The following is a 111,511-nucleotide window of genomic DNA, read 5'->3' on the forward strand; positions in this document are numbered from 1 at the left end:
GAAAGCTGGAAAGAGGCCAGAAATCTACCAGTACCCCACACACCCAAACCATTAGCAGTCACCCCCAGACCCTTTTGAATTCTTGGAGGAGACAAAACAAAGGTCCATTCTCTTACCTCCCTTTGTTCATACAAGAACCTACCTTTACTTCTACATTTACTTCATTTACTACATTTGCTTCTCTCCTGCTGGGATTTGGGCTTGCAAAGAGAGCTCCAAAATGCCTATCAAACAGCCACCTTCTGTTATAACGGGGTGTGAGACTGAGGAAGAGCCCTCAAAACTCTTCTTTCAAACAGCAAAACTGTCAGATAATTAAAACATTTTGGAGAACATAAGGAAAACTGTTCACTTACTTTTCTCAGTTCTAGGACAGGGGCAAATGGAGCAGATGATAATTTATCTGGATAAGAGTGGGTGGGAGAGGTTGAGGGACCAATAGCTGCCAGAAGTTCAGGAGTGCAACTTGCATTTCCATGTTATTGTATTAATAATTCTGGTAACTGCTTATACTAAACCAGTTTTCCCTCAATTTACTGTAGATTTCCTCCCATTTACTGCTTTCACTCCTGCTTTCTCTCACAGTCCATTTTATTGTACGATTCTATGATGGTTGGTGTTTTTAAACTCAGTCATTAAAACCCAGGTTACAGGTCTGTTGAAAGGTAGAAATTATCAGGTAATCTTTCCCTTCTACAAATACTCATTTTATTCAATCTGATTTGCATTACCAATCAATATGGAGTGAAGTTCATTTTGCATCTCCCATTTCTTTGCTCTTAGAGCAAAATCTTTGAAATCCCCCTGGAGACTTAAGGGCTGTGAAGATCAAGGGGCTTCTCTGCAGTTCTGCAAAGATCTTTAGTGATGTTTTAGGAGAGTGGAACAATGTACACTATGAAAATACCAAAGGGAAACTGAAGGTTGAAAACCTTGGGTATCCCAATGCCTAGCAAACATGAACTAGAGGGGATTTCCTTTAAACTCACTTGGGATCTTTTAAACCTGTGAGATATGGAGGAGGCTTCCTCCTGCCAGAATCTGTGAGTGGTGGCATTGCTACCTTGTTCACTATAGTTACAGCTGCCAAGAGAAATGAGTAAAAACCAACAGGGGACAGGTTTACAAACACAGCTTTTGGCTGAACCCTGGATGTTTGTTTGGAAGCTTTTTACAGCTTTCCTGACAGGGATGATCAGCTTTCACTGCATTAACTGTATCTCCCTTTGGTTCTCTGTTCAAGTTAGAAAGAAAGTTCTCAAAGAACTTGGAGGGCACATTTGGGACTCACCTGCAACACAACAGTGGTTTGTTTGCAGTGGCTTAATTTAAATTGGATTTCACATCAATTCGTTGAACAGCTGAGGAACCCCATGTGGACACACTTATTTGCCTTAAGAGTTGCCTAAAATCAGTTCCAAATCGATTTAAGCTCCACTGATCAGATTTAAATATATACTTAAAAGGTCAACACAACCTTTTGCATTGATTTAATGAAATTATATTGAAAGCAATGCTTGAGTAAACTGGCGCAGCTCTGTGTAAAAGCTGTTTGAATTAGTGTAATATGGATTGTCAAAAAATGGAGAAACATTTCTCCCCCTTGAAGTTTGCAAATTCAATCTCTTGATTGAATGCTAGCAAGATGGAGGCTAATGGATCTCTCCTCTGACAGAGCCTCATATTGATTTTATCATTAGATATACAAAACAAGTGCCTAATTCAGTAATAGGCATGTTTTATGCCTACCTTTAATGTTTTGATCTAAATCCTTCATATATACACTTTAGCTCAAAATCACATATATTCCTTCTTCAATATGAAATTTCGAAATGTGGATATGTTTTTGAAATCATGATCATTAAAAGTGTCTTGGGGTGAATCTAGGTAGATATGATCTCTAAAAAAATTAGAGAAATAACAGCATGAGAGAATCACTTATGTCAGGAGCCTATTTCACTGTTTAACAGGTGCAGATATCCATCATAAATTAAGCCTCATTTGTGCTGAGTGGTTGAATTGCTGAGGAATCACTTTATTGGTATGTGAAATATTTACTATGTATAGCTGGACAGATTCCCAGGAATTCTGATTAAACACATTAATGCACAAGAGAGAACATCCTTTCCTCATAAGACTTGTGAAATCATAAGCTTCACTCCTCTCAGTATCTTATAAAGCTATCTGAATTGTCTATGTAATAGAAATGTAATAAGAATAACTAGTAAGAAGGTATTTTTAGATAAAAAATATTTTCTCTCTGTTCAGGATAGCTGCTGTTATAGACATTAATACCCAAAATAAAACACACTTTTATTTAAATTACATTTTTCTTCACCCTATGTAGAAATTGCCTTTTTCTTACAGAAAGGTGAGAAACCACATGTTGTTTTAAACAATTTCTGATGCCCAAAAGAGAAGAGTGATACTGGAATCACTTCAAAAAGCACATAGAGTGCTTAGAAGTCAATAACTAACATTTGTCTGGCAATTATTTGCATGTGTTCTTTGAATAAGGAGCACTATTTACTAAAATAATTTATTTAGACAATTCAACTGTGGATTTCTATATCTGTGGAACAAGAAAATAAAAAATAATGGTATAAAGGTAGAAGAGACTTCCATTTGTCATCTAAAAATTCCATCTGTAGTATGAGATCTGGATTTGCTATCTAGAATAATTGACCTTCATGACAAATACAAGCAACTTAAGTTCTTGGAGTGTTATAATAGGCAAGGAAAAAAAGGTACACCAATAGCAGGTTTACACAGACAAGAAAAGTTTCAAACAAGTGTAGGCCACATTCCTTGCAGCTGAGGAGCCACATAAAAAATTCAACCAAAATTAGACAGCAGTAAGAGCCAGTATGAACTGTGCTATATTAAAAACTAATAATGAGAGCCATGAAAGCTCAAGAGTTTACATGGGCAGCCTATAAAATGCTAATATAACTTACACCAGGGAACTCTGTAGAAACCATTCCTCTGCAAATTCAAAAGTATATGAAAAAAACATCAAATTATTTCCAGGACAAGAAATAATACATGCATACAAATTTGCAAAGTTAATTTTTTTTCTCTCTCTTCATGATTCACAGGCATATGCCACCAAGGTATGCATGTAATTTTCAAAGATACATTTCTCTGAGGTGGAAATGAGTCCTCTGTCCCACCTGATAAAAACTGCATCTGAATTTAAATTCAGGGAACCTGAACATGAGTAGTACAAATGTCATTCCATTCTCTAAACACTGTGGTTATGCAGTGGACTGCTCACACATCTGAAGGACTTCTATAGAATGGCTGTGAACAGTATTATTTTTAAACAGATGATTGTGGCAGTATTTTGCATGCTTTATTCATATTACATGGAAAAGAGTAGGTGTGCAAGGCAGAGTACATTTCTGTGTGCTGGCTTTGAATTTACACTGGGGACACTTCAACTTCTGAACGGTTAGGGAAAGAGTATATTAAAAAGGCAACAATTTTTATTATTATTTCTTTTTAAATATTATTTTTTAATTTACTACGAGGCACACAAAACAGATGGAAAGCTGTCAAATTTTCCTTTTTTACCAAGAAGATACAAACTGCCCATATAACAAAGGGATGAAGTGTTTCTCCATGACCGCTGCATGCTTTCGGCTAAACCCATTGCACTAGTTTATTTTAACTAAAATAGCAGAATAAATGAAGAAAACATATTTTTATTGTAACATTGAGCATTTTAATTAGAAAGGGAATTGTGGCTTCTGCCATTAGCAGTAGTACCTTCATAGAGACATGCAGGAAGGACCTTGCATTCTCCCAGAATGGACATTTCCTTCTGCCCCACATGCAAAAGCTCATAGGGAACCTGTTGCCCATTACACCCTACCAGCACAGTCACAGCCACCCTCACATGGAGAGTGAGCCTTCCAGTAAAGGGGCAGCCAGATCAGCTGGAAGAATTTTTTTCCTTTATTTGAGTGCATCATTAATTCTCACTGTTTCAAATACTCTTTAGAGTATGACAGAGAACATCAGTCACTTCCATCAAGACTGGAATTCATGGGAGCAAAAGTCCTTTACTAACAACTAAAACATGGCTGGGATAACACTGGAAACACTTGTTCCTATTTCCACAGGCTCAGCAATACTTCAGCTGGCCTTTTTATGAAGACCAGCTGAGGGTATGATACCTCCTAGCAGCCTGTACAGAAATCACACTTCCACTGGAGCATGCCAGTTCAAGACTGGTCTAATGTCAGCTCTTTACTTGGGAGATTTTACACCTGGGAGCAGTGAAAAGGATGCTTTTAAATAGTTACATATTAAACAGCTACAAAATTCATTGTAATTCATATTGTTAAATTTTGCTAATCAGTTTTCTTCTGCTAAAAATGTTACTCTTTTAAAAAATATGTTTATTGCATAAAAAAGCTAGAAATAAAGAATCGACTTCTTCCTTGCCCAGATTTTTATCATAAAAAATGTTTTTTATCTTCTGGCTTATGTAACTATTTCAAAGTTGGTGGAAGAGGATATGATATCTGCAACAAGTATAAATTAAAAGAATGGTTCTATTTTGCAGTAGAAGAATACTTTATTAAAAAAATAACACACTTAATAAAGAAGCGAAGGGAAATGGTTGTTCCTTGACACTGATGACCTCTAAGACTTCCTGAAATGGATTAAATATTATCATAAGTCCAGCCACCTCCAGATAAAATGAAATAATGATTTGTGTGCAAGCAGGTTACAAGAGACTGACTGGAAGAGCCTGAAAAGAGAGTAAAATAATGACATGACTGGCTTGAGAAAATAATGAATTCCAAACAAGCAATAGAAATTACCTACCACTGAGTGCTCAATTTGCAATTGCTCTGTGATTTAGGCATTTCTCTTGAATTAATTACTGAAGAAAGGAATGTAGGGGTGTATCTGCTTCCCCCTGTTTGAATTGAAAATGGAAGTGTGCAGAAAAGCACATGGTGTGTGTACATAGGCTCACAACCCTTCTCCTTTAGGTGTGGAATAATGTTTCACAGAGACATCCTCCTGGTTAGTGTTTGGGCTTGGGACAAGATGCCCACATCAGACCTTCCCCAACAACTTTTCCAGGGCAAATGCAGGTTATGGGTCCTGTAAAAGGTCATCCCTCCTTTTAACTACACTCAGTGGCATTCATATCTTCCAGCATACAATCTAGAGCAAGCTTTCCAATGGAAATATTCTGAAAATACCAGGTGACAGGATGAAAATATCTCTGCCGCATTCTATCTCTTATCTGTTAAATCTACTGTAGCTAGATCAATGCAAGTATATCAAGTGGCACGGGGAAAAGCTGGGGGTACACAAAGTTTGTATTGTGCCTGTTAGATTCTAAATGTAAAGCAAGAGCAACAAACAATGAGGATTTTAAGGAAAGGCCTTTGCCATTGAGGTGGTTAAAGTGATCAAAAGTAACAGAACACACACAAGGATGGGTCTTTCCTGAAACACCAGATCCTGGATGCAGAATGTCACCCAAAAGGCAACATCGATTCACAGGATTACTTGGTTCTCTCCTTTCTACTTACTCTTCAGGTTCGGAGTTTTCTTTCACTTTGTGTTGGCATGAGTAGTCTCCAACCAAAGCCAGATGATTCAGGGAATAAAGGGAATACTTAGATAATGTCTGGACAATGATTGTGTCTTGTACAGTTGCTTATTTTAAGGGAACAAACATGATGGCAAAAAGAGGGGCAGGCAGGGCAGGTCCCAGTGTAATATGGATCCAGGTCCAGAGGAGTCACTTTTCAGCCCCTTTTGTATCATTACACTTAATTTTTTAAACACTCCAAGATTATGTTAAGTACACAGGGGAAAAAAATAAAAAGGAGATGGCACTATATACCACAAGACTTGATTTTCTTTTTCATTTTTGTACACATCCAAGATAATCATGCAACACATATGTCTCTTCACTGCTCATTTTCTTTCTTGCCTCTCTGGTTCTTTGTCCTTCTTGCTAAACTGTGAATGGCCCTGTTGTGCAACTCTGCAGACTCAGAAAGAATGAATTTCATAGTTGTAGACATTTTCACCGAAGTACAGTCACATTTCCACTGTCAAGGCTACACTGAACCCAGAGCAGGTTCATTAAACATATAAAACCGCTCCTTACCCTCCCTGTAATGCCTGTTTGAGCATTATAGGGGGTGGGGGAAAAAAGTGCATAAATTTTTGATGATGGGGTGGTTAACAGTAGGAGCAGATGACTGAAAGAAGCCACTCTCCACCTTATCCTTCTCCCTCCACAAGCCTGCTGATCAAGGCTTGATGCCTTACTGAGGGATCTGTGGCTGTCACACACGAACTACCAGGCTCAGCACTAAACTGAGGAGGTGAAATGCAATGGCTGTAATAGAAAGGTGCTCAAAGTACTTGATAAGACCCCCATCTTACCCTTTCATTCAGGATATTAACAGAGTATAGGCAATATTGTGGAGGATTTCAACTCAGTCCTCTATTAGCTTATGAATCATTTAAAAATTGAGTCCTTCAGAAATGGGGCATTTGGTGCAATTTTTGTCTCTAATGAGCTTGCAGAAACAGTTTATCAGTCTCCTAATTTATTATTAAAGTTTAGTAAAATTTCAAAGAGTTGCACACTAGAGGAAAACAGCTTTTATGTCTAATTGCTGAGAATAATTTACAGTCATCAGTCTATTAGGAATTTAAGTTTGTACTACAATCCTGATTTCCATTAATTGCTATTATTGTTCAATTTTTTATCCCTAAAAACCTTAGTTAGTATGGTACATTTGGGTTCAAAACTTGCACAGTTTACAGTTTGAAGCTGTAAGAATAATAATCACATCTTTGAGATAGCACATTCTCACCATTTTTAGCAAAGGCACTCCTCAGGTGAGAATCCCAGAAAAGCCTCATACTGCAGGGAAATTATATTATAAGAGTGAAAAAAAAAACCTGAAGATGGAAGCAAAGGTAAGGCTATACAGCAGTGACTTACCGTTAAATACATTAGAGAGATGATGCATTTATTCAAACCGGGAGAATTATAAACCTTGGAACTCCTAGGGTAAAATTAAATGTAACAAGAAATCCAAACAAAGCACGAAGAAATGAAGAGTCAAATATCTAAACAATCTTAATTACAGTTTGAGAAAACATCTTTTAAATCTTTAACTAGCTAGAAGTCACAACATTTGTTTGCCTAATATGTGATGTTTGTGTATATAAATACACTTGCACATTTGAAGATGAATGATACCTTTCTACTTCATGGTGTGGAACTGAAAGTTCAGGAGAAACCTCTCTCTGTTCTGCAGGGAAGACCAAAAGAACACAACAAGCCCTTAAAAATGTCTCAATCATCTCCAAGTCCACAAATGTAGAACTATCTCAGTATAAACTGCATGGTTTTGCTTGGTTACAGTCACCACAGTAACACTCATGTAGCTGTTGAACGGCTCATCTTCTGGAAAAAAGAAGAGGATAAAGGATAAATTAGAAAGCAATATACATACCAGATAGTGCAATGCATCACAGGAGCATCAGTGGCACCATATGGAGTCTGACAATTGGTCAGTGCAACAAGCACACCAGAGACTACAGCTTCTGGCTCCAGCTTCTGGTACCTCTGCAAATCCAGAGGGGGAAGATTTAGAAGGACATTTGGAGATTAAAGCCTCTGTGACAGGAGCAGGTGCATGGGGATGTGAGGACATTCCTGAGCTGTCAGTAGGGCCATGCCTCTCTGTCCTGCTGAGGACAGGGACACACGAGCAACTGGGCTGATGGACCAAGAGCACAGCTTGCGAGGAGCCGGCCAGACCTGGCTCCACAGCAGAACTGTGGATGTCCTATCAAACCATGTCTATCCAAGAAACAATGTTAAAATCGTTAAGCAGGTTCTGATAACACATTAGGATAACAGCACAGAAATGCCACCACAAACTTTGCAGAGCCCACCCAATAGAAATGGTCATTCTGCCAGAAGGTGGTAAGGAAGCGTGTTCACAGGTAGTACCAGGAACACCAGATTTTGTAGACTGGAACAAGACTTGTAGAGAAAGCTCAAACCCAACTGCCTGCTGTGCCGTTAGCAGCTGTGCTTTCTCTGAATTACTCTAATAATTTGCTGGGTGCTCATGGTGGAGATGTAATACTATTAATTATAGAGGGGCTGGTTGTAGCTCCCGTAGGCAAAACAGATGTTGTACGTTACACTCTGTGCACATTAGATTGAAAGAGCAAAGTATATTATCCCCCAACTTAAAGCCCTACCTGAGTAAAATATTCACATGATAAGAGTTTACCTGACTTCTGCTAACTACTTCCTGGTACAAGAGTCAGACCATGTAATCTGAACTTGGATCAGCGGCCAGTCCTATTTTGCATTAATATCCTAAAGGCACACAGAGACAGAAGCCTTGCTCTGCTGGGAATAAAAAGAAGCTGAGCCTCTTTTCCTCTCACAAAATACTGTTCATATTGGCCTGGTTTACTCACAAAAAAAGATTGCACTGAGCTATTTCCCTGGAAAGAACTACATTTCTAAAAGTTTTCACTGAAATGCCAACAACTCCTAGTTGAACCACGGGCTGACAATTCTCAGCCTGTGCTGCCATGATATTTCTGCCTAAATTATGAAAAACTGGGATTCTTTTGAAAAGCCACAGGCTCTTTATGGCCTTGGGAGGAAAAAAAGCCCAATACAGAGCTTTAACCACTGTCAGTTCTGCCACCCCACACAGCATGTCTGAGACCAGCATCTGCAAAAAGCTCCCAAACGAAGACTGCACATTGCTCCTGCAGTGCTACCTGTTTCCCCAGCATCCCTGTGGAAGGAATATATTGAAGCCTATGGCAGACATTCTCACTTCTGGGTCTAGAACCGGCTTGCTTGTTAACTTTTTCTTTGTTCAAAAATCTCATTGCCAGACTTACCCAGACAGGATTTTTTTTTCCTTTGCCATTGTTAATGGATAACTCTGTCATGGTTGTTAAAAAGGCATACGTGATATGAGTCAGCAAGTGAAGGTAACACACGTGGAGGAGCTGGAAATTCTTCCTTGTTCCTTTCTGCCCGTCTTCTGAACAGCCTGGTTTTGGTTAGCCAAATATTGGGTGGTGCTTCAGAGAAACAACCAGGTAGGCTGAGGCAGAAGCTGTCCCAGGAAGATAGGGGTTCATTGCTCCACTTGCTGCTAGGGAAGAAGGCTCACAGCTGCCAGGAAGTTAAGGCAGCAAGACAAACTGATGAGAAAGGAGCTGAAATTGAGTGTCATTGAGCCCATGGTGCCTCACTGTCCATTTCAATTATAAATACTGCTTTAAAATGTAATTTATTGTTATATCTCTTAAATACAGTGAATTTTATAGACCCAGTCCTAGAGTCAGCACTATGACAGTGTCTAGAGGATGATTTTTAATTAAGTGGAGGCTGTGCACACATGTAGGGAGCATATTTAACAAATGTGCTGTAATGATGTCAGAATTATAAACTTAAATGCACTTTAGATCTGCGTACGAATAAAAAGATACCTGTACAGGCTTCTGGACAACTCAGTTTAAAAGAAATTTAAAACCATCAATTCAAGTCAGTGCAGAGTTTTGCTATCCAATTACATAAAGTATTAAATACCACAATTAAAACATTTTTGTCATTTATCTAATACAGATTTTTTTCTGAGTTAACCCTAACTCTTTTAACCTTATGGTAATTCTCCTTGGAGTAATTACCCAATTTCCACAGCAATAATTTGGATAGTATAAGACCATGTAACCTCAGCCTTGCTCCCTCCATCATTATGGATGTTTTAATCTAGAAACATACTTTTTTCCCTTCGCATTATTTGAGACATGGCACATAATCAATAACCTGAAACTGCATAAAACCTTCTCATATGATAATTCTATTGATTTTTAAAAGAAATAATTAAACTAACTGTTAAGACCAAGTTCATCAATACAATCTCTTTTGTTCCTCCCTACTGAGTAGGACAAATCAATCAGGGTTATGAAACAGCATAACCAGTTTTCTGGAGCTATTGCACCGTTCTGACAACATACTAAATAGCCAGTTTATGCGCCGTTGTTCTCTCCTTGCTCTCCCATCCCCCTGGCTCACATCCCTGCAGCTCTAAATCACAACCTTCTCCTGATTCTTCTCTTAATGCATTGCACAGTCCCAAAACTCTCCATCTCCATTCTCTTTACTGTGCTACCTCAATTTGCTACTTCCTCCACCATGTTTCTTCTCAAAATAATGAATGCAATTTTAGGAAAGACATACTGTATTTTTCCACATAGAGGTAGAATGCCAAATTGTGTTAAATGTCAATTTTCATTCCACTTCAGTGACAGAAGCAAATCTGCAAATTGGTGCTTCTGCTCAGACTGTATTTAACAACAGGACTTTACTAGTCTCTGCTAGGCAAAGCAGTCCCCTGGTAGAAGGTGAAGTGGGAAAGCCAAAAGCCTCTCAGGGTTCCTCTGGAAGCAAAGCAGCTTCTCCATAGGGATGGCTGGCTCTCGTTTTCTCTCATACTCTGCTATCCTTAAGACCTGTGCCACAGGATATCAAATCTCTCCCCACGTGAACTTGTGGTTACCTCAATTTCTCTTTCACTCCCCTGTGATCCCACTAACGCCCTCCCTCATCAAGCAGCTGTCGACTTGTGCCACCGCTGAGAGCTGCTCCTGCACCCAAGTGGCTGGAGTGAGGAATCTCTTCCGCGGCAGAAGCAGACAGCCTGGCAGCACACGATCAGCACCAGGCGAGGTACACCACAGGTATGTGCCGTGCCGGCAGCCACAGAACCAAGCTCTTTAGGGTTTCTTGACAAAGGTCATATAAAATGTTCAAGGATTTGGTTGTTTGTAAGGGACACTGCAGCATGTGTGTAGGTCACAGATTATTCATCTCTGCAACAAGTGAGAAAAAGCCTTCAAAAATTGAGGTTCACAGGATGCAGATTTAATACCTTCTGCGAAATGCACCCTTTACATGGAACAAGAGATTCAAACCAGCAGCAGTTTATGCTGAAAAAATGACCAAACACAGTGGAAGAATTACAGAATATGCATGGCCTAAATCAGACACAGTCAGCAGCCATAGCAGATCCATTACTTTCCACTCAGCAGAGTCACAAAGACTTCTTTACTAACAGAAACATTCATCCACAGCATTCTTAAGATCTATTGGTGTTTACAAGTTGCAGGATTTTCCTGAGAGAAGTAGGAATTAGCATGTGCCTACATTTGACAATGTTATTTCGAGTCCAAGACAGGTCACACACAATTGATAAATCTCCCTGAATGCTGTTTTTGGAGGTGTGTGTATCTATTGAACAGCATGCAACTTGATGCCTGAGAAATGACTTTATACAAATTGTTATATTTTGAAAATAATTTGTATATGCATTTTAAAGGCTTATTTACATTAAGTACCATTATTAACTCTGTTAGATGTGTGGGTGGATGTGCAGATCAGCTCACACATGCATCTCTCAGATTAATGTTATTTTAAGCTGCTTACATAGTTCCAAAATCCCCAAGATTTGGCCCAGTTGATATGGCTCTAACAGGTGTAATTGGAACAAATGCATTTGAGATCAGAACAATGTCAAAAGTACTCATCAGCTCTGTGTTCATACTTAGGAAGCCTCCCTTCTAACATTTTAGGCTGTAGCTATCACTGCAACACAGGAGTATTTTAACAAGCATTACCATCAGAGATTAGCAGATTCCCTTAAATAGGTGAAACTTGATACACTAAGCCCTACAAAAGCATTTTTCTGGTCATGTTTAGAAAATAAAATTAGGCATGCCTTAGCTGCCTTTCAGGTGCCAAAATTCAAACCCCAGTGCATGCACCCAGCTCCTGCTGAATGCAATGAGAGATGCAAGACTCTGCCCACTTGGCCTTCACCAAGTGAAACACAGAAAAAACAAAAAGAGGGGGGGAAAAAAGGAAAAAAAGTACAGATTTTGCTAGAGATTACACAGAGGCAACAGAGGCAGAGGTCAAACTCCAGAACCCTGACCACCTTCCTCACATGCTTCTGGCTACATTCACTGTGGGGAATAAGGCCAAACTGGGGACGAGGCAGTGATGTTGATAAGAAGGTAAAATGGATTAGGAAGCAGTGACACAGTGAAAATAGACAATCCGAGAAGAGAAGAGATAAAATTTAGAGTAACAGATGAAGACCACTGAAAGCTACCATAATAAAGGAAGTAAGGTGATGCAACAGCAAGTGTAAATAACAGGAGATGCTCTGATGAGAGGCATTTTTCACACATGTTAAATAGCTGATTGTCTAAGTATTTTCAGTAAATACACAGAAGCTGTGCTTGCCTCTAGTAGGTGTATTTACTATGGCATACAATGGCCTGGATGGTAGGCTGATGTTCAGGGTAGAAAACTCTTCTCTTTACTCTTCATCCAACCTAGCCCCAGTAACATTTGCAGCTGCTTCAAAAATATTATCAGAGTACTTTGAGAAAAACCCAAAAGTCAGCTCTTATCCCTCAGAGTTCAGAAAATAATTACTTTTAATTCCAATAATTCCATATAAAAGCCATGTAAAGACTTGACACTCGCCATAGGGCAGGCCCTTCAAAATCGCACTGCTGAAGTTGCTGGCACACAGCAAGCAGAAGCCAGAAGGTGCTGTGACTGTGCCAGAACTGAACACCTCACATCTGGGTGACAACCAACAGCTCACCAGTGGAGTCCAGCATAATGAACGTGGCCCTGCTTCCTATGGTAGAGAGGGACTCAGAGCAGGAAAAAGGAATGGACCTCAGGGACAAAAGGAAGGGAATGTGGAAGACAGCAAGAATAGGTATGTCTAACCTTCTGAGCCCTATTTGTACTTTTTGAAATTACCAAACACGCCAATAAGCTGAAAGACAAGGTTTTTTTTCCCTGCTGCAGGCCTATTTTGCATATGCCTGAACAAGACCTAAACACATCCTTATCCTTAAAATACTTAAAGAATTCTCCACTGGCTTCAGATACAACCACCTCTCCACCAAACCCACCTTCCTGATTACCAGACTCTCTCCTTACATGGTTCTATAAAATTCCAGCTGACACTTTCTCATCCAAAACCAGCCTTTATAAAAGCCTCATTTTAAAAATCTGACTGTTGTGAAACTGCTGCTAAGGGGGAAAAAAGGGGGCCTCGGTCTCAGCTGTTGTACCTATGTATCTGGTGGCATTGACAGAATTCAAGCCCTCCAAGGGCTCCAGAACACATGGATCCACACAGCAGAGGGATGAATCCACTCCCACATCATACAACAGTACCACATCAGCACGAATCAGAAGAAAACTGCACGCAGAAAAGGTTACTTTGTTTTTTCATCCCTCAGTACCCAAGCCTTTTGCATTCCACTGCCCAGTCCCAGTCTTGGAAATAGCCATCAATTGTCCATGCCTTCACTTGACAACTACAGCCAGCTAAGGGATCTGCATCCCTGCGGGGCTGTGTCTCCCAAGGAGGATGAAAGAGGCAGAGAAGGGGCATCATGAGCTGCGGCCACAGATCTGCTCAATGTGGTAAATATCCTTGGGACAGTCAGCAGACAGGACAAGAGGTGCATCCTCTGTTATCACCACATCATCCTCAATGCGCACACCAATGCCACGAAACCTCTCTGGAGCGCTCGCATCATCCTCAGGGATATAAATGCCTGAAAGAAGAAAGGGAATTAAAACACACAACACTCTCCAGAGCACCACCTTTCCCTTACTGCACCACCAGGAGAGTGGGGTTGGACTTTCAGCAACATAACATGCTTGATCCTGAGAATTTTTAATATGGCAAGTTACTCTCTTTCCTCTCACTCATGGCTGTTGGTGGGCAAAGAAAGGAAAGTGTCCCTCTGTGCCTACAGATATCAGCACATTAATAAAAACTTCCATAGCTACACCTGGCCTTTTCACACTTCTTGCTCTCAGTGTTACATTCACAATGACGACTTTAACAATGTTCTGAATAGAGATAGAGAGAGAAGAGACAAGCATTAAATATAAGTTTCCAGCTGACAGCTCCAAATCTAGTGACAAGGAGAAAGAAAGATTCCTCACAGTATGCCTAATTTGCAAAGCTAAGTTGTGAATCCCTGTAACTGCAGACCGCAATGCTTGAGACACTACCAGTGACTGGTAGAAGTTCAGTGGCAGGAACATAGAACGCAGCACAAGTGAATCGACCCTGATTTCTGCACTGCAGTTGACCTATGCTGCACAGCCTGAGCTCTACACTACTCTGCTTCCTGAATTCACTCCCACTATGTGTTACTTGGGCGATGTTTGGGAAGGAAATAGGTTTTTCTAATACTGTAATGACTTTGGGAGGGGAATAACTTAAGGCTTTCCAATAGTGCTATAGTTTCCAGCTTCACCAGAAAGGATGTGAATGCTTTGGTCTGCAGGACCAGCTGATTATTGAAAGGCAATACTGTTATCCTCAGTGTTGCATGTTTTCGTCCACCATTGACTGCTTTTACCTGGTTCAATGGTTATCACCATGCCTGGCTGGAACGGGAGCGATCGGGATATATCTGGGGTATCGTGAACATCCATGCCCAAGTAATGGCCCACATGATGAGGGCAGTATTTTCGAACAGCCTAAGAGAAGACAGAACAAGTGTCACAGAGGCAGTTAAACACACCCCAACTTGTTCCAACACAAAAGATAGGGAAAAGAGACAGAAGAGTTATGTACTTAACTAGCAGTCTTACTGCCACACTTAGGCCACCAGGGCCTGCCTTCCATTTACTAGAACTGGATGGCCCTTGAAACCCACCAATACCAGGTGCCTATTATGAGCACAATGTAGATTGCCTTTCCCCTGCGCTGAAAAGAACAGCCCAAACCCATCACCATCTCAGCATGGTGCCAGTTTCCAAATCGCCGAGCTTTGCTGCCCAACCCTTCCCATCCTTTAAACATCCAAGCCCTGCACGACTCCCATCAGCAGACCTTCACAAGTGACAGCAGCGAGTACAGCTGCTCTGGGCTGTGACAGTGGTCTCCTATGCACAACAGAGCGAATGCTGTGCCGATTTCATTCAGTAGGTACGGCGTGATTTTAATCCACCTCTACAAGGCACGGACACCGCCGGCCCCCACACCATCCGAATCTGCCTCCCTCGAAAGCAGGAATGAGCGAGAACTCCTCCCTGCTTCACGCCCCATTCCCAGGGGACCGAGCTGCAGGCGCTGCTCCCGTCCGGCTGTGCTTCCATCTGCCGGAAGAATCTGGCACCGCACCCTCCGTCCGTCCGGGGCCGCCATGGCGCCGGCACCGCACACAACTAAATCCGGCAGGAACCTGTCCGGCTGCCAAAAACCGTACTGCCGTCACCTGGTTCCGCCATCTTTGCAGCATTGGCATCAGCACTCGTGCAGCTCTACAGTGAGAGTGACCGGATAAACTTCTCTAACTGAAAACCAATCCTATTTATCTGCAGGGTCAGCTCTAAGGCAGACCAGTTTCCCAGTCTTGTTCACCAGGTAGCTCTGTGAGTCCCAATACCGACACAAAATGGTGCAGAAAGGGAGCAGGTGGAATGATTGAGAATAGGCTGCACCTTTTGGTGGCACTACAGATTTATGTGATGTTAAACAGACCACAAAAGTACAAATAACTGCCTGCAGTCAAGCCCGGACCCAGAATCTTGTGTTGGTGCCCATGTGCCCGTAGTTCCCTTCAGGCTGTGCTCTAAAGCTGTTTCTGTGCTGGCAAGTAATGCAGAGCAATGGGAATGGATCTGCAGAGTGAAACAGCAAGAGCCAAGGAACAAATATTCACACTCTGTGCATACAAGACTGGGGATTACTTCAGACCAAACTGTGCACCAAATGGTTGAATCACATCTTGGAGTCAGTCTCTGTCTCACAGAAATTCATTCCTATGCTGAGGACAACATGAATTAAAGCACCCTGTAGCAGCAATTAGAAGAGACATCCTCAAACCACATTCCTGACCCAATTTAAAGCCCTAAAACTACCCAAGGATAGAACAATCGGGATTAATAGGAGTAAACTAGAGTAAACAGGGGTAAACTAGAGTAAAAAAAAATTGAAGTACCTTGAAGAAATGGCTGTCAGTGATGCTGCTCTCCAGGACACCTAAGTCTTTCAGTTTCTGTCCAATAAGGCTCAGCATGAGGCTGTAGATATTTTCCAGACTCATGCCAGGGGAGCAGAGGCTCAAGCAGGACTTCTGGATATCCAGGACAGCTTGATACAGTTCTGCTTGGGGTTTGGTGAACCTGAAGGCCATTGAGCAAAGGAATGTCTCACAACTAAATCTCTGTTTCCAAGAGAAAAGAGGTTCTGTCCCCAGAATCTATTCTGGGTACAGATTCAGTTCAAGGATGGAGCAAAGGAAAACCAGAAAGCAAAGCAACTGTCTCCTTGTATGAAAGGCCACACCAGCAAATTCACAACTGGCAGAGCTAGGTACACATCAACTGAAACACCTGTTTTCTTACACACAACTGGAGTCAGCCACAGCTGAATGTACAAAAGCCCTCTCTGCACGTTAAGCATGCTGTAATAGCTGAAAATAGCAATAATCACAAATATTCATGCAGTAATTAATGAGGCAGTGGGGAATACGGATCAATGATTACATTACATAGTTTGATTACTCTGAAGAAGCACAGAATGGGACATGGTAAAACTATGATTTAACACACTCAATCCATCAATTATTTAAGAACTTATCAAAATTCTTCAAAAAAACTTACTGCAGCATACCTTCCATTGATAGGCCAGGTACGTGTGATGTCACTCACATAGCAGGAAAATTCACATCCACCATCTAGCAAGACCAGTTCACCATCCTGGAGAATAACAGGAAAGAATGCTCTGTGGGTCAGTCCAGCTATTATTTGATTTTTCTGTGTGACAGCAGGAAAGGAGCTTATGCTTCTGTTTTCACAATGTAGCTGCAGAAAAGTTTTTGCAGAGTAATACCCCAGGTACTACTGTTTATAAATAGGCTATTCCAGTTGGATTGTTGCTCTGTAAGGTAGTCTCTGACTGTTATGCTTATATACTGTCTGAATTAAGATGAAGATTTTGGAGTAAAAAAAAGGAATTTGCCTTGAACTATTCTGCTCTTTGAGACAAGTCCTATTCACACCTGGATCGCTTACTCCAGCAAATTATACCTATGACTCCTTTCACTAGAAGTTCTCAGCTATAGTGACTGAGACAGAAGGGGCTTGCAACAAAAGCACAGGATTTCTGAGCTCCCCGCAGGATCACCAACAGCTACAAATTTACCCTTGTCATAGGATATGAGGACCCTGCAAAATCACTTTGTATCACAAAATCTGAGAGTGTATCACTGCTGTAAATGCACTGGTGAATAGCTCCTACAACCTTCCCTTTCTCTTCTAGGACTTTCTTGACTGTTTTAACATATCTTTCTGGACCTATCTGGTGATGAAGAAAAATTTTTTGGAGATGTGAATCTCCAATTCAGAAAAGCTGTTCCATATCAATGACTACACATCTCCCAAAAAGTCACACAGAAGAAAGACAAAGGGCCAGGAACAAAACCACTGCCTTGCTTTCCCTCCTTAAAGGGGCCAACAACAAATAGAGCAGTAAGATGTTAAAAAAGTTTGGAATAAATTCTCTACAGATTTACATAACATGTAGAGATTCATTCCACAGATCCATGACTGTGCCAGCAGACATGATGTGGAACGACCAGGCATAATTGCAGCATGTTAAGGGAAAGATTAAAGCAGCAAAATTTCACTGCTAGTTCTACTTCCAGTGCTAGCTGCTATCATTGTGCACAGTTAAGTGACACAAACAGTCATACAGCAGATAAACCAGCAGTGAGCAGACCTCGCTATCCCACTGAATAGACAGGCCATTAACTATCCTTTTATATTGTACTTTTTAACTTTTTCAGAATAGGTGGTTGAATTCTTTAAGGCAAATCTGAAATTACAGCACCTGCCATCTTCCAAGCAATTAAACAAGCTAAGTAACAATTTACTGACTAAGGGAATTCAGCCTGTGGTTTGATTGTGCAGTAAATGCCTTATGCTGTGCTTGTCCTATTTCTTTAAAGCAGAGCCCTCTAAGTAAAAGACTGAATGAAACATTTAGATACCTCCCAAATTAGACACTTTGTTAGCCTATTTGGAAACAAGATCTGTAGGAAGCAGCCCACAAAGGAAAAGTCAAGTTTACGGGTTTAATCTTCTGCTTAATAGTTTTGGAAAAAAACAAGTGACAGTAATTTAACAGAACAACTTTAACAGAAACAACTGGAGTTACAGCAGCACGCCTGACCTTGGATGACAGAACGACAAAGGAAGCTTCTTCCTGCCAAAAGCAGCCTGTCATATCTTTTGTACATTTGTCTCTGCAGATCATTTCAAGGTCTGCTAGTGTTCCAGCTTCAAGAAAAGAAAATGCTAGTGGGAAAGTTTCATTCTGCATTAAGACAGAGGAAAATATGCTCCTCTGAAAAGTAAACAGTGAGCAGAGCAGTGAGGGAATACTGCCCCTGAAAATACTTATCTGAATCTAAAGACTTATTGTGAGGAAAGCTGGAGAGAGTTCAATTCAACGAGAATCTTTACAATAAGACAGAACACATTACTCTTCCACCTCCTGACATCTAACTCTGATCCATTCCCTACTTGTTCCCCTTCCCTGCTTTGCTGGGCTACATGGAATCAAAATGCTTTTTAGCTTCAGCAGAGCAGGAATGCACTTTGCCCTTATACTGCAAAGCAAGGCCAAGGAATGCAAGTGACAGCAGAAGATCCCTCCGGGGCCTTTGCCCTGCCTGCGACAGTGGATCCCCTATTTTGTGAGGCTCCCAGCACTGCAGGCTGCTGTGAGAGCAGACACATTCACCAAATTATCTGCAACGCTGTTTGCAAGTCCTTGCACTGTTCAGAAAACACTGCACCAAGAACTGAGAGGAAAGAAAGACAAGTTGAATCTGCCATTGACAGTAAAATTAACCAAGGCAGGATTCTTTTCCCTTGCTCACTTAAAAAATATGTATTTAAGTGCTTTGATCTGTTCAGTCAAAACAAGCAGCAGCTAGGAAATGTGTATTTGTATCACAGCACTGCATTTCAAGTTACTGGACAGCACATGGGTTACCTTGATGAGCTGATTATTCTTCACATAATGCAAAGTGTTTGATCTGTTGCCACCAGCAACAACAGGGGGGTATGCCAACATGTCAGCACCACGAGCCCGGCACTCGAATTCGAACTGGAGGAACAATTTAGAGAAGAGGAAACCATTAGTGCTGATTCAGGTGATTAGCTGCCCTAGAACCATAATAATTCTTGTCCTACAACTGTTTTCTTAATTTGTACAATACAAAGTGAAACTGGAAAGCGAGTTGACTAAATGAAAGCAGTCTTAAATATTTTTCAAGGACTCTGGAGAAAAAAAAATACATAACCATCCACTTTTTCAAGAATTTTTCAAGCCTTTACCGGATCTCCAGGAAGCTCTTTCTGGTACAAGCCATTCAAAACTGTCTCAAATATTCATTACATTGGCATATATCCAGGTGAGAATTTGTTCTTATATAAAGTAATGCTCTTATTTGCCATGCAACTTTGTGAATTTGAAAGATCCTTTATGTCAGCATGACAGCAGTCATGGTTTGCTTCTGTCTTTTAAAATTGCAAAGTACCAGTATATTTACAGCAGTATCTATTTTTCATGACTGTTAAACTAAGAAGGTCTGAAAGCATGCGCTACCTTGATGTCTGGGGGGATAGAAGAAAAAAGCACCATAAGCCTCAAGATCTTTACCTTTCTTGAATGATGACGCTGATGAAAGCATGGAAATGAATAAATTTACATCTATAAAGACCCTCAAGATGTTAACAGCATGTATTTTCTATGGTTACCAAAATCACATGGGACAGAACACTCCAGGATGCCTACACAGAGCAAAGGTTTTACAATCCTGATCTGGACTGAAAAACTGACCTGTAAAATACACTTTAATTAAAGTAGTTTTTTCAACTCAGCACTGCCAGTGCCATGTCAGCACAGGCCCATCCATGTAGTAACAGAAGGTAAAATCCTGCTGATGTTTCTTGAACTGGCATCTCACTGCAATTCCTTACAAAGTTCCTTACCAAATGTGCAGACCAATTACTCCTTATTTTGCAACTGAGAGGCATCTAAACTGCTTCAAGATGGCTGTGGTAATCTGATGTAGTAAGAGGCTAGAGGCTCTTACTACAGAGAAGAGAAGCAGGCTTTACAAACAGGTGTTAGAACTACTATAATTTTGTACCACAGACCTGTATTGTAGAATAAGGTGAAAACTTTACCTCCAATTGTTTAGCAGGTTTTGCATTTCAGTACAGTACAAAAAAGACATCAACAGAGGGAAACTTAGACAAATGCTACACTCCTTAAATAAGGGTACAGGAAGTACAGCTGAAGAATTCCTCACACTGACTCTTCTGTATGTCCAAGGAACCACAAAGGTTGGGTGAATAAATGTGCCACAGTGGGAGACATGTGATAAAGAGATCTGACATTTCTGGTTTCCTGGAAGGATAACCAACATCCAAGCCCTCTATCTCACTTCTAGCTACAAAGTACTCACCTTTGCATACAGAAAGGCTTCATCCACAGGGGATTTACTAGCAAACATAGTCTCTGTGAAAGCCTATGAAAAAGAAGGGACTTTCAGTTAGCAAAGGAGCCTGAACTGTTTTTTTTTTTTCACCTGTTGTCTCTTGAGGAAGGCCCAAAATCAGCTGGCCCAGAACCAGAGGGTTTCACCATTTTCTTTGGTGAAAATGCTGTCAAGACTAGAACCAGTTAAGATGTATTCCCTATGAAACTGTATTTAGGGGATGACTGACTCTTCGTTTTTGGGAAAAAAAAAAAAAAAAATTAGATGATTGAGGCTGATCCCATGGTTTGGCATTTTAGAAGTTGTCTTACTTGTGGATTCCCTCAGGTATAATAGGATTGCCTTATGCAGCTTTTCCTTCAGAGAAGGATAACCTGTACCTCTCTTTTCTACTTGGCTATCTATTTTAATAGTATTTACAAAAAAGTAACTGCATTTGAGGTATCTGTCGGATTTGTTTAAAAGTGGCCAATGAGTTCAAAAGGTATTTGAGGGTGAGGGGGGAATGCAGACACATTCATAGGAAACATCTTCATAAAAATCCTGTTTCCTCAAAACAAAAATAATAGATGGGAAAGAAAATTATTTTGGAAAGCAGAGAGGAAGCTGGGAAGACAGTGAAAAGGCTAGCCTCTGCTTTTACACAAAGTCTAACAGCTGCTGGCTTTTCTTCACTAGAGTTATGCTAATTAAGAGAATCTGGTAGTCCAAGCAGTCTTCCAGTTTCCCCTTGTCCTGTGGAGGAAGCCAAGCCCAGCCAGTGGCTGAGACACAGCAGCTCAGTAACCTTTGGTCAGATTAGACCAAAGCTCTCCTTCCAACTCGTGTCATCGCACCAAGGGAACGCACTGGTTCATTAGGAGAGCACACAACCCCATTACCTCTGCTGTCACCCGGCCAGCTATCTTCATCCTCTCAATCTCTGCAGGGGATTTGATCAGCCGAAGGTTTTGCACGAGATGTCGAATGGCCTGGATGCGGTTTTTGCTCCGAGCTTTTACCTCAGCCAGGGGCTGCATGTAGTCAGAGTGCAGCTCTGCATGCACTGGTTTTCTCAAGTCATACCAAACCACGTTGGACTCACCTGGAATGCAAAACAAAAGTTGACACAGACTAAAATAAATGCAGACATGTCCTCCACATAATAAACTAACTCACTCCTCCTAAACTAAATCTGTTGCTGTATTTGAGAAAATTAATTTTCTCTGAATCTACATTGACAGACTATATAGACACTTTCACCATCACAGAATACCAGCAATCTCTTCTAAGTTTAAAAGATTACCAATTTGGAGCATATAGATTGGACAAATCCCCACTTCTGGGCAAATAATGGGGTTTACAACCCTCACTGAATATACACATCTGGCTCAGACCCATTCAGAGCCCACGTGTCAAAGTTGCATTTGTGTAAGCCAAGCAGCACAGTGCACCTTCTGAACCATTCTCCCATTCAGCCTGTCCACGCTTACCATAGAAAGTAATTCACCTTTTTGCACGGAATCAAGATCATTATCAACACCACCTCAGGACACTTGGGGAAACAACGGCTTGTTTCAGCCATTCAGAGAAAATGAGCTTACTGAGATCAGACACACTCACAGTGGAAATTTATTCAGAACATCAGTTAACACCAACATTCTCCTCATGGAAGATTTTAAATGCAAATGAGTAGAAAAGCCATGGTGAGTCACTGTTGATGCCCACCATGGCCCTCCTTCTTTGGTGAAAGTAACCATGAGCAGTTGCTTACAGAAAGTGTCTAAGAAACTGGGCATCCATTAAAGAGTATTGCCCTTAGCTGATTTACTGCTTCTCATGGACCTGTCCCCCACAGAATTGCAAACTTCTGACTCCATTTTAATTTTGATATTCCAAACTTCCATGAATGATCTACAACTTAAGAGGTGCCAAACCATTCCCTGTGATAATTTAATTCAGTGTTCCCTCTGTTTTTAAATTAAGAAAACCAGCAATTAATCAATCATAGTCATCCTCTGTGCTTTCCCCAACTATACATCTCCTACCTTGCCTTGTTTCCTTTTTCAAGCTGAGTAGGTTTGTTCAGCCTGTATCTCACACACATTTCATGCTTTCTTTGATCATCCTTTGCTCTGTGACTTATCCATTTTCAAGACAACCTTCTTTGAAACAAAATAACTGATTCAAAGATGGTATTTAATACTCCAGAATTTTCTCCCTCTAGTTGTATGACCCCTCCAAAGTCACACTTGCCCTTACCATATTGTCATGAGCCTTCTTCAGCTTTATTTGATAATGCATTTAAGTTCCTCCTGTATTTTAAGTATTGAGGCTACATGGTGATGGGAGATGCAAAAGATTATTTCTAGAGGACATCAGTGTTTGTATTTCATGGGCAAGTCATCATCTAGCTAAATGTGAGTGGACTAACAAGCTCCCTGTGTGGATTGTTTTCCAAGTCTACTATGAATGAAAAGTGTTCAAGATTCCTGTATGTCATCTGGTCCTGACTCTGTCAGCAAACAACTATGACTAAAACAGAAACATGGTCTTGCTTATCCTGTTCCTTAATATTTCAGAGATGTGCAGACTGGCATTCACATGGATACACAAGAAAATCAGAAGTTTTCAAAACTACATATTGGTGGCCCTTCAAGAGCTAACACAAACTTCCCTTTGCCACAGCCATACTCCTTGCTCGTCCCCAAGTTCATTTTGGTTTCAAAGTGATGTCACAGACCACCTCCAAAACCTGAACCATTCAGACTCTGCAAATCACATCCTCATTTCATTCTCCCACTATTTTTTGTTACCTTTCAGCTTGGCCACCAAGTGCCTGAACTCCTCAATGGTGTAAGCTTCATCTACTCCTGTGAGAGCAATTGCCCCATCTGGGCCTGATCTGGGCCCATCCCACAGCTCTCGATTTGGATCCCGCCGGGGCACAAAAAGTATGGATTTGTGAGATGGCAGTGCTTTGCCAGGAATGCTCTGCAGCACCAGGATGCTGTCAGGCTCCTGAAACCCACAGAGGTACAGGAAATTAGTGTCCTGGTGGAAAATATAGGGGATGTCGTTGCTCATGTAGTATGTGGGGTTGGACAGCAGAATCACTGTGTGGTCCAAACCATCCCAGCCTTGGGTTTCCTTCTGGATCAACACCATCAGTTTGTGTCGGCGAAGAGCATATTCCACCTGTGACAATCCTGGGGTTACCTCTCCTGTGAATACAAAATAAATCAGATGGAGAAATTCAAGGCACTAAGGGTATTTTACTAGTCACATGCCTGATTCCTGCCTACTCCCTGATGCCTTACATGTGCATGCCTTCTTTGTAACCCTTCAAAAGCCTTTCCCTTGTTCCTCTTTAGCTTCCCTCCCTACAGCACATCCTCATTTAGGCTTCTCCATCATGCAAAGACAGACATTGGTTTTAACCAATTGGATGCTGTGTTATATATTTCTGTGCAAAGGTAGAAATCACAAAACCTGGCAGATCTAAACAAACATCCAAATGTTTGCAGAGAATGTGTAAAAAAAAACGAAGAAGGGGCAAAGCAAACTGAACTTTGACTGCTAAAAACTGATGGGTTTTACAGCATGGACATTGAACAGAAGTTTGCCTCCTGAGGTTGAGCATCTATTTCCTCAGATAAAGCTAGAATGTTTGTTCAAATACACACTAAGCCAACTCATAAAGTGACTATTTCTAAACCACAAGGGGCAGATTGGGTGTCAGAGATTCTGGGAGATCAGGCAGAAGCACAGAGGTTGCAGAGTCTAACCAGTCACAAGATTCCAGGCATAAACAAACCACGGACTGCAGGCTGCCATCAGACTCCTGTTAAGGGAAGGGATCTTCTCCAGGGCATATGCAGCTTTTGTCAATATTAAACAATTCAATTTTTTCTGAAGTTAAATACTGTATTTCTAATAACACTAAGCAAATGATCTCTCAGATGAAGGTACTGTTTCAACTGCTCCAGCCCCAAAAGACATGAAGTACAGCGATCAAGATACTCACCAAAACAGGACTGAAGTTCAAAGGACAACCAGCAACAGCTGAAGTAGGTATTTTTAAAATTGTGAGACTCCCTAATTATGATCTAAATTAATATAAGAGCCTTAGTCAGTATCTTTGGCTAATACCCTACCTTAACATAGGTTGCATTTTGATACCGTTTGTTAACTTTCCACTTTCATAACCTTTTCTTCCTCTTTCATGTATTACACAGTGGCAATTCTAGAACAAAAATTGACATTTGACTTACACTGCAAGCAGATTCTTGCATGAGCGCAGCGGGAGGGGGAAGTTCTATTTGCAATAATTTTTACACCTTTTTGATTATATGCTCAATATCTATTAGATGTGATAGTCTTTAAAAAGAACCAAACAAACCCAAAAGCCCCACCACATTTATTTTACTCTGTGAATGTAGAAATGACAGAGAACACAGAAACTGTTTTAATGCAATCTGGCTTCACTATTCCACTAGGTTATACTGCAAATTTCCTATGTTGCACTGCATTCCAGTCAGCTTTTTAACTGCCACAGTCCAGTGAATTTCAGAATCTGAAATGGGGTGAAACATGGGGATCGCAGCTGTCTTCCAACTGTGAGGCCTGGAAATTCTCTTTGCATCAAAGGCATTTGCTTTTTAAAACAATAATTGCAATAAAACAATGTCATATTATTTTAAGGAAACCACCTCTACTTCATTAAATGGAAAAATATTTTGGATAGGTAGAATTCACTTCCAGCGCTTCGGCTGCACTTTAAGGAGTCAGCCTCATTTATTGTGGGCTCTCAATGACTGCCCTAAGCAACCCGATCTAATGCTGAAGTCAGCCCAGCTTTGAGCACACGGCGAACCTGTTAACTGTGTGAGGCTCCTTATGACCTGAATTATTCTACAATTAAATACAGCTACACACACACAGACACCTGTTCTCCCTTTATACCCACCTATGGAAGAACACAGAATGTTTTCCTAGACATATTCCTGAATATATTTTTGCTGCAAATTTTTGTTTGTTTGTTTGTTTTGGATTTAATTGTGATCTTATGCCTACATGCTCATTTTCATGAATCTAAAAAAAATGCACTATTTCACCTTCTATCACTACTATCAAACCTCCTAGTCACAAACTTATTTTTGTCCTTCTCCTCATATTGAATACTCCTCTGAACAGGGCACATTCTTTTGGCAAGTGGTGCCCATCTATCAATGTCCCTCCCAATTCACCTTTGCTAAACTGCACCTTTGTTTTGTGACTCACAAGATATGGAATATGAACCATTCTGACAGTTCAGCTTGCACAAAAGACTCCCTCTTAATAAAAACCATATTTATTCGCAGGGCAATGAGTCCACAAAATGCCACTGCCACAAAAGGTCTGCAGCACCCAAGTAAATAACCCCAAGTACATCATGAGAAAAAAGAAAGAAGCTATGAAAGCCATCACGTGTGAAGCCTATTTTTGGAATCAGTATCACCTCAGACAAGGAAATTAGCTACTAAATATAATTACTGGCTAATAAAGGTAGTCATAAACAGCTGAAAACCACAGACAACTCTATGAGGCAGCAAATCAATACACTCAGAAAAACAGAAACAAGAAAATATCAATGACTGGCTCCTGCAGGGCCCACACCTCACCTGGTTTGAGCAGATGTGGGTGTGTGAAGGGGCTGGGCTGGCCCAAATACCGGTTTGGAATCTTCTTCTGCTGGGCAGGCTGGATGGAAAATCTTCGGAGAGCACATGACTTGCAAACTAGAGGAAAAGAAATGCACCATGTCAAGGTAAAAAAAAAAACCCAAACTTTCCACTTAGGAAACTGCGGAACTGTGGGCTAGTCATCAGACTCTTAGCAGCATTCCTTCACTTATATGACATAAATATCCCTCCTTACCTTCTCCATTTGCTGTGCACCACAGGTTTATGAAGCAATGTGCACACAACTCAACTGACAATCAAATATTCACTGAACAGATAGAAAGAAACAAACATAGGCTAAACATGACAATCCAGCAATAAAACCCAGGAAGCTCTGCTGGTTTGCACACCCCAATTAATGCAAATGGTGTTCATGAGGCACTCAGCACTCTCCCTCCCTTGCTTCCCTCAAACACCACAGGGCTCCAAGCATGACACCTGTATATTGTCTCTCCTTGACTATGTCTTCAAAAAATTGTTCTCTCACCTGGAACAATTATACAGTTCTCAAGGCTTTTCCAATTCTGTTTTTTACTAATAATGTTGCAAAGAAACCATCAAATAACACAGGTTTATACCTGGAGTGTGATTTTTTTTTTTCTGTCTGGAGGACACCTGAGAGTCCCTTTTTGTGTATTGACCTTCCATGGCAGCAGCATTGGCCAAACTGAATAGTTATGAATCCCACTTCCAAACCCACACACGGCCAAAGCAGGCAAGTTTTAAAGACAACTACAAGTATACATTTGTGAGCCAGGAATAGGCACGATAGGACAAAATCTAAAATTAAAAATTAATTGTCAGAAACTTAGAATTCTCAGATACAGCCTTTTGCAAACAAAGAAGCGCTTGTGCCTGAATACAAATCACCCAGACATGTAGGAAGGAGAGGGTAGTCAGAAGGTAAATTCAATTTGGTGTTTGGGGAAGTGGTTGCTCTTTATGTTACTTACCACATGCCTGCTAGAAAACCATTTTGTGCTGCCATTTTTAAAAAACAAATACTTTCAGCCCTTCAGCAGCATAAGCAAGGATAACACAAGAAAACATCTGCCTTTCAGGTAGCTGAGATTCTGAGGCTTACAGCAAAACATAGACCATGGATTTGCTGTGGGAGACAGTATGAGTAGCCTCTAATTGAAGATCATTTCTGCACGACAACCAATAGTCAAATCATAAAGCGTTCACTATGTGATGCTTGACTGGAGACCCGGGCGGTGAAATGTAACTGCAGTTTTTTGTGCAGCCTAGTTTAAAATTGGTGTCTCGACTGTTATTCTCCACATACGCAGCAAACAAACAGGACAGCTCTCAACGAGAGCGGGCATTAAATAAAGCAACACCTTGAAGGCAGGAAGACGCTTTCTACCGTTGCTTTATTATTCGAGCTACTGCTTGTTTCTCCCTAGGATTCAGAACCCTGACGGGGGCTGCTCCTGCGCCACCGGGGACAGCCGCTTCCCCGCGACCCGAGAAGCGAAAGCGGGGCGGTAAGCTGCGAGAGCCGGGTGTCGCTACCGGAGCCGCGGGCGGCGCTGGGGTGCGGGGGAGGAGGGGTGTCTGACCTGCGGCGCCGCGCCAGCCCCGGGCCGCCAGGACAAGCGCCTGCTGCGGGAGGCGCGACATGGCCGGGCCCCACGGCGCATGGCGGGGCCTCCCTGCGCCGCGGCGCCGCGCGCTGACACCATCACCGCGCGCGGCCCGCCGCCAATGAGCGGCGCCGCGCCGGCTGAGGAGCGCCCGCAGGCGCCGGCCTCGCCCGCGAGGGGGACCTCGCGCCACGGCGGGGGCTGGCGGCAACGGCGACAGGGGAGCGGCGCCGCACGGGGCGCAGCGCAGCTGCCAGGCCACGGCTGCCGCTTCCAGAACGTTTTCCCCCCCCGCCCCCCTCTACGCCGCGGAGCCCGGGGCAATGACTAGCGTGGGCGGGGTCGGGGCCTCGGAATGGCGGGGGCGGAGCGGGCTGGAAAATTCCACGACACCGCGCGGCGCTTGTGGGCGCATTCACGGAGTTTATGGGCGGGACGCTGTTTGGCCTGGGCGGGGTCATTTGTGGTGGGCGTGACCAGACCCCTTGTGGGCGGAGCCTCTGGCGGGCGGGGCCGGCTGGAAGGTTCCGCGGCGGGTGGGCGGGGGAGCGAGCGTGTCTGGGCCGCTGCCGTGCCGCCATGGACTCGCGCAAGCTGAACGAGCTGCGGGCCTTCGTCCGGCTGTGCAAGCAGAACGCTGGACTGCTGCACACCCCGGAGCTCGCCTTCCTCCGCGAGTGGGTGGAGAGGTCGGTCCCGGGCCGCGGAAGGAGGCGGCCGTGAGGGGCGAGGGGGGAGGGGTGTTCTGGCGCGAGACGCGGTGAGGGGAGGGGGGCGTGTCTCCCGCGCGCGTGCCGCCGCTCGGGCGCGCCGCGTGGCCGGGGGCGCGCGGCGTCGCTCGCGCGGGTCCGATCCGGTCCGGTCCGCGCTGCGGCCTTCCCGCCCTCTCCTCCCCTTCCCGCCGGGATTACTCCTGGCGCGTTAAAAAGACTTGTTCGATTTTTGGTTTGTTTCGTTAACTCTGGCTATTCCCATTGCAAAAAGCCTGCCCCCCGGCCATCTCAGTGGCTCAGCTTTCCAGCCTGGAAAGCCCCAGAGTAATACTTACTGAGCTAATTCTCGCATTACGCAGCAGAGTTGGCTAGCCTGTCTTAAAAAGGAGCTGAGTTTGTGGGGAGGTGAGTGACGTTGATTGACATCCTGGTACCCAAAAGCACAAAATACCTGGCAGCTACAGTTCCTGTCCAAAACGTGGTTTGTTCTTTGAAGTTTATTGTCTCAAAGGTAGTAGAATTCTCCGCTCCCTGTGAGTCATTTAGGTACCTACTGTTAGCGCTGCACATACTCTGTGTGAGCGGGGCCTGCCGTAAGAGATGCTTCCCAAATGAAAATTCCCTTTGGGTTCCACGCTGAGAGGTCTGAAGCGCGAGGCTGGAAGGGTTGGGATTCTTTGCTGCTGGCAGAGAACCCACAGAACCCCTGTGTTCAGCTGCCGTGCCTCTGCTTGGCTTTAATGGGTGCTGTGCTAAAGAACTCTTGAGAAGCGAGGGACGTACTTTCAGATGCACATGTTAAGCAAAGAGAATTTTAAAGATTTTAATCTTGTGACAAACTGGGATTTGTTTTAGAAAATTAGCAGGATTTTGTGTGTACAGATGTATATATATGTACATATATATAGAGAAGTAAACACTGGCATTTCACAATACGTCTTGTAATGAAAATGGCTACAATGAAGTGTTACTTCGTGGTTTTTTTCAGTGATATTTAATTTTTTTATGTATCTGAATAATACTGTGGTTGTAAAACCACTGGTATTTACCTGAACTTGGCTTTGGAGTACTGACAGTAGATGTACCTCTGCCTAGGAAGGAGACCGATGTCTGTCTCATCCTACTGCAGGTCTTTATTTCTTTTGCTATTGCATAAAATACTTCAGTGCCTTACTCTAGGCTTCTTCCAGTGCTTCTGTTGCATAAATCTGAATGTGTGGCTAGGCTGCTTTAAGAGGGAGAGGAAGAACATTGACTTCTTTTTTTTGCCTAGGAACGTGTTAGGGAAAGGAAAGATGACCATCTGACTTTCTCCATGTTAATGAGAAGGGCTTTAATTTCCAGATTAATGTTTAGAATTTGTATTTGGTGCTTGTCTTATAAATACAGTAATTACATTTAGAGCCATGGAATGTTTTTTACATGTAAAATCTTCACTGAATGTCTTTATCTCAAAAGTTAAAAAATAATTCAGAGCAGAACCTCCTACAGCTCTCTCAAGTTTTCTGAGAGTTTTCATATGTAAGTTAAATATTTGCTAAGTAATACACTTGGGTGGTGATAGGGGTACCCAAATTACTTACCATGCAAAACTGTCTGGAATCCTGGTGGGGTTCCCTCTGCCTTTACATAATAGTTTTGTGTGCAGTAGAACTGTTAAGTGCATTATAGGGCCTGATCATTCTTTGGAAACTGCTTCAAACAGCATGGCCTGCCTTCAGGTGAGAATAAACTCGATAATTCTTATATCTCTGTCTGGCTCACCTGTCTTAATCTGAAAGACAAAGTTTGTTTACCTAGGTAGTGTTAAGAGTGATTAGAATAATGACTATATTATACTAAAATCCATCATTAATTTTTTTGACTAAAATTTGCTAATTGCTTTGATTCTTTTTTTCCTTAAGCCTAGTGATTCTAATTTAAATTTTGCTAACTACTCATGAAGCCAGAATGGGATGCTTTATTTCTCATTAGCTGTTAGTTTTGCATCAGTAACCTTAAGTCTTGCCTGTTTGCATTCACTTGTTGTTTTCTAACCCTTATTCTGGCTAGCTGTTGTATTTAACTTCTATACTGATCCTCTTTGTAGAGAAAGCAGAGGGTAGTGCGTGAGTGTGTTTGGAAAGTGTTTTGACTTTCCTTTTATCAAGCCCATTTTTTCATAATTGCATAAAAATACAAATGTTTTACTTGAATTATTATTAAATGAGTCATTAAAGGAAACACATTTCAAACCCCTGCAACTGAACAAAGGAACAATAGCAATCTTTAAAAATAAACCACAGAATCCCTAATTGATGAATAAGGCTTTTTGCCTTTTTTTTGTTGTTTTGTTCAAATAGGATTTTACCCTTTTGAATTCACAGTAATCCAGTTTCTAACTGAAGATAATTTTGCTGTCAATAATAAAAGTGGTTGCAGAAATCACATTTGCAGTTCTTCCAACAAGTCATAAATGTGACACTTTGCACGGCCCTGATGAGTGGAAATGTGCAGTCACTGTTGCAATGGAGTCCTGACAACTCCCAGTTGTTCCTGGCATCACACACTAAACTCATTGTGTGTCTTGTGTGTGTCTGTGCTTTTCCTACAGCTCAGTACCTGCCTTTCCCTACAAGAGCGTCTTGTGTTTCCATATACTGCTGAGGTTTAATACATTGCAAGCTTTGCATGTGTCCCTGCTATGTGTATTCAATCATTGCTATCAAATACTGGCTTAAGAGATTTTAGAGTAACTTGCTTTTGAGTTATTCTGGGATTGAACTGTAGTTTAAATAGAGATTACCGGGATAGCAAGAATATTCTCACATACTGTAAGTGCAACTGTTTAGCCTCGGCAGTTCATGAAATAGCATATTATGAAACGTGCATGTATATTAGTAAACATTTCTCAAACTGGACTAAACTTGAGTATTTTTGGAGGGATATGAAGAGAGCAGAGGAGACTGACTCAGTTGTTTCAGTCTTGAGGTGATTTAAGGTTTCAGACTTACAACCAGCTAATACCATGGATGTTAGCTATTAACTCCCTTAAAATGCTTTGTAATTTGTAGTTTTCTTTATGCAGAAGAAAAGTTCCAAGGCTTCACTAGATGGTCCCTGTAGTCCTCTCCTTGGCTTTTAGAGACTAATTGAGTTATGTGTTCTATTGTCAGCCTACGAGGGCAAAAATTTAGGAGGAACAGTTAGTCCATGTTCTGTGTTTTCTGCCAGGCTGGATAATGATTTCTCAGGCTGCAGTTGTTTAGTCCGTGCAGTATAACTTTGATTAGGTAATGTCAACATCCCGGGGACACAGAGATTGTTGGAATAGCTTCAGAACATGCTGGTGTTATTCACTTGTTGGGGTTTTGTTGGTTAGATGGTTGGTTGGTTGGTTTTGGAGTTTTTTGACAGTTTTTCCTTGTAAATGAGAAGCAGTTTTATGCTGTTTGCTTGCCTTTTGCTGCAGGGCCTTGTGCCAGGACCTGTCAATCCTGTCAACTCCTCCAACTCCTTTTACCCTTTCTCCCCCAATTCATCCCTATCCCTCTCCTCTTCTGCCTCATTCAGGTTTGTTTTCAGCCGGTTTGAGGCCTGACTCTGAGGTGCTGCTGACAGGAGGGAGGAAAGAGGGGAGAATGAACTGCAGTAGCTTGACTTAAGAACTTATAACTTCTCATCCTTGGGATACAGTTTTTTGTTGCACTAATTCTTGAAAGCAGATAGTCCTACATCCTTCCAATTCCTCCTGCCCAGCCCTGTTCAGTCATCTCCTCCTCTCCCTTGCATCCCATCTAACCAGTTGTGTGGGGCTCCAAGGAGCTGGTTGTTGAGTTCATGGAAACATTTTTATTGAAAACCATCAGTAGGTGGAAATGTGGGGCAGGGGATGCCTCGGAATGCTATTCCTTGTGCCGTGCCGTCATAGGTATGATTAGATGTTCTGCCTAAGAGCTGGAGAATCCAGCATCTGCATATTCCTGGCTGCTAATCTAAGTCGATAGCATGTGGAAGTTTATTCTGTGTTGACAGAATGCTGTCTCCACCAAGATTGCTCCTTAACTGTGGCGAAGGAGAAGCAGGAATATTGCTATGTGTAAGAGAAATGTTTTGGTTTTTTCCCTAGGCAGCAGATTTTTTTTAATTGCATAGCCATTTTAGGCTGTTCTCTTTAATTGTTTGACCTCTGTTTAAAACATATATTCCAATTTTAATAATATCTGTAATCATAATATCTAGTTTTGATTCAAACATAAGTTACATTTAAATGAGAAAATCCATTTGAGCCAAGGGGCAGCTTTTCCTTGTGAGGAAGGGTGGGTGGGTGAAGGGTGATGCAAGTGAGTACAAGTCTCAAAGGAGTTGTACAACAGTGTGCATTGCACTACATTGAGAAAAGTGTGGGAGATGTGTACTCTGTTTACTGCTTTGACAGTGAAATGGATCACCATGTTTTGTGTTACACCAAAAAGCTGAGATTACCAGGATTTGAATCCATAAAAGACATGCCACTATTTTGATAATCTTACTGTTTTGTTTTGTCTTTTCTCTGTTTTGCTGAAAAGTATGGGAGGCACAATACCACCTGCTCCAGCCAATGCTGCCACGGAGGAGACAAGTAAGGTGAGATATGAAGAATTTATCGCTGAAAATTGATGCTGGCAAAATTACTGAGAAGCAGAAGGGGAAAATTTGCTGTCAGTTTCCAGTCAGATGGGATGGGGGTGAATGTGAGAGTTCATTCTGAAGCCTGCCCATTGTGTGTTTTAGATGACTTGTTACAGATGGCTTCCTAGTTAATTTCAAGTGTTATCATGCTCCATTTCCCTAATCCTGAATGCCTGATGTTCTTTGCAGTGCAAATGGCATACAGAGTCTTGATTTCTTTTATTTGGTTTATTTTCTCTTGTCTGTTTAGAAACCATTCCTCTAGTCATTAGTGGATTATATTATAATCTTTTCTTGAGATGAAGTATTAACGAGCATGATAAGTAATGAAGTGCTTAGTGGAACTATCAAATTTTTAAGGCAGTATTGTCGAAGATGTTTGCTTTTGTTGATTTATTTTAAGGGAGAAAACAAATTTGCCTTGTAGATATTTGTATCAGGATTTTTTCAAGTTTGAAATACTTTTGGAAAAAAGATATTTTTAAGTTTTTTTTTAGCAAGACATTGGAGGCTGGAATTACTGGCCAGTTAGAGCAATATGGAGGGATTGTGTTTATGTACTGAATATAGTCTGTGACAAGAGAAGTATAAAGACAGCAGCTTGTATCTGTGATCATAGACAGGTTGTGCTAAGTTGTGGGATTCAGATGAAATTTAGGTAGAAGTCAATAAAACATTTGAAATTTTTGAAAAAATATTCTCTGTAGAAGTGGCAATAATCTTAGACCTTGGCAGATGAAAACAATATTTAAATCACTGTCATCAGCTTATTGTTCCCTGCTAAAGGACATTAGCCTAATGGTATTAAATTGAGAGAATTTTTGATCCAGAGAATGTGTGAGGGAAGGCAGGAAGATTGGAAGGGTTGGTTAGTAATCACTGTGAAACTGGATCTGAATTGGATGTTATTTGGATTATTTGGTTTTGGTTATTGAATTACAAAATTTGAAGGACCAGCTTTACCAATCATAGAAGTTTATGAGTCCAGATTTGGGCTCTGAAATATTTGCTTACATGATAGGAGGAGGGATTAATCTGAGAAGAGGGAAAAGGAGATTGGTATGTTAAAAATGAAATACTTCAGCTGTACTGCAATCTGATTTTTCTAATACACTGTTATTTATGAGAGTGGAAATAGAGCATTGGTCAGAAATAATGTGAGCTTACAAATATGTGTCTCTCTCAGGGCAAAGCAGAGGAACGCCCAGAGGAGCCGGTTAAATCACCTGAACCAGAAAGTGAAGAGAGCGACTTAGGTGGGCAAAATAGTGACTTGATTGCATTTTGCCAATCTGAAAATAATTCTGAAAATCCTGTCTCTGTAGATGGAACTTAGTGTTGCTTTTTGTTCTTCCCCCAGAAATTGATAATGAGGGAGTGATTGAACCAGACAACGACGACCCTCAAGAAATGGGAGATGAAAATGTGGAGGTAAGCAAAATATTTTCAGTGTGGCAGTAGGAAAGATAGGAGGGTTTGAGTGTATTCAAGGATAGCAGCTGAGGGAGGATGAATACTCTATTATCTGTGTAACCAGCTGTTGTTTTGGCTCTTTTTCTTCTAAACAAAAAACTTAATGGCTTAGAATCACATTCTTTTCTTTTTCAAGGTTAGAGTAAATCAAAAAGTTCCATGTGGATGATCAGGTCAGAAAACGCCAAAAAAGTTTATCAAAACACCCAAGCAAACTAGCTATGTCGAATTCTACCGTTATTCAACTTCGCTTTCGAATGTTTTATAGCTGAAAATAATGTTGACTAATGTCTTCAAGCTGAAAGCAAAGGTTTTGTGGGTTTTTTTGACCTATGATTTCAATGCAAATTAAAATTACGGTTCTGGAATTGGACCACTGAAGCACTTTCTCTTTTGGCGAAGTCTTAGTGTGGTAATTTTGGCCTGGACTCTACAGCTTTTGGAGTTTGTGTGTGTATTTTTCATTTTATTTTGTTAGGTAACTGAAGAGATGGCAGATCAAGCTAATGAAAAGAAGATGGAAGCGATAAATGCTCTCAGTGAAGGTGATAAATTGTTTTTAGTACTTATTCAGGGACATTTGTTCGGGTTTTCCTCTTACAAAAAAGAAGGTGAATATCTTGGACCATTATGAATGCTTTTGAGGAGGAGGAGGAAACATACTTCTTATTGGATACCCAAAACTGTCTAGAACTTGAAAGCTTCTTCCAGTACTGTTTTTCCAATGTAGCCATAGTTTAAGGAAAGGGGGAAGGAGGTACTACAGCATCTTAATTACAAATTGATCATTATAGTAATTCCCTCCATATTATGATTAGTGTCTCTAGTGGTTTGTCTTAATGCAGTGAAAAGGTGTAAAGATGTGACATTCTGTTTGATTGCATTCAAAGTTAAATATACAAATTTAACTGGGAAAATACCTCTTCTCTTCAAGCATTAATTTAGGAGTTTGTACTTCAGTAACATAGTAAGATAGAGAAAGTGATTTTTCTTTGTTGCTAATCTTCTATCCAAGAAGTGTTTAGGCTCATAACACTGTGTAAGGCAGGTTTGGGAATTCAGATGTAATTTCATTATGTAATCATCGAAACTTCACTGGTACTTCTATTTAGGGGACCTTCAGAAGGCTGTTGACTTGTTCACAGATGCTATCAAGCTGAATCCTTGTTTGGCCATCTTGTATGCCAAGAGGGCAAGGTGAGTCATAACCTAGTGATTGATACTTCTGCCTGTTCTGTTATTTTCCTTAAGGAGCCTAAATATAAGGCAACTTGAGGATCTGTGTAAACTTCAACCACAGGAGGGAAAGGGAAGTGTTCATTTCATGCAGTTTCTCTTCTATTTGACTCACCAGATTTGCTGTAGCAGCCATATAAAGAATCTTGGTAAGAGAGTAAATAACAGAATGGTGTTCCAAAATGCATTGTGGTTACATTAAGGACACTTTCCTGTCTAACCTTCCAGGAGGCACCCTGGCAGTCACGCTCGCACTGCCTGAGTTGGGACTGAAGTGCCTTTGCAGCTACACCCCCCACACTCATATAGTCAGATCAGGTTTCCTTACTGTCTTGACCCTCAGTTTCCCACAGCAGACTCTAAGACGTCTGGATCCTTAAAATAATTTAATCATGGTACAATAATAAATTAACAGCTCGAGCTGGTGCCTCTGAGGAGGGATTCCAAACAGAGAAAGCCCTGGGCTTTTATACCTTCACAGCGTGCTTGTGAAAGTCTGAGATGTCCTAGTGTCTAGTCACCTGGCTGGGCCACAGGTCCCTGTGCAAAGGTTGGCACCAGTTCTTGCCTGGGGATCTCATCACCCAGAGTCCAGTCTTCAGCTGACACTGCAGCTGCACATGGAGTATTCCTGCACTGAAAGTATTCCTCAACAATAGTGCATTTGGTATGTTGAGGTAGAATAATGCTGGGTTACAAACACTTGTAAAATCTGAAGTGTATTTTAGGATTAAGATAATGATTGAGATGAGACTCTGTTTAGATGCAAACTTAGTTAAGAATCCTGTGAATTCTCTCCCTGTTGTACCTGCTAAATGAATTTATTAGTAGACCAGGTTCTGTTCAATGGTCATATGTTTGAACAGGACATATCTGTACCTCAGCTCATTCTCCACCCCCCTTACTGTTACTTACATCTGCCTGACTGCAGATGGTGCATTGGGAACTTTATAAATTCATATGAACAAACATCTTTATCTTCCTGATTCTTCAGGAAGGCTTGACAAGTATGGGTTGCTGGAGCAGATTTTTTTTCTGTTCTTACATGAAGGACCATTAGTCATGGATGATGTGATAATTTAGTGGATCTTTCCCATAGCAATTATATTCAAAGAGAACATAAACTTTCATAAGATTAATTAGTGTCCTTTGTAATACAAAATACTGTTCTGTTGTAATACATCTTGACTGGTACTTGCCTTGCTGTTTTTTTCCTTTCCATATCAAAGTTTTTGCATGTAACACCACTTGTGTACCTTAATACACTGTTGCTGTTGCCATCATAACAGTATGCTTAAAATCTCTTACAGTGTCCTATCTTCTCAGGACTGGGTGCAGTAATGAAAAATAAGAATGTTAGGAGAAGTTTAAAAGTTCCTTCAATGTGGTCTGTTGTAGAAAAAATTTAATAATATATTAGGATATTGTAAAAGTTGCTATGCTGATCAAGTGCTAGGAGTAATACGTGGTTTTGGTTATGGGGGGTTTGTGTGTTTGACTAGGGGCTTTGTGGAGCCAGCAGCATTGGAATGGCTCTCATTGATGAGGTGTAGCTTTGGGACACTTCCCTGACACCCTATCCCCGTTTGTTCCTAGAAGACAGTGTGTGACTTTGTGCTTGCTTTATAAGAAGCCTTAATAATGAAGTTACTTACAGGAATTGTTGACAAACTGTTTTCAAATACATGTAGAAGGAAGATGTAGAATTAGATGTAGATGTGGAAGTTCTGGCATGGAATATGTTGAATATTGAATACTTTTGTTAATTCAGGAATGTTTTTTAGTGTTTCTTTGAGATTTTTAATTTTAATTACTTGACTCTCCTAAAGTACCACTCTACTAGTTAGTCTGATATGCTTATGTGGTGTAAAATTTTCAGTCTTTACATTTAACTGACAAGGGATTGGGGCTTCTTGCTGAGTTTGTGTTTGTTTTGCTGCTTTTGATTTTGATGACTCATGTCCTACCTCCTTTTCCCCGTGACTCTAGCTGTTGATCCTTGTTGCCTGTGTAACTCCCCATGCTTTCTTTGTGTTACTGTGTTAAAGACTGTGCAAGATGGTATGCCGAATATTGTTGTTGGTTTTGTTCAAATTGCTAGTTGCCATTGGCCGTAGACCCCAAGCACCATGGGGCTGAACTGTCCTTTGCATTTCTGTATCTTCTCATCTGCACTGATGTTATTCTTATTGGCAGGGTTTGAGTCTGAACAATGAATGCTTTCAATTCTTGCTCATGACTCACCTACAGTGCTGGGAGGGTGAGATGAAATTTTAGTGACTTTGTTATCTATGTTTCTATGAAATCTTTTTGAACTCGGCTCTTCAAATGCACTATCTCACTAGCTTGCCTGTTAGTCATGCAAAATTAGTTCCAGCTTAAGTTAGTAACTTGGTATTTCAATATGTATGATACATGTTCTTGTTCCCACAGTGTTTTTGTGAAACTCCAGAAGCCAAATGCTGCCATTAGAGATTGTGACAGAGCCATCAAGATTAATCCTGACTCGGCACAGACCTATAAATGGAGGGGGAAAGCACATAGGTAATGAACTGCACCTGTACTTGATATTATCTTTACTTGGGGGGAATAGTTTTGTTCACACATTCTCTCCTTCTCTGTGCCTCTGAACTGTTTGTCTTGTACCTGAGACCTATTTCTTAGCTGTGAGCCAAGAAACCATTGTGATGAGTATGTGGCTTAGAGAATAGAAAGGATGATGGTGATTTATTGATGGCAATTTATGAGTAGTTCTCCTTGTAGTGTTTCCCCTCCACTCACCCTTCCTGTCTCTCTCTCATCTTCTAATGGCTTACTGCTTTTTCTGAATAACATTTTGTAATTATTTGGTAAAGATAGTGAGATCGAGAGCTGCTTGTTTTATTTGTTTGGAGGTCTTTTGTTTTCACTTCGTTTGTTGGGGTTTTTTTTAGTGACCTGTAATTCTTGAATATTTCTCTGCTGTCCTTTTCCCTTAGACCCTGGAGCTCTTTTACATAGTAAATTGAAATGCCTGGTTATTAGGGAACATTTGTTGTGAACATTGTAATTATTTAAAATGGTGTTAGGCATCCCACCAACTATAGTTCAACTTTTTTTTTTTTTAGTAGCAATAAATCAAGAAAAAAGGTGACAATTCTTATGGCTTATATGAAAGCGGAAGAAATAAATGCTAATGTAACTTTTTAAAAGTGTCTTAGTGTTTAGAGAGTAGTTTTTAGTGTCTGCAGTTTTAATTTACAGTGGGAAGACTGGAGAATAGTTTGAATTAATACCTCTGTCTGTGAGCAGAAGTGCTTTCACCTTTTAGTAATACCACCATTTGCTTCAATTTTTGATTGTCAAGAGTATGTATAAATTAATAGTAAAGAAGTGTGCACAGAGGCTTACACGACTGCTTTAATTGAGATGTGGTGCATCCAGTCACGAGGTTTGAGTGCTGAGTAAGAGGGTCCACTTGAACCTGAGGTGGTAGTAGTGCTTCATGTGTTTAGGGTACCCTTCTCCCTGTTAGATCATTCTTTATAGCAGACAAGGACACAATCTCATGGAGAGTTTTTTACTTATTGTTCCTTCAAACAAAAGTTACTGTAAGGATATGAAGCAAACAAGTGTCCTCTAACCGTATTGTAGCATGCGGCTTAGAGGAGTCACCATGGATCTTAAACTCCTTGTAGCTCTCGGTAAAGTTTCAGACTAATGCATGGTAAAATGTTTTGAAGAGCTGCAAGTGTTCAGTTTTCCCTTCTGACTCTTGATGTCTTCTGAATTCCAGACTTCTTGGTCACTGGGAGGAGGCTGCTCATGATCTTGCATTAGCTTGTAAACTGGATTATGATGAAGATGCAAGCGCCATGCTGAAGGAGGTGCAGCCAAGAGTAAGTGGGGAGGAATGTTAGAGGTCTTTCCTGGATTTGTCTGAGTGATACAGCTGCCTTCATAGTCTTCACCAGGGATTGTCCGGAAGAAATGTGTTCGTATGTGTTCCAACACTTCAGACTGAGTTTATAAACACTTCTTTACTGTCTTCAGTAACAACTGTTTATGTCTGTGTGTAGAGAAATTGAATGTGTGGAGCTGGGCATGTAACAGAAATATGAAATATAATCCTTTTTCAGATTTTAACAGAACAATCTGAAGCAGTTGAAGTTTGCCAGGTATTTTAGAATCTAGACTAAAAACTTTCCGAAAAGCCAGAGATAGCTGATAATTGATTTTTTTCCCCAAGATATTTCTCAGTTGATCAAAGCTTTGACCTTGAGCACATTTTCCAAAGGAAGCATTTTGCTGTGGTTTGTACTTTCATTAGTCAGCCCCATGAGGGCAGCCTCAGCTCTGCACAACTGGTTTTCAGCTGTTCTCCCCTGGCTGACCCCAACAGTCTTCTAAGGAGAAACTGCTGTGACACTATTGATAGCAGGCTTTCTTTTTCATGTTTTTGCCTGTTCCTTTGAAGTGATTGTCACACCACAGATGGCAGCTGTTGCATTGTATTGGATTTACATAGGAAGTTTGAGGGAAGGTAGAGACTGCAGGGCTGGCCTCTTGTAAAGAGAGACCTGAGGCCGCCCCTGTGTCAGAGGGAGCCAATTCCAGCTGGTGCCAAAGCTGAGTGAGTCAGTGATGACAGTGGTGCTTCTGTGATAAGATATTTAAGAAAGGGTTAAAAAATACAGTGTAACTGCTGTGAGAGGGAGGGCAGTAAAGAAGAAAAATTTGAGAGAAGCCTTCCCTCAGAGACACCAAGATCAGTGAAAAAGGAAGTGGGAGGAGGTGTGCTGGGCATGGGAGCAGAGATCATGGTCATGGTTAAGTAGGTGTCCTTCTTGAGCCCATAGAGATCCACAGTGGGGCAGATCTCCCCTGCAGCCCATGGAGGATCCCATGACAGAGGAAGTGGATGAGCCCTGAAGAAAGCTGCAGCTCATGGAGAGTCCCCTGGGGCAGGCTCCTAGCAGAAGCTGCAGCCTGTGGAGAGAAGCCTATGCAGAAGCTGGTTTTGACCCATGGTGGATCAGTCTGTTGTTTAACGCTGTACCTTGTGGGGACAACCACACTGGAGCAGTTTGTGAAGAACTGTATGCTGAGGGGCAGACCCCTGGGGCAGGAAAATGGTGTGAAAAGGGAGGAGAGGCAGAAATACAGTGTTATGAACTGATGATGGCCCCCATCCCACTGTGCTCTTCAGGGGGGAAGAGAGGGGAATGAAGCAGTAAAGCTGAGCTTCGGGAAGAAGGTTGTTTTAGTTTTGTCTTTGTTTTTCATCATCCTGCTCCATTTTTAATGGGCAATAAATTGAATTAATCCTCCCCAGGTTGAGTCTGTTTTGCCCATGATGGTAGTGGGTGAGTGATCTTGTCTTTATGTCAGGCCAAGAGCTTCTCCATCTTATTTTCTCTTCCTGTCCCGTTGAGGAGCAGGGAGTGAGAGAGTGGCTTAGTGAGCATCTGGCAGCCAGTCAAGCTTAAACCCCCACATGCATAAATGTTCCTGTGTCTAAGAACTTCAGCTTTCAGCTTTTCTACCATGTCTTTGCTGTCTCCAGCAAAATGACAATGGAAACCATTTTACAACCTATTAGTCTTCTGTTTTGGAGACTGTTGGTCTGTGGTTAATTTAATTAGGTCTTAGGTTTCAATTGGTTTTCACAAGAAGTAAATACTTAATGCTTGGCTGAGGGGTAGCCTCTTCTTTCCCAGTTAGTCTGCCTGAGCACAGAAACAGCAGAGTGAGTACATGTGATACATTGATGTGTAGTTGCTAACTGCATGGGAATTTGTGTATGTGGCTCTAGGAAAAAAACATAGGATCTTTCCATCAGTGATTTTCAAAATCTTTAGTAAGTGAAAATGATGTATTCATCTAATTTATTCATTTCAAGCTTCCCTAGAATTTTTTACTTTGTAGCACTTTCAGCTAAAAGTCTAAGTCAAATTCTAAAAATGTTTCATTCATTTTGAGAAATACTTAGAAATAACAAAAATCTAAAATTTGGAAACTATTTATGCTTCATTAAAAAGAAAACAACACTTAACTTTCTCTGAATGAGCCATTAAATGTCAGTGACATCAGGATCTGAGAGCAGGTACTGCATTCACTCCCTATCGTTCCTGCAGCCTCCAGTGTGCTTTCTCTGGCAGATGCACTTCAGGAATAATGTTGTATGGAATGGGTATCACCTAACTAAAATAAGTTGTATCAAATTTCTCCTACTTAAAAAGCAATTTTTTTCCATTAAAGAATAGGAGTATATCTCTAAAAGAATACAAGAGTATCCATTGTCTAATTAGAGTCTTTGTTCTTGTACCCTATTTGCTATGTGTTTTTCAGTTACAGGAATGTTACAGAGTAACCATCATACACTATTTCTGGAATCATGAAACATTTTTGCAATTATTGATAAGGATATCTTCTGTTTTGAGGAAACCAGTGCTGCCATTAATTCTGTTGTTATTAGGAGCCCTGAGCGAGGAGCCTTGCGAAGTTCATTGTGAATTCTTCTTTCGCTGGGACTATAGATTTAATACATTTGAAGAAATAGTTAGTAAAATGAAGCAAACTTCCTCCCCACCAGCCCTTTCTTGGGTTGATTGAGGAATTATTTGGTCTGCTTGTGTCGGTCTGTACATGCTGTAGAGGCATCTGAAACAGTGATAACACTATCTGGAAAGTGTGTGTGTGCAGTGGGAATTATACTTCCTGTTGTGCCTTTTTCCAAGACAGTTGCTGATTTTAGCCCCAGAGAAGTCAATATTTCAGCTTAAAAGCAGAAAGGGACATGGAATAATAACATGTTCGAGTTCTAACGATGATGCAAGTCCCAAAACTACTGCAAAAAAAAAAAAAGTTAGAGTGCATGTTCTGGTGAACCCAGTCAGGGTTGAGTAGACATGAATGACTGACTGCCATGGGAAGGAAGTAGCAAATGGCTCCTAAAACAAAGAGGCTTTTAGGGTGCGAAATCAGATCTTAGTTTTAAGAACTGGTAGAATGGGTTGGTTATGCTTACATGTGTTCTGTACTGAATTACATTGTGTGAGATGCTAGAAATATATAGGAACTCCTGGTATTCCATTGTGACAGGCTCAGAAAATTGCAGAGCATCGACGAAAATATGAGCGGAAGCGTGAAGAAAAGGAAATCAAAGAAAGAATGGAAAGAGTGAAGAAGGCACGGGAGGAGCATGAGAAAGCACAGAGGGTGAATATTCAGGCTTTAATATTTCTTAATAATTTAGAGAGTGTTAATTTTGGTTAAAATTAATTACAGAGGGAAAAAAATGCTTTAAATGTAAGATTTTAGAGAGTTGGTTTCTGTCTTGGTTGCTTAACCAGTAATGAAATCTGGAGAAGAAAGCATTTGAGTTCATCTGGTTTTATTGCTTGTGACAAAAACAGTCTCTGGAATCTCTACTAATCCTGTATTTCAAGAAGTCAGTTATTGTGTGACTGTTCCAGAATAGGTTTCACTTAAAGTACTTATGTGTCCCAAAGTGGGAGGTTTTAAATTCAGAATAATACTTTGCTTCTCTTCCTCAATTCCTGGCACAGTGCTTTTTTTTTTTTTTTTTTTTTTTTTTTTTTTTTTTTTTTTTTTTTTGTGCTTTAATGATCTATTTCAATATGTGGGGGGTGGGAGTAGTAAAAATGGTGCACTACAATACAGTTGGGGAGCTAAAACAAATCATACAGTATTCAGTATTTGTATTCAGTAGAAACATACCCTGCATAACTAACCTGCAGTCATGTACAAAACTACGAATAGAGCAATTTCTTGTCAGTGGCTTTAAAGATAGGAGAGTGCTTTGTTTCTTGTGATGGCATATCTGCCTGAAACAGTCTCGGCTGGTTTTTTTTCCTTCTAAACCCAGTTGAGCAGTAGAAAACAAGCTGCACTTCCATTGTTTTGAGTGGAATGATGTGCTTTCATCTGCAGGAGGAAGAAGCAAGACGACAGGCAGGAGGAGCTCAGTTTGGTGGCTTCCCAGGTGGCTTCCCAGGTATTTTATTTTTAATCACAAATACTTTAGGTAGGGGTGGCTGTTGTTTCCATATGGAGTATTATAACTGCAGTTTTTATAGCATTTGTTCTCAAGACAGAGAGAAAAATCTTACGTGAAGTTTAGAACTTGTATACAAATAACTCTTGGAGCTCTACTGGTAAGAGCGATGGGATTCTTTCTCTTGAAGAGGATTGATGCTGTGTAGCAAGTAGAGGGAAGACAGAAATCAATAATTGAAGAATAACAGAATGAAGGGATTTAGGTCTGGGAAAACAAAAGAAGCAGAATTTGCTTGATAATGTGTTTAAAAATGAGTATAAAAATGTTTTCTAAATTACTCAGAGTGCCTTGAATCCATTTAAGAGCAACAGTTTTAAAGTTAAAATTTTTGATTGAAAATGAGGGAAATCTGTGCTGGTTGCAAGCTGTTGTTAACAGAATAGTTTTTTAAAGGAGGTAGTGCAGATTTCCTTATAGAAAAGAGCCTTTCCTTGACAGCTTTGCAAAAATCAGGCTTTCCATGTTCTACAATGAACTGGGGAGAAACAAAAGTACTGATGCTTGTGAAGATTGAGATGTAGTTGAGAGTTGAGATAGGCTGTGTGCGTGCTCTGACTGGATCAGCAGCCAGATAGACTCTATGTGTCATGCTCAGCACAGCTGGGGAAGCTGCAGAATGAGGATTCCATAAGAGAACCTCAAGCATTTTGCTTCAGGGATGTTTTTCTTGGGGTTTTGTTGGAGTTTTTTCCTATTCCTGGCACAATGTTTCTAAACCTGAAGTTCCTGCCAAATGTGGAATGTGGCTGGGACATAATACTGAGCTGCTTCTGCCCTGAACTGTTCACCCCAGGCATTCAAACTCCTTATGCTCCTGAGCTTGAGACCTACCTCATTTTAGTTAACCCGGAAAAGAACTGTACGCATTACAAGCCTCCTATTCAATTGGTTTAAAAACATGGAAGAAATGACATCCAGGTCTTAACAGAAAGGAAAGGTGAAGACCCTGCTTTCCATTGAGTGGGCCAGCTGTAGCCATATGGAAGACATGGCTTTAGAGATGTGGCAAGGGCAGTAGGTCTTGGTCTCAGTCAGCATAATTACAGTATGGGTGAGTTGAACATTTTTCTTGTGTTGGATTTTCAGGTGGCTTTCCTGGGGCTGCAGGCATGCCAGGAATGGCAGGTATGCCAGGTCTCAATGAGATCCTCAGCGATCCAGAAGTTCTTGCAGCCATGCAGGTGACTATTTGTTAAAGCCGAAGCTACATGTTCTGAATGAGCCTAAGGGGAGGAAGGAAGATGTGACCTTTTGGATGGCAATGGGGTGCTTGCTTATTTCCAATGTAAAATTCTTTCCTCATGTGTGTGACACCAGACTGTCTGGATTAAATGTTAGCTGTTTTGCAAACTAATGGAAGCTTAATTAAATATGACCCACAAACCCTGCCCCCCATCTATGATAGGCAAAACTGTGTGTTATATACAGTTGTCATCTCTTTTGAAAAAGTCTCTCAAATGGTCCTTTTCCACACATTATAATTCATTTGCTCATTTTTTGAATGCACACACTTTATAGAGGGATAATTATGCACAAACAAAAAAATAGATAATATTTTTCTTACACAATATATTATAATGATATTGTGATGAGAATTACCTTTCTCTTAGATTAAATGTTTGAGGTTTTGCCAGAGACAAACTATTATTGGAATAGTTCTTCATCTGGCATTTTCTGAAATCATATTCAGAAAGCTTGATTAATTGCTCAATGTCATAACTACTTCTACTCAAGAAAAGTATTTCAGCAGATTAAAGGGAACATGTCTGACAACTCCATTTTAAGGGCAGGTGGGCTAGAAAAAGTCAGAGCTACATAGTTATATTTGCATTCTAATATGATCAAGTACAGAGCTGTCTTGTTTCTTTTTTCTGGATTGCTGTGAGTAGAGTTACATATTGTCCTCAGCTCACTGAAATAAAGGCATCACAAAGGAAGCTTATTCAGTATGCCCTGGAATCACAAAAAAATCATCACTGTCCATACAAAAGTTCATGGGTTTGTTCCCTTAATGGTTGCTGGTGTTGGAAAGCACAGCTTCACTTAGGCTGCCACAGTCGGCAGTGTTGGCTTGCATGCAAACCATGCAGAAAGGGCCCTTGATTGTAGCTGTCTTCCTTACCTGGCTACTTCCTGCTCTGACACTGGAGTTTGTGATGAGAGGTTGCTGAAAACAGTGTTGAGGTGCAGCTAAATATTAAGTGCTTGTCACATGCCTTTAAGAAAACTCCATTGCATGCTGACTCCATATGCTCCAGCATAGGGTAGAACTCTTGCAAGAATGTGTGTTGACAGTGTTTTCTGATAATGCAGGCAGGCTTTAGCATGTACAGCTATCTAAATATGATTTATTAGAACTTGACCTATGTCTACACTGCCACCTTTTCCTAAAATGTCCAACTCTACTTTCTGGTCTTTTCTGAATTGGCCATGTAAGCTCTAGTTTGAAAAGACAGTAGCTTCTACTGCTTGGCATCTGCCCAGTGCAGCTATGGAATATGTTGATGGATAATGTAAGCTGGCAGCAATTATGTCTGTTATCTGAGGTAACAAAAAAGTCTGAACATACTGAATCACACAAGTCACTCCAAAATTGCTTTGTAACTGTTGGTCTGTAGAGGCTTTTCATAGTGAGGATTTAGTGCCAAAATGGGAGTATTTTAAGAGTAAAGGCCACTACCTCAGTCTCTTTAGACTTGCTGTGATTTCATCATTTTGGAGACTATTCTCCATGAGTTAGCACTGAAATGTGCCTGAGTGTCCTGACATCTCAGTAAACCTGACAGCTGTGGGTGCCTGAAGACAAGCCAGATTAAACTGCTTTTACTGTTAACTTCATCTTGTCATCCATAGAAGCAACCAAAGAACCTGATCGGGCTGCCTGTGGACATGTTTAGGGGAGTTATTGCTTGTCATTGGCATAAATCTTACCTGGGTCTAGGTGACCCTGCCTGGGCAGAGGTGTTGGCCTAGATATCCAGAGGTCCCTTCCAACCCGAACAATTCTATGATTTTGTGATCTCTGCAAACCACTATAAAAACTTCTTTCTTGAGGAAGATTTCTTGTTCCATTACCTGAAGATTTATTTCTTCAGGATTTTTTTTTGCTCAAAGCAGCCAAACTTCTCTTTTATTTCTTTTCATAGCTTCTTAATGGTAGCAAGTTGTGACTTTTTGCAGTGACTTCTAATGCGTGCTTTTTTATCTCATTTGCCCCTAAGCTTTCTAGTCTCCAGAAGAATTGACGGAAATTTTAGTGTGTTTTATTTTACTGTTTTGTCTGTCTGGAGGGCTGTCTAGTATTTCATATCTTGCATATACAACTGCTTTCTCTAGACATGAGACATTTGCATTTTGGAGTCAAACAGAAGTTCTTTCTATAAGAAGTGATGTGTAAGGTGAACCTATGGATTCCTTATTTGACATGTAGCCATATGTTAGACACAGACTTCCAACAAAATGTGTTAAGTTGGGGGGAAAAAAAAGTAGTGATAACTTCTTTCTTGGAAGTATTATTTTTCCTTCTGCAACTAAAGACCAGAGCATTACAAAACTGAATGTCTCCCTAGTACCATTAATAGAATGGCTACCATTCTACCTTATGCACTAAACATTTCCCTCCAGAAATGCTGATATCCTCAGTCTTACACTTTATTTTGATAATATTGCTCATCACTGTCAAACCTTGGATGTTACAAGCACTCTCTAAGGTTGAGAGCTTCCAGGGAGTCACAAAAACACAGAATCACTTTCTTGCTGTGAATTTATAGGAAAGTGAAACACATAGCATAAAACTGGATATTTAACATTGATTTAGGAGTGCTTTGACACAAACTAGTGGCTAAGGTTACTCTGCTTTTTGTTCCAGATTCATATATAAGTGAAACGACAAACTTAACAACATGACAATCTTTATAATCATATGCCCTAGTTTGAAATCAATTCAAGAAGTGTGAGGTTGTGAAAGTCTGCCTTTTTTCTTTGCATGGGAATCCTGTAAGGTGGAGAGAATGTATCTAATCTCTCTTTACTGAACTTCAGCATTCTATTTTCCATATACTTTGCAGATTATATTTTGTGAGGGAGACAACACATCTGTAAATCCTCCCATAAGACTGGACTCTTGGTTCCCAACATGTATAAAATATGAGGTGTGTGGGTGCTTTCAGTAGAGTCCACACCTACCAAATGCAATTTAGGGTCAGACTTGTTGAACAGCTTTGGATTGAGTCTGATGCTAGAATAGATACAGGATGGTATTATTGTACCACAGACAGCTCTGAGCACGCTGGTTGTGTTGTGATGGTTTCCAAAGAGCATGCCTGCTGTAGCAGTGGGTTGGAAGTCTAGGAAGCAGTATGTCTTTTGGTGAAACACTTAAATGTCCTAGAAAGAACAGCAGATGAAATTACAGCTAACATCTGTGATTTGTATTGAACATAATAAACTGCTTACACTTTGTTGAATTAAAGAAAATTGGAATTTTTTGTAGATACTGCTTATAATGGAAACATTTTTCCCGGCTGAGATGTAAAATTGTTACATACAGAGTCATTATGTTCAGAACATACAGAGGTAAAACAAGTAAAACCAGTTCAAGCTTCATGGAGGCCAAAGTATGAATACTAGAAGTATGGGGAAAAGGTATTAATGCTTCTCATACTAAATAGAGAAGATGGAGTTATTTTTTGGGCACTGACTTTATTGAATATATGGATGTATTTATCAACTGCAGCACAGTGGTGTGATGAGAGATAACAAGATTCTTTTCCAAGTGTGAGTTCTCAATGGAGGTGAGGAATGACTGAGAATTAGATGCATTTTAAAAGCCAAACATTTCCACATTGTCTGCTCACAACCCAACAGTTTCAAGCTTCTGCTGCTAGAATGAAAAAATGAGAAAAGGATGAGAATCAGCTGTTGCTCAGAGTAGAGTTATCCTATCATGCATGCTACACACATCAAACTCCTACCTCTTTCAAAATGCATTTGAAAGATGCCTGAACAGAAATAATACAGTAGGTGTGGCTGTGTTTGATAGCTCCTGTTCTGGGAAAACAGAAGTCTTATTTGATCCCTCTTCTCATACACTGAACTATTAGCGTAACAAGTTCAGTAATGACTCTGGTGTTTAGTGACACAGCTTGAACAGCTTGCACTGTATTATTGAGTTGTCTTTAGAGAATTCTTGCCAGAAGTCTAACGTAATCTTGTCATGTAAAAGCTGAGCAAGACTAGATTCACGTGGAACTACATAATCACTTTTGTAGAGTTGTTTTACAAATGCCCTAATTTTAAATTTTTTTTTTCTTTTTGTCCTACAGGATCCAGAAGTTATGGTTGCATTCCAAGATGTTGCCCAGAATCCAGCAAATATGTCCAAGTACCAGAGCAATCCTAAGGTCATGAATCTCATCAGTAAATTGTCTGCCAAATTTGGCAGTAAACCATAAAATCCCTGGTTCTTAAAAATCATACCTGAACAGGAAGGATTGGATTTGGCTAACCAATGTTGCAATAAAATAAACCATTTTACCTCTGATCTTCTTAAGAAGAGAAATGGGGTGTTCTAAGGAGAACTGCTCTCTAGCCCCAGGTATTGACTTTATTCAATTATTGGTTTCTAGAACTCAAATTATATTCAGATGACCTAGTTTTCAACAATCCCTTCTTGTCCAACAGTTGCAACCTTTCATTGTAAGTGTTACAGACAGTTTTCTCCAAATTAACTTTCTTATAACAAATTGTAGTATTCCAGGAGTATAAGATAAAAACATGCTATTTTTTTTATTGCTCTCACTGAGCAAAGGAGAAAGAACTTTAACAACTGAAGTCTGGCTTAATCCCCTTAGGACAGGAAAATAGCAAAGGTGGGACAAGTCTGAAGAATTAACTGGATAAAGGAATTGTCTGCAAATACAACTTTTTTTTATGGGTGATAGACTTTTTAAAGCTGTTATCAGTATAATTAGGCTAGCTAGTTACACACTGGAACTTCTGGCAGTACTGCAAATAGTATATCATTTTGATCACCACAACTGTGCAGCAAAGGTGCAGTTCCACCCTTTGCACAACCTGGCATGAAGTATATATTGCTGAGGCCACAGATGTTTTGTTACTTGTTCAGTTCTTGTCCAGCACCTTTACGTAACATTTTATTTATCAGTCTGGGTATGGGAGAGCAGCTTCCTGTCTGTGCTTGTACTCTTGTCCTTTCCCATTTGGCAGGCCCTCTGCTGGTTGCACTCACCCTTCCTTGGGGCCATGCTTACCAGGTTGCATCTATTTGGAAACTTTAGGGAAGGAATCTTGTTCCCATCACTACCTCTGTCCCACTGAATGCAAGCCATCCAGAACATGTACATGCAGAGTTACAGGTTGGTGAAGTGGAGAATACCCAACAGAATTGCAGCTCTGGGTTCTGAATCAGTTTGGGTTCTTACATGCTCGCTGATTAAAATTTCTAGGTCCAAGTCCTGCTGTCTCTGTGTCTCTGATGACTCTTTCTTCACCACATTCTGTAGTCTTCCATCTTTTCTTGTAGCCTCTTGTTAAAAAAAAAAAAAAAATCTGTTGTTGTGGTTTCATACCTCCATGGTTTTGAGGCTTGTGATACAGAGGAAAAGGTGAAGTAAATGGAAAAGACAGAACATTCTTCTAATACATGCATTTATCAGCATGGGTATCTTTGATGCAGTGTCTGTCTTGATGATATTTGGTGGATTTGGCTACCAATAAAGACAGTTGTTGCTTCTGTTTGTCTTGGCTAAAAACAACTTTATGTAGAAAAAATGACCAGAGTTACCTGTTCACCCCTTGAATTTTAAGGTTTGTGTTACTCTTTTGTAATTCTGTATCTTGAGCCATAATTGATGTTACCATTTTTAAACAAATCTGGTTTGATGTAGGAGCTCTGCAGCAGTTGCAAAAAAGTAAATCCCCAAATGCTTTTTCTCCTACTAATGACCCTGCACAAGGAAATGTGAATCTTTTTGCTTAAGAAATACAGTTCTGAATACTTCTCTTAGCCTTTAAAAATAAAGTATGGTTTTGAAAAACACAGCTTTTTGGGTTTGTGTAACTTTCTGATAAAAACTATTTTGCTTAAATGAAACGTGGAAGTGCTTTATTCTAACTGTGTATATAACTTGTGTTCTAAATTGGAACAAAATGCCAAAGGGCCTGTCTTCATGACCGAATAAACTCAAATTACAATGGTGTGTTGCTGTGTGCATGGCTTTTGGTCATAGTCTTGATCTCCCATTCCCAAAAAGAGATATGTGAAGTAGGTCACCCCTCAATATAGGCTAAATCTTGACTTCTGCATTCAGGCTAGTGCATGTGTTGTGCACAAATTAGAGTATCTTGAATATAGATTTATTCCCTACAGTTTCCTGTTATTCCAACATGGCTGTTTGTGTCTGTCTTTCCATGAGTAGTCAAAAGTAGTAAGTTACTCCTAGGTAATAGAAACAGTCATATCTGTGTCCTGCCTGCTTGCTTATACATGAGTTGCCCTTACTGAGAGTTGATTGATTCTGTAAAAGCATTCTCTCTCATTTTGATGTTGGCTTTAGCAGTTTAGCTGAATTCTCGTTATTTGGGAATATACATCCTGTGACTCCCTTGGTGTGTGAGCTTTTTTGGTTTTAGTGCTCTCAGCAAGTAAATTGATGAGCTGTCTGGACCTCATCTCAGTTCTCTGAGTTGGTGTGTGGACATCTAAGCAGCAAAACTAGTTTAAACAGAAGTTACAAGTGCAGAAAGCTAACTGCACGAGAGATGAGCAAAGACAGGAGGTTCCAAATGTGGGATGTAAGTAGCTAAATGAGGAAGTTGTTATTTTCATTGATTGCTCCTGTATTTCCCAGCAGATCCTTCAGGTTATTTGTGTGAGTCCCAGTGACTTGACTGTCCTCTCCGGTTCAGCTGCTGCCCCAAGGGAAAGCAAGTGTCAGCTCAGTTGCCACATCCAGGCTGTTCTAGTTCACAGGGAGTCCTTTTGCATAGTAATGTGGAAAATGCAAAGCTTGGTGCCTTTACCAGAAATTTTTGGAAATTTTATCTCCCTTCGTTGTTGGTACTTGTTGAGGCGGCTTGGTTTGTCTTTGTGGGAAGGCAGTAACTGGATGAGTAGGAGCCAGACACTCAAAGTTGGATGAAGGCAGATGGGACAAAGCTAGGTAGAGCAGTGATAGGCCAGAGGAGAATGGGTCAATGAGTATTAAAAAGCCACATAAAACTATGTTACAGCGACAGCCTTTTGCAAGTACTATATTTAGTTTAGAATGTCTGTCTTTAAATGCCGCCTTGTTTTTATTGTGTGTGATTTTCAGGGCTTTTGCATAAGCCACACTCTTGCATACCTGTACATCCCTCTTCTGTGGAATGGAAGAGGAAATAAGATTGTTATGGGAGCTCATGGTACCTGCTGTCCAAGCAGAATCCTTCATCCATATGGATGGCAGACTCTGGACACAGCCAGGGGGAGCTGGAGCCAGGTTAGCCTTGGCATGTACCTTCCTATGGATCACGGCGTGCTGCTGACTGGAAGGGTTTGGAGCCTCTTTGAAATCCCCCAGGGCAAGTATGCTGAGGGATGCTAGTGGCAGAGGCCTGGAGGGTTGTTTCTTGTTTGCTCCAGGGCAGTCTGACCTGGCAGTTAGTGGTACTGACAATGGTTGGTAACCTGGAGCTGGAGGGTGGCTCACTAAGCCAACGGTAGCAGTGGTTTATTTCTGATGCCTAGAGAAAGGTGTCCTGTGAAACACATTCAGAGCCCTGCAGAGGTGGGCCTCAACCTTGCTTCACACATGATGGAGTGAGGGCAACATTGTAGAAAGTAATTCTGGATTACCAAAGAGCTGAATGGAGTAAAAAATGGTGGTGTCCAATTGAATGCAGACACCTCCATGTTCAGTACCACAAGACAAATCATAGGAGGTCAGTAGTGATATAAGAAAATGCAAATAGAGTGGAAGCAGGAACAGTTTTAATGTGGCAAATAAATGAAGCAGATCAGGTGGTTGCTGGTAAATCTGTACTATAGAACAAGAAAAAAAAAATTAAGCAGCCGGGCAACAAGTCACTGATCACTTTATGAATCAAAGCTTGGGTACATCATACTCACTTGATGTGACCCTCACAAACAGGAACTTCACGTACGACAAACCTTTCCTTGTCCCTACTGACTGGAGGTCCCAGAGAATGTAAATACCAAGGACTCTCCTGTAAATCTGAATCTTGATGACTAACCAAATCCAGATGTTCATTTGTAAATTTGCTAACAAAGTGTTACTACTGTATTTGTCTGCTTACAAACACACTTTTGAAAGCTATATCCTAGATGTATGATCTCAGACAAGCTTGAGATCTTATCAATAAATAAATAAATGTATTTGCAGAATGTGTTAAGTCTCTTTTTGTTAAGTGGGTTACAACTTTGACACCTTTGTTGTTGCACAAGATTTTTTTAATGTATAAACATTTATTTCAGAGGCTACAAGGAATGGAAGTTGCTACTGTATGTAAAGAAATGTGAAGGATTACAGGGTTTAGGTTAGCAGTTTATCTTAGAATTTCTTCCAGAAGTACAACAGCTGCAGCAGTCCAGATGGTACACATCATTTTTATGGAACAAAGGTATTCAGAAAAACAAAGTATTTATTACTCAAGTGTCAAGTAAGTAACAGGGAGGTGAGGTCTAAAGCAGGTAATAGTAAATTGAATTCCATTACTGAAACATTTAGTTTTATAACATTCTCACTGGTGGGTAAGAGTTCTAGAAATGAGTTCAATTTGCATTTCACATTTCAGAAGGAAAAATATCATAGCTGAAATCATGTAACAACCAGCACAGTGTTCAATAAAATTAGCTTTTAAATGGGCTGAAGGTACAAGTTGTCAGGAAATCATCAAAAATAGATGGAAAAATATCAAAGTACTATATTGAGAGTGAAGTGTCTGAGCTGCTGCCAGCTGCACTGCCTCTCATTAGAGAAAATTCATTCTGATGTTTAGCCACTAGTGTTTAGCTCTTATTTGAAAGAGAAAACCACCTGTGCTTTCTTATTTCAGATTTTTAAAAAATTGGTCTAAAATATGGCTTGTTGCTAAGAGTGAATAAGGAAAAATTAACATAACTGTTTTACAAGATGATTTGCCCTCCCACTTTCTTGTGTGTTATCCTACAATGAGGAAAAGTTCTTCAAAAAGAAAAGGTTTTTCAGAAGCCATTTTATAATCTGGCACATTTTTTCTCTAGTCTCTTGTGTGAAAACTTTTCAAACTAGATAAAGCAAGATTCTGAACTGGAATTAATTACTAGCCTTTACCAAAAAAAAAAAAAAGACCAGAAAAATGTACATTTAGAACAGATGTTAAACATTTATCAAGTGTCTGAGGGAAAAAGCAACATCAAGGCACCAAAAAATTGTGTTTGACAATTACTTAGTCTATGTAAAACTAAGGGTGGCTGAGGGACATTTGGTCTAGTTGGGTTGAGCAAGTACCATGATAGGAGGTTAAATCTAATAATGACAAATGCAAGTAATTTAAAAGAAAAAGAATTTCAACTTTTCTGATATCCCTGGACCTAGATGAAGTGCACAGGGAACATTCTGCATCATTGCAGAGGCTCAGTCAAAATTGGTTCATGCAAAGTTCACACACACATGTGCTTTTAGATGCATGAGTGATTACAATGGCTGCTTCTGGAAGAGGCTGGTTCTGCCTTTGCCTTAATACCTAAGCCTGATCTTGACAAGTTGGTGTGATCAAATTGCTCTGTTTAATGAACTCAAATTGTCAGCACATGCAATCTCATTTGTTAACTTCTAGTTGCTTTATCTATGATATACGAGGAGCATGATCCAGTTTATCCACCTTCTCTGAGAGATAAAGTTTTGCAACAGATTCAGAAAGTAATTTTGGAAGTAGTAATTACATTCTGTCATTCTGTCTTGACATGTTTGGACTCTCTAAATGAATTGAATTTCTGGGCAAAAATAAAGGAGATATGCATTTCAGTTTTGTTTGTTTGTTTTTTTTTTTAATTAATGTTAGAATAAGGAGAGTACAAGGGTAGAAATACTTTAAGTTCAGAGTTCAATCTTTACTTGCAAAGGTAGGACACAGTGCAGAGGAGGTAAGTTTGACCTCTGGAGTCACCAACAGTATCCTCATTCCTTGTCATGAATCAGAAACTAAGTTTGGGTCAGCCAAAGAAAATCCATCAAGAGTAAATTTTCTCAAGATTGATTACCTCCCTGTACAGGAACCTACAGAATTTTGCACGCAAGAAATGACAGAGATGCAGGTCATGTACAGAAAATATGTTTGTACTTGTAGTTGTTTAATTTAGTTCACTTCTTCCAGGCTTTCCAGTAGAATTGACAGATTTGAGGAAAGGTAGGTGGTTTGGGCCGTCTGTCGTTCCTTAAACCCCACTTGTGCATGTTATGTGTTTGCCTGGAAACCTTTGGATTTGTGGCATTTATGTGCAAACCTTAAGGCCATGTCTTCAGGAAACCTTTTATGTAGATAGCTTGATGCAGGTTTTTAGGGACCTGCCTTTTGTTTTCCCATGATAGAATACAAGGCACGTTACAGATTAAGTTTAACTTAATCTGTAGCGTGCCCTCATATTTCTTGGACAGCTTCACTAGGTCTGTATGTTCCAACAGTAAAGTAAGTTGCTTTTAGAATATTGCAGTTTTTGTGTTACCTGTTAATACTCTGTTTTGCAATGTATACAGGGCACAGTATTGTATTAAGAATATTGCTAAATACAGTAGAAATAGGGTAGAGTTATTTGGGTGCATGTTTATGATGGAATTCCAGTCTGCAGAACAAACTGACTCTTTGGTGAAAGCTTCCCTTCACACAAGGGGGACAAAACCCCAAAGAACAGCAGTAATCGGGGTCTGTGTCCTGTTTGAGGCATTTCTCCCAAAAGCTTGTGGACCTGATTGTGTGGTCACTTTTTGCATAATTGTTCTCTGGATTTGTAAAGCTGCTCCTGCCTGCTTTAGTGACAGGAGATAGCCAGTGACCTGTGTACACCTTAATTCTAAATTAAGGCCTGAGTCTTTTGTACGTAGGAGTGTGTCACAGGTGAGTTATTAAGAGTGTATCAATGTGTGTGTAACTAAAAACCTTTTATTAATGATTAAATGATGATCAAAGATAATTAATTGAGACCTAAATGAAAAGGGAATGATGATAGAATTGTTATTAAGCAATAATTGAACAGTAATTTAACAATGTTTTAAATTATTGTTTAAGCAATAATTTACACTCTAGTCAAACACTCAACTACTTACTGTACATCTAATAATTAAGCTATAGCTAGATTTATAAAAGCTGCAGCAAGTATACAATATACTTTAAGGCTTAATGTAAAATGTCACTTCCCTCATTATAGATCTCAGATGTTTGGTAAGGGGCTCCTTCAACCTTGAGCATTAACCTTAGGAGCCATCCCTGTCTGAGGGGACATCATTGCATCATTGCTGAGCAGCCTGCTGCTGTGCAGGAGAGCCCAATGGGCTCATGGGGGCTACAGACATTTATTTTGAGGTTAAAATGACTGACTCATAGTCAGGGCCCCTTTTGGTGTACGTGCAGGTGTGCAGCTGTAGCAGTTTCAGTTCTGTCTAGTCCCAGCTCAGGCTGGTGCTGATCTCCTGATAAGAGAGGCCTGAACTCTTTGTTCCTGGATAAGATATGGCTGAGGGTGATTCTCGGGGTTTGCACTGCAGGGATGATGATTTCATTATTTCAGTCAGGTCTCCTTTTGGTGATGCGTGAACCAAAGTACTGTCACCCAGTCAGAAGGGGTGCATCCAGCACAGGGATCTTGCATTATTAAAAAAAAAAAAAAAAGATCTGTCAGTGGTATCAGCATTGTATAAAAGAACTGTGGTCCCTTAGGTCACTGGTATCAGCATCTGAAGTCTGACTACAGGAATGTGCTGGAGCACTGCACTGGAAAATTATTTTTCTCCAACTGAAACATTTGCATTAGGTAGAGTAGCCTGTGTTCTTTATAGCTGCCCTCCCTCAGAGAAAATAGTGGGGTTTTCCTCACAGAAGGGTAGAGACAGGGGGTCTGTTAACAGCCACCTGATGAAGGAACATCTCAAAAGGAATGGCTTACCCCCATTGTGTGATAGAAACTCTTGGCAAGAGTGTAATGTTACAACTGCCCTGCCCTTGTTTAAGTAATGGATGGTATGGTGATTCCTACCACAGATTTAAGCACTAGGAGCCCTTGCAGCTCAAACAAGAGGCAGCTGGGGAGTTGAGGCTGAAGGACTAGGAATTGCAATTATGAAGAGAAAGTTATGAAATTATTCTTTCTTTCAGAAAGAGAGAACAAGATATAATGGAGTAACAGCAGAGACCAAAGAGCCCAGGGGTAACATGATACAAAGCTAAAATTCATTCCTATCTTTAATTATAGTCTTTTTCTGAAGTATAGGTGAAACTAACAAAAGGAGAGTGATTATTGACACAGACAAATCCTTGAAGCAACCTGCAAACCAGTATAAGACATGAGAATAGCAAAAACCCCAGCAGGATATGAACAGACATGGGAACAGACATCTCCCAAGTGCTCTTATGAATTGGGGCATGTTCAAACTCATTTAATTTCCTCAGCTCCTTCATACATGTGGAACCTCTCCTACATAAAAGTTTAAAAGGAGGCTGTAGGATTATTGATATTTTCCCGAACTGTGAGTCTGATAGCCTTGTTTCTGTGTGCCCTAACTGCAGTGAGCCATGGCTCCCCTGTGCTTTGGCCAGCTACTTCTGTCTAGTGTGGTCTTGCCAGGACTTCTCACTCCACCCTCAGCTACCACAGGAGATGCTCTGCTCGTAGCTGGTGCTTCAGCTGCAGGCTCTCAGCATGACAGCAAAGGAGGAGCAAGGGCTTGCGGACTGGGAAAAGGGGTAAACAAAACAGAATAATAGAATTGTTTAGTTTGGAAAAGACCTCTTAGTTTGAGTCCAACCACAAACCCAGCACTGCCACATCCACCACTAAACCATGTCCCCAAGTGCAATATCTACATGTCTTGTAAATACCTCTGGGGATAGTGACTCAACCACTTCCCTGGACAGCGTGTTCTAGTGCTGGCTAGTGCCTTCATTAAAGAATTTCTTCCTAATATCCAGTATAAACCTCCCCTGGTGAACTTGAGGCTCTTCTTTCCTGTAGTTTCTTTTCTGGGAGAAGAGGCCGACCCCCGCCTTGCTACAATGTCCTCGAAGGTGTAGAGTGCAATAAGATCCTCCCGAGGGTCCTTTTCTCCAAGCTAAAGATCTGCTGGTGCTTGAAAATGCATCAGACTTGATTGATCCACATGGAAAAAGAAGAAACTATTGTCTTGAAAAAGTGTTACTTTGAAGATACCAGACTAAGTAGGTAGAAGGGACTGTAGTTAGCAAAAAGCAAAATCAGAATGTGAAGTTCAGTATTGCTTCCTCGTTGTAATTAAATGCTTACGTTAAATATTTGGGAAAGGGAATCACAGAGTCACAAAAGGAGTCGTGTTGAAAAGGGACCGCAGTGGGTCATCTGGTCCAGCCTCCCTGTTTGAACAGGGTCATCCCAGAGCACATGATTGTGCTTCTGGGTCCTTTTCAATTCAGACTGTTCTGTGACTCTCAAGTGAAATCGCTAAAAATAAAAAAAAAAGAGTAAATAATGGCACTATTGCTATTAAATATGGCACAGGCTGTGTCCAGAGGGTTCTGGAACATCTTCAGTGAGGGAGATTCCACAACCTGTCTGGGCAATCTGTTCTAGTGTGCGGTCACTTCATAGTAAATTAATTCTTCCTCATATTCAGGGGGAACTTCATGTGCATCAGCTTCTGCCCGTTGTCCTTTTGCTCTTATCCTAATCCTTGGTACCACCGAGGAGAGCCTGCATCCCTCCTCTCACCACGCTCCCTTCAGATGCTGACAGCCACTGATGAGGTCCCGTCTCGCTGGCCTCGTCTCGAAGAGAAGCGAAGCTGCTGGTGGAGAGAAAAGGCGCTATCGCAGTTACAGAGGGAGGAACAGGAAGGCATTTCCCGGGTAGCCTGACGCTGTGTATTTCCGAAAAGCCCCAGGCACGATCCCGCTCCCCTCCGCCGGTTCCCCCGGCCGCGGGGCGGGCGCGGGGCGGGGCCGCGGGCGCACGTGACAGGGCGGGTGCCATGGCGGGCGCGGGGGCGGCGCGCGGCTCCCCAGAGCTGGCCGGGGCCGCGGGGCCGCCGGGCCGGGCGGAGCAGCCGCCGCCGCCGCCGAGAGCCGCCGCGATGTCGTCCGTCGCCTCCTACGAGAGCCTGGTGCACGCCGTGTCCGGCGCCGTGGTGAGCGAGCGGGCCGGCGCCGGGCGGGGGGCCGGGGCCCGGCGGGCGGAGCGGCCGTGCCGGGCTGGCGGGGGGCGCGGGCTGCCGGCAGCCTTTGTTCGGCCGGGGCGGGCCGGGGAGCCGGCGCGGGGCTTGGCCAAGCCGGAGGCCGGCGCCGGGCCTGAGCAGCCGGAGCCGCCTCTGAGCCGGCGGGAGCTGCACTGAGCTGCCCCTCAGAAAGCCGGGTTGGCGCAGCCGGAGCTGGGCATCCCTTCAGCGGGGGAAATCTAAGCTCAGGCAGAGGGGCAGCACCTCTGCTGTGTAACCCGAGAGCCGCAGCAAGCATCCTCCTGCCACGGCCTCGTAAGCGCTTGGGAGCTGCGGAGGGTGAGGCAGCGCATGGATGCTAATCGAAATGTAAAGCGGGCACAGTGCAGCCCGAGGAGGCTTGTGCCGATTACTGAATTCAATTTTTCATGTGGCGCTTGTAAATCAAAAAGACGCATTTAATTTATGTAGATTTCCTAGTGTGCCCAACCCTTGAAATTCTCTTTTCAGAGTGCTAGCTCTAAATAGTACATCGGTCTTCTGCTTTTTTAAGCGCATGTAGCGTACTGATGGATAGAAAGAACTCCTTGCGTCTCCTATAGAATGAAAGTTGCTAAATGCCATTGAACGATAAACGCTGGAACAGGCTGCCGAGGGTGGTCATGGAGTCTCCCTCTCTGGGGACATTCAAAACCCGCCTGGATGCATTGCTATGTCGCTTGCTCTGGGTGACACTGCTTTGGTGTGGGGTGTGTTAGACTGGGTCGTCTCCAGGAGTTCCTTCCAACCCTGACAATTCAGTGATTCTGTTATAAAGGCTGATTCTAAAAGGAAAAACAAGGCTTTAAGGGATGTTTTTGTTTTATTATAAATAAACACAAGATTTTTGTGTGCTCTGTAAATTGTTTTATGTCTGCTTACTTAAACATCAAAGGCAGTGGGGATTTTGTTTCCACTTTGAAAAAGTGGAGCTTTCTCTTTTGCTGCCTTCTGCAGAAGTCAATGATACTTTCTAGACCTTGCTGTTCGCTTCTCCCTTCAAATACAGATTGCTGTAGCCAGGCTGTGCCCCTGAACAAAGTTTGTGGTGTGAACCAAGCTTATAAATCCAGCCATAAACTCAGAACCATGTTGAGCTAACGCATCAGAAGCACATGTCAGACCACAACATGATAACTTCTGTTTGTATTCTAATATACTGAAAGCTGATATACCTTCTAGGTAATCTAGTCAAATTTGAGGTGAGGGAATAGTTTTGTGAACAGTAAAAAAAAAAAAAAAAACCAACGCAAAACAGTGCTTGATTTCCTGTGAACTTTAATTGAATTACATAAATATTCTTTTACTGTGCATGTAGCTACAACATAATCTTCCTGTTGCAAAAGCTGTAGGGATAAGAATTTTATGGGAGTATTATAGAGCAGTCAGGCTGCTTATTGGCTGAATGGTGGCTGAAAAATAGCAGTTAAACTTTTTTATCTGTTTCACATTTTTTGTTATTACTATTTTTTATAAAGCCAAGCTTCAGGCTGTGGTCCTGCACACAGGACCACACACCTTTTTGGCAGCAGTCACCTCAGGCCATTTGTTCTGGCCACCTCTTGGCTACTGCACAGTTGTTTATGGGGTGCTGTGGCTGGTCAGTGAATTGATATGACTGAAGAAGTAGCCCAGTGGAAAAAGTTGTTTTTCAGCCAGATTAGTTTCTGTGCCTGCTTCATTGTGTAGGTGCCCAGAAAGTTATGCTGCCAGATTGGAGGAGGCAGGGGTGCAAATACAGTTGACCAAGAGCCTGGGATTACACGAACCAGTCTGTACCTGTCCCTGTGATTATTCAGTGGTAATGTGACTTGGCAAACCACCGAGATCCAGTGCTGACAGGGTGGTGGTGGGAAGGCTGACAGTGAAGCCTCACCCTTCCAGCCGTGCAGGGTAATACATGGCAGCATCTGTTCTGCACTCACTAGTATAATTTTACCTGCTGGTTTCAATGCAGTTTAGCAAGGAATCTGAGTCCCTCTTGAGGGCTTTTGTTGTTGGGGGAAGGACTGGTCCTGCTTATCCCTCTTTTCCTTTCTTCTAGCCATGAAATCCTGTGTCTTCCCTGTGATGCTTCTGGCAGCCTCCTCATCATGTAGTTGAGTTGTTCCATTTGTAAACTCAGCAGAAAAGTAACTTGGCTTTTCTGTTTCCCTCAATTTAGCAAAAGAAGGGGAGAGGGTACAAATTGGTTTTTATGTGCAATGATCTGTCAGGTCAGTTTGGTTATCTCATGACATTCTTTTGAACTACAGTTCTATATAAGTTTTAAGCCAGTTTGAGACAGTCAAGCGCTGGAATAGGCTGCTGAGAGAGGTGGTCAGTGCGCCATGCCTGTCAGTGTGTACGAGGCATTTGGGAAATGCACTTAATGTGCTTTAGCTTTTGGTCAACCCTGAAGTGGGGTGGGGGGCAGCAGGACTAGGTGATCATTGCAGATCCTTTCCAACTGAAATAGACTCTTCTGTATCTTGTGGCCACACATCCATTGTGTCCTGTGTGACACTACCCGACTATTTCCTCATTTCCAGTTTCTAATTTTCAGTGCAAGTGTGTGTGTGTGTTGCTGCTGCTGCATGGTGCATTGCATTGAAACTAGGATCCAGGATAAATCTCACTTTGGGAGGATAGTAGCAGGGGCAGGCTGGAAGTTGTAGTGACTGTGCAGTCTTGCTCTGTGTGTAGGTGTAACTGCTTTTTGTGGCTGTCTTCAAAATTGTGGTAATGCAGCTCCCATTAGGAGGAGTATTGTGGCTCTTTCTGGCACTTTTTTTGTGCTGGCACTAACCTTCTAACTGAGATACACTTTTTAGAAACATTCAGTCAGATGGGTTCAATTAATCCACTTGCTTTCCAGCTGGGTGTACATGGTAGGTGAGAATAATACAACACAGGACAAGTACATAGGAGAGCAGAATGAGCTGTTTTGGCAAGAGCCCAAACTAAATGGGTTAAAATAACCAGGTAATTGTGGCCAAATCTTACATATGCTACCTAGTGCTATAAATACTGGAGAAACTTAAGTCTGGTTAAGGCTTTAACCCAGAATTGTTTTAGTGTGGAAACACCACCAGAAAATTAATCCTCCGTTGCTGGCTATAGAGCTCGGTCCAAGCAGCCTGCTGAGGAGCTGGAGTATTTACAGAGGCAAAGCTCACTTAAATGTATGGCATAAGAAAGCTGTAGAAAAGCTCAAGTCATGCTGTGCACTGTAGTTTAAACGCAGCATTGAGTGACTTGCTGTATCCCAAACCTTCCCACCATTTAAACAGTTTGCATGGCTGCTAACAGAAGAGGTGCCACAGCTTTAGCAGCCACCTGATGCATGGAAAGCATGTTTACACCAAGCTAGGGCCTTTTTGAGGCTAATAGGAGGTAGAGAAAGTTAAAAATTTATTTTCTGATGCCCACTAGATCAACTTTCAGGCTTCAAAAACTTTCTCTTTTGGCAAAAAAGCTTTTAATGGTTTTAATTTTAGCTTGATTTAATGCAAGAGAAAAATAACCCTCATTTGTAAGTACGGGACAAAAAATGTGTTATGTGCGGAGTTTATCCCCTTTTTAAACTTACTCAGCAGACTGATTTGTGGGTGAGAAGTGAAGGGTTACAAAGAGTCCAGCAGGCACTGTATAAGCAACTGATACACTATACAGCCAGTTTATTTTGTTTTTCAGGGCAGTATGACTGCAATGACTGTATTTTTTCCTTTGGATACAGCTAGGCTTAGACTTCAGGGTAAGTGTCAAAAATCTAGTTTCTTTGTACAATGGCATTTCTGTTCATCTTGGCCTGGGCACTCGCGAGGGTGGTTGTAGAGGGGGTGTTCTACATGAACAGGAGTCTTACTTGCGTCATAGTAACACTGTTTTTCCAGCTGAAGGTAATTCTTCCTTTTGAAAGTTGGGCAACATTTTAATTAGCTGAAAAGGCTGTTTGCTCTGTGGCTTTTAAATGATGATCTAAGACCAAAGCCAAAAACAAAGATGCGAGATTGCACAGGATTATATTTGTGCATTGTTGTTTTTGGTTGCTGAGAACACTTCAAAATGCAGGGGCGATATAATGAAAAACAAGTCTAGAATTATTCTAGAGGGTGGTTTAAAGGGAAAAGTCAGGGTTAGAATTGGGATTAGGAATATCCAATATTTACAGAAATGCATCTGGAGTATAAACTGTGTTGTTCTAAAACTCTATCTTCTAATCAAAAGTCACAGACTCAACAAGCATTTTAGAGCTATGACTAAAGCTCTGTTAAGAACTGGAGGCAGATTATCAGCCAGGTCGTCAGAAGTATGTGGTTGAGAAATGAATAGCTTTCAGTGCAGGAAGAGACTGCTTTGCCAAGGCTTAGCCGTTTGCAGATGAGCTGCAGGAGATTGCTCTGCTACTGGTGCTAGTCTGCTGTCCAAGGAATAACTTTGAGAGCAGTTAGGCAGGCCTGATTGTAGCCCTCTACCTAAGGGAACCTACTTTCAGTTCATGTTGCAACTACTAGGAACTGGTGATTATAGATACTCTGGAGCACCACAGAACCTGTCAGTCTGAGGAAGAATAAAAAAAGGAAGTAGTCTTACCTAGCAAATGAAAGTAAGGAGAAATAGGGTATTTCTATCCTTTATAAGGGAGAATAAACATGTGCTGCTTATAGGGTATATTCAGAATTGCAAGGATAAGGACTTGAAAAAGAGTGCTAAAAATTTGAATAATCTAAAAGTTTGATTGTTTTGCTTTCCAGTTGATGAAAAGCGGAAGTCAAAGACAACACCGGCTGTCCTTTTGGAAATAATCAAAGAGGAAGGCCTGTGAGTAGATACTGATTTTCTGTTTGTCTTCATGTAGATAAGTTCTAAAACTAATTTGAATATGCTTTTAAAGTGGAACACTTAAAGGCCTGTATCTGTGTGGACAGATTTTTATTCCAAATTGAAATGTCTCCACACAAGTGTGATATGACTTATGACTCTTATGTGTTCATCTTTAGCTAACTAGGATTAACTTTCTTGAGCACCTTATGCAATTGATCTGTTCAGTGATGTAACTGTGCCTTCATTAGTGAGGTAGCTGTGCCTCCTCAGAAATGCAAATGTACCTTCATATACCTGATCAACCAGCTTTGTCTCCCTGGATTCTTGGGTGTGTCAGTTTCTCAATAACCTAGATGAAACTCCTGGACAACTGAGCCACCTTCAAGAGAACTGAGGCATGTTTCCCATTTGGAAGGTTTTTATCTTCTCCTAAGCATGTAGAAGTAAAGAACACATGACACTTTATGCTGGTGGGATTCAAAGTCTATCTAAAAGCAGTTTACTTCAGCTGTGCTGTGCTTTAGTATTTGTCATAGTGTGAGCTGGCTGGGAAGAACAATTTTATGCCTGTCCTTGTTAAAAGTATTTTCCTAACGGATCCCTGGAACTCCTAAGTAGACTAATGCTTCCAGGACATTAAAGCTGACAAAAGTTTAACTTGGCCCATAATGCAGTGTCACATCTGAATTTGGGCAGATGTATGCATGAGGAGTTCTCTGCCAGCTGATCTGTCTTGTTCACATTCCCACATTACCTCTGTCACATGAGGGTGGCAAGTAAACTTCAATTAAAAGAAAAAAGTAAAAAAAAAGACATAGTTAACTGAGGCGGAAAGACTGCAGAAGTGGTCATCCTACTTTGCCTTTGAAAGACAAAAATCAGTAGCTCTGGCAAGAGAGGAACATTGCTTCTTCCAAAGGTATTGGGAAGGCCTGGGAAAGCAATGGTACTAATTTAGAGAAGTGTCTGAAATAACAAAAAAAAAAGTCCAAACAAACAACAAATCTGAAATATGATGTGAGATCATAAACATCTTGTTCACATTAGCTTGTAGAGTCTTGTCTCATTACCATACTCTCGTGAGACTGCTTTTCTTGTCTAGATAAAGCAAATAGGTTGAGCTGAAGGACTTCCTGCAGAAGTTCATCAAACAGCTTTCTTCCCTGCACTTCCATCCTTTTCTAGGTGATCTGAAATGTGTTCACTAGTGTACATCAAGTTTTTTCAAGATTGCAGTGAATCATGGATGCTGCTATTGACAACTTAAGTCATTAAAATAAACTCATGGGTTTTGTTTTACTTTCATGTTTTGTACTATAAGATGTTTCATTTGAAAACCATCAGAAGTCATTCTTAATAAATCAACCAAGCCCAAACTAACACTCAGTTAGCGGACATAAACCCTAGAGGATGTTTCTCTCTTTTCCAGCACAGAAGAGATAGGTAATATAAGAATTTGTTTTAATTTGGTTTATGAATAACTGCATAGTCAGTTAATTTGTAACTGTATGGTAAGCTAAGCCTGTAACTTCAGAAGCAATTGTAACAAATAAGGTGTATTCCCAGCTACATGGGAAGGAGAAGCACTTGATGGATTTGAGATGAAAAAGTAGCATTTACATTTTAAGAAAAGTCAGATGTGGTGTTTACCAGCCCTGCATCTTTTACAGTCTTATTGGAGATCCTTAAATTCTACATACTCCCAGTATTTAATGAATTCTAAAGAGCCTCCATAGTTACTGCTGTTGGGGTGGTTTTTTTATGCTTTTAACATGATACCAGCTCTACAGCTGTTGTGTACAACTCCAGTGAAGGCGTGTTTCAGTATCTTTTTTTGGATGTGTTGTAGAATGTGTTGGGAATGTAGGACTGTTTTACAGGATCATCAGGCCTGTCAGAGAAGGGAGCTTTGTTAGGCAGATGTTACAAAATCATTCCTGAATCAAGACAGGTTTAGATGATAATTCAGTTTTTTGTATGTGATTAATCTATATAAATTTATCTAGGTAATGTCTTTTTCTTACTTACCTAACTGATTTGCCCTAGATTTTACAGTAAGGCATTTGTTAGAAATTCTTCCTGCCTGTGTATCTTCTGTCCCCAGGTTGCATCCTTTGCCAAACTCTCCTAGGAGCAGTATATGAATTTCAGTAACTAGTCTTCAATTTTTAAATTTTGTCTGAGAATCCAGATACTTTTTTTCCTTACTCAGGAGTTAAGTATGGTTTGTTACCATTGCTGATAAAGACATATCTAGGTAGTACTTCCTGTAGTACACAGCATTGTATCTCTGGGATCCTCCACCAACACAAAATCAGCCAGATCACATAAATACTTTGCTGATTCTTACTGTGACTTTTTGCTCTCCATTAGGTTGGCACCGTATCGAGGATGGTTCCCTGTTATCTCCAGCCTTTGCTGCTCCAATTTTGTTTATTTTTATACATTTAATAGTCTTAAAGCCCTCTGGGTCAAAGGTCAGCATTCAACCACTGGAAAAGACTTGGTTCTTGGGGTTGTTGCAGGTAATGCTTTAAAATCTCCATTTTGTCAAGCATGTACTTTTGGTATATTCTATCTAATGATTTTCTTTATGAAGTCCTTTGGAGGCCACACTGAGTGCTCATGCCTCCCACTGCATGCAGACCTGCCTCTTTCTGATTGCTCCTCTGCGTCATCCCTGCCTCCTAGGGAGATGCATAAACCATTCCCGTTGTGAATTCTGGCACAAAGCGCAGTGTTCTTGTGGCTTAGGATGATATTTGTGTCTGATGTGGTGCTTATCTAAGCATCATCGCTAAGATGCTGAAGACAAGTGGCAGGGAGAGGTGATAGTTGGGTTTTTTTCCAGAGGAAAAGATATATGCCAATTTTGAAATAATTTCAATTACGGTAAGAAATTTTAATGTAAGCATTTGGGTGTCAGTTCAGACTTGGTTTTGGGTTGTCACCTGAAAGTGACAGGAAGTTTCTAGATATATGCAGGTCCAATGGGACCATATGGGGTTTTTTTTTTCTATCCTCTTATGTGGATGCTGCAGTGCCTTCTTTGAAAGGATGATAACATTAGTGACTTTCTAGCATGCTTAGTGTGAAAAGTTACCACTGTGGGCTCGGTGTTTGCTAGTGATATTCTTCAGGGACTATTGCTCATGTGAATGCATAGAATCAAGCCGACTAAAAAAAAAAAAAAAACCAAAAACAACAAACCAACCTGTAAAAAAGACCCCTGGGTTTGGGGTTTTTTTGGGGGCTGGGGAGGAGTTGGTAGTTTCTTATAGTTTCACTGTAGGTATAATGACTGTCTGAATAGCTGGTGGAAGTAAGGAAGGAAATTCTTAAGCTGGCTGTATGTCTGTGGTAAGATTCCATGTAAATATATTTTGGAATGAAGGCAACAAGAATTAGGGTATGAATTACCATTTACTTTTCCCATATGCTGTGTTGGTTTTATTCCTTCTTCCTACCAGAAATTTCAGTAGCCTGTGAACCAGAGGGAGAAAAGGGGATAAGAAAACATTTGAAATTTTCTTTTTCATGCTGATTTTCTTTGTGCTGTGTTTTGCATTAGGAGTAGTGAATGTACTCTTGACCACCCCTCTCTGGGTAGTGAACACACGCCTGAAACTGCAGGGAGCAAAATTCAGAAATGAAGACATTGTACCAACCAATTACAGAGGCATAATAGGTAAGCACCTGTTGCTGTCTTTAGCCAAAGAGAAGTTCATGAAATGAAATGTATCAAGGTCTTCAAAGACTTTTGTTCATCTAACTGGTTTCACCCTGTAATCTCTATGCTACTCTGTCACTTTGCAGTCATTGAGTTTTACAGGAAACTGGACTTGGCTATTTGTGATGGTAATTAAGAGTTTGCAGTGTGCACTCCTGTAACTAAAATACCTTTTGCAAGGGCAGATATGTTATCATACAGATAATGGAGCAGCAGTGAGCCCCATGAAGTGGTAGCTTGGAGTCTCAGTTTGGACAGACAGTCTGAAAATTAAACTGCACTCACCTTAATGTCTTAATCACTCACATGTTTAGACTGTCTTCCTTTTAAAACCAACCAAATAAACATTACTGTTATTTTGAAGAAAGTTTGGAAGACCTTAATGTGGATGCCACACTTGAAAAAGAAAAAAAAAACAAAAACAGGGACTGCCTGAGCAGATAAGTTGTGTTTATGTTAATGACGATGTCACTACCTTTCTCTTAACTTCTGGATTAAAATGGCTTGCATAAAGGACTGCAGTGGATTTTTATACACTTCAAGGAGTGTTAGGCTTTAAGAGTAACTTCTCATATCTTTTATATTCAAAGTTTTGTACTCAAAATGTTAATGATTTTTTTCCTCACATTTTGTCTCAGATGCCTTTCATCAGATAGTACGAGATGAAGGAGTCTTAGCTCTGTGGAATGGTACTTTCCCCTCCTTGCTGCTGGTCTTCAATCCTGCCATACAGTTTATGTTTTATGAAGGCTTTAAACGAAAGCTTTTGAAAAAGCAGCTGCAAGTGAGTATGTTTTGAGGCCAGATGATGAGCATGCTCTGTTATCAGATAGGTTTTTTGATATGCATCATTTGAACAAATTCAGAATGTGGGTTTGGTTTTGGTTCTTGTATTTCCAAGTGGTTTTTTGAATTAGTGTGTCTCAAAAGGGTTCAGCATCATGAAATGATATGGGAATCTTTCATGTCCCTAGGGAAGAGATTCCTGTAATTAATTCTTCTACCTGTAAAAATAGAACCGAACCTCTTGCCCACATTTCCTTGCATATGTTCACAGGTCTTGATTAAAAGTAGAGATTTCAATTCTAATTTATCTTTTATAAGTCTTTACATACTGACTGTTTTGAAGCCTGCTTTTAATCCTTTTTGCAGTAAATAATAACCTTTTTTTTCTTGAAGACCTCAGTTTTTCAATATAATTTTTCCGGGAATGGACACTAGAATTAAGCATAGCATTGCAACCATTCCTTCCTGATTTTCTAAATAAAAGTGCAATTGCTTTTCTGTCCCTGCTTTATACTGCTCTTCTTTTTCCTTATTCTTTTTCCTTGTCTATATCAGATATAGAATCTCAGCTGAACTCATGTTCCTTTTATGTTCCAGCAAACTGGAAAGCATTTGTATGACATTTTCAGATAATGTCATAACATAATGTATCTTTAAGATGCTTTGCTGTTAATTTGTGATTTTAGAATGTTAGGTTATACCAGTATGTTACCAAGCCATCTTGTTTTTCCTCAAGACATAGTGAGATTATTTTTACCTGGGATTTTGCATCATCAGTGAGGCTTGTTTTTTTTTACTGTCTTTAGTTAATACTGCAGCTGTAGCACCCTATTTGTACCTGATGGATCTACTCTGTTACATTATGCACATTATTTTAATGATGAGCTTAGCTTCCATCTGCATTGTTATTTTCTTGTTGGCTAATAACATACTTATTTCTGTATTTATTTCTTGTATTTCTTTTAAATTACTTAGTTCCACCTTAAATTAGGGCATTTCTTTGTCCATGATCAGTGAAGAGGGGATATATTTTTTTTTTACAGCTAGGAATGGTAATTTTTATTTTGAAAAACATTTTTCTTCCTGTTTGGTCTTTTCCTGGTTGTCCTAAATATATCAGGTTGACCTTTTTAAAGATGTGCATGTGTGAGTGTATTTTTGATTGCAATCAATATATTTTAGAATATATTTTGAGCGTGTTTTGATACGGGCATCTGCTTATGTTCAGTGATTAATTCACTAAACATAAGATGAGATGCACTGTAATCAGCATAGGCTGTAACAATGTATTTGGTGCATCCTGGAGCAGTGTGAGCTTTGGAGCTGAGGGTGGGCTTCAGCAGGGGTTCTTAACTAAAAAGAGATGAGATTTTTAGCCTATGGCATCAAGACTAAAATTGTGCCTGGGAGTGTGATGATTATGTCTCAGGAAATGGAGTGATGTTCAAGGAATCTTTCGCTGTCACCTTTTCACAAGCACCGTATGACTTTTTGGTTTCACTGTTGCAAAAACTGAGATGCTTATTGATTGATGGTATGTTTAAATAATACTTCCTTATCTTTTGTCTACTCTTGGTGCTTTGAAGTGGTCTAATTGTATGGCCTTATATCAACTGTATTTTAGTAGTCTAATTATATTGAGGAATGCAAAAACAGGTGGAATTTACAAATAAACTTAAGATGTGGGAAAGTAAGTTGTTGAACCATAACCAACTCTTTAAAATGAGAAGTCCCTGAGATTTCATGAAATCTTTATGCCAAAGATCCTTAGATAATCTGGTAGCAGGTACCAGTACAGAATCCCCAAATACAAATGGGTAATTGGCTCTTTTGGTACTATGTGGAAGTAAATTTGTTCTTTATCTATTGAACAGCTCACATCTTTGGATGCTTTTGTCATTGGTGCAATAGCCAAAGCAGTTGCCACCACCCTCACTTATCCTCTGCAGACAGTACAGTCAATTCTGCGGGTAAGTAATAATTTCATTTTATGGTAACTCTGCTCTGACTCGGTCTGTATCGTGCAAGCCTTGTTCACGTGGCTTGTTTTTATTTGTGGTAATGGACCCATTGTTTCGGTAGGCGTTTTTTCCAGTGCAGGTCACTGATTAGAATGGCTTTCCTCTTTGGTTTTGACTGAGCTTGATATTCTGGTGCACGTTTGTTTCAAGTAGCTGGTAGGATTGGCAGTGTATTGTATTGGTACAGTGTCCCACAGAAGCTGATGCATTGTACTGCTTTTAGGCACTACAAAAATGTACATTTACTTCTTAGAATATACTTACTGGAATGTACATTTACTACTTGGAAAATGTGTCAAGTGGGAAGTTAAAATTAAATCTTCTAAAACCAGTCTGTTTCCAGATGACCTATGCTAATTAAAAAAAAAAAAATTAAAAGTTCTATTCATAGATTTTGTTGTTCAGATGATGGTCTGACCTTGTCAGTGTCCAGAATGTGATTCATCAGGGGAAGCTGAGCTCCCTCATAAATAATACCTTTAACCACTTGCCTGGCCATGTAGGCTAATTGTAGTGGTAATGGAAACACTTGCATTTAATCTGACTTGCAATTTGTACATAGTCTGGAAAATGCTGCTGCCTTCAGAGTGTACCAATATTGTAATATTGACACAAGACAAAACCAGGGAGTAGGAGGGAAGGGGACCTGGCCATGTGTAAGCATATTGTACTTTAATTTGTGTGTTTTAAGCTCTGTAACAGTTAAATATTAGTAAGTGTTTCCACATGAAATATATTTTCCTACGTAAGGAGGAGCCTTAACTTGCCTGTACAGTAAAGTCATTGTGTATGTACTAAAATTTGGACAGATTTGGAGAATGAGTTGAATTACTGAAAACAAGCCTTCCATGCTAAGAGTATGACTTTTCAGACCTCTCTAATAAGGGAATTTTCATGTTAATTGTTCATCTGTAAAAAGTAATTTTCAAGCAAGTTTTATAATAATTTGTAACTCTAATTAGAGTGTAATAAATGTATCTTGATTTTTCATAACCTGTAAAAAAGTAGTTAGGATGCTATATTTCAAAGCAAGAGGATTTGAATATACTTACTGTGTAATTTTATCAGCAGTCATCTTTTCTGAAGTTTTCATAATTTTTGATGAACTGAACTAATGCTTTCTTTCAGTGCCTCATCCTGTTTCAGCAGCCTGGACACATCTCAGTAGTAGCTAAACTAATAACACAGACTTCTGTTACTGGAGTGGCAGATACAGAAAGACATTTAAGCAAAAATAGCTCTGTTTGGATAAGTTGCAACATCAGTCTGTTTTTAATTTGTGATGCTCCTGTTTCCTTCTGGTGTGAAGGAGAACGGGAAGGAAAGTTGGAGTTGGAGGAAAGCCTGAGCATTGCACAGCAGTGCAGGTTTCATGGGGGTGCAGCCACAGAACAGCTTCAGCTCTCGTTCCTTTCCATGGTTCCTAGAGAAGTGGTTGCAGTCTTGAGGCTTCATGTTTTTTCTGTCTCCATTTAGCTTTTTGAACAAAATTCTTCTGACTCTTAATGATAGTGTGAAAAGAAAAAAAAATCCAGTGCCAGCCCATCCTCTCCCTGTGATGATGGGGAGCACAAGGACCTTGTCTCTAGTTCTGCAGTCATTAGGAGTGACTTCTATCTCTTTGCTCTATGAAAGAATAGCCAGGAGCCCTGGACACATCTGTCGAGGACAGCAAAAATGTGTGTCTGTGACATCTATGCTGTCTAGTTCAGGCTTGCTCTATTTTGTGATGGGTTTTCTAATCTAAAGTTGGCATTGTTCCAGTTGATGAAATTCTTGTCACTCACACGAAGTGATGTAAAAAAGTAAAGGCTTAGTATTTTCAGAATTAATATTCTGCATGAAAAAAAAGTTTCAGGTATTTTTAAAAACAATTTTAGCAGATTTGCACACAAGCTAATACAAGCTCAATATAATGAGTATAAACTTACACATCATAACCAAGTTCTGTCATCAAAGTAGTGCAGAACTTTTTTTTTGTTTTCTTTTTAACCTTAAACCTTTAGAAACTTACTATTTTTTAGAACTTATTTGGGCTCTTTGTAATAAAGTCTCTACTCCTTTGCTTTCAACTCTTTGGCACAGTTTTCTTCTTACTGTCATATAATGAACTGTTATCCTGTGTAATTGACAGTGGTAGCAGCTTCCAGCTCTGCCATTTGGTGTTCCTTCTCCTGGTCATTAGAACTATGTGACACTGGTGTTACTCGTTATGCAGTGAAACTGTTCTTTGGCCTATGTATCAGTGAAGAGCAGATAAATGAAATTTGCCTCTGGAGGTACAGCAATACCATTAATGTTCTCAGTGATCCCAGAAGAAAAAGTTCTCTTTAAAACTGAAGTCTTTTTTTCTCAGTCATAGAGAATGCTAATCCCTTTGGGAAGTCTTCTGCAGTAAACACTGAAGTGTTAACATCCTAGTGAAAAATTAATGATTTTCTTCTCTCTTAATGACCCTTTGTTTGTAGTACAAGAATTGTGCAGTGGTGGAGAAAAGAGGAGAATGAGGCACCTAATGGTGGCGTAGTGTGGAAGCCCATGCATTGTCTGGGCAGTGACTGACACTGTAACTTGGAACCTAGTTAGCAATTTTTGGGGGGTATGTCTGAGTCTGTGACAATAGTTCTTAACATTGATTTGTCAATATCAAACGGGTAGTTGCTGATGAGAAGATTGTGGATTTTGAGTGTATATTTACCTAATAACAGGAGATTTCCACTAGCATTCTGTTGCTGCTGTTTCCACACAAGTTATTAAGACACATAGTAAAGGAACCTCTGTCGCCCTAGCATTCTCTTAAAACTTCTGAGCTGCCTAAATCAGCTGGCATACTTTACCTACTGTCAATGGTAATTTCTTACACCTAAGAAATAGCAGTTGCCTCAACATGATCTGGGAAAAAACTCATCCAACATGCATTGCTCAAGTTCACCATTCTTAGCACAGAAGCTTAATACAGTCTTCAAAAGCTATTAGGCTGTGCTGTTACAAATACAAGTGTGCCAACTCTTGTATATTAATAATTCATAGTTACAGCTAGCTGGCAGTACTATCAACCTGTATCAGATAAAAGTGTCAATGAATGCTAGAAAAGGAGTTGCTGAAATTGCTAGTTTAACTCTATAGCAGCAGCTATCGTGTGTACTGAAAACCAGCTTGGGGATAAGCAAGTGTAGTGAGTAAAAAAAGAAATATTATTTAGGCCGGGTAGGTAGATGAAACAATTTTGAATTCTTCCACAGCAGTTCACACATAAGTGCTCCAAGACCATTGCTGGGCAGATAAATTTTGTGTTTGACTATGCAATCTCAATGTAGTAATGATTTGCAGGTGTGTGAAGGTCTGAATCTTTGTGAAGTGAAAGCTGAGAAAGACAAAAAGAACTTGCTTTGAGTTTCATAACCATAAGACTCTGCACATTATGCTTTTGAGATCTTGAAAACTGCTTCCTCCAGAGCAACTGAAAGAGAGGAAATATTTGTTAGAATCTATCTTAAAACCAAACCAAATCACAGTAGTATGTACAGTTTTAATGTTTGCAGCGTGAGCTTTGGCCTCTGTTCTCTGCTGGTAGTTATGTAACATGGAAAATGTTTAAAGAGATTTAGGATAGGCTCTCCAGATTTCATGCATGTATGATGTTCTCTGCCAGGCACAGTGGGGAAATAGTACAGCAAAATACTCTTCCTTTTTTTCAGTTTGGACGTCACAGGTTGAACCCAGAGAACCGAACACTGGGCAGTCTTAGAAATGTTCTTTACCTTCTTCAACAGAGAGTGAGGTGAGTTTTCCCATTTTTTTTCTCCTACCATGATAGAGAAGACTTGAATATTACTAATATTGTGAAAATGTTGCTGGGTCTGGATTTTGTTTCCTTTTGCCTCCTTTAAACTTGACATTTGAGTCAACCTGGTTTTTGTAATATATTGTAGGATAAGCTGACAAACCCAGATTCTCCTAAATGTCTGTACAGTAATTGACATCAAGGATACATATGGATACTAATTAATTTCACCTCTCAACTTGAAAAGAAACAGGTTTCTTGCAGAGAAGACCTTAAATTTCTGCAAAATTTTTTCTTTAAAATATTACTAAACATAGCTGGCTTAAAGTCAAGAATGGGTTTAAGATTCCTGCAGTTGGTCATTAACTTGTGATATTGATTCTTCTCTGTAGTGTACTGATTTACTTAGAGAAAGCTATTCATGCTTGTTTTCTTGTTTGGTTTTGTTTTCTCCTCCTTAGGCGTTTTGGATTAGTGGGACTCTACAAAGGCCTTGAAGCAAAGCTCCTGCAGACAGTCCTTACTGCTGCTCTTATGTTTCTGGTGTATGAGAAACTGACTGCAGCAACCTTCACAGTCATGGGCTTAAAGCACTCGCGCAGACATTAAAGAGGAACCTATGCCAAAGATTCTGGGCTCTAGAAAACACATTGCATTTCTGAGACCTGGCTGGGTAAACAAAGGGTCCTCACTTTCTCTGCTTCTCTTTTTAGCCACCTTTATCTCCAGTATTTGGAGAAATCTGGAATATGCTCAATGGGACCTGTTGCCATGAATTCAGGGATAGCCCATTCCCTATTGTTCTGTGTACTCACCGTGTTAAGAAAAAAAAACAGAGACCTTATTTAAGCACTTGACATGAAATTTAAACTATTAAGTGATTTGGTTATTTAGTTGATATTCTTGGCAAGAATGATTATCTCCCACTATACTTTCTTCTTTGCCCTCAAATTGTCCTCAACTATTCTTGTATCTTTATCTTCTGTCAGCAGCTGGTGGGGGCTGGTTTTGTGTTATTTTCCTTGACCTGTGTTTGTCACTTCTTATTCAGTTCATTAAAATAATTCATAAAGAATAACATTTTTGGCATGGTTTTCTTTTACCTGCAAGCATGTTTGTGGCACAGGATCTGATGTTGCCCCAAATACCTGGTGGTGAGGTCTCTGAACTGCTGGAATGGATATTACAAGTGAGTGTGCAATCTGTCTTCTTGAATCCAGCTGTTTTGAATCTTGAACATTTTGAATGCAGATACTGGCTAGATTGGAGGAAGATAACCTCTTGCTTTTTCAAGCTGAGTCCCTCAAGCTGCCTCAAGAAAATGGGCTTGCTACAGAAATACATGAAGTTTTGTGACCCTGTTCTTTGTGAGAATATGTGAATTCCATGTTCTTATGCAGACAGGGGCCACTGCTTCAGAAGTGCTATGCCTGCTCAAAAATGTGCTTTGTTTATTTTTCCACTGATATTCCCAGACCATAAAGCCTAAAATGTGTATATTCTAACATGTGGATGTTCTTTTAGCATAGTTTTGGTCAGTATTCCTAGACCCTAAAATCCAAATTAAATTCTGCTCTGTCAGTTTTTAAGTTGGCAGTAGGATTGTTCTGAAGAAGAGTTTCCTGTTTGAAGTATTGAAAAATTTCATGGCATTTTTAACTCCAAGAATGTCTAGAAGGAGGAGAAGACTTGAATGCTGGAGGAAATAGGTTACCAAATTGCAAAATGGCACCTGTTTCTGAAGTCTGAATTGAGTCCATTTTAAGAATGAAATTGTGAAATCATTCTGCAGATAATGTCTTTTGAACAAGAATAAGTGCCTTTACACCAGTTACTTCTTTTAAGAGTGTTGAGAGTACCTATACAAGAAGAATGCTCTTAATTCAATGCTGGTTGACTTTCAGTCCATGTAGGATTTACATAGAGAAGTAAGAATAAAAAAGTGCAATGGGCTGTAATTCTACTTTGTTAAAGGACGACAGTGAAGGACTGGAAACCTCACCACTGGAAAAGAATGAATCACAATTCTGAAAATTTCAGTGAAAATACTTTATTTTACTGAAATGAGGTGCTCTGTGGAAAGGTAGTCTGCTGTCTTTTGGGTGTTTTTGATCAGAAATTTGGAATCGGTAGTATGGCTCTTGATAAGCTACCTCACCTCAAAATTCCTGCTGTCAGAATCGTTGTGGGGAAGCAGAGTGGTTCTCGTGCCAGTCTGGCTGAAATCTGCGTGGCTGCCAGGAGCTGGAGTTCAGCGCCTCAAACCTTCTGCGCTGTGGCATCAAGGAGCAATTCCTGCGGAAGTATTGTTCTGGTTGCTCTACTTGTAAGAAGAAACTAAATTCTTGCTAGCATTTACTAGCCAAAAAATACTTGTCTACCTGCCAGTGTGGATTCAAAGGGATAAAGTATTTCCTTTTTGCAAAAAAGCTGAATGCAGAAGCCCTGTGTGAAAGTGTGCTGGTCTTGGCTGTGTCCACGTTACCAGCCTGGAACAGACATTCTGCCCTAATCTATCTACTTGGCTCTGCTGACCAATCACAGTGAAATAGTTTCATAAAGGAATGAAAGCAAAATTTTCTGAAGCTGGGAGCATCTCTGGTCTTCTTTTAATGGTTGACCTGTGGCATTTAAAACTTTTTTTGCTTCTGCATTATCCAGTATTGATTTAGACATTAAACTGAAATAACTGAAAAACAACTTAACCTTGCATGACTGAGCCAAAATGCAGATGGTTGAGGAATTGTTAAGTCATTTATTCAATTGGCAGGCAAATGTTCATGTTGCAGCTGGTACCTCTACCTAAGTTTTCTCAGATGTAGTTTGAACAGATGATGACATTTCTGTTAGACTGCCTAAAACTATTTCAGTGTTGATGAGCATTTTTGACATTAAAAACCACATAGCTTATTAAAGCAAACTATGAAAGTCTATTTTGAATCTTGATACTGGAGTTGTAATTCGTCCTTGGTGGATAAATACTGTCCAGAAATGAAAACTAAATAAAATAATTTTACTCTGTTTTAAAATACCTTTACATAAATTGTCATTTCCTGCTGTCTCTGTAATCAGCAAATAACAGCTTATTTAGGGGGTGGTGTAAAGACATAACCCAGCTAATCTGGCTGTGTAGATTTGTCGTTTCACTAGATGAAAATAGTTGGCAAACTAATGACATAGTTCCCATCAGCACAAAACCTACAAGTGTTCCTTTAGACACAGGTGGCTCCCAATGGACATGATTATGGCAGTTGAAGCTGGAGAACATGGAGACAGAGTAAGAGGTGGTGTGGCAGAAGCAGCTCTAGGCACAAGCACCTGCAGTGACAGCATTGGCTGCCAGCGCTCTGTACTTCTGCTGTGCAGCAGTAGTAATTGTGTTCCATCCAAAAATTGTGTAAATTCATTTCTAGAGGACTTAACAGAAAATATTATCATCTTCAGATGGAAACCAGATATTATCCTTATATTTTTAATACTATTTTTGAGAGACGAGAGAAAGGAACAATGATTACAAAGGAGAGAGCAGAGAGGATCGTCTGTCTTAGCCGAGTTCTGTCATGGGTAATTCTGTCCTTGGCTCAGTTTAGGAGATTTAAATTTAATCCTGTGCTCTTCTTTCTCTTTCCCACCCCACACTTTGACTGAAGGTAGGAAGCCCCTGTGGCATCTTAGAGATTGCAAAGCAAGTGGCTTTGTGAATTCTGCTCCAATTTGTATTCCAAAGCATGTTTCTTGCAATTGTAGGTTGCCTCTATAGTAGGGCAGTATTTAACACGTTTTGGCTTATTCACTAATGTTATTTGTGTGTGTGTGTATATATATCTTTTGGATATATATATATATATATATATATATAAAATAGAATAGAAATGCTATTCACTAAGCCTCAGGAGGATGACAACTGATAAGGTATAATGTGTTCTTTTTGTCTTATGTAATGTTGAATTGCTGAGTATTTGCTGCCAGAGTTGGCTGTACTTTGCTGGAAGAGTCTCTCCATCAAATGATTTTCTGGCTGCACTGAAGAAAGTTATTAAAACCTGAAAGCTGGTGCCTACCCTTTGGGGGAGGAAAAACAGGATTTGCCTCCAGTCTGACCAAGAGCAGTAGAGCTCGCTGCACTGCAAAGCTTCTTGTCCAGATTAATCCTTCTTTACATGTCTTACTGCTCACCTGCTGAGGAAGGAAAAGGGGCTGTGCTGACCCTGCTCCTTGCTGGACTTTTGTACTTAGGATAAACACCGTCCACTCAGAGGAAACAACAGGTGAGCTTCCAAATGGATATTCCTTGCAGGCGTCTGTTGGAAAAGTTATTCATTGCCATCAGTGGAATTATTTTTACACCACATGTCAAAAACATTTCTTAGCTGGTCAGCATGGGGCAGGAAAGCACAGGGCTATGGGAAAGAGGGAGCTGTATAAGAGGCCCATCGAGTTTATGCCCATTGTTGGGGTTTATGACTTTTTTTTTCTTTTTTTTTTTTTTTTTTACCAATATGATTTAAAGCAAAGAAGAATGAGGATGATGTGATGAGGAACATGAGTATTAAACCAGTTGTTTTTATGTAATTGTTTAGTCACCTAATCTAAAAAGCTGAATTCGGTGTCTGCAGAGGGTACTTTGTGGGCATTATAAACCTCTCTCTGCCTCTTTACAGCAGAAACAGAGAGGTTTTAGGGCATGGTTTGATGGTCAATGTGGGCTGAAGAGCCCTCTTCAAAGCAAGTTTTGCTGGTACAGAGAGGGGCCAGGTCCATCTCTTGCAAAAATAAAGCTGTGCATGACTGCATGGTCTGTACAGGGCTGTTAGTGCTGACCTAGTGTAAAACTTAACTAGTGTGTAACATCATCTATAGCTTACATATTATTCATAGCTTACAGGTTTTGATAGCACTAGATAAAAAAGGATAGCTTTGGGATTCAATGAGCAAGAGCAAAAAAAGCTTTTTTGAACTAGCACTGCACCAAGCAATATACTGCCTGCTAGAGAGTTATTTTAACTTCTTTATTCTTCCTTTGCTTTGTGTTTAAAAGAAATGGACTCCAAAACTTTCTGGAAAATTATAATTAAAAAGCAATCTCTCAATCTTTCTGTTTGGCCGTCAACATTTTTCTCTGCTGTTTGTAGCAATGTAGTGAATTTGTCAGAGCAGCCTGGAGCACAGCACAGCCACTTCAAGGTAGTGGGCAGACGTTTGTGCAAAGACAGATTTATTTCTGTCCTCTGCAGTTGGGGAAATTATCCTCCAGTTACTGCAGCTGGAGGAGAGGGAAGAGCAGGAATTTGGTGGTGGTCCAGATCAGAAAGCCCAGCAACACAACAGTCCCCATAACTTGCAGCAATGGAAATGTGGAGTGATAACAAGGCCAGAATCTATCTGTGAGAGATTCTCCAGCACATTACCAGATCCTCCACTTGCACAGTGGAGCCCAGCTCATGGGGGTACTATCGCAGGAGCAATCAACCAAACAGTTCACACCCCCATCTCAGCTGTACCAGTGGTGAGAGGCTTCATTTTAACAATCCCTGGCTGAAATTTTGGGTGTACATTCTTCTAGAGCTGGAATGGTCTGGATCGTCAGGGGGTTTCCTAGTGGAATACCCCTTTACTCAGTGCTTTTAATTTGCTGTGTTGCTTTCTATGACTTTTCAAGCCAGCTGAAGAAAATAATAGGTGCATCTAGGTTGCTGGCATTTGCATTTGGATTTGCTGCCAAAATTGCATAAGGCATTTAGAAAGTCTCCCAAACACGGCAATATGCCAGACTGAAGATGAAAGGGACTTTAAAGGCACAGACAGTTACTGGTCACACTGGGAACAGCACCTCCCAGAAGCAGATATTAACTACGGGGAAAGCCTCTTAACAATGTTGTATTTGTAGCTTTAATGCCAAAGGCCAGATTGACTCACACGTGCAGGGCTCAGGGATCTGTATGCAGCAGGGGCCTGGGATCAGCCCAGGTTTAGCCATAGGAAAACCCATTTTTCTGGCTTCAGCCAGTGCTCAGTGCTCACGGGGGGGCTGCAATTGTTCGTGCCTGTGATCCAGCTGTCGTCACAGCGCACGTCGGTCTTATTCTTAGCAACAGCTAATCTCTTCTGTACTCTGACATCCACATGTGGAGGATGAGGTTGGGGGTTTTTCCCCAATAGGATTTATTTTGAATTAGAGTCAAATGCTGGCCAGGCTTTAGCTGGCTTCGCTGTGGATTCCTTGCTGAAAATTGTCAGTTTACAATTCTTGGCTTGGCCTTTCTGACCTTCGTCTGTAATGGGCAGAAGATTTCAGCTTGTCTGGACGGATTCAAGATGTGATAGGACCTCCCCTAATTGTTTCATTGTCTCAGCTGAGTGATGGCACATCAAGGCCCAGAGCTGCTGTTTTGAACAAAAAATTTTTCCTTTGTCCTGTTGTTTTGGGAAGTTCATTGTTCTTTTAATGTCCTTGAGGAGTTATGGTGACTTGTTGATGTGAGGGTTTTATGAAGCGCTGTCTTTCATGAATGCTGATGTGAGCAAACTAATTTGATGGATTTTTCTCATTATCTTTCCTCATGCACGTGTCCATGCAGTCCCAAGCCTCAGAGTCACCTGCTGCATACAAAACAAATGTCTTCATTTGTTTTGAATTATTTCTCCTAGGCTTGCTTTGTGGCCATGAATCAAGAATACTTTGACACCACTCTTTTCTAGTTTTGAAATTCCCAGGATTGCAGAAGGCAGTGTATGAGGGTTTTGGCTTTTTTTCACATGACAATCTTTTATCTTAGTCTTTCCATAGTATTTCGAAAGACGTAAGTTGGAGATTTCATGTGATGCTTTCAAAACTCTCCAAGTATTTTTTAAGAATAAAGCAGAGTGTTCCAAGAACACTGAAATATCGTGTTTAGTGGATAGACTTAGTGTTTGGAGGATAACATGGGAAAAATTTATATTTTCCTCAGAAGCAGGGAAGAGGACAAAAAAATGGAGAAAGAATTGGTAAGATTTATTTCTTCATTGCTTTTCTCTAGAACAAATATTTGTAAGTTTTTTCTAAAGCTGCAGGAGAAACATTCATGGAAGCCTTGTAGCTCCTGTGTGCGACAGCTCCTGTAGTGTGCTTTCATATTTTGAAAAACGATGAACATATGCATATTCATATACAGACAAACGATTAATTAATAAATTAATTTGTGAAGCTCAACATCCTGAAGCTCAGCAACCTATCTCATTCCCCTTCTCCGTGATAAGTCTGTTTTATTCCTGCGGAGTTAGAAGGTTATCATTTGTATTTTCGGAGGGTTCTGTTTTCGGCGGGGTTTGTGCGGGTGCGGCGGGCAGACACCAGGAGGTGGCAGCCAAGCCCCGCTGCCCTGCCTCGCTCTGCCTGCTGCAAGCCAAGCAGAGGGACTGCTCTGTGAGCCGAAATAAATCAAATCACAATCGGAAGATTTGGAACTTCTGCCCGGAGAGAGGGCACACCAGAAGCCGGAAAGGAGGAGAGGGTCGATGCCATTCTGTGTAGCAAAGCTGTATTTCCTTGCTGGGTGCTCGCTCTTGGCCTATGCTGTGTGCGTCCAGTGCTGCTGGTACACATTATTGAGAATAATTTTTTTCCTTGGTGTCATTGTAGCATTGCAGTGAGTTAAAACCGTAGGTGAATCTCAGGCCTTTGTTTCAGTACGGGCAAAATTTTTGTTTGTTGCCATGTCAGAACATTAATGAATTGAATGTGCTGCCTATTGCCTTGAATGCTGCTGGGGAAAAAAAAATCTAGTTTGAAAAATATATGTTGAATCAAAGTGAGAGACTGTTTGGTAGGAAGAAAAAAAACCAGCCAAGTGGTGGGTTTCAGTACAAGACATTTCAGAGGGGAGAGTGAAACCCATGGAGTTATTTGAAATGGAAAAATTAAGTTGCGAGAAGGAAGAATTTGTAATGCGATTGTCGCAAAAGGTTGTCTGAACTCAGGCCACCCCAAGGATGTGGCAGGATGATATTGCCATACTGCTGCCACCAACAATAAAACCTGCCATTGTCATGTTTATTTCACGTATTTGACATAACTCTGTGAGACAAAGTGAATTACTTAGGCTGACAAAAATAGATATTGCTATGTTTTATTATTGGCATTTTGCCCGTGTTTCTTTCTAGCACTTGGCTTAAAGATAGCACCAAATAATTTCCCAGTGCCTCCAACATCCGTGATTTCAGTCTCTGCTTTCTGGTTTGTGCAGTTGAGTCCCTGCCAATGGCCTGAGCCTTGAGCCATCCTTCCTCTGCACAGCTACAACTTCCCCCCAGCTCTCCTCCTGCCTGTATAAACCCCTCCTTTTCTCCTGAAGAGTAACTTTCCAGTTGCTTTAGAAGGTCAAAGGTAAATGAGAGAATGTGGCCAGATCTCTGTGGATAACACAGTTTGTCAGTTGTGAAAGCCTGTAGGGTTTATAGAGTGGCTGTAGTTGCGAGGAATTCAGGTTCATTTCCACGGGGCAGTGATTGAATATTCTATACATTGGAAGAAACGGGGAGGAAAAGTCAAAGTGAACAACACAATGACCTTGAACTACTTTTTTTTTTGTCCTGACAGACCGTAATGCTCTGTCATTTTCTCTTAATGGAAAGAAGTGTGTGGTTCTGGAAGGCAAAGGAAGGGAAAATGATGTAGCCAAGAAAGGACGTGCTTGTCAAAAGGCTCCTTTGCACCAGTGCTCTACAAACATAATTCATGTTAAAACAGCATTAATGAGTCTTGACTGTCCCTTCCCAGCTGCTGGAGCTAATGTGATGTATGATATGACACCTGAGCATGAAGCTCATCTTTCTAATGCCACACATTCGAAAATGACATCCAACTGCCCTTGGCAGGGGATGGCAGGAGCTGTGGCCTGTGGTGTGAGGATGATGGGTCCCAGTAAGTGACTGGTGGCTGTATGTGAGCTGGGCCATGAGGTTTAGTGGGTGCAGGCATTGTCCAGCACTCACCCCTCTCTACAAAATGTAGCACAGGTCATGCAGTGCAGTTTGGTCCATGTGAAGAGACCATGAGTAGCTCCTCAAGAAGGTCTGGGGGCCAGCAAACTCAACAGCGTGGGCTCTGTGATCTTCCAGCTGTCTTAGTGTGGTTCAGATCATGTTGTAAACCTTTCTCAGGTGTCTTATGCTGAGTAGAAAAGGGAACATGTGCTTGATTTTACAGCAAACTGTGGTCTTTCTGTTTGTTTCATCTGTAAAATGGGGATAACATCTGAGCCCCCTTCATGTGAGGAGAGACCCTTATGAAAGTAATTCCCTTGTTCAGTGCTTTGGGGTTAATGCAAATGCCATGTGAATTTGACCTGGTTTTGAGCTGGAAAAGTAAAGTGGCTCAATGCTGACTTTTGGAGTGATCACCGCTGCCACAGCACCATCATTTTGCAGAGATGGGGCCAAATCAAGTTCAGGGCAGGTCATAAGGCACACAAAGTGTGTCTCTGAGAGCTTACAGATCAGGTTTGCTTTCAGCACCCTATCTGCCCTGGTGGTCCCTAGTGATAACACAGTACCTGAAAGGAGTTTCTGTACAGGTGGGCATCCGGCTCTTCTCCCAGGTAACAACTGACAAGAGGGAATGGTGTCAAGCTGCACTAGGGCATGTTTAGATTTGATATTAGAAAAACTTCTTCACTGAAAGAGTGGTTAAATATTGGAACAGACTTCTCAGGGAAGTGTTGAAATCATTAACCCTGGAAGATTTTAAAAAAAAAGTGTAGTTGTGGTGCTTAGGGACATTGCTAACTGGGGGCCTTGGCAGTGCTGGGTTAATGTTTGGACTCAATGATCTTAAAGGCCTTTTCCAACCTAAACAATTCTATGATTCCATTTTCTAGACACAGCTGCAGAAAGTGCCCTTGTTCACTAAACACACAGGGAGAGATGTGAACCCAGCACATCTCTTGTTTCTTCTCACCACAGCTGGAGGCACTTAGAAAAACCCTGGGTTATCACCAGGAGAGGCTTTGAATAACCCAGGACAGAAGTTTAGCATCTTTCTTCTTGTGGCCACGATGCAACTTGTGGCTGGGGAAGTGTGCTGAGACCTCTCAGCTGGAGGGGGATGTTTTTGGAGACGTCCTGAACCTCAACAGCTCTGCCCAGAGACATAGTAAGCACGGGAATTCCCCCTCTGACTTCTGCCTTGATTAGCCAGGATGAGTTTGATACAATCTGCTGCTTCTGGGCAGGAAGCTGCACTGTACCAGCACTGCTATCACTGCTAATGATTTATTCCTGCCCTGTCTTGCAAGGAGGCTGGTAAGAGAAGCCAAAAAGTGTGGGAATATGAAAGCTGCCTTCCTCCTGGTCTCCTCCTGATTGCCCTTTGTGTGGTATTGTGTCTTATGGTGAGTTTGTATTTTGTGTCTGTCATTCTGTCTGTCATCACTACTATGGAATATAGGTCAAAAAATCGTAAGAAATGCAAGTATGGTTTAAACTCACAATTTTTTCAGTAGGGGAATCCTGGAAAGGTGAGTTTGGCACACTAGTCACACAGAAGACATTAGAGATCATCCTCCTAGATCTTTTACAGAGAAAAGATCTGGCAGGAATGAGGACAGTCTCTGTTAAGCCATTATTTTTTACTTCTCTCTAGTGTTGATCATTTAAAAACATGCAAACAGAAAAGGAAGGAAGGGCTTCCTTTCCTCCTTCCACTTGCACTGTACAAATGCCTTCCTGTCATGGTAATAGGTGGGAACCTTAAACTTTAAATACTTTGCTAGGGAAAGCAGTTTTGAAGTTCTGGTTTACTTTCCCACGTGTCACTTTGTTAGGACTGATACTAGGCAGAAAAAGGGAGAAAACGCAGAAAGTGGGAAAACAGGTTCATTCTGAATGGCTGGAGTTGTGTGTGCAAAACAGGGGTGCAATTTTTCTCTCTGCTTCTCAGTCATAGGATGTGAGGTTGGGATGAAGGGGAGTCAATGATGAACCAATTCTCTTCAGGAGAGAATTAGTAGTTTCACAGAAAATGAGTAATCTTTTCCTTTGTCCTTTTTCATAGTAATTCATAAACCCCGCCCCCCAAAAAATGGGAGCTAAAATATTTGGGTATTTTTCCTCTGGTTGTCCTTATCTGGACTGTCACAGCACTCCAGGGAGCTGCATCATTTAGATGGATCTTTTATAAGTCAAGTGGGATGAATCAAAGGGTGACTTTGGCCCAAGAGTGCTCAGCAGAGTGTTCCCTACTGCTTTTCCCGAGGCGAGAGCATCCGGTCCAGGGTAGCAAAGGGGAGACCCTGTTGTGAACTGATGTGCTTCTGAGCACTCACACGAGCAGCTGATGGACAGTTTTCATTTGCCACCTCCCTGTGTTCACTACCAAGGTTTCGTGTCCCACATTGAATGCATTTCCTTTCCTCCCAGGCTAAGCTGGGGCAGGTGACCTGGGCAGTCTGTGCTACAACGGGAGCAGCTTGCCTGCAGGTGGGAGTGGAGTGGCTCCCTGTCCTGAGGGGAAGAGAACCATCACCTCTCCTGCCCCCTTCCACTGCTGTCAGGCAAGCCTAAAGTGGGCCACAGCCAGAAACGTCTGAAATTCTTAGCACGGGTCAGTGGTTGAATTCTAGAACTTCATATGTGCATCAGAAAACAAAAGAAAAATAAATCTGTGGTTTCTTTTGTAATACTCAAAAGAGCTTAGGGTTCTTGTCTGGAGTGAGAGCTAGTCTTGTGAAATTTGGGTTGTTTGGTGAAAAGTACTGGATGGCTCCAATTTGTGATGATGATTGTGAAAAGTTGTGGGATCGGGCTTGATTTTTCCAAGCAATTACCTCTTGTTCTGATTTAATTCTCAGGCAGGTCTCTGACTTGAAATCAGACAGCAGCTACACATCTCATATCAAATAGCACATTTAGGTAACTGATACAAAAAATCCTCATATTAAGGAGTGTGTATAGATAGATCACTGATACAAAATCCATGCTGGGCAGTTCAAGCAGTTTTGAAATATAGGATATCTGAGGCGAGTCACACACATACAATTTCCACCTCCCTTCACAATCTCCACCACTTCACCGAGGCAGAGTGGGAGAAGCCGTCACTACAGCCCTGTGAGCCAGAGCACATCCAGACAGAGCAGTTTCTGGTGTTCCTGGCTGGGATGGGATCCAGTTCTTCCTAGTGTGAATGTTCCTGTCTCATGGTGGTTTCATAACACACTTTCAGGGCCTCTCGGTATCCCCTCTGGGATTCCCCAGTGATAGAAGAGGAAAGAAATCTGGCCAGGTTTTGTTCGCACAGGAAGGTGTTCAGGAGCAGTTATCAAAATTAATTTCCTGAGTGTGTAATTGCAGGAACAGGCAAGCCCACGTGTGCTGTTCAGGTTAAGTCATGTTATTCTTTACTTCTTGTCAGCTCTCTCAGATGTGTCTATGAGGGGCTGAAAACTCCACAGCAGGGAGAGCCAGAGGCTCTTCTGCTGCTGATATATCTGCCTTTTTTCAGGGCCTTTCTTTTCACACCTCATACTTTCTTTACCCAAGTGTAAAAAAAAAAAAAAAAAAAAAAAAGCCCAAACAGCCCCCAAAATGAAAAAAAAAATGACACAAAAACCCCCCAAACCAAACTAAACTAACCTAAATCTTCTTGGAAACATTCAAACACGCAGAACAATAAAAGAAGTGAAAGGCAAAGGCAACTAAAGCAGCCTTCCTGGAGACTGATTTCTAATGCCACCATCAAAAAAATCAGCAGTGACTCTCCCCCTGCACAGTAGTGACACTCTCTCCTGCACAGGCAGGGATGAGTGCCAGGCTGAGCTGGGAACCTCCCAGAAAGGAAGGCCTGGGTAGAAGTGGCACTGTTTTGCCTTGAGGGTGAGCAGGCAGCCAATCTGTGGCCAAACCTGCTGCCATTTCTGTCCCCGTGCTTGTACCACAGCCTGTCTGCTGCTGCCATCACCTGCCAGCTCCTGCCTCTCACCCCAGGGGCCCTGCAGGGGCTTGGAGGCTGGCATTATTGTCATCATCACCATCATCATCATCATCATCACTTTCTTCCTGTGCACTGGTCCAGTAGCATCCCAGCCTCCTAGCCTCCCTCCTCCCGGCTCCTTGGGGGCTTTGTGATCAGCCCCCAAAAACACTGAACTGGAACCTGAATATCCTTCCCTTCCTTTCCCTTCCTGACCTTGCTCCTGGTGCTCTTTCCATGCACCTCATGGCCGTGTAGCTGCCAGCAGCTCCCAGCTCCTCTGTGCCCTGGCCCGCGGTGCTTCTCTCTGGCTGGCGGCTCCCGCAGCCGCCCGAGGGGCGCCGGTGATTCCCAAGTCTGGAAGGTGACCCCGCGGCCGTGCCCATGCAGCCGTGGCCCAGAGAAGCGCAGATGGGCTACGGGTGCAGTGGGTTAATGCCGCTGGCTGGGCTACGGGGTGTACCCAGGAGCTGCATCAAAGCTCTGGCAGCGCCTCCAGCCTGCGCCTCAGCAAGCCCTTAGTGATATTCAGCTTTAGCGATTCTCAGCTCATGAGTGATTTCAGCTCTTGGGCTTGCTGGGCTCGGCTGGGGCGTGCAGCAGGCACTCGGAAGACCAGGAAAGAGAGGAGAGCACTGTGTGAAATATTCTGCAGCGATGCCCTTTATTATCTTCTTTCTGCAAAGGCGTTCAGTGACAGCTCTTCTCTGGTGAGCCGGGCAGAAACAGGGGTTTACACAGGGCAAGAGGGGATCGAGAATTGTCCAATGGTAAGGGTTAAAGGAAAGTGACCTATAGCCTTACAGAGAGATAAGCAAGGGTCCGAGAGCGGGAGAGAGGGGCTCCTATGGTCCAGTCATCGTGACTCGGCATCCTGCCTGTCCTAGGCCTCAGAACGCCAAGGCAGGTTTGCAGGGCCTGCGTCTGCTACAGTGGATGGGCTCCCTGTTCCGGGCTCTGAAGCTCAGGGTCAGGTGCCCCTCTCTCTTTCAGTTGTGCTAATAACAACAGCCCTCTTCACCCATCCTCGCCATCATTCACCGCCTCCAGCGTTTCACGCCCAAATGGCTTTGCTTCCTCCTGCCTCCACCCCAACCCACCTTGCTGCTAATTCTGCTTTGTGCTGAAATTCTGATCTCTTGGGCAGCTCACCCCCTCAGTGTGCCAGCAGCCCTGCAGCCAGCAAGACAACGTGCTTAAAGACAAGTCCAGCTCCATTTCAGCAGGTGTCAGACATCCTTTGTGCACAAAAGCTGCTGGTGAGGAAGGCACCAGGCCAAGAGTTAGTGACAGGAAAGAAGGAAACTAAGTCATGTTTTTGTACCATATATCACTTTTCATTGTGAGTACACACCTGAGGGCAGGTGGGTGAGAGCCTACAGAGCCCTTCAGAGGAGGAGCTGTGAGGATCTGTGGCAGGGATTTCTTCTCTCCTGCTCTTGTCTTTCATCTCCCCTCTGTTTTTCCACTCCTTTACTTTCTCTCACTCAGATAATTATGTGCTGATTCAGCTATTCTTGTCAGGACCTCAGGCTGCAGTGCCTGAGCTGTGACTGCCTCTGTGTTGGGACCCTTTCCTGCTTTAGGGGTCCCTGCAGGAAGTGAGTACTGCACTTGGATTTCTCTGTGAGTTCCCCAAATCTCTGGGATGCTCAAATCATAGAATCATAGAATGTTTTGGGTTGGAAGGGATCTTTAGAAATGATCTAGTTCAACCTTGCTGCAATGTGCAGAGACACCTTCAACTGCACCAGTCTACTCAGTCCCATCCAGCTTGACCTTGAATGCTTCCAGGGATGGGGCATCTACCACCTCTCTGGGCAACCTGCTCCAGTGTTTCACCACTCTCATTGTAAAAAACTTCTACCTTACAGCTGATCCTCCTCCATTCATCCCTTGATCTATCTCAACAAAGATAAAAAGTTTGTCCTCGTCTTCCTTCGAGGCTTACTGCACGTACTGAAAGGCTGCGATGAGGTTTCCCCAGAGCCTTCTTTTCTCCAGGACTGGGGTGGTCTAAGTGCTCCAGGAGCCAAACTGCTGCTCCTTTGCCTCCCCTCTGCTTCCTCAGCTCCTCTGGGAACAGCTACGAGCCAGCGTGCTGGAGGGGACCTGCTGGCCAAAACCAGTTTGTTTTTTCTGCTGCACTGGGGCGCCTGCCATGTGATGACAAAACCTCCTTGGAGTAGCTAGACAATAGCAGAGAGAGTTTTTCAGGGTTCTTTATTTTATTTATTGGTAATTTTAGCCATTGCTTCACTGATGAAATTGAATGCATTCGTTTAAATCATCTTTTTAACGATAAAATTTAAGCTTATTTCACACAGAATTCCCCTTTTGTTCTTTGCTTAAATACTCCTGCCCTTTGGCTGTTATTAATTACATCCACGGATTTCTAAACAACCTAATCTGTGGAAATTAGAGTTTATGGGGAGGGCCAAGATCTAGTACATCTGAGAGCAATATTCCTGTCCCTTTTAAACACTGTTAATTTGTATTGAATACAGGAGCATGTAAACAAAATGCCAGATGTACAGCAGAGGATAAAAATTACAGGGCAGTGAAGCCAATGAAATCAATTGCTGTGGGCTTTGCCTTTCCCCTGTCTCCTGGAAAGGGCTGGGTTGGAAGGCTGGCAAACAGAGGTGTGGACAGAAGGACACAATAATTGTCCTCTGCATTTTAAAGGCACATTGTCACCACTGCATCAGATACTGTCACCAACCTTCAGAAAGGGGCTAAGGTGCTATTTTCAGCTCTCAAGCCACTCTGATTGGCATATTTGCTTCCAGTGCATCAGAGTCCTTCTCGTCCAATTTTGAGCAAATTGTCTGACTAGCCCCCAAAAGAGGGACAAGCTCATAATTTTATTGAGCAAATCTATTAATGACTGAAGGGAAAGGTGGTTGTCCACCTGTCTGAAAAGACTGCTTTTCTAAAACAAGGATGTAAGCCTCCCCTTGGACAGCGTGTGAGGTCCCTGCAAGAGTGTTACTATTTAAGGTTACTTTTGGCTTCTTCAAGTGTTCTTTGGGATACAGAAATCAGCACTTTGTCCTGCAGAGCTGCCAGCAGTGCAACAGGGGAGTCGCCATCTACATATTCTCTGGGCTACAAAAATAGAACAGTATCATGGAATCATAGAATAATTGATGTTGGAAGAGATATTTGGATTATTGAGTCCAATTTTTAACACAGCACTGCCAACTCCATCACTAAACCATGTCCTTAAGTGCCATATCTACACATCTTTTAAATACATCCAGGGATGGTGACTTCACCACTTCCCTGGACTGCCTGTCCAACATCTAGACAACCATTCTGGTGAAGAATTTTTATGAGTATCCGATCAAAAACTCCTCTGGCGCAACCTGAAGCTGTTTCCACTTGTCCTGTCTTGCGTCACCTGGGAGAAGAGGCTGACTCTCACCTTGCTGAACCTCCTGTCAGGTAGTTTAGAGAGTGCTAAGGTCTTCCCTGAGCTTCCTTCAGGCTAAACAAACCCAGCTCCTTCAGCTGGTCCCCATAAGATTTGTGTTCCAGACCCTTCACCGCTGCTCTTCTCTGGACATGCTCCAGCACCTCAATGCCTTTGTTGTAGTGAGTGGCCCAAAAGTGAACACAGGATTCAAGGTGTGGCCTCACCAGTGCTGAGTATGGGGGGATGATCACACACTGCTCCTGCTGGCCACGCTATTTCTGGTACAAAATGTCCCAGTCAATGTGTTTATGATGCCTGGTTTTGAGCAAAGCTGCCCGCTGGGATTTTCAGCCCTCTGTCACTGGAAGAGGTCAATGAGGTGTTGGCTCCACCAGGCACGTAGCTGGCTCAGATGTGCTTCAAGGGGTCCCTGTGGTTTCTCAGTGGCTTTTCTTCATTTGCGTCTGGTGAGGGGAAACTCCCAGTGAGTGCAAGAGCACACCCAGGGCTTTTGGGACACTCAACTCTTCCAGCTCATTTACTTCCTTTTTTTCTGCTCCCTGACTGTACCTCAGACTGAGCTGAACAGGATGTTGGTTTTGCATTGTAGAGGTCACCCTTGAAAGGAAAAGGTTTCCCTTGAAATCTCTTGCTGTCCTCAAGGGCAAGCCATGTGGGTGGGTTCGGTGGCTCACAACATCCAACCCACAGAAAACGTGGGTCACTGATAGCTGAGATTCTCCAAAGCCACCCACATTTGGGTGTGGACAAACCCTTCCTCAAGCTTTCATCTCTTCCCATAAGGATTTGGCTGGTGCAGGCCAGCTGGCTTCCACACCAAGCCCAGTTCCATTTATCATGCCATGTGGGACTGCCAACAGCAGCTGGTTGACATAACAACTGCATTTCCCAGCACTGGAAATAGTGTTTCCTGTTGCCCATCTTTCATTCCTGTAATCCCAAGTGGAAGCTTTTGCTCTGTTTTTGTTTTATTTTCCTCTTGAGGAAGACATAAACACATTTTTTAGTTTCCTGTTTGGAGCAAAGTAGCTGAGTCAGGACCAAAACCAGCCCTGCGTGCCTGCTCAGGGTAAAAGTGGGGACTGTGTGACTCGGGGTAGCTGCTCAGGATCACCTCAATTCCCTCTGCTCCTAAACTCACCTTCCTGTGAGCTTCAGACTGGGCTGTGAATAGTCACTGGCCATCCCTGCTCTTGGGCTCCGTGACAGCTTTCCCTAGATGTCTTAAGCCTGAAACGCTCTGCGTAGCTTCAGCCACTGCTGGCAGCTGGCCAGTCCTGTGAGCGCCACTTCCAGCCAGCCTTCCAGAGCCCCTTTCTCCCTCTGAGCCCTTGTGCACCTCAATTTTTCCAGTGAAGTCTCCTTGTCTCCCCAGCAGACCCCTGCCTGAGTGCCCTGTGTCACCTGGCCAGAAGCCAGGCAGAGTCGGGGTAGGAGCAATGCAAGGATGGGAATAAATTGGTCCCTCACCCTGGCTTAATCTTCATTGTAGCATCTAATGCACTGGCAGAGAGCAGATCTGATTAAAAAGCTTTCCTGCCAGAATCTCTGCCATCAGGATGACCCCGAGATGCATTAAAAAGTCTCCTTTCCCAGCTCAGCAGTCGAGGGAGTCAGGACTATTTGGCTGCAGTTTTCAAGGTAGTTTATTTTCTCTTATCTCTTACATTCTTTCTCTGGCCTGCTGAGGTCCGTTCAGCAGGTCAGTCCGAGGCACACTGCCCGCCCCTGGGCTTGTGTTGTCTTTTTATACTAAAAACTATGTAGACTATATTTACCATTATTTTCCAATACCTATCACCTATGTTAGACAGTCTGTCTCTAAACCAATCCAAAAGTGCCAACATCACCCAGAACATGGAGGTTAGGAAAGAGAAAGAAGAACAAGGCACGCCCAAATTCCTCCATCTTGGGACCCCAAACCCCCATTCTAAAATCCCCAAATTCTACTTTTCACCCTGTGACTACTACTATTATGCTACTTAAAATTTGTGACTTGTAATTCTTCATACAAAGTTGGTAACTTGTTCCATGGGTCAAAATCAAAGTCACAGGTGACTTTGGCTGCATGCCAAGGTCTCAGAGCCCCCTGCCAGGGGCTCGAGCCATCCTGAACAGTCAGAGGAATGTCCTGGGTTATGACACTTTCCTATTAGTTTTTTTTTAAACTCTGCTCAGTTTTATACTTTCCTAAATGCTGCCGACTCAGATTGGTTCTCTGTGGGAGCAGACAGCAATGTCACCACGGGTGGCACCATGGAGGTGGCTTCTCTCAGTGGCAGAGCGCTCCTGCCAGCAGGGAGAGGCCTGGGGACCACAACACCAGGTGGAAAGCCAGTTTAGAAAGGAAACATTAATAATTTCAAAACCACCAACCAAACTTCCTACTTGCCTGAACAGACCGATGAGCAGCAACATCACAAAGCCTTCGCAGCTCTGTTTTCCCCATCCAACAGAAAAGAGTACCAAATGCAATTCCTCAAGTATTGTGAATGTAATAAAACAGCGAGGACAGGGCACACAGGACTGGGAGGAGAGGCAAGAATAGCATGGAGGTGTTTTCCTGTCCATGAGGAAACAAGGTTAGGCCTGAAGTAGTGCTTCTGCTCTTCCCAAACAAGGAGTGACTGAGACCAGATCTTCCTGGGCTTTGCTTGATGCAATCATTCCTAGAGAGGTAAGAAATTTCTGTGTCTAAGGGGACTGAACTTTTCCAGGACCACTTGGACAGATTCCCACTCAAACAAGGCTTGTTGGAAAGGGTTGGCTGAATCACTGCTGTGGGAGAGGCTGTAGCCAGCAGATAAAAGGTTTGCATCAGCAGGTGCTGTCAGAATGAGTGTTAAATGAAGTGTAAGAGAGACACGTTGTGCCGAAGGCTCAATTAACTGTTCATTTTCACCGCCTCTTGCTTTTTGACTGAGCTCTGACTATCACCAGCTATTTAGCAAAAATATCTGCCTGGGGTTCAGCCACATCCACATGGGAGCAGCTCCTCCAGGGCTGTGGTTGAAGTGAGGGGTGAACTTCAAAAGGAGAACCTCATTTCACCAAGTGAGCAAGCAGAGCTTGGGTTGCAGGAGACTCCGAAGGGTGGGGTAGCTCTCAGCTATGGCAGCCCTGGGAAGCCCAGAAGCCGTGTAAGAGGAAGCTGAACTGCAAGTAGAATTGGGGTCTGTGGCTGTGATTTGCTGGAGAGGTTTAATTAGGGTGTAGCACTGTGGGTAACACTCACTTCTGGGAGTTTTTGTTATTGCAAAGTGAATTTACCAGAGAAATCCTGTGCAGTGAGTGTTTCCATATTTATCTTGAAAACCTGACCTTTCACTGCTGCTTTCTGCCCATTGGTCCTCTTTGGTGGCACAGAGAGCTCCAGGTGGTCTCAATGAACTCATTTCCCCTCCCTCAGCTTTCCCCTGAAAGTTGCTGCAGCTGGTGGCTCACACAACTGCTTCTGCTTTAGCACCAGAAGCTTTCAAGGAAGCCAGCTTGCTGAGACCTGGATTTCTGACAGAGAAGAAAAAAATTTGAAGGTAGGAACCACTTTTTTTTTTTTTTTAAATTATTTTTTAATCTTTGAGCAGAGAGGAAAGTGGCGTCAGAAAGGTTCAATCAGAGGATCCAAGTAGGGCAAAAATCCAGACAGGTTTCTCCGTGGCTCACGCATCCACTATCAGGGAGGGCTGGTCCTGCTCATGGCTGTCACCTGCACCCAGGGACTGTGTTCTGTGTTTTCCTGCAGGGCTTTTTGTGGCAACTCCCATTTAAAGAGATCTGTCTGCCTTCTTATCATCCTACATTGGGGTTTTAGCCTGGATCAGTTCTCTGTTAGGGTTCAGCACGTGGCTCTGTATCCCCTGGTGCTGCGGAGGAGGTGGTTGTGCTGAGGAGCAGCTGAAGGAAGGAATGGCTGGAGATGTAAAGGGGGAGCAACGGCTCCACGAGCACAAGCATTGCTAGAGAGAAACCTGAATCAGGGGATGGTGGCCTCAGACCTCTGTCCAGAGTTAAACTGCACGGGCTGTAGGAATAAAGCCGTGGTGCTGGCTCTTTTCCTCTGATGACCCCAAGTGCCATGCCCTTCCTCAACAGGGGGCTCTGCTGCCAGGGACACCCCCCTGTTTGCATCACTGGGTTATGGAGCTCTGCTCACAGCATTCCAAAACACAAATAAGCAGGGACTGAGATAGTCTGACCTCATTAACACCTGTGTTTTCCCTCTTGATAGCAATAATAGAACAGCTCTTGAGCTGGCAAGTATAAGAACACTTCCATTATTTTGGACACTGCAGGGTTTTCTCAGGATGTGAATGTCTGAACAGCAAGAAAAGACACAGCCACGTTTGTTCCTGCTGATTCTGACCTAGGCTTTGTCCAGCTAGTTCCATGATCATATTTTCTGTGGCAAGCACAAATACCACCATTGATTCATTGGTGTTATGGACACATCACTAGTAGCAATAAAGAGAGGATGCAGCTGTTCTTCCACACCACACATCATCCTGCTGGATATCCCTTGTCCTTTCACATTGCTTCATCAGCCATAAAGCAAAAACAATAGCTGAATATTGCAGCTTTCTGAAGGTACACATCTGTGGCTCCCCCAGTGCCTCACCTAGCTGTAAAACTGCTGCCCAGTAAGACAAACAAGGCCATATCTGATTCTGAAAGGCACAGGGGGAAAAATGCTAATGGCTGAGTTTACCTGACCCTTCCTCTTACCGAGTCTGATTTCAAGTTGTTGATAGTGCTGACAAGTGGTGTGGGCAGAATGTTTCTGTGTTGGGTGTCTGTGCGTGCCCTGTACTGTCTCAGGAAAATTTCAGCTTCAGCAGTCATTTCTCCATACCTAAGAGAAACAAGCTTTATTAGCATAACAAGAAAACCACATCCTCTTTGGTTAAGATTTTCTAACACAGCCATGCCCTGACTTCAGACATTAAGTTACTCTTTCTATTACCCTCTGCTCCAAGCCTGTGGAGATTAGAAGCCATGAAATAAAAACAAATAGCGATGCTGTTTTTGTTCCTCCATTTCCTTCAGCACAGGCACGCTATGTACCCAAAGTATGTGTCGTTCTTGAACAGAATGGAGCATTCCTGAGAATTGTTCCTCCCACTTGTAGGATACTCGTGCGTAACTGGCATTATTTTACTTGTTTTATATCTTACTGTAACTATTACATGCTGTTACATTAACAATGATAATAATGTCAGGGAGTTGTCCCTAGTTGTTGTTCAGTTGTGTGTTGTCCCTAGTGTGTTCAGGGGTTCTGGTATTTGTGTTCAAGTGCAGGATTTGGGTGCACATTAGTAGAGGAGGTGAAAGGGTTAAAACAAGAATCAGGACCTATAGGGGAAAAGTCAGCGGTAGCTATCTGGAGAAGAGGTTAATAAACAGGATCTGAAAAGAGAGAAGGATGGGGCTTGGGAGGGACAGCATGGCATGATTAGGCTGCAAAACAAGGGAGGAGATTTAAGCGGCGATTTCAGCTGTCTCTGCGTGCTGTACCATCGGAGGGGTCAGTGCGGTTCATTCCCGCAGCCACAGCAGGGAGGCAGCCCAGAGCCCCCCACCCAGCAGAGCGGCCGTGCTGCCAGCCCGGGGCTGCTGGGCAGAGGCAGAGGCAGAGGCAGAGCAGAGCAGAGCACAGCAGGGCAGAGCAGAGCAGGGCAGGGCAGAGCAGTCCCGGCACGTCTCCCTCGCCGCCGCGCCGCGGGCCCTGGCCCGGGGCCAGCCGGAGCCGCTGCCGCCACCGGCCCCGGGCGCCGCTGCGAGCACTGATTTCTGCTGTCTCGGGGGGATGGCAAAAATCCGGCCCGCAGGCTTCGTCTGAAGAAAGATTGCAGGCGTTTGTACGTGCTGGTAGTTCCTGGGCCTGGTATGTTATCTCGTAAAACACAGCAAGGACTTTCCCAGATTAAAAAAGGCACATCACTTGGCAAAGAGTCCCATCTGCACGTACGCGAGAATGAGAACATCCGGAGAGCGCTGCCCTCGAAACAAAATGTCCAAGAGCTCAGAACCATGGAGGGGAATGGAGAGTCCCATGATGGCAGCACGTTCCTGTCTCCTGCCTCCTTCCTACCAGCGACCATCGGCCACCCCGGGCCAGAAGCCAGCAGAGAGGCGAGTACTGAGCTGGATGCCTGGGCTGGATGCCTTCGTCCCAGGAACCGGGGTGGCAGGAAGGAGAAGAGCGGTGGCTCTGCGCAGCCTGGCCCCTGAATGATGCAGGGACTTGCTGCCAGGCACCGTGCCCGTGTCCTTTTAAATTTGTCATCCCGCTTCACAGCAGGAACCCTATGCCTTCCTCACCAAAGCATAAACACACAACAAGGGAACAACGAGTGCTCATTCATTGCACGTTTGTTTGTTTCAAGAATCGAAGTTTATATAGTTGAAGCTTCCACATGCCGCTTTCACTGGTGCCCCTGCAGCCTGGTAACTGGAATGTGACAGAGAGAAATAAGCAGAGGAGCACTTTAGCATGATCTAACAGCAGAGTTATTTGATCTGGGGTTTGCTATGCACTGAAAATGCCAGTGGCTAATGGACTGTGAGCATGGTGCAGCAGCTCTTCGCCTCCCTGCTGGCGCAGGAGTCTGTGCCTCATGAAGCTGAAGAGGATGCTCTCCTTTGCAGCACATCTGTCCCACTGATCTAGTGACCAGCCTGGTTTTACTACTCATCCATCAAAGCGCAGCCATCGATACACAGTTATTTCTAGCCTTCGTTTAAAAAAAAAACCTTCGTTGATAAAATAGAGAAGTCTATCTGGGAAGATCAACTTTGATCTTTGGTTTTGACCATTAGCCTGACTTTAAATTTCCATGTCTTCAAACACTTGGTTTAGCTCCTGCTACAATTTTCTAACACAGTGCCTAAATTTAAAGACCATGTCTATTTATGTCTGATGTTTTAACATTTCCTCCACTTGGACTGAACATGCTTTATCACATCCTCTAAACCCCAGGGACACTCCAGTAAAGAGAGAGCACTGTCAATGTGAAAAGCAGGGATATTGTCCCAGTTTTGGACCCCTCCTCTGTGCCAGACTCTTACCCAGATCAGACACCTTTGTCTTCTCTGCACTTAAAGCTCACCAGGGAAAGGAGGACACACACACACGAAAACAAACAAACAAATAGAAAATATTAATTCTGTAATAAGAAGACAAATCACTTTTGTCAAATGTATTTGTCTCCATAACGGGAAGAAGTACTTTTTATAGCCTTTTTATTTTGGACACAGAAAATCATGATGTGTCTGTCCTCTCTGTGCAGTGCCCAGCAGAAGATTGTGCCATTCACTGTATGCGTCATTTACTCTGCGTGCCAGGTTTCTGCTCACTTTTAATTTACTGCTTCTGAGGGATTTCATCCTCTCCCTTTTGGGGATTGTTCAAATCAAACAGTGACTATTGTTGGCTCTTTCCATTTTAGGCAGCCACCATCACCATAACTTTTTAAGTGGCTTCCATACAAAAGCCTACAACAAGAGTGAAGCTCGCAGAGAACTCAATGTAGTATCTGGCACTTTTCCTCTTCCAAAATAACTGGTTCAAGTAAAGGGTTTGTTTGGTTTCTTAGGCTTTGTACAGTTACTTATTTTAGGTTGCTTTATTTAGTTTATATTTTTGTTCCTTGTGGTGAGCCAGAATTTTCCTTTTCTCAAATTCACTCAGGTCCTCCTGGCTATCACACTAGTACCACAATAACTACTCCTCCTTCCTTGACATTTATATCCTCCAAAGCTTTGTGAGTTATTATCGTCATTCTCTTTTCTATATATTCTTGTCATTCGACCAAATTATACAATGCTTTTGTTTAAACATTTTAAAGCATAGAATCAACCGGGGAAAATCAAGCATCCTTTTGAAGTCTTTTTGGACTCTAGGCACCTGTTTAGGTCCCTTTTTATCCCCTTTAGATCAAATACTTGTACTTTTTGGCTTTGCTATCTGCCTCTTGGCAAGTGTGTGGTCAGTCCCTGCCTGTCTTGGGCTGCTGACCTGACAGAGACCCAGTGACAGCTCTCACGACCCACCAAGTACAGAGAGGGACCAGCCAGCTCAGCGCACAGCCCAGGATGAAATGCACATTTAGGGTGCAAGAGCAGGTGAGGATCAGAGGGTCTGTGTACCCATGGCAGCAAGTGACACCCTGCCCAGCAGACAGAGGAGACCAGACTTAGGGCAATCATGTAGCTCGCTTCACCCTCAGCTGGGCACTTTTCTGGGGCAGAAGAGACTTGATCTTTCAGAATATTTGAATGTGTTAAGTTCATGTCACTACAGGACACAGCCAGAGTAGGGACAGTGACTGTCACAACCTCTGGCATCATCAGGATAAGCCTGCCATGAAGCCAAACCAGGGTAATGTGCCCACAGAAGGCAAATTATCAAGTCAGCAAGAAGGGACTTGCAACATCTCAGGGAGAAAACTGGTAAATGGTGGCTAAAACTGGTAAATGGTGGCTAAACCTCAGTCTGTGTATGCAGCAGCGAGAACAGGGGTGCTGAGGAACTGCTGACATCCACAGCAGGGGAGCAAGCATAGGGTCTCTCAACATACCAGAGCCCATTGCCCACACACTGACAGATTTCAAAGACTTAGATGTCTGGAACATGGTGGCAGCAGAGAAGGTTGGATTCCTTCTCTACAGCAGGAACAGTAATGGAGATGCAGACAATGTCCAGGAAATAGATGGTGCTCAAGATACAAAGCTGCACAACATTAACGGAGGAGATTCTCTGAAGACTAGGTCACTATGAGAAAAAAGAAGCATAGTCATGAAATACAGATTTAATATATTTTTTCTTATGTTTGTGAGAGAATCAAGTGGTTGAAAAAACGTGTCATCAGTCACTTTACCAGTATCTTCATCTGTCATGTGGTGCTCTTCTGCCAGTGAAAGTGGCCTGAAAACAGTCTTTGAAATTCCAGCTCATACCTTTATTAATACACCCCAGCAATAAAAAACATGCTGAAAAAATTACCCCTGCAGGCTACTATCCCATCTGTGACAGAAACCAGCAGAAGATTATTCCCAGAAAAGTTCAAGAGAAGAATAGAATAATTTGCCTACAGAAGAAGTTATTTCTAGTCATGGGCTTCCTGAGGTTGCTCTATGCCCTGAAGCTAATAGGATTTTATCTGTCAAACATGAATGAGAGAACAAAATAACAACCTCTGATTATCCTCTTTTCCCCCTCTCTAATCTTACTTAAGACTTGAACTGACTCTTGTTCTCAATGATGGTCTGCAAAAGTCTCACAAATAACAATATTCAGTAGTAAATAATACATTTCCTGTACACACCCAACTTTATTCTGTAATAAACATGTCTCCTGTTACCCACTTCAAAAGGCATCCTTTTGGGGTTCACTGAGTGCTCGTTCAGTATGGGAGCAATCAGGGCACTGTAAAACACCTTTACAGACTATGGTGTTTTTTGCTTTTCCATTATGTTCCCTTTTCTGAGTGTCTCTCTGTAAACTAAATAATTACAGGGGGTTTCAGCATAGCAATATCCTCCTCCTTTTAATCATATCTGTCCTTCAATTCCAACCTACACCCTTTCTCCAGTGTCCTTTTTTAGCAATCAGACGCCCCTCCTATTTCAGCCAAAGCTGCCTCCTGACATTACATACTGGCATCGTACACATTTCTGGATGTTATGAATGAAATTGCCAATCTAATTTTATCAATAATTTGCAAGAGCCAAATTATGATATAATAACAAAATACAAAAATTTATTTCGCGTAAATTTAACAGAATTTCGGTAAGCCACGGACCGGACAGAGTCTAGCCCGGGAATAGACCCTGGGTGACGCGCTATGCAGCTCCAAGCACTGGCAGCTTCGGGGTGCGGCGGCACACCATGGTCTCCTCGAACCCAGGTTTTATCCTCTTTTTCTTGCCGCGGGCTAGGAAGTCCATTGTCCTTTTCTTAATCCAACAACTCCCAAGGGTTTCTCCGGTCCAGTAGAATGCTATCTGATGGAAGATGGTCCAGTCCTCGATGTCTTCGGGAATAATTCATCGGCTCCTGGTCTTGTGCTAGACAGGACTCAAACAACCAAGTTTAACAATCCGCACCTGTCCCACACCGAGAGATATCCTCGTTAACACTCTGAATACCCGATATTCAGTCCTTACTGGAAATCTCTTTTACAAGCTAAGAGATTTCCCAGAAGCAGACTGAAAATCTGAATAGTGTGTGCTTCTTCCCTCCGGTCGGGAGTAGCCAGGTGTGCTGCCGATGGCGTAATTCCTTGTTTAGATGAAACCTCGAAACCATGGGTTCCTGCTGTGTTTCACATGTAAATGTAATCTATTGGTGAGGTATGTGTGTGTTGGTTTCTCAATACTGCTGGCCGTTTTTCCTAGCTTTTCTGAAACATGTCCAGATGCGATCCCCACATCAATCCCAATCCTTTAATATCTAAAACTACTTTTAATATACTTTATATTACCTCACATTTGCTTTTTACTTAAATAAAATATGAATTTTGACATTCATCCATAACATGGAGAAACCAGCTCTGTGAGAATGCTTCATCATCAGCTCCTTGAACCAGATATTTAGCTCTGACAAAAGGCTCCCCAGGAGCAGCAGGAGTAGATGAGTGCTGCTATCCAAGATGCTGAGCAGCCCCAGTGCTAACAAACCGCCCCCGGGCGCTTCCCTGCTTTGCGTGGGCTCCATCCCGAGAGCCCTGGCCAGGAGCCCGGCACTCCTGCTGCGTTGCCAGCAGCTGGAGGAGCTTTTGGTGTCTGACAGGCAACTCTGCCGCACAATGGTATCTTTCTTTGGGAGCAAATTCATCTGCCCGGTTTCAGCGCTGTGCTGCAGCAGGGGCAGGGGAAAGTGGAAAGCAGCTCCACTTGAATTTCATTCCCACTTCCTATGTTTGCGCCTCTTTGTTTATCTGGAACACTCATTCCTGGATTGGCTATTTTGTAGGAACATCAGGCCTGTGTGAGAGAGGCTGCTGCTGTGTTCCCCAGACAGCATTATACACTCATTCTTTTTTTTTTTCCCCTTCCATTTGATTCCTCATTTCTCAAGTATAAATCAGAATACTATAATTTCTCTCCAGAGCTTTCCCCCCCCCCACTGTTTTTAATATATAAATATATATTAAATCACATTTTAAAATGTTTCTTATCACAATTATAACTCTTGTTATTAAGGCTGGAAGGCTGAATGCTATGTTGACAAGCCTTACCCAGACTAGGGAAAGTTTTGGAAATACCAGGCGTGTTACTTGGGTCGAGGTAAACAGATGAAGGTAAATGGAGGCAGAAGATGGGGCTGCACTCATTTTGGTGAATATCAGCATACTCTGCCATTGTATTGCACAATTTCCCTTTAGTCCGTCTTTGTCTGGGCACTGCCAAAATCCTGCTCCCGAGACCATTTAGTGCAGCTAAGCCATATGAAGGTGACTGGTCAGATCAAAATGCCAAAGGAGCTCTTTCCCAGTGGATGGAAATTATTTTCCTCTACTATTTTCTGCCTTTGCAGTCTGTTTGCTGTGAAGCCTATGAGGTCATGGCAGTGCCCAGTTTTATTGAGTGAGTCTCTTGGACAGCACATTCTCTGTCCAGCACCGCTTCCAGAGAGTGGGACCCCACGGTGCAGCTCCCCCAAGCTCTGAAAATAGCTCTGAACTTTCCCAGCCTCTGCATGTGTTCCTTGGAACTGCAGCCCTGCTGGATGAGTCAGCTCTTGCAGGGTGACATCGCAGCTGAAATCAGACCTGGCCTTTGCAAAGAGAAATCCAAAGATCCTCTTGTTGTTTCATGGGAAACATCGAAACGAAGTAAAGATGAGAGTGTCACACACTTCCTCTCCCCATGCTGATTACTCACCACTCTGGGGAACCCCCAGGGTTGTGTAGGGATCAAATCTCATCTTTCCAAATCCTCCAGCTGCACCTTCTCTGGCAATGAAAGATGGAGAACACAACTCCTTTGAGAGCAGACCTTGGAGTCAGAACAGCAGCTGGGAAGTAATACAGCCCTGATGAGGATGTGCCAAACCAGAGTGGGCTCCAGCATCTCCTTCTTCCAGCAAGCCTCTGGAAAAGGAGGCTCCATCCAAAAGACAGGTCTGGCACCAGGAAACCTTTCCCAGGTTTCTCAACTGTTTAATTGTCACAGCCTCTTGCTGCACTCCATATACCTCTGTGAAAGGGATAAAATGACCACTGCAAATGCCATGGATAGGGGATATAAAACTGTACGCAGATCTTTTCTCCAGTTAGTTGCACAATTATGTGACTGGGATATTACCAACACACAGTCTCTGTGTTTCGATTCATCGTGATTTAGTCTGAACTGAATGGCAAGATAACAAGACAGACCCTTTAAATGTAATGGTCTTTTGAGAAAATTATGTGTTCTGTGCTTTAGCTTAAAAATGAAATGCTAGAAAGATGGCACTCTGTCTAAGTTGCCTCAGATGTTTCCACAGCACTTTCAAACCCAGTGTAGTGACATCTGTTGCCAGGTAAGTAAAATCAGTGTGGAAATATTTACTCTTGCCCCTTACTGGGACATGAGTGGCTTTGCACTCTTCTAAACACAGATGTGAAGATGCCTTTCTTGGCTCTTGAATTGAGGAAAGAATGTTAAGTTGCTGTCAGGAGAGTAACTATGGTTTCTTACTCCCAAAGACTGGAAGTGCTTACTCCTTACCCTGTAACTCTCTTGTCCTTGTTTTGCTGATAGCTGTGTCGGTCTTCCTTATGGAGCTTTTTGATTAAATTGCTGTAATTTAGCTATCACTTCACAAGTGGCAGACTCTAAACTCCTCCTCTCTGTTCTCTGAAGTTCCTACTTTCTATTATGAGTCATTGCGTTGCAATCATATGGATCCCAAACATTCTGCAGTGGGAGGCCAGATCCACAAGGACTGGTAGATCAGAATTTTGCCCAAGATCACAGTGTGACACGGAATGGAAAAGCCTCCAAAAGATGCTTTCTAATGCCTTATCCATTCAATGTGCAGATTAACACACCAGTAGCAAAAGCTGTGATATAATGTGTGCTTAGAAAGGTAATATTTGTAACATCTGAAAAAACATTTCCCCTCAAGCTGAAAGGGAAGGTCAGTGTCAGATCAGTGCATTTGTGTGTCACTGTCTGTCACCGTGGCACTGTGGGAACAGACCTGGGAGGCAATGAACCAGCACTGGGAAGTCAGTCTAGGGGAACGGGCAGGAAATGGGGCTTAGGGACCCATGACAAACTCCTGCTGCATAGCTCTCCTCTGATTTTGGGCAAGTTGCATGCACTACTGGTGAGTCACAGGCAGCCTGACGATGTGAGTTTGGCTCCATCTAAGGGAAGCAATGAATACTACAAAGCCCCAGAAACGAGTCTGTTCCAGTCCTTTCGAGCCAAAAGACAATGGCCAACCTTCACCTCTTCTCATAAACCACAATGAAGCTTTGTCCCTGCACTTTTGAACTGATGAGTTTGTAAACTGTGTTATTTACTACAGTAAATGCTTTTCTATCTATGTGGGTCACAACTTGGAAGTCACAGCCCCAAGTTAATGATTAGTGTATTCTTTGATAGAAGACAGTAATTATTAACCCTGAACTCTGATACTAATCCACACAGTTTTTAATGAGCACTTCACTTCCCCAATTTCTTTATTGCAATTTCTCTTGCTTGATATTTGCATAAAGGACATATTAAAAGGATTTCAGTTTCCTTTGCTCTGTTTTTCCCATATGTTACTCTTTGAGCAGCTGAGCAGGCAAAATCCTCTTTTTGTGTAAAGGGTGTACAGGAAGGCAGATTCCTCACCCAGCAAAACTTAGGTTAATAGAAATACGTTGGTGTTTACCAAACTGAAAGGGCTCACCCATTTCAAAACAGAAAACCCTAAGTAAGACAGGAAAATGAACATCCCTAACATTTTGAACAGTCATTGAACTGCCTCTCTAAGAGGTTTAAAGTCCTTGCCCAACTCCTTTCTCAAGAGACACTTGTAGGGATTTTAGGACAGAAATCAACCACTGATGTGCGGGTCATGGAAACAAAGAATGAAACCATGAAAAGAGCAGGGTTTAATTTAAAAAGTGAAAGCAACTGGCCTCACTGAAGGCAAGGAATTTTGTTAGGCACTTTTTCCAATTGTCTCTTGCTTGTTAGGACTTGATTAAATAAGGCTGAGAACACACCATCTCCTCATTTTACAAAGCAACCCTGAAGTCAGCTGCTCCCTTTAAAGCTCTCACAAGCGCTCCCAACACAGCAGGATTGTGGCACTGCCATGGGGGGCTGCAGCAGCTGCCTGCTCAGAGCTGGACCATTCACAGCCCTCTGCTTTCCATTAGGGGCCCAATCCTCAGTGTCCACAGCCTACTCCTCCTCCTGCGTGCCAAACACGTGCCTGAACTCCAGTACTTCTGCATCCATCTATTCCTTCCCTGCCCAACGGGGTCTGGCACACCCTTCTTCTCAGCCTCAGCCCTGCAGCCTGTGAGGGCATTGTGGGCTCTGGCTCGAGGTCAGACAGAGAAGCTGAGCTGCTCAAGGGATGGACATTGCTTGGTCTGCTGTAAGGGCTGCTGCAGCTCTGATCCAGGCAATTATGGCTCAGCAGAATCCGTGTACATGCAAGTGCTCACCAGTGGTGCTGGAGCAGAGGTGCTGCAGGGCTGGCTTCCCTTGAGCGCAGGTCTTGCAGGAGCCTGGCCACAGCAGCTGGTGTGGAGGCTCTGCTGAGCCCAGGGCTGGCAATCATCCCTGTTTGGCCAGCTGCCTCCAGAAGGATCTTCCCCAGAGCCCTGGGAAGTCCCTGCACACTCTGGCTTGTGGGTACACACACACACACACGAGCACCTGCTGCTGTGGTCTGTGCAAAGCACTGGAAAACCTGGGATCTTGCTGAGCTGCTAAGATGTGCATTACCAGTCAGAAGCCAAGATAGCAGAATTCATTACTCCCCCAGAAATTAAGCTGGACTGGTCATCTGGGCCAACAAGGCTCTTTCTCCATCAGGAGATGATTTGTCCATCAGCCTAAAGCCAAGGCACTGTGTTAGGCATGTTTCGAGCTGTCGGGTCGTTAAGGTTTCTGTAATAGTTTGTGGTTTTAAGCAGAGTCATCTTCAGATGGCCAAAGGCCATCCAGCCTTTAATGTTAAGCACCCCATTGAGCCATTTTAAGAACTTTAACTTTAAAAACATTCTTAGGGACACCCTCTGCTTTGTTCTCTTTCGATTTTCCCCCCTCCATTCCTATTTGCTTTTCTTTAAAGAGAAAGGAAATCCAAATGCAAACGTGAATCTAATGCTAAGTCAATGATGACTAAGACATCAGGTCAGGACAATAAAATATTTCTGCATAAGATCCCAAGCTTGTTCATGGTAGGCACCCAGAAGTAACTTGATAATGTACTTGTGCAATAGAGTTCAGAACTGCACATATAGAGTCTCACTGTAACTGTATTGAATTCTACTGTATCCTGTCACACTGCACTGGCAACTTCTTTGTTCAGTGTAAACTTTCATCCAACATTAAATCCAATGGAAGTAATTTAATAGACTTGATTTGCTGCCTTTACTAATGCTGCAGATGTTCTTATGCATTTGTTAATAAAATGTGAATTTAATGAATTCAATATGAGTTTTAAGGAAACTGAAAGCCGCTGAAAATAATGAGGCCTTCAAAACTAAACCAAAAATATAGCTCACATGTGATATGAGTTCTCCACTTGTCCCTGTTCTTGGTGAAGATAGAAGGATTTTATGAACAAGCAGAATTATTTCTTTATGGTTTCCCCTACTGTATATTTATCAATGCCTGTAAATACCTTTGGAAACTTAGAAAAGCATAGCAGTACCTACTGAAAACAATCTGTAACAGGCAGAGTTTGTAAATCAGTTCCAGCTCTTAAATGTTCATCTGATTGAAGGAAGATACAGCGAGTAGGACTTCAGCTTGTGAACTGGAAATAGGGGCAGAGCTGTGAGTTTTGCCATCACTTTGTGATAAGCCCACACACATCATCCATCCTCCCCTGTTCTGTGAACAGATCTACTAACAAGCCTCCTAAGCAAATGATTTCGAGAATCAGCCACACACCATTGTTGCTGAAATTGGCAATGTAGAACAGGAAGACATCCATGCCTTCTCATTCATTTGGAGTATTTGTCTCAGACCTCTAAAAAGCTGTTAGAAAACATGGGAGAAAGGAAGGGAAATATTCCTGACTTGTCATTAAACCTGAAACTCCCAGAACTACCACCATGCATGGGAATGTTTTGTGGTTTTGACTCTATTCTTCCACGAAACTACCTCTGGGGGGCTAACCCTGTCAAACAGCAGGAAGAAGAATGATGTTACTTCTAAGATTTATGTGTGTAGCCAAAGCTGAACTGGATCCCTGGGAAGGAAAAGCAAAAAGCTGTAAACATCAGGATTGAAGACCAGGGCAAGATAGGGGCTGACTGGCAGTAACTGGCTAAGAATTTGGTTCTTCTTAACATACTTGTACCATCAAGCTTCTTATCATGAAGTTCACAGATTAATTGTACGCGGCACAAACATTTTTTCCTAACTACTTCACATACATTGCTTTGCAGTTATATCACGCCCTCCCGTTCTCGGACTGTAGGAGAGAATAAGGAAAGGCCCACGATGCCTTTTTTGTATCACTTGTTATTGAATGCTTCGCTCTTTGCTTTGTTTTGAAAAGTGATACTAACTTTTTCAGCTTCACAGAGCGAGCCAATCCTTCACGGAGCATGGTTACAGTCTGTGGCATGACTCACTAAGCAGGGGTGAGAACATCACTGCAGGTAAAATGCAGTGACTATTTATAATGATATTGTAACACTCCAGCTATGGTCCCCTGCCCTGCTCTTTAGGGATGCCATCACTCCTCTATTTTCTGCACAATCCCACTGCAGTTAACCAGAGTTTTCCTTATGGACATTTCACCCACTTGCACCATGTATTTTCTTGGCTTTGTACCCCATCAAGAAGCTTCGTGAGACTCCAAGAGAAAGACCAGACCACGCTGCCAGGCGCGCTGCAGGTCAGTCAGTCCCAGGTCAGGCAGCGGGAGCAGCACAGTCCACGCTGCTGGCTGCTCCGGGATTCTGACACTCAGGGACCCCTGAAATTGCTCTCCACACACGAAAGTGTGGAAAAGTCAGAAACGCATTTCATTTGAAGATTTCTGCTGGCCAATCCCTAATTCCCAGCAAACTTGCTTCACTGACTATTATCTCCTGATCGAAGATTGCCGCAGGCCGGCGATAAAGCTGAACAATCGCCACGCTGCTGCGTTCAGTTTGCAGCACTCAAGATCCAGCCTCTGCCGGGAACCCCCCGCTCCCATCCCAAGGATTAGGGGAGGGCGGTGCTGGGCGAAAACGTGTGAGAAAGGAAGGAAAATATTCCCGACTCGTCGTGAAACCCGAGCCTCCCAGAAGAGCCAGCGCTCCCGGGCTGTCCCACGGCCGTGACCCTCCCCCGGCCACGAGCCACCCCTCAGCCCAGGGCGCCCACAGGAGCGGCGCTGCGCCTTTAAGGGCGAGGCCCCGCCCCTCCCCGCCCAGCAGGCACCCGCCCCCTCCGCCCCGCCCGCGATGACCTCATCCCTGCCTTTCCATTGGCTGCGCGTCCCGTCAGTCAGGCGGCGCACGCCCCTCTCTCCCGTTAGCTTCCCCAGGTGCTCGCAGCCCATTGGTCGCTTTTCGTGCCGCTCACCCGCGCCTCTGCGCTCTGATTGGCGGGGGGAGGGCGCTTCCGCGGTTGCGAGGCGCCGGCCGGCGGTGGCGCGGCCGGGCTGCGGGAGCGGGGGCGGCGCCTTCTCCGCCGGGGACGGGCACGGGCGGGTTCGGGCGAGATGGAGCCGTGACCAGGTGAGCGCGGAGCTCCGGCTCGGCCGGGACCTGCGAGGCAGCCTCGGGGAGCGCCAGCGGCAGACAGAGGGAGGGTGGGCGCGGGCCCGCCCCGAGGGGCCTCCCCGCGCCGGGGCACGGCCGCTCCCCGCGGGCGCGGGGCGGCTGCGCCCCCTCCGGAGCCCCCGCGCTGCGTCCCCGCTGCCCCGGAGCGCTCTGCGCCCCTCCCCGCCCTCCCCCCTGAGGAGGGTCCCGGGCGTTCAGCGGGTCGCTGGGGGTGGTTTTGGGGACTCTCCGGCGTTCGAGGCCGGGCAGTGCTGACGGGGGCTCGCGGGGGTTTGGGCGGCAGCCGCCGCCGTGTCCTGCCGCCCCCACCGGGCTCCCTGGAGCGGGGCGATTTCCCCGCTGGGAAGATGCTTGTCCGTGCTGTGGCTGGGTGCTTGTTTGAGGCAACATCCGCGTGTCCCAGCCGTTTGTCTTCCTCTCTGTGACTGTACAATCTTGTATGGAAGAGGACTGTCATTTCACCTCTCCCCTGATCACGGATGGAAGCTGGCAGTTCCGTTTGTGTGTTAGTGGAAATAATCCTCCTGAGACCTTTATGGTCTGGGTCTGTGTAGCCTTACGCTGCACCATGCAAACTTGGTGTTCATACGGTTCTGTGTGGCTCTGTTTTACAAAAGGAGCTTGAGTGAGCTGAATAAAGGGTTGCAGGTTTGCTTCTGCTTATCCACTCCCTGTCTGGTATTGTTTGTCCAGACAGCATCAGAGCCTGTGCTGTGAAAGTGCATTTTAACCTACCATCCATAGAAAAGACATTTTGAAGACATTAAAAATGTTTCTGTTTAAGTCTGTAGCTTCTTTTCTGTATCTTGGAACCCAAAATGTGCTTTTTATTTCTTAGTAGGATCTGAAGACACAGCGCTGACTATTTGGAAAATATAAAATGTAGCTATTCTGGGCTGGATGTGTATATCTCAACATTCTGTCTTTATTTTAAATTTGTATTTGACATCAGGGCTAGTTGTGGCATAGCTGCCTCATTAGAAGTGTGTTTTTTACTTGTGTTGGTTTTCAGATAAAAATACAAATGAGCTTCCACCACTGATTTTAAAATACATCTGCTGCTTGCACTAAACTCCTCACTAGGTTTCTGTAAAATCCATACTGTTGAACTGGTAGAAGTGTAATGCCTTTAGATATTCATAAGTATTTCCAAAAATATTTCAGTCATTACTGAATATGAAATGACAGGGACACCAATTTGTTCCCGTTTGCTGCAGTGATTTAATGAGTGATCTAATAATTGTGATTAAATAGGAGCTAATAATAGAATTTAAAATAAGTGTATGATCTGAAGCTGACTGTGAACTCCTTTTCTGTTCTTCAGATTTGTGCTTTCTGCTGAAAGGAAGAAAAGACTTGAGGCTAAAAGCAAATGCCTTAAGCTTTCCCCAAGCAGGCAAATTTGCCCTTCTTAATTACCAGATATTAGCTTACTGAGCCCTTTCCATTGCTTCCTCACTTATAATTTAGAAACCAAATGTGATTTCTGGAAAAGAGTGAAATATTGCCAGTTGCAGCTTCTTGAGCATCCCACTGTTCTGTACAAAATGTGAGCAGTGCTGTGTTCGCTGGTCCCAGCAGTTGTGGAAGCAGCTTTAATTTCTCTTTAATTGACGCCATCCACTCCTATCATCATGTGGGAGAAGACTTCCAAATCTTCAGGCAACAAGCAGATCATGAAATAAAATGCAAAGAGAGGGAGTACAGAAGACATTTTGACGTAGAACCAAGAGAATGTGGCATTTTTCCAAAAGCAGTCTTTAATTTTTCCTCCTCTTGAATATGAAATAATGGGAAACTCTTAGTTTTGAGGAGGAGTGCTTGCTTGCTTGCGGTTTGTTTTTGTTTTTGTTTGTTTGCTTTTCTTTTTTTCTTTTTTTTTTTTAAGCTGACTTCTACTGGCATAGCAAAACAGCAGCATTTTTTACAGACTTTCATCCTTGAACCTCCAGGTGAAATTGTACATTCAGGCAATAAAAGTACCCTTTAATTTAATATGATGATAATAATAATTGCAATCCCTACTGGATTTCCTTCGCTATTGTGTCTGGAATTCACTGGAATAAAATTCCTGTATGGTGTTTGCTGGTGAAAACAGTAGATGTACCAGAGAGAGAAATATCAGAACAAAAAAAGGTTTGGATATTGGAGCAGAAAGCAGATGAATTCTTATGATCAAAATATTATCACAAGATTAATTGTTGCACTCCTTTGGAATGTGCAGGGTGTCTCCTTATATGCTTTTTACCTCAAAAGCTGAATTTATAGCAACTCCAACACTCTTCTGCCTTTCCTCTCTATACTCAGCTGTCCTTCCTGTGTTGTAGATAATACAATTGGACTATCTCAATGTCTGTTTACTTACTGATAACTCAGTATTTGATTAAGATTCCTTTTGAGGAGTACAGTTGACTTCCTCCATGTAAAAAGTGGTAATAATGAACAAATTACAGTAATACAAAGCTCTTCCTTTAAAGTTGGTTGGGTTTTGTTGTTGTTGGTTTGTTTTGTTT

The 111,511-nt window shown here is 42.2% G+C and overlaps 3 protein-coding genes across 4 annotated transcripts; 2 read left to right on the forward strand and 1 right to left on the reverse strand.

The window, feature by feature from the left end:
• Positions 1-13,345: 13,345 nt before the first annotated feature.
• Positions 13,346-28,391, reverse strand: XPNPEP3 (X-prolyl aminopeptidase 3). The gene is made up of 10 exons (XM_038153818.1): positions 27,944-28,391; positions 26,319-26,435; positions 23,472-23,879; positions 21,558-21,760; positions 20,644-20,706; positions 19,164-19,277; positions 16,776-16,861; positions 16,102-16,285; positions 14,515-14,635; positions 13,346-13,695 (listed from the first exon to the last, which is right to left on the reverse strand). Exons 1-10 carry the CDS (start codon positions 28,002-28,004, stop codon positions 13,529-13,531), a joined length of 1,524 nt encoding a protein of 507 aa, XP_038009746.1. The 5' UTR covers positions 28,005-28,391; the 3' UTR covers positions 13,346-13,528.
• Positions 28,392-28,449: 58 nt separating this feature from the next.
• ST13 (ST13 Hsp70 interacting protein) lies at positions 28,450-53,498 on the forward strand. Of its 2 annotated transcripts, none has more exons than XM_038153820.1 (12): positions 28,450-28,656; positions 33,228-33,285; positions 34,517-34,586; positions 34,691-34,761; positions 35,282-35,348; positions 35,916-36,000; positions 38,473-38,583; positions 39,815-39,917; positions 43,123-43,239; positions 43,975-44,026; positions 45,188-45,282; positions 49,426-53,498. In XM_038153820.1, exons 1-12 carry the CDS (start codon positions 28,547-28,549, stop codon positions 49,552-49,554), a joined length of 1,068 nt encoding a protein of 355 aa, XP_038009748.1. In that variant the 5' UTR covers positions 28,450-28,546; the 3' UTR covers positions 49,555-53,498. The 2 variants fall into 2 exon arrangements, with proteins under 2 accessions (XP_038009748.1, XP_038009747.1); XM_038153819.1 differs by having other exon boundaries at positions 28,452-28,656; positions 43,975-44,038.
• A 5,785-nt stretch (positions 53,499-59,283) lies between these two features.
• On the forward strand, positions 59,284-75,740 carry SLC25A17 (solute carrier family 25 member 17). The gene is made up of 9 exons (XM_038154992.1): positions 59,284-59,469; positions 63,211-63,271; positions 64,272-64,338; positions 66,715-66,866; positions 67,913-68,029; positions 68,710-68,855; positions 70,732-70,827; positions 74,577-74,659; positions 75,124-75,740. Exons 1-9 carry the CDS (start codon positions 59,314-59,316, stop codon positions 75,269-75,271), a joined length of 1,026 nt encoding a protein of 341 aa, XP_038010920.1. The 5' UTR covers positions 59,284-59,313; the 3' UTR covers positions 75,272-75,740.
• The last annotated feature ends 35,771 nt before the right edge of the window (positions 75,741-111,511 follow it).

The sequence above is a fragment of the Motacilla alba genome, chromosome 1A, assembly GCF_015832195.1.
Source record: "Motacilla alba alba isolate MOTALB_02 chromosome 1A, Motacilla_alba_V1.0_pri, whole genome shotgun sequence".
NCBI classification, from domain to species: domain Eukaryota; kingdom Metazoa; phylum Chordata; class Aves; order Passeriformes; family Motacillidae; genus Motacilla; species Motacilla alba.

What these genes read in the sequence shown, in the direction of transcription:
- XPNPEP3 (XM_038153818.1), bottom strand. Translation starts at nt 28,004, where the DNA reads ATGTCGCGCCTCCCGCAGCAGGCGCTTGTCCTGGCGGCCCGGGGCTGG. An exon ending in CTTGGTGGCCAAGCTGAAAG is followed by an intron (nt 21,761 to 23,471) that starts GTAACAAAAAAT and finishes TTTGCATTCCAG; the next exon opens with GTGAGTCCAACGTGGTTTGG. An exon ending in CTGGCCGGGTGACAGCAGAG is followed by an intron (nt 20,707 to 21,557) that starts GTAATGGGGTTG and finishes TCTTTTTCATAG; the next exon opens with GCTTTCACAGAGACTATGTT.
- ST13 (XM_038153819.1), top strand. Translation starts at nt 28,547, where the DNA reads ATGGACTCGCGCAAGCTGAACGAGCTGCGGGCCTTCGTCCGGCTGTGC. An exon ending in AAGTGAAGAGAGCGACTTAG is followed by an intron (nt 34,587 to 34,690) that starts GTGGGCAAAATA and finishes TTCTTCCCCCAG; the next exon opens with AAATTGATAATGAGGGAGTG. An exon ending in AGCATGAGAAAGCACAGAGG is followed by an intron (nt 43,240 to 43,974) that starts GTGAATATTCAG and finishes TTTCATCTGCAG; the next exon opens with GAGGAAGAAGCAAGACGACA.
- SLC25A17 (XM_038154992.1), top strand. Translation starts at nt 59,314, where the DNA reads ATGGCGGGCGCGGGGGCGGCGCGCGGCTCCCCAGAGCTGGCCGGGGCC. An exon ending in CAGTACAGTCAATTCTGCGG is followed by an intron (nt 70,828 to 74,576) that starts GTAAGTAATAAT and finishes CCTTTTTTTCAG; the next exon opens with TTTGGACGTCACAGGTTGAA. An exon ending in CTTCTTCAACAGAGAGTGAG is followed by an intron (nt 74,660 to 75,123) that starts GTGAGTTTTCCC and finishes TCTCCTCCTTAG; the next exon opens with GCGTTTTGGATTAGTGGGAC.